Source organism: Solanum lycopersicum, chromosome 8 (assembly GCF_036512215.1).
Source record: "Solanum lycopersicum chromosome 8, SLM_r2.1".
NCBI classification, from domain to species: Eukaryota; Viridiplantae; Streptophyta; class Magnoliopsida; order Solanales; family Solanaceae; genus Solanum; species Solanum lycopersicum.
In genome coordinates, this window is record NC_090807.1 from 45612574 (window position 1) to 45756752 (window position 144179).

Consider the following 144179-nt stretch of genomic DNA (forward strand, 5'->3'; position numbering starts at 1 on the left):
TATGAATTTCCTAAGGATTAATATGATGCTGTTCCAGCCAATTAACCTTATGTCCACAATTTCTTCACATACAGGATACCATTACGGCTCTCGACTTCAACATTCATAACTTAACCTTTGCCACGTACATGACCTTCTTAATATCATCTAAGGTCTAACATATCTTTAATTCATACATGACAAGGGTGAATTAAGCCTACACAGTAGATACATATCATAATCTCAGAACATTCATTCTTATACAATGTAAGGGACACAAGTCTACCAAATAAGACACTACATTCTTTCACTTTATCACATATAGCATACGATTCGTTAAAGCACTTGGGAATGACCCTTATATTCTTAATGTCATCTTATAAATTACTAAATCATTATCAATATAACCATCATAACTCATATAGTCAAGTAAGAACAATCATGTATCAACATCTAAGACTACACATATAAGCACATAGTCATAGTCTAACATCATAACAGACCTAACATTAATAGATCACATATACTTCACATTTCATAACATGTAGATAGACATCATCATACTTCTCATGATCAACTACAAAAATAGTCACATTACTTCAAGTATTTGCGACAAGGCCATGATCATCATATTGCATTAAGTAATGCCGACAAGGCCACGTCAATTGCAAGTAAAGCACATAACACTGCGATCATAAGTGGACCATACAAATAAAAACATAATTTAAGCATAAATAACATTAAGATAATATAAATAGGGCACCTTACCTCCTCAACATCCTCAACACCTCAATTCAATGCTAAATCATCTAATTCAACACCATAAGACCCTTACCAATGGCCATGAACAATAATTCAATGAAGAAACTATGAAATTCAATGAAACTAGGTCAATTCAATAGAGATTCATCACTCTAACACAACCTAGATATCAATTGAATACAATTATGACATCATTAGAAAGCCCATGGAAATCTACACTATAATTCAACAACATTAGGTTAATATCAAGTAACCCATAACATAGTAAAAAACTGGGTTCATCTAATTCGTGGGTTAATAGGTAATTTAGGTTAAACCCATCAATAAAATATGAATTATATCATTATTCAATGTTTAGAAATCATTTAAACAAGAACCCATGATAGAATCATGAAATTCGACAATTCAACTTTGAAAATTTTAGAAAATATCTTAGAATTGGGGCTCCTTGACGAAGAGAGTTTCAGGGATAAATATCCATACCTTGATGAAGTTAATTCTGCACTTTGATGAAGAATTTCCACTCAAAATGTCACTTCAAGCTCTTCCGTGATTTTGGACTTCAATGGAGTCTTTGGGAGAATTCTAAGGGATTTTGTGGTTTTTATTTTGAATAATGAAGTCTTCAATGTCTTAACCACTTACATAGTCATGTAAAATACCAAAAAATAACTACCAAAGTCTATTTTTAGAAGTGGGATCCCTATCTTGGCAGTGACTGCACACAGGGACACATTCCATAGATGACTGCCCGTTGACGGGACGTCACTCCACAAACAGAGCGGGCACCCTCTGTCAATTGGGTCATAGCTTGGATGTTGACCCTCATCATTCCGCAGCCTGACTCTCAACCTTTGACCCAAAAGAGTAAGAAATTTGATTGGTCAGAGGCATGTGAAAGAGGCTTCAAAATATTGAAAGAAAGTATTACTTCTGCTCCGATGTTTAATTTAATGGAGGTAACATGGGTTACGTTGTGTATTGTCATGCATCCCTAGTGGGTTTATGGTGTGTGCTTATGCAACATGGGAAGTAGTAGCCTATGCATTTAGTCAACTTAAGTTATATGAGAGAAACTATCAAACTCGTTATCTTGAGTTAGAGGCAATGGTATTTTCCTTGAAAATATAGAGGTATTACTTTTATGGTTTCCATGTGGATGTGTATACCGACCACAAGAGCTTATAATATGTGTTTATTCAAAAGAAGTTGGATCTTCGATAAAGAAGGTGGTTGGAGTTATTGAAAGATTACGACTTTAATGTTCTCAATAACCCCGGCAAGGACAATATGGTTGCGGATGCTCTAAGTCGTATGACCATGTTAGTGTGTCTGTTGTAGAGAAAGCCAAGAAAGAACTAGCAAAATTTTTTCATAGGTTTGCTAGATTGGGTCTTAGATTTAAAGATTCTCGTAATGGTGGTTTTTGACTCCATCGTAACTCCCACTTATCTTTGGTGGTTGAGGTGAAGTCCAAACAACACCTTCATCAACCATTTATGGATTTGAAGGAATCGGTTCTGGGTAAGCTTAATGAGTCATTCTCCTTAGGGTGGGATGGTGTCATGAGGCATCAAGGAAGATTATATGTTCCCATTGTATATTGTTTGAGGAACCGAAAACTTGAGGACGCTCATGCGTCCTGTTAATCCATTCATTTGGGTTCAACAAAGATGTACCATGACCTTATTATGTGTTTTGGTGGGAAGGTTTGAAAAAAGACATAGAAGAATTTGTTGCTAAGTGTCAAAATCGTACACAAGTAAAATCAGAGCACCAAAAATATAGTGGTTTACTTCATGCAATTCAAGTTCGTACTTAGAAGCGGGAAAACATAAATATGGATTTTGTTGTAGGTTTGCCTCGGACACAAAAACAATATGACTCCATATGGGTGGCTTTGGATAGGTTGACCAAATTGTGTAATTTTTTTCCCGTAAAGTGTCCTTAATCGGAGGAGGATTATGACAAGATCATCATAGATGAGATTATGTGTCACCATGCAATTCCGTTATCCATCATATCAGATAGGGGTGAATAATTCATATCAAGATTTTGGAGGTCATTTCAAAAAGTGTTGGGTACCAAGGTGAAGTTAAGCATCGCTTTTTTTTCATCCTCAAATGGATGGTCAAGGAGAGCGTACTATTCAAACCCTTAAGGATATGCTTAGAGCTTGTATAATTGATATCAAGGGAAATTGGGATAAGCATTTGACTTTGGTTGAGTTTGCTTATAACAATATCTACCATTCATTTATTTCTCTTGCTGCTTATGAAGCCTTGTGATATGAGATGTAGATCTCAAATTGGATGGTTTTAAGTGAGTGAGTCATCAATTTTGGGTCCCGATTGGATTAATAGTACTTTGGAGAAGGTTCATATCATAAGAATAACTTAAAAATATCCTATAGTCGGCAAAGGTTCTTTTGTTGATCATAGGAGAAGAGATTTAAAGTTTAGAAAAGGTGGTAAGGTGCACTATAAAATTTCTTCTATGAAAGGGGTGGTTAGATTATGCAATAAAGGGAAGTTGAGTCCTTATTATGTGGGTCCCTATGAAATCTTTCAAAGAGTTTGTAAGGTTTCCTATTGTCACGACCCAAATCGGGCCGCGACTGGCACCCACATTTACCCTCCTATGTGAGCGAACCAACCATCTAAACCTTAACATTTCAATATAATATAAACAGAAAGTAATGCGGAAGACTTAACTCATTAATAAAATCAATAACTATTATTATCCCCGAAATCTGGAAGTCATCACCACAAGAACATCTACGATCAAATGACTAAACTAAGAGTATTCTAAAAGCTAAAAATACATAAGAAGCTAGTCCATGCCGGAAGTTCAAGGCATCAAGACTTGAAGAAGAAGATCCAGTCCAAGCTAGAAGCATTAGCTCACCCTGAATTTCCGATGTAGTAAGAGTGACTTGAATTACTGTTGAGTCGAAGACGACGGCACGTTTGCTGCACTCCACAATTAAACAAGAAGAAAACATAAAAGTAGGGGTCAGTACAAAACACGGGTACTGAGTAGATATCATCGGCCAACGAAAAATAGAAAACAATATATACCAAGTAATATCATAAAATGAACTATGATACTCAACATCTAGCAACAGCAAGTACTATATCATTAACAATTACCGTCAAGTTCACACATGAGGACTCAAGCCTCAATACCATGCTCATTTGGGAATCAGGTTCATTAGATTAAGTATATTAACATCCTTCAAGATTCATTATCTTTATTTCTCTTGTGTCGGTACGTGACACTCCGCTCCCTCATATTCATTAATCCTCTTGTGTCGGTTCGTGACATCCGTTCCCCTAAATCTACGTGTCGGTTCGTGACACTCGATCCCCTAAATCTACGTGTCGGTTCGTGACACCCAATCCCCTAAATCAATGTGTCGGTTCGTGACATTCGATCCCCTAATTCTACGTGTCGGTTCGTGACACCCGATCCCCTAATTTTACGTGTCGGTTCGTGACACCTGATCCCCTAATTCTACGTGTCGGTTCGTGTCACCCGATCCCCTAATTCTACGTGTCGGTTCGTGACACCCAATCCCCTAATTCTACGTGTCGGTTCGTGACACCCGATCCCCTAATCTCATTCTATCAACTCATCAAGCCTTTTCCCTTATCAAGGCATCATTAATCTCATTACTTTAGTTCATCAAGCCTTCTCCCTTACCAAGGCATCATCATTAAAAAGAGACTAGGTTTTTATCAAGATTTGGGATTAAATAACTTCATCATGCTTACTATAATCACAATTATATAATCACGTTCATGCATGCATACAATTAGGCACATAGCAGGGTTTACAATACTATCAATACATATCATTCTCTATTAAGAGTTTACTATGAAAGCATGAAAACCATAACCTACCTCCACCGAAGATTAGTGATCAAGCAAGCAAATTTTCTCCACAACTTTGTGTTTTTCCTCTCGTTCGATCCTCTCTCTCGTTCAATTTTCTCTCTCTTTCTCTTGTTCTTTCTATTTTCTTTATTCAAACCCTCTTTCTTTTACCCTAATTAGTATATAATTAAGAATAAAAGGTGGCAATAATGACCCACTAATTAACTTTAGGTTACCTCTTTTAACCCCAAGTAATTAGACTTATTAACATTAACCCTCTAACTTTATAATTAAAGTAGGAATAGTCCAAAACGTTTCTCAAAACGTGTAAAGAAATCCGACCCAGACAGGGATTTCGCAGTCTGTGACGGCCCATCGCGCCTGCGACGGTCCGTCCTGCTGCCCGTCGCAGAGTTCAGAGACTCAATTTCTCTAAAGAGTCTGTGACGGTCCGTCCTGCCATTCCATCACGAAGTTCAGAGAGTCGATTTTCAATACCCAATTTCAGATTTTCTAAATGTTTTGAACATTTGGCGATAAAGTTCACAATATCACGCTTCATTCTACTCCACTAAAAGTGTTGCTTTAGGTCACGGTACATCTTGGTTGCACCCGGATGTATCGAATACCTTGAACTATGAGCACTGTCAGAATAGTGTTGATCAAATCATCGACGCGGGGTACACATACCCTTACCTTAATCCTCAAAACACCTTCCTCATCGATTTGTGCTTCCTTACCCTCTCCTCGCAATACCTTATCTTGAATTCTGCGCAGTTTCTCATCATCAAACTGTCTTCCCTTAATCTTGTCAAGAAAGGAAGATCTTGCCTCCATAGAAGCCAACAATCCTCCCTTCTCATTTACTTCTAATCTCATCAAGTCATTAGCTAGAGTCTGAACCTCTCTAGACAATGGGCGTCTAGAAGCTTGCAAGTGAGCTAGACTTCCCATGCTTCCCGCCTTTCTACTTAAAGCATCCGCTACAACATTCACCTTCCCCAGATGATACAAAATGGTGATGTCGTAGTCCTTTAGTAGTTCCATCCATCTTCTCTTTCTCAAGTTCAAATCTTTCTGAGTAAAGACATACTGTAGGCTACGATGATCCGTATAGACCTCACACTTAACCCCATATAAATAGTGTCTCCATTGCTTTAATGCAAACACTACCGTGGCCAATTCCAAATCACGAGTTGGGTAGTTACGTTCATGAACTTTTAATTGTCTTGAAGCATAAAAAATCACATTCTTATCTTGCATTAGCACTGCACCCAAACCCGAATAGGATGCATCACAATAGACAATGAAATTCTTACCTTCCACTGGCAAGGTGAGAATGGGTGCGGTAGTCAACAAAGTCTTGAGCTTCTGAAAGCTTTCTTCACACTCATCCGACCATACAAATGGAACATTTTGCTTAGTCAAGTTCGTCAGTTGGGAAGCAATAGAAGAGAATCCCTTGACAAATCAGTGGTAGTAGCTAGTTAATCCAACAAAGCTCCTTATTTCTGACACATTAGTAGGTCTTACCCAATTCTTCACTGTCTCAATCTTAGAAGGATCCACCATCCCTCCATCCTTAGAAACCACGTGCCCCAAGAAGGACACTGCATCTAGCAAAAACTCACACTTAGAGAACTTGGCATAAAGCTTTTTCTCCCTCAACAGTTCCAATACCATTCTCAAATGCTCCTCATGTTCTTTCTTGCTCTTTGAGTATATCAGTATATCATCAATAAATACTATCACAAAGAGATCCAAATATGGCTTAAAAATCCCGTTCATCAAACTCATGAATGTAGCAGGGGCATTCGTAAGACAAAAAGACATCACTACAAATTCGTAATGCCCATACCTCGTTCGAAAAGTAGACTTTGGCACATCCGTTACCCGTATTTTCAATTGATGATACCCGGATCACAAGTCAATCTTAGAGAAGACACAAGCACCTTGTAACTGATCGAACAAGTCATCAATGCGAGAAAGAGGATACTTGTTCTTTATGGTTAACTTCTTCAACTGCTGGTAGTCTTTGCACATCCGAAAACTCCCATCCTTTTTTTCACAAACAAAACCGGAGCACCCCAAGGGGATGTACTTGGTCTAATGAAGCCTTTGTTTCATAACTCTTGAAGTTGTGCCTTTAACTCTCTTAACTCCGCGGGAGCCATTCTATAAGGAGGTATAGAAATGGGGCGAGTACCTGGTTCAAGATCAATACAGAAGTCAATATCCCTATCTGGTGGCATACCAGGCAGATCTGCAGTGAACACATCCAGAAACTCACAGACCACCGAAACCGACTGAATCGAGGGTACTTGGGTAGTGTCATCCTTGAGATGTGCCAAGAAAGATAAACACCCTTTACTAACCATTTTCTTAGAACGAAGAAAGGAGATGATATGCACCGAATTGGAAGTGTAGTCACCCTCCCACACTAACGGATCTGTCCCAGGCTTGGCTAACGTCACCGTTTTAGCATTACAATCCAAGATTGCAAATGGCGGAGAAAGTCAAGTCATACCCAGAATTACATCAAAATCATCCATTTCTAAGATAACCAAATCTACATAAGTGTTGCTCCCCATAAAGTTCACCAAACAAGACCTATATACCTTTTCAACTACCATAGACTCACCCACCGGAGTAGAAACACGAATAGGCATATCAAGTAATTCACAATCCAAATTTAGACCATTAGCAAATGAGGAAGATACATAAGAAAATGTGGATCCAGGATCAAACAATACAGAAGCCATGGAATCACAAACCAGAAGATTACGTGTGATGACAGCATCAGATGCCTCCGCTTCAGACCGCCTAGGGAAAGCGTAACAATGGGCCCTATCGTTTGTCTATCCATTGCCCCTACCATGTTGTGATGTAGTGGCTCCAGTTTGCCCATCACCTCGACCATTTTGGTGACCACCATTACGTCGACCACCACGTCCTCCAGAATGACGGCCTCTACCATGACCACCTCTACCTCTAGCCATTGGGGGTCTATAACTCTGTTTGGGACAATTCCTCCTAATATGTCCAGTCTCCCCACACCCATAACACTCTCTTGAGTCAAGCATTGGTCTCTCAGAGAAGTGTTGACCGGTCTAAGGTGGACCCCCAACTACAGTCTGTAGTGAAGGCTGAATGGGTGGAACCTTGTCCTCTAGAGTAAGAACCATTAAACTCACCTCCCTTTCGAAACCTTTTTGATGTCGATGTCGTGGTGAAGTCATATGGCTTCACTCCTTCCACCTCTATCACGAAGTCTACCACCTCTTGGAAGGATTTTGCCGTAGCCGCTACCTGTAAGGCTGAAATCGGCAACTCTGACCTCAACCCCTTCACAAAATGACAAATCCGCTCTTGTGGACTGAAACAAAGTTGAGTGGCATACCGGGATAATGCACGAAACTTAGCCTCATATCCATTGACCAACATCATACCTTGCTCTAGGCTCAAGAACTCATCCCTTTTCCTATCCCTCAATGTTTGGGGGATATACTTCTCCATAAACATGCTAGAGAATGAGGCCCAAGTCATAGGTGGTGCCTCTGTTGGTTGACACTCAATATATGTCCGCCACCATATTTTGGCGTTCCCTTGAAACTGATAACTCACGAACTCAACACCAAACCGTTCTACTATACCCATCTTGTGTAGTAGCTCATGACAGTCAACCAGAAAATCGTAAGCATCCTCAGATTCCATACCCTTGAATACTGGAGGTTTCAATTTCAAGAACTTACTGAAAAGTTCATGCTGATCATTTGTCATTATAGGCCCAGTAGTCAGACGTGGAAACGTGCCTATGTCCAATGAGGCATCCATACGAGGAGCCACAGTAACCGCATGTTGTACCTCCGGAGCCTGAGGTGCTGGTGCAGATAACACTAGAGGTGTTTGACCCTGATCGGACAACCCGCTAAGATAAGCGAGCACCTGATTTATCATCTCTGGGTAGGCTGGGGTGGCAATCCCCCATTCTGCACTTGTTCATTTTCCCCATCCTCCCCTTCACTTATTACCTCCTCAGTCGGTGGAGGAGTCACTGCCCTAGTATCAGATGGACTAGGTGCTCGTCCTCTTCCCCTAGAGGACGTCCTCCCAAGACCTCTACCACGGCCTCTTGCCGCTGCTCTTCCTCGAGCTACAGCCCCGGTGGCTGGCTCAGACGCACCCTGTCCTACCGGTGCTGGTGTTGGTGTTGACATAGTTGTTGCTCTAGTTCTAACCATCTGCGAAAGATAGTGAAGATGGTCAGATACCAATTTGTATCACCTAGATACAAATTGGATTCAAGTAGTAGCACGAAAGAAAGAATGAAAGAATGGAATTTTCCTAAAGTCTTATAGCCTCTCAAAGAAAAGTAAAGGCGTCCCCCTACCGTTCCTTAAGACTCTACTAGACTCGTTCTTGTGTGATGAGACCAACGAACCTAATGCTTTGATACCAAGTTTGTCACGACCCAAATTGGGCCGCGACTGGCACCCACATTTACCCTCCTATGTGAGCGAACCAACCAATCTAAACCTTAATATTTCAATATAATATCAAGAGAAAGTAATGTGGAGGACTTAACTCATTAATAAAATCAATAACTATTATTATCCCCAAAATCTTGAAGTCATCACCACAAGAACATCTACGATCAAATGACTAAACTAAGAGTATTCTAAAAGTTAAAAATACATAAGAAGCTAGTCCATGCCGGAAGTTCAAGGCATCAAGAATTGAAGAAGAAGATCCAGTCCAAGCTAGAAGCATTAGCTCACCCTGAATTTCCGATGTAGTAAGACTGGCTTGAATTACTGTTGAGTCGAAGACGATGGCACGTTTGCTGCACTCCACAATTAAACAAGAATAAAACATAAAAGTAGGGGTCAGTACAAAACACGGGTACTGAGTAGATATCATCGGCCAACTCAAAATAGTAAACAATATATACCTAGTAATATCATAAAATCAACTATGATACTCAACATGTAGCAACAGCAAGTACTATATCATTAACAATTACTGTCAAGTTCACACATGAGCACTCAAGCCTCAATACCATACTCATTTGGGAATCATGTTCATTAGATTGAGTATATTAACATCTTTCACGATTCATTATATTTATTTCTCTTATGTCGGTACGTGACACTCCGCTCCCTCATATTCATTAATCCTCTTGTGTCGATACGTGACACTCCGATCCCCTAAATCAATGTGTCAGTTCGTGACACCCGATCCCCTAAATCTACGTGTCGGTTCGTGACACCCGATCCCCTAAATCTACGTGTCGGTTCATGACACCCTATCCCCTAATTCTATGTGTCGGTTCGTGACACCCGATCCCCTAATTCTACGTGTCGGTTCGTGACACCCGATCCCCTAATTCTACGTGTCGGTTCTTGATACCCGATCCCCTAATTCTACGTGTCGGTTCGTGACACCCGATCCCCTAATCTCATTCTATCAACTCATCAAGCCTTTTCCCTTATCAAGGCATCATCAATCTCATTACTTTAGTTCATCAAGCCTTCTCCCTTACCAAGGCATAATCATTAAAAAGAAATTAGGTTTTTATCAAGATTTGGAATTCAATAACTTCATCATGCTTAATATAATCACAATTATATAATCACGTTCATGCATGAATACAATTAAGCACATAGTAGGGTTTACAATACTATCAATACATATCATTCTCTATTAAGAGTTTACTATGAAAGCATGAAAACCATAACCTACCTCCACCGAAGATTAGTGATCAAGCAAGCAAATTTTCTCCACAGCTTTGTGTTTTTTCTCTCGTTCGATCCTCTCTCTCGTTCAACTTTCTCTCTCTTTCTCTTGTTCTTTCTATTTTCTTTATTCAAACCCTCTTTCTTTTACCCTAATTAGTATATCATTAAGAATAAAAGGTGGCAATAATGACCCACTAATTAACTTAAGGTTACCTTTTTTAACCCCCAAGTAATTAGACTTATTAACATTAACCCTCTAACTTTAAAATTAAAGTAGGAATAGTTCAAAACGTCTCTCAAAACGTGTAAAGAAATCAGACCCGGACTGGGATTTCGCAGTCTGTGACGGCCCGTCGTGCCTGCGACGGTCCGTCATGCTACCCGTCACAGAGTTCAGAGAGTCAATTTCTCTGAAGAGTCTGTGACGGTCCGTCCTGCCATTCCTTCACGAAGTTTAGAGAGTCGATTTTCAGTACCCAATTTCAGATTTTCTAAGTGTTTTGAAACGAGACCCTGCGAAGGTCCGTCGTGCCCATGACGGTCTGTCGTGGGGTCCGTCGCTTCTGCCAGTTTTTCCATAATTGAAATCTGCTGCTCAAAACCACTAAACTGGTCGTTACACCTATGAGTTTAGACTTCGTAGTAAACTATCTTCTGTTCATCCGGGTTTTCATGTTTCTATGCTCTTGAAGTGTATTAGTGATCCCAAGTCTATTCTTCTGATTGAGGGTCATGGTGTGCAAGAGAACCTCTTTTACAAAGAGGTTTAGTTCAAATTCTTTATAGACAAGTAAAGATGTTGAGCAACAAAGAGTAGTCTTCCGTATAGGTGTTATGAAAAAACCACCTCGTTGAGGGTGTAACATGGTAGGCCGAGGCTGACAGAAAAAACAACCTATCTGATATCTATGTTATTTATTCCTCTTAGTAATGAAAATAATGAGTAAAACAGAAGTTGCTTTGATTTTTGGTGAAGTCTTGTAAAAATGTGCATTTTATGGTTTGCTTTTGACATGAAAATTTTCCAATTCTTTTTGTTTTGAGCATGTTGGTAAGTTGAGTTTACTCATAATTGACTCATATATGGTATGTTAAGCTCATGTTGTTGTGAAAAAGATATTCCTCATCATGTGATTTTGAGCTTATGTGTGGTAATTGAAGTTTTAAATTGTTATGTGTAAAAATACCACGATTGATGTTGTAAATCTTGTTATAATATATATTTGTTGGTTTGGATTCCAGTCATTTGTCTATTCCTTCCTTTTAAAATTTTTTACTGTCATTCGGGGACGAATGTTCGTATGGGGGGTGGGTTGGGATAATGTAATACCCCGAAGTGTAAGACATGTTATACAGCCTAACATAGGTTTGAAAAGTTTTAGACACTATTTTAAGATAAATTTTAAGGTTTACATGTTATTTATAAAGTTTAGGACCCAAAACATCAAGGATCGTCCATGACTTTCTGAAACTAGTTCAATGAGGTGCTAGTGTGCCTTAGCCTATTTGACTATGTTTTAAGAGTTGGAAGTTGCTGAATTTTGGTGGAAGTTTTTCTAACATCTATTAGAGTTAATTCATAGTAGAAACTTATAGGTAAGACTCCCCAAGGCCCAACCAAGGGCCCTTGAGGAGGACCCTTGCCTTTGGGTCGATGGTTGCCTAAGGCAGTGTCCACAGACACTTGCCATACACGGTTCGTGGTCTAATCAATGAGGCATTGATTGACTCCGTTGATGGACTCATAGAATTTTGACAAAAATAGGATTTAGGAGATGTATCAACTAATCTATGGACCAACAAGACAGTTGGTCTCTCGGTTCATCGATTGACACACGAGGCATTGACGTGGTGTCATCTTTGAGGATCTGCTTTGGCTGCTCGATTTTAAGTTACTTGTGTTAATTAATTTAAGTGTTATTTAATTATTTGGGGTTTAATGGAAATTTTATTAAGTTAATTAAAAACCTATATAAATAACCTAAGCAAATTAAACTAACCTAAGCCCTCATAATTCCCAAACGCAAATTCTCTTTGTTGTCTTTTCTTTCTCTCTTCCATGTTGAAGATCACCACAAAATCCAAGGTCAAGGTAGGTTCTATGGATGAAATCACAAATATGCTCCATAAATCATCGTCAATTACTAAGGTATAGGATTCCTTTCACCTTTGGGAGTTTTTCCCCCAAAGGGTTTTTTCAAATTGATTTCAAAAGATGTGTTTTCATTTGGGGCTTTTCCAATCTCAAAGTTGATCTTTCAATTAGAATTTTTTATGGTTTATTTAGATTGTATTGATTAAACTATGATGAAATATGAATATATTACATTACATATTGAAATATCTGTCTAGTTTGTAGAAAATGACATATTACCCTTAACCCTAGGTTATGATTTTGAACTGAATTGTATAGTAGTTTCTCAACTGACATAGTTAGCGTATCGATTACTATCCTACGTTCTTATTATGACAATTATGATTATATTTTGATGTTTTTTAATCCAATTATGTTAGGTCTAAAGTAATTGACCTTGATTGGGAAGTAGACTATGAATTCGATTTAAGTCTCATATTCTACGCAATGAACTATTAATGAGTTGTTTTATAATGATTCAATTGGATTTGATTTCATGTTGGTAAATATTGTGTGATGATATTACACCCTTATTGGGTTGAGTTAAGGGTTGATGGTAAGACCTTGATGATGGCATCGGGATGGACATTGAGTAAGTCTTTTGATCTCTATTCTCGACATGAATTACGTGTGATTAAGTGATGATGTTGTATGGAAGAATACCTTATATTAAGATTGATAGGGTTTGTATGACGTTGAAATGAAATTTATTGAACAATGGATGGTGTGTTGTTCGATAAGATTAAAATGTTGTACGGATGGTAATACTTACAAGTGTGCCTTATTATGATGTCACTATGTAAATGTGGTAACCTCACTTGTATGAATTGTAATGAAATGACAATACTTATGCAACTCTTATTGAGCTAAGATGACGATGATTATACAATTGATAGACCCTATTACCTACGTTAATCTATGATGATTAATAAAGACTTTAAAGATATTTCTAAATGGAATTTAACTTAGTGATACTCTCAAACATACTTCTCATATAAGAAGTAAAGCAGTCGTGTCAAGTAAATAACCCAACTAGTGAGGTTGGGATTGTTCCCACGAGGAAAATTTTCTAGATTTAACTTCAATCTATTATTAGATTTGTTTAGTCAATTACTTCATTGGAAAGTAAAAAAAACAAAAGTGGGGTTTCTATATCTAAATGAATGAAAATAACTACCTAAGTGGAAAGAGACACTTAAGAGTTTTGAATGTTGGATTTAAATCAATTAATCAAAGTAACTAGGGTTTACGTGTTCCCCAAAGGTTCATAACTTGTTAATTCTAACTATAACAATTCTTTCCTAGTATCTTGCATGAAAAGTGATAAATTATGTATTTCTAAATCCTTGGTCCGGCATTTAGAAAATCTCACTCCGCACCTTGGTCTGGCTACGTGTGTTGCTTTCCTAACCCTTATCTTTACCTTATATTAAGCATCGTATTCTATATTTGACTAAGTTATTACCTCGTACCAATCAATACTAGCCTATTAGATAGTATATACCAAATCTATGTTGATAATTCTTCCTATTATTTACCTGCTTGGTCCGGCAAGTAGCATTAAGGCGAGTTCTAACCTTTGTCGTCCGTTAAAAAGACTTCTAAGTGAAAGAGTTATTAATACATGCAAGATACTATTCTAGAATCATTATTTTAGTTAGGTTTTATCTCATTAATTGCCTATAATTCCCACAACCCTAGATATGGAGTTTAGTTACTCATAGTCATAATCACAATGTTCAAATATATTAAATAAGAATTCTTGTACTCACTTCAATGAGAAAGAGTAAAATCCAAAAGTTTGGTTGATTAATCACCAATAATCACTTGCAAGAATCTCAAAATAATAAACAATCTCACAAAAAGTCTAATGATTCTCAAAAGTCTAACAATAAAGTGTCTACTAATATGATGTCTAACAATATGGAGTATAACCTCAAAAACACGGTTTTTCGAAGTATTTATAAAAAATAAAAACCTAATTAAACAAGGACTCTATTTCCTTGAAATCTGCCAAAACGCGGCTGGGTCGACGGACCTCGCGACGGATTGTACCGTCATGGACTTTGTTGTCCCATACTTATGCAATTTCTTTTGCTGCTCTCTTCATTAACCTTGACGGAAAGTATGACGGACCGTCATAGGCACAACGGTCTGGCGAGGGTCTTCGTTCCAAAACACTTAACCTCTGGAAGTATGGGTACTGGGATTACTTCTCTGAACTTCATGATGAACCTGCAGGACGGACCGTCATAGACACGGCGGACTGTCACAAGCTTCGTAACCCCACACATAATCAGACTTTCCCATCTTCCTTCAGCAGCTGCACTACACTGCCACCTATGGACCGTCACAAGAACGACGGACCGTCACAAGAACGACGGACCGTCACAAGTTTCGTAGGTGGTTTCTTCTGCATTTCTTCGCTCAAAATCTCAGCATTCATCTTCGGACAGAGTTCTTGCAAAATAAACAGAAACATATATAAACATTAGCACAAAAAGGCTTTTGGAAACACTAAACATAAGGAAAAAGTATTAATAATACCTCGAAACAACTGTATATCAACACCCTCAACTTAAATTCGTTGTTCGTCCTTAAGCGACGCACTATGACTCAATACAAAATCTTTGTAGAATATTATCCATGTTATATCCTTTGCAATCATTTGGCTATCAATCCCGATCAATCTCATCAAATCTATGCACACTATCATTATTAGGCTTGAATTATGTGGGATCAGAACATGACACAGACTCACAATGTACTAACACCTATCCTCTTCAATTTCACACCGACGTGCTAACAACTCTTGTATTGCAACTAGTGTCCTCACTTTAAAAGAAAATCCTCATTTTTCACACAATGATTTCAGTTTGAGTATAAGGATTACTTTTCAACAATCGCTCTCAGAACAAAGTCACACTCATTCATACCTATTGCCATAAGCTTGCCCTTATTTTCACTGCCTTAAGTTCTCTATACAACCATTAGGATCACGATAGGACTGTCTTAGCTTGTAACATAGGCTCTGGGTCAGGTAGGGTATATTTAGGTATAATTTAGTGACTTTTATCCCTCCTAGACATATCGGCTAAACGTTGCACTTTCTATCATTTTATCTCGCCCAGTTTCTCATATTCTTTCACCTTGCTATTTTCTCTTCTTTCTTCATTTGTGTAAGTGACTCTTTTCTTTTCTTGCTTGTGTTTCTTGTATGTTTTTCTTTTTATTTACTTTTCTTTCAACTATTCTTGAGTCACTTTACTTTTGTTCTTTCCCTCTCTTTGTTCTTTCAACCCCACTTTCCAGAGCATTCCTCATAATAGCAACCCTCAACTCATGGCTTTGCCATGAGTTAAGGCACACAATACCCAAAGTTGGGTCTGCGCAATAACGAAGGTTATTTACTGCATTAGCGACCCTCAACTTATGCTTTTGGCATAAGCTGAGGTGCACATGTCAAAGGAGGGACCAATGCCAACACATTATTCCCCAGAAAAGATCAGTTGGGGTGAAAAATAAAGGTCTAATTTAAGCTCAGATCATTTGGATCAAATAAGGATAAATTTCATTTGGTTTTCTTTTATTTAGGCTCAAAATGGGCTATATTGAATAAGGGCCTATGATCCTTTCCTAATTGTCTATTATAACTTACTTTTAGCAGGACTAACCAAGAAAGTTCTAGCTCAGTACAAATAGTGGACTATTAAAATCATTTTCACACACACTTGAAATCTCATCACTCTACCAGATTATTAGACACTTAGTTCGAATTTCAGACTTAGGGTAATGCAATGTTGTACCTCTATGTCATGCTTAGAGCCACACATTTATCAGTTACTATGCCTAGTCGTACATCATTTCCAATTTATCAGGATATCATTTTAGCCATCATGCTCCAGAATTAGACTATGTACAAAAGATATTGACGTGCCGGTTCAATATAAAAAGTAATCAGTCTTTTGGGGAAAAAGAACACAGGAATGAAAACCCCAAAAGAGGATAGTGAATTGGGATACTAAGACTTCACCTTAACACTCAGTTTCCATTTACCCCACCTTTAACATAAAAACATGCAATTGTCCCCAATGCATAAAAAAAATTTTAAATACTAGAGTGGTAGGTGAAGTAAACCTGTGGCGCAAAGCGCCGTCGATCAGCAAGCTGGTGGGTCCGGTTCCCCGGAACCCACGTCCTCTGCAATCTGGACACCCTCATTGGTATCCTCAGCAACAACCATACTATTATTAGTGCCTCCTGCGATCTCCACAGTTCAGGATCTAGGCACCCCAGCCGCTAACTCTGATGCTCTCTTCTGATGCGCCTCCACCTCAGCAAGTGAGGCTCTTCTCGTAGCCTCCATCTCTCGGCGCTCTTTTTTCCGTGCTCGCACCTCGTCCTCTGCTCGACCCCTACGGATCTTGGAATGCTATTGAGCGGGAGGTGGTAGAATCTCTGAAGTTGCTAATAGGGCCGCCAACACTGTGTGTTCAGCAGGCTCGACAGAAGGGGCCTCAGACTCCGGCACCCTAGCCTCTAAGATCGTGTCAATATCTGCACGAAGGCTATCGACCGCAGCCGGAAGAGTCGACACATCTACTGGAGGGGCTGGCTCGGCTAGCACCCTCAACTCAAAGGCATCCAAACGGTGGTGAACCTCAGCGATCTTCATTTACGTATACTGGACCATTTTCCATTCTAGGCGCTTTTCTGAGTTAGTAATAGACTTCTTCATCCATGGCTAGATATGATGCAGAAGTGTAGCCATTTGCGCCTCTAATTTTTGGACCCAAGCAAGCAGGAACAGCGCTGGTAGAGGGGCTGTGCGAGAGGAGCCCGGGAAAGTGCTACTTCCCGGGATAGACTCGACCGGGGTAGTGTTATTGGACGCCGCCTGTGTAGGCGTGCGGGCCTGGGCTACCGTATCAGCAAAATCATCAGCAAGTTGGGGTAGCTCTAGACGGGGCCCTCTGCATTGAGCCAAATCATTGGCCTCATCTCTGATGAGGCCAACAGCAACAGTGGCCTGTGGGGTCTTGATTTGATCTACGTGCCATATAGGCACACCTGCGGACCTGCATAGAGAAAAGATCATGCACGGGAAAGGGTAAGTATTAGTGACCTTGAAATCCCTCTCGTGCATGACTGCGTGTAGAAGCCACGTGAAATCCACCTCGAACCCAGCAATCATCGCCGCCATCAACATGCTCGATCCCATGTAACGATATTATCAGCGTCTGTGGGGGAAAGATAGAGGCGGATAATCAGCCACAAGAACTTCGCCGTGAAAGTTAGGATAGCCTTCTTGGTGGCCCCCTTTGGCTCCGTCACCCAGTCGGCATTCTCTCCATATACTGACAGGTGCAGGGCCATCAACCTCTTGGTGGTCTCTCTAAGCGATGGCGCGCGCAGAACTGGCCATCTTTAACAATCTGAGATCGGTAGTCAAACTCTGTAGTGAGAGGGGTCCGAGTAGCATCAACACCCTCGCCGTATAGAAACCGGCGGATGGCAGGCAGGGAAATGTCAACCTGCATGCCCCGTACTCGGACTTGCTCTAGTGGGGCCTGTTTGGCGGGGGCAGCCCGACTTTCTATCTATGATTGGAGAGTCTCTACATAGGATGCGTAGAACTCTTAGACCATTTCTTCACTGTAACATCCCAACGGACATGCTGTCCACTCCAGGCGATGCCTGGTGAAAATATTGTGGATCTCAAGCATCGTCGGGAGACTTTGTTGGCTATAACATCTAAATCCAAATAAGGCCCCCCTACACAGCTTTTATACACTACCCTTACCTTAGCTATATGAGCATGTGGATCCTTAGAGGGTAGCCCTGAAAACAAACCTCTGGCAATGAGCTCTTGCATCGGGCTACTAGTTACAAAAAAAGTGTGGCCTGTGGGTAGAGGATGCAAAACCAGTGGCCCATCGGAGTCTGCTATGTTATCATAGCCTCTGTAGTATGCTTGGGTCCATGGAGCGGGATTTCGTCCACTCTGTTGGTGTTCACCCGGAGCATTGGGTGACAACTAACCATGAACATCAATCGGAGCTGGGATTTTCTAGTTCGGATCATCATTATTTATTCCCATGTTTCGATTCATATTGCATAGTGTACGCTCTAATTTGTGATCGTAGGGAAACAAGGGTTCTCCTCCACTGTATGTATTTGGCATACAAGAAGGATAGTTCTGAAAAAAATCAAAAACAATAAAACAATTTAAAATGAAGAAAATATCAATGAAACTATAGTAATATGTTCAAGTTAATCTAAAAGATACATTCCCCGGCAGCGGCACCAAAATTTGATACGCTCAATCTTACTTCTCAAATAATAAGTAAAGCGGTCGTGTCAAGTAAATAACCCAACTAGTGAGGTTGGGATCGTTCGAACGAGGAAAATAGTCTAGACTTAACTTCAATCTATTATTACTTTTCTTCAGTCAATTACTTCCTTGGAAAGTAAAAACCATAAAAAGGGGGTTTCTATTTCTAAATGAATGAAAATAACTACCTATGTCGAAAGATACACTTAACAACTTTGAATGTTGGATTTTAATAAATTAATCAAAGTAACTAGGGTTTACGTGCTCCCCACAGGTTCATAACTTTATAATTCAAACAATAATAATTCTTTCGTAGTATCTTGCATGCAAAGTGATAAGTTATGTATTTCTAAATCTTTGGTCTGGCATCTAGAAAATCTCACTCCACACCTTAGTCTAGCTACGTGTGTTGCATTCCTAACGCTTATCTTTACCTCATATTAAGCATCGTATTAGATATTTGACTAAGTTATTACCTTGTACCAATCAATAATAGCCTATTAGATAGTATATACTAAATCTATATTGTTAATTCTTTCCTATTATCTACCTCCTTGGTCCGGCAAGAAGCATTAAGGCGAGTTCTAACGTTGGCCATCCGTTAAAAATACCTCTAATATATAAGAATTATTAATACATTGAAGAAACTATTCTAGAATCGTTTTTTTAGTTAGGTTTTATCTCATTATTTGCCTATTGTTCCCACAACCCTAGTTATGGAGTTCAGTTACTCATAGTCATAATCACAATATTCAAATATATTAAGTAAGAATTCATGTACTTACTTCAATGAGAAAGAGTAAAATCCGAAAGTTTTCTTGAATAATCACTTGCAAGAATCTCAAAATAATCAACAATCTCACAAAAAGTCTAATGATTCTCAAAAGTCTAACAATACAATATCTAATAATATGATGTCTAATAATACGGAGTCTAACAATATGGAGTCTAACCTAAAAAATGAGATTTTTCGAACTATTTATAAGAAATAAAAACCTAATTAAACAAGGGCTTTATTTGCTGGAAATCTGCCAAAACGCGGTAGGGTCGACGGACCTCGCGACGGATCGTCATGGTCAAGACGGACCGTCATGGACTCCGTCGTCCCATACTTATGCAATTTCTTTTGTTTCTCTCTTCCTTACCCTCGACGGCATGTATGACGGACCGTCATAGGCACAACGGTCCGTCGGAGTCTTCGTTTCAAAACACTTCAACTCTTGGAATATGGATACTTGGATTACTTCTCTGAACTTCATAACAAACCTGCAGGACCGACCGTAATAGACATGACGGACCGTCAGAAGCTTCGTAACCCCACACTTGGTCAGACTTCCCTATCTTCCTTCAGCAGTTGCACTATGCTGCAACCTACGGACCGTTACAAGAACGACGGACCGTCACAACCTCCATAGGTGGTCTCTTTTGCATTTCTTTGCTCAAAATCTCTGCATTAATCTTTTGACAGATTTCCTGCAAAATAAAGAGAAACGTATATAAACATTAGCACAAAAAGGATTTTGGACACACTAAACATAAGGAAAAAGTATTAATAATACCGTGAAACCACGGTATATCAATTAGCACCTAGTGAACTTGTGGGAAGAGTATCCGTTCCCACATAGGGAAGGTAGGATAACTAATATACTCATGAGATTGGAGATTATAATTCATATATCATAAATAGCGTCGTAACGATTTCTCCTTGTTCTTGAACATTGTTTCCCCCTGTAGGAATACTAGCTAGTGGATCGACATAGTTGTTATGTTCATGTTATGGTACTACCTTGGAAAGTAGTCTGCCTTCCTTCAGTGTAGGGTTCAATGACACTAAGTTCGAAACTAGGTCATGTTGTCTATGTCGGTAAAGGAAAAATGTTCTCAAAAGGTACAATTAAGTAAATGAATTAATTCTAACTAGGATAACCTAAGGGGTTTAGCTTAGCATAGGTGGGGGTATGGAACTCTACCTAGTTATCGTTGGGGGAAGTCTTAAGATGATGTTCTTATATATGTTTATTTTTATAATACTACATGATATGTATATGATGATCTTTCACATTGATGATCTTGTATGATGATTGGTTTCACTTATGAATATGTGTTTAGTATCCATAAATAAAGTACGATGATATCTACTCTTAATGATATACTATGAGAAGTTGGATATTGGTCATGGTTGTTAGGTTTACTAGATTGAGTAAGGTTATGGGGCTTTGTTTGGTCATTGCACTAGCTCACTCAATAAGGTACATGGTTAATTGTCTTGCTTTGGTCATGTTGTAATGAATTCTTATCCAGGCTTGTTGCTATTTTACCTTGATGATAGAGTTGTCTTGACTATATGTTCAATTATGTGATATGTTTGTTGGCTTGACTATACTTAGTATTGTTGGTCTTGTGATTTAAATTCTTATGAATGAACACGTCTTAATGAATTGTATGTTCTTCGTTAATGTGTATAAGCCTTTCCAATGTATATTTCATACTTTAATGAAATGTTCCCTTTTAGCATTATTTAATCATATGGTCTCATACTTAGTACAAGTGGTGTACTAGCCCCATTTTCTTATCTTTGCCCAACACTTTATGTTTCGGCTGTTGAAGGGCTTTGGAGAAGACTTTGTAGGAAGATCATAAACTCTCACTCATCCAAGATGGGCAGGTCGTCATTTTCCGAGTGCAATGCCACTATAAAGATTATGATGTTGTTCTAGTTATAAGACATCTAAGTCTTTCCTTTTCATTTGAGAACTAAAAATTGTATAGCCATATTTGTGACCTTATAACGTTGATGTATGGTATATGCCAAATTGATATACTCTTATTTTAGATGGTTATGAGATGAGACATCTGGTTTTAAGACTGTGTTATATCTTATAAATCAATGTGCAATAAAAGAAGAAGACTATGTAATCTTCCTATACGAATGGTCTATATACTCGATATGAGTATATTATGTGTATGTAAACCTCAAGATAGATATATAATTTTTTTTAAATTTCCGCATTTTGACCTATTAATGTTATGATGTAATCTAATAGGTTACTCTTAGTCCCTAAAGAGGACGACGACGCCGGTTATGTCTAGGGGGTGCTGCAAACATGTGACACCTCCTAATTAAAATTTTCCTCCTCGGCTCTTCGATCATTGTTCCTCATTGTATTCATTGCCTATAAGCACAATTAAAGGATTATCAGAAAGTATTAGATAGAGTTAAGACTCTTAGTCACGACTAAGGAATAACAATAGAGTAAAAGTTCCTAAGAATCAGATAGTCTCTCAATTATAAGTGTGGCGTGCTTCACAATTATAAATAAGACCCTACATAGATGTGGTTTAGTGAGACATCAATCCTAAGATTATGCAACTACATGCTTTGATAGCAAGTTTGTATTGACCCAAAGTACTCACTAGTCGTTACCGGCGTCGTCGTCATCGAAGAGGACAATGACTAACCCTTAGCATACATCATAACACATCATAGGTCAAAAATTGCGGAAAAATTTATAACATTACGTAGTGAAATGTACTTAGACTTCTTGCATATTATGTATATTTGAGTTTGCATAGACTCCTCGCATATGAAGTTTACGTAGACTTCTTTTTTAGCATAACAAATCATATAAGAGTCTAAATTCTAATATCATATATAAACCATCTACAAGAGTACAAATGATTGCACACAGCCAATAAAAAAATATTCACCATTATAGTCTTAGAATAAATGTCTCAATGATTAAAGAGAGACTAAATGTCTCTAAACGTTAACATCATCATTGCTATATTGGATCATTGCAACATTCACGAGCATGATGACTCACGAGTGACTTGGGAAAATATCCAAGTCTTCATTGCAAATTGGCCACTAACTATTCAACGACCGGAACCTTAATTTTTGGGAAAAGGGGAGAAATATGGGTTAGTAGATCACACGTAGTACGTATGGCTTCTATGCAAAAAAATATCAAAGCATTAGAAAAGGACATCTTAGTCAAAATCATATTTTCTATCAATTTAACTCAACATGCACATAGAGTAAGCATTGAAAGTAAATTTAACATCATATAAAACCAACATGTAGACCACCTAAAGAATACTTGTACAATGCCAAAGATAGAAGTTAATAACCCTATCCAAATCTATGTATCACATTGAGAAACCCACTTTACACTTACAACATATTCTCAAAATTAATCATGACATACGTAATACATCAATACTTCTCAAAACTTATCAATATAATCATAATCATAATCAAAATCATAAAAGAACACTACTAGAACCATCCCTTAGGATCCCACATGTTCAATGTGTAAGAGAAGTCTCACACCCTACCTTACACTATGTAGTACCCTTTAAAACAACCCTAATAAGAGTTCACATATTTAACTTGTTCATTTACCTTTTGACATTAGAGAAAGGGGTGGAATAACCGACATGAGACCATGTGAGCTACATGAAATCCTGTGTCCTACTACCACACCAAAAGGAGAGGGTCAACAGTTGCCTAAGGTGTAACCATTCGTACATAGCCATCTAGGTGGATTCACTAGGATATAAGTCCTATGTGGGCACATAGTTAAGGGTTAAGGAGATTTTTACTAGGAATTCTAACTTACTAAAGTGGATGTCCCCATCTCCTAAGATAATACATAACTTGGTAATCCGGACATAATAAACATTAGAAAACTCATGTGGGATACCGGACTTACTCAACGTGAGACCTCCATCTCATTTACATATCATTTAGGTGGTAATCATCTATTCCATTCTTATAACCATCTTATTCATCTCATATGTTCACAATAGACATTACTTGTCCCTTATGCAAACATCTCAACATACTAGCTCATATATAATCACAAGTAAGTAAACCTTTCACTGAACTCTTTATTATACTCATGAGAAGGTACATTCATTCATATAACAATCATATCATAAAAATCTTACATATTTCTTAGTGAATTGACAAGTCTAGGGTAAAGCATGGGGGATACTAGTAATCAAAATCACCACAACAAATTACATATACAAGCATCTCAATCTAAGTAACTCATGTTGAATAATAGAACTCAATAAAGAATCAAGCTTCATACCTCATAGTCCTTTTCGTTATCCTTCATACTTCCATTATTCAATAAGACATAACCAACACATAATAAAGGTAAATTCAAGGAGTAATACATGGTTAATATCAATCTAAATAGTTCACATGCTCATCCTTTTTCATAATTACCATGGAAATTTCAAGGGTTCACGAGTTTGGGAAATATCAAGTGTTGAAGGGGAATTTCAAGAAATTAACAACTATTAGCGAAAATTCCATAATAAATCACCAATAAAATATTTTAATTCATCATAATCGAACAATAATTCATTTTCAAAAGAGAATCCATGTCCAAATTGAAACCCAAGTCTTGGTGTTGTTTGAAACCATAGTTCAAGGATCCTCTTGGGGAAAGAATCGTAGGAGTGAAAGAAACCATACCTTAGTGATGATTTGTCACGAATTTGGAGTGAAATACTTGGTAAATTCTTCCCTAAATTGGATCCCTATTGTTCCTTCAATGGAGGTTTTGAGTTTGGGCAAAAAGAGATTAGAGATATGTGGTTGTTGCAAATTGTTGAGTCTTGGGTGAGTTTAACGACGGTTATGCCTAATACACTTACTTAACTTACATAATTAGCCTTCACCTAACTCTTAATTAACCCCTTCAGAAACCAAAAAAATAATTGACTCACTTAAATAGCGACAAACCAAAACCAGACCTAACCTACGAGACCCTGACCTACGGTTCTTAGGTTAGTCGACGCCCCTTTGCACCCATCGTCCTACATATCCATCCATTGGGTCAGAGACCAGTTTTTTGGCCATTTTTGGAAAATGTCTAAATGTGGAACAATGGTGCCATTGACGGAGTGTTATTGCGTCAATTATCTCATTGATTGCCCACTACCAAAAATAGTTTTTGGCTATTATGGGAAGCGTCCTCCTATCGGACCCTTAGGGTGGTCTTTGAGGAGTCGTACCCAGACATTTATACCCTAAAAATATTCAAATACATGTTTCAAACCTTCCAACAAAATTTCATTAAACTTTGACACTTAAAACCCCATCAAACATGGCAAGGCACACTAGTACCTATTTCACTAGTTCCCCGACGCCATGGACGTTCCTTGGCATTTTGTCTCTAACACTTCATAAATGTATTATGCATTATTTTTTGCCTAATGAAGTGTTCTAAGTATTAGTTATTCATTTGGGGCTATTAATTAGGTAATGGAAGGCGTTACAATATCCTCCCCTTAGGAACATTCATCCCCGAAAGGCACTTTAAACCTTATATTGTAAAAAAAGAGTAGACTTAATACTAGCAGCCCAACGACAAAAAAAATCATGATGAGGCACAGATAATAGGAGGAGTTACAACTCTTTTCAACATATAAACATAGCATAAGCACATAGGAGCTTGATCCACATATAAAAACACATAAGAGCTTATCATTTACTTCACATAAGGAGGAACCACCTTCTCCATATCACCATAAGCTCAATATGAACACCTTGATAGAGTTGACATGAAAATTTCTTATCAAAAAAACACTAAACATGTTCAACACAACTCTAATGAAATCAATGTAGAACTCTACACATTTAAGTGCACACTATCTATAAGAAGGATACTTATGAAAACTCAATTAAGGCATGGATTTCTACAAAACATGATAACTTCAACAATATTCATAGAATTCATTTAAGAGAAAACTACTAACCTTAACTTTGGCTAGGAGTTGGAGGAAAAAAGATGAGGATAGAGGGACATCATTTCTTGCTCGACCTTTCATGTTGCACCCTCAACAATGTGGTTCGTCCAAAGAACTTTTACGAAGTTAAATTCCTTATTCGTCAGTTTCTTAACAAGAGATCAAGATCTCAACCGAGAAATATTCAAAAGAAATATCCTATTTTACCCCTAAACCTTCTAGTGGAAGAATCGACACCGTATCACCAATACACTTCTTGAGCGTAGACACATGGAAAATCGGATGAAACAAGGCCAATTCAATTGCCAACTCTAACTCATATGCAACTTCTCCCACCCTTTTCAAAAACTTACAGAGGCCCCATATAATGGGAAATATGTTTTCCCTTCTTTAAAAACCACAACACCGCTTTAATGGGTGAAAGATTCAAGGTCCCTATTTCTATTGCTAGCATAAGATTTTTACCGACTATAATACATTTTCAATCTCTCCTTTATGAGTCAAACCTTGTCCAATGCCTCATAAACTATCTACAGTCCAAGAAGAGAAAACTCACCCACATAGAAATCGCCACCTCCGACCATATAGTGCTTCAAAAGGTGCCATACAAATACTCACATGATAGTTATTGTTGTAGGATAACTCTATTAATGATAGATGATCACCCCCATTACCTTTGGAATCAATCAAACAAGACCTCAATATTTCTTCTAGAGTTTTAATGGTGCGCGCTACTTGTCCATCTATTAAAGGGTAGAATGCATTGCTATACTTTACTTGAGTACCAAGCCCACTTTAGAAAGATCTCCAAAAATAAGAAGTGAATTAGGATCCTCTATCCGAAATGATCAACATCAAGTTACCATGAAACTTCATGATTTCTTTAACATACAATAAAGCATACTCCTCCGCCGATTAAGAAACTTTTATGCGAAAGAAGCGGGCTGACTAGGTCAATCTATCCACTTTAAGCCAAATAGAGTCATGTTGTCCACTTGAGTGAGGGAACCTACCACAAAGTCCATATTGACATATTTGCACATCCAAGTGGGGATTTCAGTATCTAGGTTTATAAATCCCGATCCTTGATGCTCGACTTTGACTTGTTGGATGTTTGAGCACGAAGCATCAAAAATGGCTTTCCCTCTTTTCATTCCATTCCACCAATAAATCTCATGAAAATCATGATGCATTTTGGTGGCCCCAGGATGAATGGAATATCAGGAGCCATGATCCTCTTCCATGATTTCTCCCTTAATCCATCCACAAGCAGTACACAAAACCTTACTTGGTACCTAAGTAACCCATCATCCCATTTGGAGAAAGACTTATTATTCTTTATATGGATTGACCCCTTCAATTCCATCAATAGGGGAAAAAGATGTTGCGTAGACTTCACATTTACCACTAAAGAGGGCATAGAGTTATGAAGGACCATTAAACCATATTTTGTAGATTCCTCTAGTCGAACACCAAACTGGGATAACCTATGAATATCCTTAACTAGTTCTTTTTTATCATCACTCACATGAGTCACACTACCCTTGCACACTTAACTCAAAGTATATGCAACCACATTAGCTTTCCTTAGATAGTAAAGTAGACTCATGTCAAATCCTTTAAAAGCTATAATAACCAATTATGGTGTAGATTCAAGACTTTTATAGTGAATACATATTGAAGACTCTTGTGACCGGTGAATACATCAACATGTACCCCATATATATAATATCTCAAAATTTTCAAGGTATAAACTACGACCACAAGCTAAAGGTCATGGGTTTTGTAATTCTTCTCATCTTTGTTGAGTTTCCTATAGGAATATACTATCACCTTACCATGTTTCATAAGGACACATCCTAGACGCACTTGTGAAGCATCACAATAAACGAGAAACCCTTTTGTATACTATGATAAAGTCAACACTTGAGCAGAAGCAAGTCTAGCATGCACTGATTGGAAGCTCTCTTCACAAGATTATGGCATTTTGAACTTGGACTTCTTTTGGGTTAAGGCCGTTAATTTAGATGCGATGGACAAAAATCCCTCAAAAATCCTCCTATAGTAACCATACAACCCTAGAAAACTTTGGATGTTCGTAGGATACAAAGGTTTAGGACAACATTTGACCACTTCAATTTTTCTTGGATTGACCTCAACTCCTTCACAAGAGACAATATGCCCAAGAAAAGTGATCGACCTCAAAAAGAATTCACATTACTAAAGTTGGTGATAACCTAAGGTGATTCTTTAAAAAGCAACTTTCTCCTTGGAGTTGATCAAGTCATCAATCCAAGGGAACAAGTTTTTATTCTTTATGGTGACATTGTTCAATTTATGATAGTCCATAGACATTCTCGAATACCCATTCTTTTTCTTCACGAACATAACCGGGGCACCACAAAGAGATATTCTTGGTTGAATAAAACCCTTATCTAGCAAATCTTTAAGTTGAGCCTTTAGTTCCTTCAGCTCTGTCGGGGACATCCAATAAGGAGGGATTGAAATAGGTTGTGTATCCAATAATAAATCTATGTTGAAGTCAATATCCCTCTTTGGATGAACTCCGAGAAGGTCATCGGGAAAGAGCATAAGAGATTCGTTTACTACGGGTACCGATTCTATGTGTTGGACATTAGATTCAAATCCCTAACTCTAAATATGTGGTAGAGAAAACCTTATGCAATAAAATTTCAAGATTTAGACACTAAATAATCTTACACCTTTTATTTGAATTATCTTCTGTCCACTAAAAAATTGTGTTCATTGGAAAATTTAAATTTTACTACCCTTGTCCTACAATCATGTAAGACACCCAAAATGAGTTAGGGTGTCTAGAGCATCTATTGTACTTGTAAAATTTGTAATATGTTAATTCATTGTTGTAAAGTATTCTTGGGTTATTTGAAGTCATTTTGAAGTCAAACGTCAAGGGGCGACCAAGACGTTTGACGACTAGTTACCTTAGGTCCTTATGTGTTTTTATGTGCTTATATGTGTGTCATGAGAATATGAAGTGTTTAAATGAGTAAATATTTATGTTAACGATAAATGTGTATAGTTTAATGAAGTTTGATGGTTAATCATCCAAGAACATCTAAAACGTTCGAAAGTTAGCCTTTAGATATTCATTTGTGTCATTAGTGTGCCTTTCATGTTTGGATGTGTTTTACGTGTTCGTTTTGGGTGAAACTTGCATGGAAGTCATTTAAAATGTCAAGGTGTATATTCACGTTGGAAACTTCCGTGTACGAATCCACAAGGGGCCCTCAAAGAAACACTCAAAGGTTGTCGAGACACTGCCTTGGCAGTGTCAATAGACAGAACCAAATGATGCCCCATTTTTGGGTGTATTTAAGTGATCGAAAATTTGATCAACCCATTCCGAATCTAATTCACACATATTAGACTTTCCCTGCAAAACAATTTCTTTCTAGAAACCTCGATTGAATGTGAATCTCATGAAAAGGTCAGAGCATGGACTCACATGAATTATTCATCTAGTTTTAAAGGTTTTCTCTTAAATAAAGGTATGGTGATCCTTCATCTCTAGTTATCCTTCGATCTAGCCATGGGTTCTTTCTCGAAACATTTTCAAAGGATTAATTATAATGAATTGATGAAAATGCTTTGGTTATAAGGTGAATTTGAATCCAATTAAATTGTGAATCCATGTCCCTTCCCAAACTCTATTTAGCCTATACATGGGCATTGTGATCGCTACTTATTATTGGTGGATTTGTTAATCTATTACATTGAATTTCTTATGTCTACTGTTTATTATGTATATTGATCGTGAAATTTTGATGAATGATCCATGTGGATCAATATATGAAGATTTGAATAACTCTAGCATATGTCATTTTGTGTTCACTGTAACCTTGCCTCTATTATGCAGGAATGGGGGATTCAACTGTGTTGGGATAAGTGTATCTAAGTCCTTTGTTTGGAATTATTGATGAATTATAGATATGTGATCCATGTCAATCAAGGTTTTATTACCCTACGTTCTCCTATCTTTCATGGATTCCGAATATAGCCTGCTCATTGTAATCTCGATTTTATGAGAAATTCATGTTTTATTTGATTATGCAAAGAAAATTGTGGTTGATATTATGGAATAATTGTGGGTATGAATGCTTGATGATAAATGTAAAGGAGTCTTGGTATGAATTGATCTAGGTTCTTCTAACCTATAAATTGAATGTTGTAATGTACATGATATAATCTTAATTCTAGGGTACATAAAGCACGAGTTAGACTTGATTATTATGTCTTTAGCTAATTCCCTAGATTTATACTATTGATGAATTAGGATTGATGATCCATGCAAGTGAAATTTGTTAACGGTCTATGTCCTTTTACTTTCAAGTATATTAGTGATGTATTGTACTAGTTTGTAGCTTGGTATTGTTGTAGCTTATGCATGACTTCATATTTGATTATAGTACTTTAGACAATGCCTTATACTTGAATTGTTGATGAAACAGTATTAATGGTCAATGATGACAAAAGGCTAAAGTATTCGTAAGAATTGCTCTACTTCTCTACTTCTCTACTTCTCCATAGTATTGTTTATGAAACCTTGTATGGAATTCTGTGGTATGGTCCACTTATGATGGAGGTTTTTACTTTATTGTCATTATATATCTGTTGACTATGTACATGAAGACAAATTTATGAATATATAAGTATGTGGTTATGATGATCACACTGTGTAACCTTTCCCTAGTCTTCTATTCTAGTTGTGAATCTAGGTTATGTAGCTAGCGTTATAAGCATGAAAATTGTTATGGTAAGATAATGTGGAGGCACTGCCATAAATGATGTGTTAAGGATTGATGATCCCTACCCATGTACCCTTATGTGAATGTGTTAGTAGATAATGTTAGGAGTCTTAAACTGTAATATGAAGTGAGCTTTTCTCTTGCGTTTAATTGTGTTGTGTGGTCTAAGCTTGAAGGTGTAATATATGGTCCTAAGAGGGTGGCTGCGTCAATGTGTTTCTTAATAGCCACTATGTGGTCATGTTTACTAATGTACACATACACTCACACCTTATGCATACTTAGAATGTAGGAAAGGGTCATGATGTGTAATGAAAGGTTGTTTACATATTCACTAAATGTCCACTACAATGAATATAAGGTAAATTTATGTGAAGTATGTTATGTATTCCATTAACTAGGATGACTTGATATGTGTACATAAGACTGGTTAACGGACCGGAACCGGTTCACCGGACCGGAATGAACCGATACCGGACCAGACCCGAAATCGTTGATCGGTATGTTGACCGGTACAGGGATGAACCGAACCATAATTACCGGGATGATTCATCGGTTCCTTCCCGTTATACTATATACCGTGTTGGAACTGGAATGAGCTGGAACGGACCGGGATGGAACGGGACGGAATTAACAGGACGATATTTTTTGGAATTACGAAAATACAATTATTTTTTTAAGTATAAATTAATAGTTTTTAAATTTATACTATAATTTTTACTTAAGTTTATTTTAAAGATATTTTATTAATTTTTTTGTTTTTGTTAAGTTTACAAGTAATGACTAATAAAGTTTTCAAATTTAAAATCTTTTGAAGTTTATACTTTATAAGTTATTACTTATATTCATAAGTATTTATTTTATAAGTTATATTTATAACTTGTATCTTGTAAATATTAATTAAATAAAATTTCTATATTTTAAAACATTAAATTAAATTAAATTATATAAAATATAAAATATAAAAAAATAAATATATATTAAATAAATCGGACCGTAAATGGACCGGACCGGACCGGAACAAAACCGGAATGAATCGGTACCGGTACACCGGTATGAAATCATGGTTTCATCCCGTTCCGTGTACCGTTTCAGACTATCGCGTCTCGTCCCGTAGGCAACCGAAACGGGACGAACCGGAACGCTACCGGTACGTCCCGTTCCGTTGAAAAGGGTATTGGACCTTGTCTATACATTGCATATGTGTGCTTTGATAGGATACTTCCTACGTTGATGTTCCAAGTACCCGAATAGGCTTGTATGATCATGTTATGACTTGTATTCTATGATGTTAAGTATATTATATGATAAAGTATGAATGTGCATAGTGTCTTTGTATGTTTATATTAAAGGATTGCTCATACAATTATACCTATAGACTTATGCATGGATAAATGAACATGTGTGACAATTATGTGTTATATGAAAGGTTTACACTCACATATAAGTATACATACATATGTATGAAGATCTTGTCGATAGAGGAGCCATGAAAGGTGTGCTCAAGTGTATCCTAAACTAGATAGGTGCTTTCATATGCTATGTCCATGTGAAAGGGTTTCTCACATGATATAGGTTGATGAATTCTCATCTATGACCTATGATCTAAGCATATGAGGGGATGACTCTCCAAAGCCTAATTTTATAAAGTAAATTTAATAATATGCTTTTCAATTAAGGGTATTTAGCCTAGCACTGAGAGAACTTGAAACTTAGGGGTGTCCCTTCCTATTGTAGGACGGTAGGTGACCATAATTCTTATGATGTAGATAACAACAATGCCTCAAAAGGCATAAAGAGGGTTTCTATAGTGAATAACCATAATGCCCTATTAGGCACAAAGAGGGTTTACACATGTCCCTCCAAGTTCCCTAACTATGCGTTCCCTATAGGATCTAGCCATTGATATCAACTAATATGCTTGCACGTGTTAATTTTCTACCTTGGCTAGGTAATAACACCTTCCATTGTTATAAGGCTTTACAAAATCAAATACCATGTTTAGCACGATTGGTCTTAGTGTTGGTTTAGTCTATAGTTTCCCTAAAGTAAAATAGACAATGTAAGTAAATAAATAGGACCCTAACTAGGATTACCTAAGGGAGGTTACTTACGATAGGTGAAAGTAATTAACCTACCTAGACATTGCAGAATTAGCTTCTTAGGGAGTTCTTGGAAGGCGTTCTAATGCATGTGTCTATGAATAAGTTCCTTATGCATGACTTTGTTGTATTTGTCTACTTGTTATGAACGTGCGAATGGTATGAATCTATATGATGTTGTCTTGTGCTTATGTTCGTAAGTTGGTCTTAATGATTATATGATGAAGGTTATTTGCATTAATGAAGTTGTCTATATGACCTTGTTTATGTATGAAATAAAGAGGTAAGGCTTGTGGTGTCATGATATATGTACAGAGTATTTGTGAGGTCATGGGGCTTCACATTTACATTGTACTAGTGGAATTAGATTTGGATTTTGAGTAAGGTGTTATAATGTACTATGTGAAGTTAAATTGGTGTATGTGAATCATAAGTAACGTTCACTATAATGCCTTATGGTCTTGACTTGAAGGTGTCTAATAATGTGCTATACTTCTATGATGATATATGATGACTTCTGTGATGGTCATGTGAAGCCCCATAACACCACACAACTAAATAGATAAGATAGGAGACCATAAGTAAAACTTTGATTCATATAACTTTTAACATAATTAGTCATCACTTCATATGACAATATAACCAAATAACATATTTATCATAATAGCCAACATTAATGTAAGAATAACATCATATATCATAAAAATATATATTTCATACCATCATATTAATTAAGAACAATCTCCTAGGATTTCCCTAAGAGTCAACTTGGGTAATGTGTAGGTAGCGTCCCATACTACTACCTATACTAAGCGAACTCCTCAACTCACCCTAGTATCTTACTTGTCTTTAATTTTACATGATGGAACATACGCCTAACCGACATAGACCATGTCATCTAAACATGGAATCCAATGTCTTCCCCACACCGTAAAGAGGTGGTCTATCTACAAAATTAGAACCTAACATGACATAACTTTCTAGGTGGATCCACTAACTAGAATCCTATGGTGGAAACATAGTTCAAGAACTAGGAGATGTATTAGAGAACCATAGTTCCACATTACATGGAAACCTCAATCTCATGAGAATCATTGTCAACCTACCTTCCCCTAGGGAAGGAACACTTCCCATATCTAACTCATCGTTGCTTAACTTAAGTCCCTTTTATTGAGATAACCTTTAATTTGTTTTTAATAATAAACTTATCATAGGTCATATGAGATTATCTCCCTCTGTAACATGATTATGAGCTCAATTATATTAGATAAGAATTTTCCTTTCATCATAACCTTTCTTCTGTGAGATTAACATAACATAATAACCTTGTGTAAAGCATATAAGGGATATCATAAAATTACATATTCGTGTTCATATCATGATCTCACAGTTTACGTATTCATAGACAAAATATTCACATAGAATCATCATACACACTTCTCATACCATAGCATCAAAACTTATATGCTAACATAAACATCTAAGAGAAATCACAATTTTAGAAGACTTACCTCATGTTTCCAAGAACTTGATTCATCATATAATATGCATAATAATACTTTGTGAAATAATCAATGATATAATCTAGAAAAACACATAAAATCATGTACGAAATCAATAAAGGGTTCATTCAGGTCTTAATACCAGTCCTAACGTTTACACGTTATCAAATACAATAAACAGCCCATTCAAAACTATCACTTAGAGAAATATCATGTATCAAACGTTATTAAAACATTATAAATTAAATACTTAAGAATTTGTGTGAAATTAGCTATGGAAAGCATTTACTTTTCATTGAAAAACATAAATCTAGGGTTAGGAAGAAAATCCATTTTGTAGAGTAAACACCCTTGTAGTTGAAGTTCTTGAACACTTATCTTGAAAGGAACTCTTAGGGAATGGAACTGCATGAGTGAAAAACCATACTTTACAGATAAAGAATCCACGAACTCATTATTGGAAATTTCAAAACCTTCGGCTTCTTCTTAATTTTTTCTTGTTCTTTAATGGAGTTTTGAATAAGCGAGTCTTCTTGAGAGATTAAGATAATTTCGTTTGATTCTGATTTTGGACGTGTATATGCGGTCTAAAACTGACCTAATATTAGTATATAGACGTCAAAAGAATTACCCTAAAGAGACTTCACTTAAATTACCTAAAACGCCCCTAATAAATTTACTAAAACTAGGAGAACATTTGACATAGGGTCTCGGGTTTCTACTAGCATTGAAATTAACTAATTATTTTGCTGATTTAATTAATTAAGTGTTCTAGGGTAATTACTAAAGTACCCCTAAGTCATTAGAACCATAATTAATCCCATTGGACCATCCTAGGTTAGGTACTATGATGTTTCTTTTGTTAGTTACTCTGCTAGTGTTACCCGGTTAGGTCATAGGTTGTCCAGTGCACTTCTTAGTTTATTTTTCTTTGTCCTACGTTAGTTAGATATTAAGGTAAGTTAGTTAGGTCCTAGTACTTATTAGGAATCTTGTCCCCATGTGCCTAGGACTACTGTGCACCTGGCCCCTAACGACCTAACTGAATCGATTGGGCTTGTCTCTTGTCTCTCGGCCAACATCACATGTGCTTGATGCGCCCTTCTTATTGTCCTAATGATCCTCACTATGTCCTTGGAAACTACTTAATCTACATGATCATTTTTATGGTTATGTGCTAAGGTGCCTAGGCTTAACACTTGGATGCCTCATACCTAATGTGTTTGCTTATTGATTACGAATTTTAGCCTAGGGTCTTCATAGCAGGTAAACTTCCTAAATAAGCATGGATTGGTGCATTTGAACATCAAGTTGTATTCTATGTTTTGTTAATTCCTAGAAATTGGCAAACACCCTTAAGCCAATATTTTTTAACATTCCCAATATTACTAATACTAGACAATGGGATGCCTATGTACCTTAATACATATTCTTAAAACCTAATAAGCTCTTCACTAGACAAGTATATTTTCTGGGAATTCATTTTAAGCATTATTAAATACATTAAGCTATAGTCTAAGTCATGGAATTTTCAGAGTGTTACATTTTCCTTGTGACCTTAAGGTGATGCATTGAACCAAGTATATATAGAGGGTTACTTGGAATGTTAATGAGTTAAAAGAAGAAGTTCACTGCAAAGAGGAAAATGCTCACCGTAAAGCTTGAGGGGCTCACAGTAAAGTGACCCCAAAAGTAGCTTAAATTGTATATATTATTTTATATGATGTTTGACTTTTGAATATGTCTATATGAAGTATTTGAATGATATTACTACTATTGATCAATGGTTTATGAAGATATTCTGTAAAAGGCATGAAGTATGATTTCATGTAAAATTTCCCTTTTAAGTGCATGTTTTGCATGGTTGTCATCCTTAGTGAATTCTTATACTAAATACATTCTTCTCTAAGTTTTAACAAAATGTAGGTTATTGATGGTTAAAGGATGTCTTTATTGGTGAGGAGCTTGATATGTGATTCTAAGCTCATGGAAAGGAAATCCTTAAATCCAAGGAGTCCTATGTGTAGTTTACCATAATGTTCTTTAATGGTATACTTATGTATTATGTTATGAGGGTCATGTCCCTTAAGTACTCTTATGATGTTGAGTCTAGGATGGCACAAATAGACTAGAGTCTTTAACTATGTCTGATGATATTTATATACACACACACACACACAGATATATATATACATATATATATATATATATATATACATGAAGTAATGTTTTAGCATATGATGTGCTATAAATGTTTTAAATTTTCCACTCAATTTACCTATGACAATGCGATGAATGACGACTATGGGCTTTTATAAGACCGGCGAGGGGTCAAGTACACCATATTACTTCTAGGGGGTGCTCCTTGGATGTGGAAAATGTTGTATCAAAGCATGAGGTTTATGAAACTTGTTTTAGGTTCCAAAAGTCTCATATTGCCACATCTAGTAAAGTTTTGATCATCGGTGTGAATCCCGACACATCTATGAGCGAGAGGCTATAGAAAGATAGAGTTTTCCTTCTTTACTCTTCTCAAGTCGTACCATGGAACTTAACTTTATAATATACCTCCCTTATGTTTACATGTCCGTAGTTCTTTTAGATGTTATTACTTAGATGAGATAGTATCTCTGGGCTTGATGGAGAAAATGTGAGTTTTGGTGCTTATGTTTATTTTGTGGTTTAATGAGTATGTATGAAGGTGAATTTTGCAATGATATGTTAATATAATGTTCCTTGTGTCTATATATGAGACCTATGTGAAATAGCATGTTACATTGAGAAATATATGTCATGATGTGGTTAAAGCATGCTAGGAGTTGTAATCGGGAAAATGAGTTTTTTTGGAATGGTTTTCTACTATATGGTTTTACATGATAGTAGCTTAATGATATGATTTGAGCTTGAAATGCTTTAGGAATATATTAAATGGTAAAGGTGCATGTTGCTTATGTATATGTGTTTAAAAGTATTCAATTTTACCCTTGTATATGTGTGAATCTTAATGATTGCTTTACATGGATTGAAGTCTTTGGTAAAGGCTTTATTCTAGGAGTGAGGGTGGCATGTTTGTCTTCGTAGGGTGATAATGTGGGTTTGAATCACCTAGAAGTCACCTTTCTTTAAGGTGGAATTAAAAGGAAGATTTTATATGGTTAAGTCTCCTTGTTGGTTTCCCCTAGTAGTGTATGACCTTTGTGTCTATTATAATATTGAAATCCTCATGTTGTGAAGAGTATGACTTAACTTGAATATTCTGTAATAATTTTCTTAGATGATAAGGTTTAGAATGACTTGGTTTACTTACTATAATTCGAAGAGGTAATCACTTTTAAGTGATGAAAATGAATGTTGTTAAGTTAAGATCCTCATGAGTCTGGGTTAAGTTTATCTAAATTGGGTTTACCATATGTAGGGGATGGTTATGTGAGTATAAAGGTTGTAGACATTTCTATCTTTTCCTTTTATTTTGCTTGAGCTTGAATCTAAAGAATTCTTAGTAAGCTTGTTCATTATAGGAGTATTATCTAAAGTATAAACTCTATGACCTCTATATGTTCGGTATGTATTGTTTGACACTATCTTAAAAGTATTTTGAAGATTTGAAAGTACTTGAAAATAAATTTTTCTTAACTTAATAGTTTTGTCATGTTGATTGTGCACCTTGATATACTAGCTGTGCATTTAACTTAAAGAGACAAGGTAAGAAGCATGTTTGAAGTCAGTTTTTATGTGTAAGCTTTAGCCTTAGAATGAAAAATTTGAGTCTCTTTAAAATGAAAATGATGACTCATTTGAAAACAATGTGACTTTTATGGTTAGGAAAGCATGATTGTAGGTTCACTTTTGAAATGTGAAGGCGTGTCCATCTATTGTTCTTGTGTGTGCCTATAAATTGTAAGACTTTCCCTGAATGATATCTTTTTATGAAAGCTAATATCAAGCTAGAAATTGAAATGTTGTGAAATGATTTCGTAATAGTGTGATGTGTGTGGTGTAATTTACCATTTTGACTTCACTAGGAAGGATGTTTGAGCATTCCATGATTCAAAGTTGAGAAATTCTCATGTTACAGTAATGTTGAACTTTGTGCATTTGATTATGTATGAAATCATGAGACAAGTAAGTGTGTTCAGAAGAGGACATTTCTCCATGGACACAACTAAGAATGACATTATTGAGTATGACCCTCATAGCAGTAGGTCTAACTAATAATGATCCTTGTTAATTCAATTGACTCAAGTATATGTGCATGGAAGTATGAGTTCTTAATTGTTTATTAATTGTTGTTAAGATTCTCTTGAGTCTAGGTTAAGTTTATTTAAATGTGTTTTACCATATGTGGGGGATGGTTATGTGAGTATTAAGGTTGTAGACATTTCTATCTTGTCCTTTTATTTTTCTTGAGCTTGAATTAAAGAATTCTTAGTAAGCTTGTTCATTATAGGAGTCTTATCTAAAGTATAAACTCTATGACCTCTATATGTTCGGTATGTATTGATTGACACTATCTTAAAAGTATTTTGAAGATTTGAAAGTACTTGAAAATAAATTTTTCTTAACTTAATAGTTTTGTCATGTTGATTGTGCACCTTGATATACTAGTTGTGCATTTAACTTAAAGAGATAAGGTAAGAAGCATGTTTTGAAGTTAGTTTTTATGTGTAAGCTTTAACCTTAGAATGAAAAATTTGAGTCTCTTTAAAATGAAAATGATGACTCATTTGAAAACAATGTGACTTTTATGGTTAGGAAAGCATGATTGTAGGTTCACTTTTGAAAAGTGAAGGCGTGTCCATCTATTGTTCTTGTGTGTGCCTATAAATTGTAAGACTTTCCCTGAATGATATCTTTTTATGAAAGCTTATATCAAGCTAGAAATTGAAATGTCGTGAAATGACTTCGTAATGGTGTGATGTGTGTGGTGTAATTTACCATTTTGACTTCACTAGGAAGGATGTTTGAGCATTCCATGATTCAAAGTTGAGAAATTCTCATGTTACAGTAATGTTGAACTTTGTGCATTTGCTTATGTATGAAATCATGAGACATGTAAGTGTGTTGAGAAGAGGACATTTCTCCATGGACACAACTAAGAATGACATTATTGAGTATGACCCTCATAGCACTAGGTCTAACTAATAATGATCCTTGTTAATTCAATTGACTCAAGTATATGTGCATGGAAGTATGAGTTCCTAATTGTTTAATAATTGTGGTTGGATCTTGCCAAGTGTGACTTAAAGATGGTTTCATGATAAAATCTTAATAATATGAAATATAAAGGCCATGTTATGATTAGAAGAAGGATTTCCCTCCTATGAAAATGATAAGAGCTTATGTTTTTGATGTATTAAAGAGTGAGTGAATAATGTTTTTTGCTTGCTTATGTTTAATTGTGTGCTAAATGGTTTGAAGTTGTGTTCCTTGTAAGTTTGACGCATTAACATCTATATGATTATGTTCTAAAAGTTATTAGTTTCTCTATGATTCATTGAAGTTCTTACTGTGATTAAAGTGTTCTAATAGTCATTTGAGGATGAAAGTTCTCAAGTCGGGATATTGTAAGACCCCCAAAATGAGTTAGGATGTCTAGATTCTAAATTGTTCCTATAAAATTGTTAACATGTTAGTTAAGTGATTTAAGTTATGCTTGGGTGATTTGAACTCATTTGGAAGTCAAAAGTCAAGGGGCGACCAAGACATTTGAAGACTAGTCACTAAGGGGCCTTATGGATTTTTATGTAATTATGTGTGTGTCATTAGACTATGAAGTTATAAAATGAGTAATAAAGATTTTTATAGGTAGTGTGTGGATTTTGATTAAGTTTTGAGGTCAAATGTCTAAGAATATCTAAGACGTTCGAAAGTTACTCTTGAAACGTTCATTTGTCTCTTGAGCGTGCCTTACATGTTTGGATGAGTTTTACTTGCTCATTTTAGGTGAAAATGGCATAGAAGGTCTTCAACATGTTAAGGTGTATATTCACGTTGGAAACGCTCGGGTAAAACTCCCTAAGGGCCCTGCAAAAGGCCCTCAAAGGAGGACCCAAAGGTTGTTGAGACACTTTCTATTGAGTGAAATAAATGACTCCCCATTTGTTGACAAGCGGCCCGTTAGTGGTGAATTCATCGATAAAATCTTATCCTGGGCAAGTTTTAGCAAAAGAAAATTCCAAGACCAATCGACAGAAGCCATAGACGGTCTGTGTATTGACCTACTGTGCATCGATGGTTGTCGTTGAAGCAGGCTGAAACAGGCTACCTAGAGACTGCCTCCTTTAAGGGGTGAATGGGAAATTCACCCCACGTCCTAAATTGACCCTACCTTATTTATTTGGTTATATTTGGGTGTATTTAAGTGATCGAAAACGTGATCAACCCATTCTGAATCCTATTTACAAAAATTATATTTTTTTCTCCAAAACCAATTCTTTCTAGAAACCTCCATTGAAGGTGAAGGTAAAAGAAATATTGAATCAGGTTTTCCCATGGATTCTTCATCTAGTTTAAGAGGGTTTATCTTAACTTAAGGTATGGTGATCCTTGATCTTTAGTTATCCTTCCATCTAGAGGGTTAATCATAAAGTTTTCAAAGAGATTTCATGATCAAACTTCTTCATCTTCAATGTAGCCATGGGTTCTTTCTCAAAATGTTTTCAAAGGCTTAATTATGTTGAATTAATTATAATTTATTGGTTATAATGTGAATTTGAGTCCAATTGCATTGTGAACCCATGTCCCTTCCCAAGCTCTATTTAGACGAAGCATGGGCATTGTGATCGTGTATTGTTATTATATTACGTTTAATTGCTTATGTCTATTGTTTATTATGTATATTGATGGTGAATTTTTGATGAATGATCAATGTGGATCAATATATGAAGATTTGAATAAGTCTATCCTATGTCTCTATGTGTTCATTGTAACTTTACCTCTATTATGCATGAATGAGGGATTCGATTGTGTAGGGATAATCGTATCTACTGACTTACTTGGATGTTATTGGATGAATTTTAGATAAGTGATCCATGTGGATCAATATTTTATTATCTCATGTTCTTCTATATTTCATGCATTCCTAATGTAGCATTTTAATTGTAATCTCGACTTTATGACAAATTGTAATTGGATTTCGATTACTCAAAGATTATTGTAGATACTTCCTTAGATTGATATTATGGAATAATTGTGGGTGTGAATTTTTGTTGATCAATGTAAAGGTTTCTTGGTATGAATTGATCTAGTTTCTTGTATTCTATAAATTGAATGTTATAATGTACATGATATGCTCTTAATTCTAGGGTAGAGAAAGAACGAGTTAAGCTTGATTATTATTTCTGTAGATATTCCCTAGATTTATCCTATTGATGAAATATGATTGATGATCCATTCAAGAGAAATTGGTTAATGGTGTATGTCCTTCTACTTTATTGTATACTAATGATGTATTGTACTAGTTTGTAGCTTGGTCTTGTGGTAGCTTATGCATGGCTTTGTGTATGATTATTGTACTTTTTCTACTGCCTTATACTAGAATTGTTGATGAAAGAGTATTAATGGTCAATGATGACCAAAGGCTAAAGTAATGGTAAGAATTGCTCTGTTTCTCTACTTCTCTACTTCTCTATAGTATTGTTTGTGAAGCATTGTATGAAATTTTGTGGTATGGTCCACTTACGGTGACTGTGTTTACATTTTTTTCATTATATATGTGTTGACTATGGACTTGAAGGAAAATTAATGAATATATGTGTGTGTTGTTATGATGATCATACTGTGTAACTTGTGCCTAGTCTTCTATTCAAGTTGTGAATCTGAGTTATGTAGCTAGTGTTATAAGCATGTAAATATTTATGTTAAGATAATGTGTAGGCGCTGCCATTAATTATGTGTTAAGTATTTAAGAACCCTACCCATGTACCCCTATGTGAATGTGCGAATAGCTAATGTTAGGAGTTATAAAGTGTAATATGAAGTTAGCTTATCTCATAAGCTTAATTGTTTTGTGTGTTCTAGGATTGAAGGTGTAATATGGTCCTAAGAGGGTGGCTGCCTCAACGTGTTTATTAATATCTATTATGTGATCATGTTGACCAATGTACACATACACTCACACCTTATGGATGCTTTAAATGTAGGAAAGGGTTATGCTGTCTAATGAAAGGTAGTTCTCATATTCACTAAATGTCTATTGTTATGAATGTGAGGTAAATGCATGTGAAGTATGTTATGTATTCCATTAACAAGGATGACTTAATAGTTGTACTAGTATGGGTAAGGGTATGGGACAATGTCTATACATTGCACATGTGTGCCTTGATTGGATACTTCCTACATTGGTCTTCCAAGTACATGAATAGGATTGTATGAACATGTTATGAATATGACATATATACTATGATTTTAAGTATATGATATGATCAAGTTTGAATATACATAGTGTCTAGTTATGTTTATATGAAAATAATTCTCATATAGTTATACCTATAGACTTACACATGGATAAGTGAACATGTGTGACCTTTATGATTTATGTGAAAGGTTTACTCATATATAAGTATACACACACTTGTATGAAGATCTAGTGGATACAGGAGCCATGAAAGTTGTGCTCAAGTGTATCCTAATATAGATAGGTGCTTGCATATGTTATGTCCATTTGCAAGGCTTTCTCACAAGATATACGTTGATGGATTCTCATCTATGACCTATGAGCTATGAATAAGAGGGGATGACTCTCCTAATTTTGGTTTTATAAAGTAAAGTTAATAAAAGGCTTTTCATTGAAGGGAACTTAGCATAGCACTGAGAGAACATGAAACTGAGGGGTGTACCTTTCCATTGTAGGAAGGTAGGTAACCATAATACTAATGAGGTGGATAACCACAATGTCTCAATAGGCATAAAGAGGATTTCCATAGTAAATAACCATAGTGCCCCTTTTTTTCACAAAGAGGGTTTTCACATGTAACTCCAAGTTCCATAACTATGCTTGCGATATATGATCTAGGAAGTCATATCAACTAATATGCTAACATGTGTTAATGTTGTACCTTGGATAGGTAATAACATCTTCCATTGGTGTAACGCTCTACAAATCATTATGCATGACATGGTGGTATTCCTCTACTTTTGAACAAGGTGTTCATGGTATGAATCTATATGATGTGGTCTTATCCTTAGGTGCATATGTTTGTCTGAATAACTATATGATGAAGAACTCATTGTCATAAAAAAGGTTGTTGATATTACATTGTTGATGATTGAAATAGAGTGTTAAGGCTTGTAGTCTTATGATAGGATTACTAAGTATGTCTGAGGTTATGGGGCTTCACATGTACATAAAACTAGAGTACTTAGATTGGGATTGTGAGTGAGGTGTTATAATATTGTATGTGAAGAAAAAGTGGTGTATGTGAATTATAAGTAAAGTTCACTGTAATGCCTTATGGTATTGAATTGAAGGTCTCTTGTAAAGTGCTATGCTTCTATGATGATATATGATGACTTGAGTAAGTTGTATGTATGGTTTTCCATGTGACCAGAAAGTTATGTATTGCACCAAGTATAACTAGAGGGTTACTTGGCCGGTTAATGAGTTAATAATAAGAAGTTCACTGTAAAGCATAAAGGACTCACTGTAAAGTGACCCCAAATATCGCTTAAGTTCTATGTGTGATTTTCTATGATGTTTGGATTTTGAATATGTCTATCTGAAGTATCTTAATGATGTAATTGCTATTGTATAAATGTTTTATGAAGAGTTTGTCAAAAAGACGTGAAGTATGATTTCAAGTAAAATATCCCTTTTAAATGCAGGTTTTTGCATGGTTGCCATACTTAGTACATTCTTGTATTAACTCCATTCTTATATACTTTCACACAAATTGTAGGTTATGGATGCTTAAAGTATGTCATTAATGAGGATATTCATATGTGATTACCAAGATTAAGGAAAGTAAATCCTTAAGTCAAAGGATGTCTTACGTCTAATTTACTGTAAAGTCCTTTAATACTGTACTTATGTATTATGTTATAAGACTCGTGTCCCTAAAATACATTGATGATGTTGAGTCTAGGTTTGAAAAAAGTGACTAGCGTCTTTAACTATGTATGGTAATATTATATATTATATATATATGAAGTAACTTTCTAGCATATGATGTGCTATGAATGTTTTTTATTTTCTGCTAAATTTACCTATGACAATGCGATGAATGATGACTATGGGCTTGTATGTATGTCATTTTACTTCAAGGGGGTGCTCCCCGGATATGAAAAATTAAATAGAGTCAAAGCAAGCTTGCAGCCAATCCATCCCAATATGACATCAATATCTAGCATATCAAATTTTATCAAGTCAACTAATGTAACTCTATTGGACAAGGAAATTGGAAAACCTTGTTAGACTCTTTTAGCCACCGCGGAATCACCCACTAGGGTGGAAGGTGAAAAGGGTTCATCTAATATGTCGGGTAGTATGTCATATTTCATTGCTACTAGAGGGGTCACAAATGATAATGTAGATTCGGGATCCAATAAAGCATATAAATTAAAGGAAAATAATAGTTACATACCGGTAACCACATCCGGTGAGGTATCTTCATCAACTCGAGATTGAAAAGCATAAAAGAGATTCTTTTTAGGAGCATTTGGATTCGGAGAATTTGCTTGTTCTTTTGAATTTTTCCTTTGTTGATCTTTCATCATAGGAAATCTATCTTCATGTGACCACTCTTTCCACAACCATACCAATTTCTTGTGCCAACTAGGCACTTACCATCATGTTTTTTATTACATTTTGATCAAACAAGCCTCTCAACATATGAACCACAACCCTTTACCTCTTGAGTCTTGGGATTTGACATCTCACTCTAATTGACCATTGAATTATTAGGAGGACATTGATTGGAGAACCGCTTATTGAACCTTCGCTTGTCTTGAACCTCATATCTAGTCATAGAAGGATTCCCATATTTGATTCTTGTCTTCTCCAAATCCCCACCAACTTGCTTGATTTGCTCCTCAATTTGTTTGTAATGAACGACAAGATTCGAGATGTCCATGCTAGGAATAAATATAGCGGACCTACATTCAATAACCAAAATGTTTAATATCCCCATTACGAATTTGTCAATCTTAGACCGAGAATTTGCAACCATAGTAGGAACATGCTTTGGAAGTCAAGTGAACTTGAGGCTATACTCCTTTAAACTTATTACACGTTAACGAAGGTTGATGAATTATTGCATTTTCCTCTCCCCTAATTCCAATGGAAATAACCTATCAAAATAGGCCGTCTTGAATAATCCTCAACTAGTATAGCCTTTTCTCAAGGGCCTCTCATACTTCCATTGCTCATAAAAAACATGAGCCACAACTTTGAGTTGGTAAGTAGCCAGTTCCTCCTTTTCTTGAGATCCATAGCATCAAGAAATTTGATCACTTCATCAATGAACATTTGTGAGTCCTCGTCCACCTTAGAACCATAGAATGTAGGGGATTCATCTTTGTAAAATACCTAATACTTCAAGCAGTGGTGTTAGCATTTGACTTCACTTGCACCCTTGAATACTAAGAATCTTCGTAGCAAATATATGAGTAAATCTATGATTAGCCTCCCTAATCTAAACATTAGATATATCCCCTTCTTCAATAGGAACTTAAGGGTTTTGAAGAGCTTTAGGGGGAACCGCCTCATTCAAATTTACCTCATCGACCCTTCGAGCATTCTTCCTTCTAGTACTAAGTGCCTATAGGAATAATAAAAGCATTATAAGAAAAGGGTATATAAAGTTGAGTGTGTTAGGAGCGACTATGGAATAACAATTGAGCGAAAATGTCTAAGCATTAGATCATCTATCATTCACATGTGGGCCACGCTTCACATCTACGAATAAGACCCTACATAGAAGTGTTTTGGTGAAATATAAATCCTAAGATAACTCAACCTCATGCTCTGATACCATGTTTGTAATGACCCAATGTACCTCATAGTCGTTACAAGAGTCGTCGTCCCCGAAGAGGACAAAGACTAGCCCTTAGAATATAGTATGACACATAATGTGTCAAAAATGGGGAAAATTTAAAACTTTATGTATTGAAACTTACTTAGACTTATCACATATTATGTATATTGTTTTCACATAAACTCCTTGCATATGAAGTTTACATAGACTTCTCTATCAGCATAACAAATCATATAAGAGTCTAAAGTCTCATCTCACATATAAAACATGTACAAGAGTACAAATGTTTGTACATAGACAATACATAAACAGTGCGCCATTATAGGCTAACAAGAAATGTCTCAATGATAAAAGAGAGAATAAATTTCTTTAAAAGTAAACAACATCATAGCTAGATTGGATCATTGCAACATATATGGACATGAGAACTCACCCATGACTTGGGAAAAGATCCAAGTCTTCCTTGAAAATTTGCCACGAACTCTTCAATGAACGGAACATCAAATTTTTCCTCAAATGTTTGGGGAAAAGGGGAGAAATATTTATTAGTACACCACACTTACTAAGTATGTCTTCTAAGCACAAAAATCGTCAATCCATGAGAAGAGGACATTTTATTCATAGTCGTGTTTTCTATCATTTAAGTCAACATGCACATAGAGTAAGCATTGTAAGTCCATTTAATATCATATATACCAAACATGTAGATTACCTAAGAAATACTATTACAGTGGCAAAGTTAGAATCCCAAAACCTATCCAAAGCTGAGTATCACAATTCGCAACTCACTTCATACTTGCAACATATTCTCATATTTCATGATGACATGCTTAATACATCAATACTTCTCATATCTTATCAAAATAATTATAATCATAATCATAAAAGAACACTACTAGAACCATCTCGTAGGATCCCATATGTGCAATGTGTAAGAGAAGTCGCATACCCTCCCTCACACTATGTAGTAGCCTGTAAGACAACCCTAAAAAGAGTTCACATACTAATTTGTTCATCAAATTTTTAAATTAGGAAAAGGAGTGCAATAACCGACACGATACCATGTGAGATACATGGAATCCGTGTTCTAGTCCCACACCAAATGAGAGGGTAAACACATGCCTAAGGTGCAACCTTTTATTCAGAGCTATCTCGGTGGATTCACTAATCTATATGTCCTATAAGGTCACATAGTTAAAGGTCAATGATATTTCTACTAGGAACCCTAACTTACTAGTTTGGACGTCCCCATCTCATGAGACAACACATAACTTGGGAATTCGGACTTACTAAACGTGAGAAAGCCCATGTGGGAGGCAGAACTTACTAAACATGAGACCTTCTTCTTATTAACATGAATTCACTCCATTTCAATGCTGAGCATTAATTCCCTTCTTATAACCATCTTCATCATCTAATAAGTTTGCACTTACCGTAAATAGGCCCTTATGCAAACATCTTACCATACTAGCTCATACATAATAACAAGTGATTAAACCTTTCACTTAACTTTTTATTATAGTAATGAGAAGATACATTCAATCATATAAGAATCATACCATAACAAGATTACATACTTCATAGTGAATTCACAGGGTCTGGGTTAAGGATGGGGGATACTACTCATTAACATCAGCATAACGCATTAGAAATACAAGCATCACTATCTAAGTAACATATCTAACATAATCGAACCCCAAAAAGAATCCAACTTCCTACCTCTTTGCCATTTTCATGATCCTTCGTACTTCCGTTATCCAAAAACACAAAATAAACACATAATAAAGGAAAATTCAAGGAGTAACACATGGTTAATATAAATCTACATAATCGACAAACTTATCATCCTGCTTAATTACAATGGAAATTTAAAGGTTCATGAGTTTGGGAGAAGATTATGGGATCAAAGGGATTGTAAAGTAAATATCAACAATTAGCCATAATTCCATAATAAAACAAACAATTAAAGATCGTAATTCATCAAAAGTGAACAATGATTTTGTTTTGAAAAGAGAATCCATGTCTAGATTGAAACCCTAGACTTGATATGGTCTGAAACTATAGTTGAAGGAGCCTCTTGGGGTAAGAATGTCAATTGTAAAAGAAAACTTACTTTAGTTATGATGTTTTCACGAATTTTGAGTGAAATACTTTGTGAATTCGATGAAGATTTGGAGAAAGTTCGTGTCATAAGTGATAGGTTGAAAACATTCACTCACTTTAATCCCGTTAAGTCTACTTATGCGATAGAAGATTATGCAAGGATCTACATTGATGTGATTGTGAGTCTTCATGGGATCCCATTGTCCATCATATAGGATAGAGTTTCTAAGTTCACTTCTGTAACGACCTATTTAGTTGTTTGAGCAGCAGATTTTATTTCGGGAAAAACTGGCTGAGACGACAGATCCCACGACGGACCGTCATGGGCACGACGGACAGTCGAGGAGGTCTTGTTCCAAAACACATAGAATTCTGAAATTTGGATACTGAAATCGACTCTCTGAACTACGTGACGGAATGGCAGGACGGGCCGTCACAGGCGTGACGGGCCGTCACAGGCGTGACGGGCCGTCACAGATCCTTTAGTAAATTTCAGTCTCTAAACTCTATGACGACTCAGCAGGACGGACCGTTGCATGCACGACGGCCCGTCACAGGCTGCGTAATCCCAGGCTGGGTCGGATTTCTTTAAATATTTTAAGGGACGTTTTGGACTATTCCTGCTATAATTATAAATTTAGTGGGTGAATATTAATAATCCAATTTCTTGAGGGTTAAAGGAGATAACCTTGAATTAATTAATGGGTTAAATTCATCATCTTTCATACTTAATGATATGCTAATTAGGGTAAAAGAAAAAGGGTTTGAATAAGAAAAAGAAAAGAATAGAAAGAGAGGGAGAATCGATCAAGAGAGAGAGGAACGAAGAGGATAACAAAGCTTTGGGGAAATTGCTTGCTTGATCACGAATCTTCGGTGTAGGTAGGTTATGGTTTTATACTATTCGTAGTTAAATCTTAATAGTGAATGATATGTGTTGGGTTGTATTGTAAAGTTTTCTATATGCTTAATTGTATGCTTGCATGAATGTGATTATATAATTGTGATGAAATAAGCATGATGAAGCTATTGAATCCCAAATCTTGAAAACCCCTTGTTAATGATGATGCCTTGGTATAAAAGAAGGCTTGATGAATTAATAGAATGAGATTAGAGGAGTGGGTGTCACGAACCGACACGTAGAATTAGGGGATCGGGTGTCACAAACCGACACATAGAATTAGGGAATCGGGTGTTATGAACCGACACGTAGAATTAGGGGATCGGGTGTCACGAATCGACTTGTAGAATTAGGGGATAGGGTGTCACAAACTGACACGTAGAATTAGGGGATCGGGTGTCACGAACTGACACGTAAAATTAGGGGATCGGGTGTCACGAACCGACAAGTAGAACTAGGGGATCAGAGTGTCACTTTCTAACACATAGTAGTAGGGGAGCGGAGTGTCACGTTCCGACACAAGAGTAAAGGTAATGAATCTTGAAAGATGTTAATATACTCAATCTAATGAACCTAATTCCCAAATGAGTATGATATGGAGGCTTGAGTCCTCATGAGTGTACTTGACGATTATTTATCAAAGATTCTTGTACATGTTGTTGCTACAGATTGAGTATTGTAGTTGATTAATGATATCATCTGATATATATATTGTTTTCTATTTTGAGTTGGCTGATGATATCTACTCAATACTCGTGTTTTGTACTGACCCCTACTTGTATGTTTCTTTCCTAGTTATTTGTGGAGTGCAACAAACGTGCCGTCGTCTTCAGCTTAACCGCAACTCTAGCCAGTCTTCGTTACATCGGATTTCAGGGTGAGCTAACGCTTCTAGCTTGGACTGGATCTTCTTCTTCATGTCTTGATGCCTTGAAGTTCAGGCATGGACTAGCTTTTTATGTATTTTAGCTTCTTAGATACTCTTTGATTAGTAATTTGAGGATAGATGTTCTTGTATTGATGACTTCCAGATTTTGGGAATAATAAATGTTTGAGTTTTTTGAAGTTATTTGATTTATTTTGTTAATGAGTTTTTAAGTCTTCCGCAATGTATTTAGTTCATTATGTTTGAAATGATGGGGTTTAGACTGGTTGTTTTGCTCACATATGAGGATAAATGTGTGTGCCAGTCACAACTCGATTTGGGTCGTGACAAACTTTGTATCAGAGCATTAGGTTCATTGGTCTCATCACAGAAAAACGAGTCTAGTAGAGCAAAAACTAGAGAAAAAACTGCGCCAACACCAGCACCGGCGGGACAAGGTGCGTCTGAGCCAGCTACTGGGGTTGTAGCTCGAGGAAGAGTAACGGCAAGAGGCCGTGGTAGAGGCCGTGGGATGACGTCCTCTAGAGGAAGAGAACGAGCACCCAGCCCATCTGATACTAGGGCGGTGACTCCTCCACCGGCTGAGGAAGTGGTAAGAGAGGGTGTGGAAGGGGAGGATGAATAAGTACATAATGAGGGATTGCCTCCCCAACCTACCCAAGAGATAATCAATAAGGTTCTTGCTTATCTTAGCGGGTTATCTGATGAGGGCCAGACACCTCCAGTGTTTTCTGCACCAACACCTCAGGTTGCGGAGGTACAACATGCAGCTACTGTGGCTCCCCGCATGGATGCCTCATTCGAAATAGGCATGTTTCCTCGTCTGACTACGGGGCCTATAATGACAAATGATCAACATGAACTTTTCAGTAAGTTCTTGAAATTAAAACCTCCAGTTTTCAAGGGTGCTGAGTCTGAAGGTGCCTATGATTTTCTGGTTGACTGTCATGAGCTACTACACAAGATGGGTATAGTAGAATGGTTTGGTGTTGAGTTTGTGACTTATCTGTTTCAAGGAAATGCAAAAATGTGGTGGAGGTCACATGTTGAGTGTCAACCAACAGTGGCACCACCTATGACTTGGGCATCATTCTCTAGCTTGTTTATGGAGAAGTATATCCCCCGGACTTTGAGGGATAGGAAAAGAGATGAGTTTTTGAGCCTAGAGCAAGGTAGGATGTCAGTTACTGCATATGAGGCTAAGTTTCTTGCATTATCCCGGTATGCCACCCAACTTTGTTTTAGTCCACAAGAGCGGATTCACCGTTTTGTGAAGGGGTTGAGGTCAGAACTGCGGATTATAGCCTTACAGGTAGCGGCTACGGCAAAATCCTTTCATGAAATGGTAGACTTCATGATAGAGGTGGAAGGAGTGAAGCTAGATGACATCACCATGGCATCGACATCAAAAAGGTTTAGAAAGGGAGGTGATTTTAATGGCTCTTACTCTAGAGGACAAGGTACAGGAGGTTACACAGTCCGACCAATTCAGTCTTCACTACATGCTGTAGTTGGGGGTCCACCTCAGACCAGTCAATACTTCTCTGAGAGACCTATGCTTGACTCCAGAGACTGTTATGGATGTGGGGAGACTGGACATATTAGGAGGAATTGTCCAAAACAGAGTTATAGACCCCCAATAGCTAGAGGTAGAGGTGGTCATGGTAGAGGCCGTTACTCTGGAGGACGTGGTGGCCAAGGTAATGGTGGTCATCAAAACGGCCGTGGTGACGGACAAATGGAAACTACTGCAGCGCAACATGGTAGGGGCAACGGGCAAGCAGGTGATAGGGCCCATTGTTATGCTTTCCCTGGGCGGTCGGAAGTGGAGACATCAGATGTTGTTATCACAGGTAATCTTTTGGTTTGTGATTGTATAGCTTCTGTATTATTTGACCCTGGCTCTATATTTTCATATGTATCTTCCGCATTTGCTAATGGTCTTAATTTACATTGTGAATTGCTTGACATACCTATTCGTGTGTCTACTCCGGTGGGTGAGTCTGTGATAGTTGAAAAAGTATATAGGTCTTGTTTGGTGACTTTTGTGGGGAGCAATACTTATGTAGACATGGTTATCTTAGAAGTGGTTGATTTTGATGTAATTCTGTGTATGACTTGGCTTTCTCCGAATTTTGCGATCTTGGATTGCAATGCTAAAACTGTGACATTAGCCAAGCCTGGGACAGATCCGTTAGTGTGGGAGGGTGACTACACTTCCAATCCGGTATGTATAATCTGCTTTCTTCGTTCTAAGAAAATGGTTAGTAAGGATTGTTTAGCGTTCTTGGCACATCTCAGGGATGATACTACCCAAGTACCTCAAATTGAGTCGGTCTCGATAGTTCGTGAGTTTTTAGATATGTTTCCCGCAGACCTTCCGGGTATGCCACCCGATAGAAATATTGACTTCTGCATTGATCTTGAACCGGGTACTCGCCCCATTTCTATACCCCCATTATAGAATGGCTCCCGCGGAGTTAAGAGAGTTAAAGGCCCAACATCAAGAGTTGTTAAGTAAAGGTTTCATTAGACCAAGTGAATCCCCTTGGGGTGCTCCGGTGTTATTTGTGAAGAAGAAGGATGGATGTTTTCGGATGTGCATAGACTACAGACAACTGAATAAGGTAACGGTTAAGAACAAGTATCCTCTTCCTCGCATTGATGATTTGTTCGATCAGTTATAAGGCGCTTGTACCTTCTCAAAAATGCACTTGAGATCTGGTTATCATCAATTTAAATAAAATACGGGCAGCAGATGTGCCCAAGACTGCTCTTCGGACCAGGTATGGGCCTTATGAGTACTTAGTAATGTCTTTTAGGCTTACGAATTCCCCTGCTGCTTTCATGAGCTTGATGAATTGGATTTTTAATCCATATCTGGATCTATTTGTGATCGTTTTTATTGATGATATATTGGTATACTCAAAGAGCAAGAAGGAACATGAGGAGAACTTGAGAATTGTATTGGAAATGTTCAGGGAGAAAAAGATTTATGCCAAATTCTCCATGTGTGAGTTTTGGCTAGATGCAGTGTCCTTCTTGGGGCATGTGGTTTCTAAGGATGGGGTGATGGTGGATCCTTCTAAGATTGAGACAGTGAAGAATTGGGTAAGACCTACTAATGTGTCAGAAATAAGGAGCTTTGTTGGTTTAGCTAGCTATTACCGTCGATTTGTCAAGGGATTCTCTTCCATTGCTTCCCAATTGACGAACTTGACTAAGCAGAATGTTCCATTTGTATGGTCGGATGAATGTGAAGAAAGCTTCCAGAAGCTCAAGACTTTGTTGACTACCGCACCAATCCTTACCTTGCCAGTGGAAGGTAAGAATTTCATTCTCTATTGTGATGCATCCTATTCTGGATTGGGTGCGGTGCTAATGCAAGAGAAGAATGTAATTGCTTATGCTTCAAGGCAATTAAAGGTGCACGAACGTAATTATCCGACCCATGATTTGGAGTTGGCTGTGGTAGTGTTTACATTAAAGCAATGGAGGCACTATCTATATGGAGTTGAGTGTGAAGTCTACACGGATCATCGTAGCCTACAATATGTCTTTACTTAGAGAGATTTGAACTTGAGACAGAGGAGATGGATGGAACTACTTGATGTTACCATCTTGTATCACCCAGGAAAGGCTAATGTTGTGGCAGACGCCTTAAGTAGAAAGGCAGGGAGTATGGGAAGTCTAGCTCACTAACAAGTTTCTAGACGTCCATTGGCTAGAGAGGTTCAAACTCTGGCTAACGACTTCATGAGGTTAGAAGTAAATGAGAAGGGAGTATTGTTGGATAGGGTGGAGGCGAGATCCTCTTTTCTTGACAAAATCAAGGGAAAAGAGTTTGATTATGAGAAACTAAGCCGAATTCGGGATATGGTGTTGCGAGGAGAGGCTAAAGAAGCAATAACGGATGAGGAATGTGTTTTGAGGATTAAGGGAAGGGTATGTGTGCCCCGTGTTGATGATTTGATCCACACTATTCTTAAGGAGGCTCATAGTTCCGAATATTCTATACATCCTGGTGCAACCAAGATGTACCGTGACCTAAAGTAACATTTTTGGTGGAGTAGAATGAAGCGTGACATTGTGGAGTTTGTTGCCAAATGTCCAAAATGTCAGCAAGTAAAGTATGAACACCAGAGGCCCGGAGGAACACTTCAAAGAATGCCCATTCCTCAATGGAAGTGGGAGAGAATTGCAATGGACTTCGTGGTTGGTCTTCCAAAGACATTGGGGAAGTTTGACTCTATTTGGGTAATTGTGGATACATTAACTAAGTCTGCTCATTTCATTCTGGTCAAGGTGACTTATAATGCAGAGAAGTTAGCCAGGCTCTACATCTCAGAAATTGTTCGATTGCATGGAGTTCCACTTTCCATCATATCAGATAGAGGCACGTAGTTTACTTCTATGTTTTGGAGAACATTGCATACTGAATTAGGTACTAGGTTGGACCTTAGTACTGCATTTTACCCTCAGACCGATGGTCTGTCTGAGCGAACAATTCAAGTGTTGGAGGATATGCATCGTGCATGTGTGATAGAATTTGGAGGACATTGGAATAACTTCTTACCCTTAGCAGAGTTCTCATACAACAATAGCTATCACTCAAGTATGGATATGGCTCCTTTTGAAGCATTGTATGGGAGGATATGTAGGTCTCCCATTGGTTGGTATGATACATTTGAGGTTAGACCTTGGGGTACTGATCTTTTGAGGGATTCATTAGAGAAAGTGAAATCTATTCAAGAAGAACTTTTAGCCGCGCAAAGTAGGCAAAAGGAATATGCAGATCGAAAGGTTAGAGACTTGGAGTTCATGGAGGGTGAGCAAGTCTTGCTGAAGGTTTCGCCCATGAAAGGGTTGATGTGGTTTGGAAAAAGAGGTAAGCTAAGCCCAAGGTATATTGGACCATTTGAAGTAGTTAAGCGAGTAGGGGACATGGCTTATAAATTAGCCTTGCCCCCAGGACTGTCAGGAGTGCATCCAGTATTTCATGTTTCTATGTTGAAAAGATACCATGGGGATGGAAACTACATGATCCGTTGGGATTCTGTTTTGTTTGATGAGAATTTGTCCTATGAGGAGGAACCTGTTGCTATATTAGATAGAGAAGTCCGCAAGCTGTGGTCAAGGGATATTGTATCCATCAAAGTTCAATGGAAGAATCGACCAGTCGAAGAAGCCACTTGGGAGAAGGAGGCTGATATGCGAGAAAGATACCCACACCTGTTTACAGATTCAGGTACTCCTTTTTGCCCTTGTTTTTCTTCTTGTGATCGTTCGGGGATGAACGATGGGTAAATTGGTATCTATTATAACGACATGTTTAGTCGTTTGAGCAGCTGATTTTATTTCTGGATAAACTGGTTGAGACGACGGATCCTATGACGGACCGTCATGGGCACATTGGACAGTCGAGGAGGTCTCGTTCCAAAACACTTAGAATTTTGAAATTTGGGTACTAAAATCGACTCTCTGAACTTCGTGACGGAATGGAAGGACGGACCGTCACAGGCGTGACGGGCCGTCACAGATCCTTTAGTAAATTTCAGTCTCTAAACTCTGTGATGACTCAGCAAGATGGACCGTCGCAGGCACGACGGCCCGTCACAGGCTGCGTAATCCCGGGCTGGGTCGGATTTCATTAAATGTTTTAAGGGACGTTTTGGACTATTCCTGCTATAATTATAAATTTACTGGGTGAATATTAATAATCCAATTTCTTGAGCGTTAAAGGAGATAACTTTGAATTAATTAATGGGTTAAATGCATTGTCTTTCATACTTAATTATATGCTAATTAGGGTAAAAGAAAGAGGGTTTGAATAAGAAAAAGAAAGGAACAGAAAGAGAGGGAGAATCGATCAAGAGAGAGAGGAACGAAGAGGGTAACAAAGCTTTGGGGAAATTGCTTGCTTGATCACAAATGTTCGGTGGTGGTAGGTTATGGTTTTTATGCTATTCGTAGTTAACTCTTAGTAGCGAATGATATGTGTTGGGTTGTATTTTAAAGTTTTCTATATGCTTAATTGTATGCTTGCATGAATGTGATTATATAATTGTGATGAAATAAGCATGATGAAGCTATTGAATCCCAAATCTTGAAAACCCCTTGTTAATGATGATGCCTTGGTATAAAAGGAGGCTTGATGAATTAATAGAATGAGATTAGTGGAGTGGGTGTCACGAACCGACACGTAGAATTAGGGGTTCGGGTGTCACGAACCGACACATAGAATTAGGGGATCGGGTGTCATGAACCGACACGTAGAATTAAGGGATCGGGTGTTACGAACCGACACGTAGAATTAGAGGATCGGGTGTCACGAATCAACATGTAGAACTAGGGGATCGGAGTGTCACGTTTCGACATATAGTAGTAGGGGAGCGGAGTGTCACGTACCGACACAAGAATAAAGGTGATGAATCTTGAGAGATGTTAATATACTCAATCTAATGAACCTAATTTCCAAATGAGTATTATATGGAGGCTTCAGTCCTCATGAGTGTACTTGACGATTATTTATCAAAGATTCTTGTACATGTTGTTGCTACAGATTGAGTATTGTAGTTGATTTATGATGTGATCTGATATATATATTGTTTTCTATTTTGAGTTGGCCGATGATATCTACTCAGTACCCGTGTTTTGAACTGACCCCTACTTGTATGTTTCTTTCCTTGTTATTTATGGAGTGCAGCAAACGTGTCGTCGTCTTCAACTGAACCGCAACTCTAGCCAGTCTTCATTACATCGGATTTCAGGGTGAGCTAACGCTTCTAGCTTGGAATGGATCTTCTTCTTCATGTCTTGATTCCTTGAAGTTCCGTCTTGGACAAGCTTTTTATGTATTTTAGCTTCTTAGATACTCTTAGATTAGTAATTTGAGGATAGATGTTCTTGTGATGATGATTTCAAGATTTTGGGAATAATAAAGGTTTGAGATTTTAGAAGTTATTTGATTTATTTTGTTAATGGGTTTTTAAGTCTTCCGCCATGTATTTAGTTCATTATGTTTGAAATGATGGGGTTTAGACTGGTTGGTTCGCTCACATACAAGGATATATGTGGGTGCCAGTCACGGCTCAATTTGGGTCGTGACAACTTCTGTATTTGAAGGTATTTTCAAAAACGTTTGGGTATTAGAGTGAAGCTTAAAACTTCTTTTAATCCCTAAATGTATAGGCAAGCAGAGCATACTATTTAAAACCTATATATATACTAATATCTTGTATTATAGACTTCAAAGAGAGTTGGGACAATCAGTTGTCGTTGATTGAGTTCTCCTATAATACTGGCTACCATACGAGTATTTCCATGGTTCCATTTGAAGCATTTTATGCTAGGCGATGTAAGTCTTCGGTTGGGTGGTTTGAGGTTGGTGAGTCTTCAATCCTTTGTTGCAAAATCGTTTATGAAGATTTAGAGAAATTTCGTGTAATAAGGGATAGGTTGAAAAGAACCTATAGTCGGCAAAAGTCCTGTGATAATAATAGTTGAAGAGTGTTTAATTTGAAGGGGTGATAAGGTGTAGTTGAAGACCTAACCTATGAAAGTGTGATAAAATTCGACAAAAAGGGGAAATTAAGTCCCTCATATGTGGGTCCCTATGAGTTTTTTCAAAGGGTCGGAAAGGTTTCATATGAATTGAGACTGCCTAGTGAACTACCTTCTGTTCATTCGGCATTCCATGTATTCATGCTAACGAAGTTTATTGGTGATCTCATGTCCATACTTACTATTGAATGGTAAGGTATGGATAATAGTATTTCCTATGAAGAGATTTCAATCGATATCCTTCATAGACAACTTAAGAAGTTGAGGAACAAGAAGGTGGCCTTAGTAAAGGTGTTATAGAGAAACCAACTAGTTGAAGGGGCAACATGGTAGTCCAAGTCTGACATGAAGTCCCGTTATCCTCATGTTTTTCCTAACTAATGTTAGTTATTTCTATTTATGATGAAAACAATTAGTAAATTAAAATTTGACTTGTTTTACAAAATATGTACATATATGATAAAAAGGGCTTATGCTAAAATGAGTTTCATGCCAAAATGCTCTTTTTGTTTGATTTGCACTTATTTAGACATTTGGTGTATTGTTTCCTTTGATAATTAGCATTGATCGTGTTAATATCATGTAAGAAAGTTTGGCATAAATGTCTTGATGATAATGTTGAGCTCATGTTAATTTTGAGAAGGAAATTCCTCATGTTATGTTGTTGACCTCGTATGTATATTAAATTGTGATTTCAGTTTCTATGTGTAAATGCGATGTTGTTATGTAGGTTTGAATTGTGATACATTTTATAATGTGGTTTTGTTAGTTTGTTTTTTAGTCTTGAGTCATTCTCTCCCTATATTAGTGTCATTTGGGGACGAATGTTCCTAAGGGGGCATAATGTAACATTATGGAAGTCCAAGACCTAAGATAGAGCCAGCATGTTGAACAAAGACATAGAACACAATCTTAAGACCGAAAATTATGTTTATAAATCATTAAGTTTTTGATTTAAAACAGTAAGAAATGTCCATGATGTCCGGAGAATTGTAAAATAGAGGTTAGTGTGCCCTGGCATGTTTCATGGGTTCTTAAAAGTCGGATTTTAATAAAAAATTTTGGGAAGGGTGTTAAATACATAGTTTTTTAGGGTCAAAGTATCTGGGTACATGTCCCCAAGGATCACCCCGAGGGTCCTTGTGGAGGACCCTTCCAAAATGACCAAAAGTTGTCAAATGACAGTGGTTACCTACGAGACCAATCGACGAGCCGTTGGGTGATCAACGAGTCGTCGATGATTTCATTGGTAAAGCCTTAGCCAATTTCAAGAATTGGCCGAAAACCAGATCTCTGATACAAACTTCGGATGTTCAGTAAGGTGGCATAGACTGACCTACAGACCATAGGTCGATGTCTCATAGGTTTGACCCGGTATTCACTATTATGTTTTGAGTTGAGTCTTTTAATTAGTTAGTTGCTTAGGTGTGTAATTAATTATTATGGGTGCCTAATAATGTTACTTAAGGGACTATATAAAGGCCTACCACTAATTAAACTAACGTAACACACTTCAATTAGCAAACTCAAAATCTTTTTTTGTCTCTCTACTTTCTCTCTCTAATCCCCAAGACTCCATTGATGATGAATTCGAAGTCACAAGGTCTACAAGATTAAACTTTCTCTCGATCAATCTTCAATAGTATATAAGGTATGTAATATCTTTTCCTTTTACATTATTTTCCCCAAAGGGATCTTCAAGTATGATATCCAAAAGATAAGAAAACATGTGTTCATTCCTAATCCGAAATTGATCTTTCAAATTGTATTTTTCTTGGTTTATTATGATTATTATGGATAAAATATGATTTCTTATTGGTGAATTATCGTATTTCTTCATATTAGGCCTAATTCTATATAAGAGAACATGAAATGACCCTATTTCCTAACCCTTGGTTATGAATTTATGTTGAATTGAGTAGCGATGATGCAATAGACTCAGTTCTTGTGTTATTTACAACAATATTAAGGTATTAAGTCTATTAATTGGTGAATATGATTGGTTAATTATAAGACCATTGAAGAATGCTTGTGAAGGTTATTGGTAGTACCTATGATCTTGAAACTTTCAATTGTGAAAAATTGTACTTGATGATGATGTTAACATGAAGTATTAATTGTGAATAGATTAGATTATATGCATTGTTATATTATTATTACGGTATTATGATATAATGTTTATTGTGCATCAATTGTGTACCTTACCATTACATGATGATAATTATATGTTAATCTCACATATGGGGGTTGTATTGAAAGGAAGTTCTTATACAATTCTAAATGAGCTAATCATTATGATATACAAGGGGTTAGTATCATATAGCCAAAACTAAGCTATGATGATTAATAAAGCCTTAACTACATTTCAAAAACGGACTTTAGCTTAGTACCCAGTGGACTAGTTATGAGAGGTGTCCCTTTCCTATGTGGGAAGCTGTAAGACTCTGGAAGTTCCATGACTTAGACTTGAGATTAACCTTTTAAATAATGGTTAAAATTCTTTTTTGAGGACTATATTAATTTATTAAACTCAATTTAAAAAAATAGAGACTAAACAAGAAAGAAATACCTTTATGTCCGTATACTAGATAAATTAAACTAATTGACGTCCCTATGTTTGATGAAGGTTTGGGACTTTCAAATGAAGTTAGAAACTTGTAAAAATACTTTAAATAGGTAAATTTTAATAAAAAGGGCCCAAAATATCAGTAACGACTCCCGAAGGACCACTCGAGGGGTCCTTGAGGAGGACCCGAACATTGGCGAGCAAGCTGCCAAAGAAGCTTGCAGAAGCCATGATTTTCAAAAACATCGCGTCGCTCATCCAACACAAGAAAGGAAAAAAGTTTCCTCGTGACGTGGGTCCTCCACAAGGTCCACTGCCTCAACTCGAATTTTCAAAATAAATGTGAAATTTCACCCACGACACGCAACAACTTTCTAGATTCGTCCACATCGTGTTTAAGTCAATAAAACTTCACAAAAGACCCATTTAAGTGAGAGGTATTTTGGGTATTTTAAGGGAAAGTTTATAATGGTTTGAGATCAGTTTTAAATCGCTTTCACTCACTCAAAATTGAATTAAGAAATCCCTCTCATCTCACTAAAAACTCTCTCTTATTCAACCATCATTGAAGAACAACAAAAGCTTGAGGAAGAAGTCAAAGAATAAAAGGTTAATATCAAAATTCCAGAATAATCATTAATAAGGCATGGGTTCTTCACGCTTGAGATTCCTTTACCCAAAAGTTACTTTCAAACACGATTTATAAAAATACAATTCTTATGGTTTTTACTATACAAACGAGTTTTCTTCTAAACTTGAGATTTGTGACTAATGATGAAAACCTATCATTCTCTATGGTTAATTAAGTATGTATTTATTGGTTAATTGATATGTAATGGTGGTTTTTCGTGTGAATCATGTTTCTTCTCTAAATAATGGATTTTGTTCATGTTATATCTACCAGTTAATGTCATGTAAATGTTGGGGATGGAACTATAACTTGAATAAACTCTTAAATGATCCCTTTCCCTTAATCCTAACTTTGAATTGCTCTTGTACATTACTAGGATTGTTGGGGTTGGATATGTTATTGTGAAATTCACTATCTTATTAAATGATTTTGATTAATTGAATGTAAGTTCTTGAGGAAAATTCTTTGAACAAAAATAGGTAAGAATTCTAAAGTCATGATTTCTCTATTATATTGATGTTGGCCAATAAATTAATGTATCTATTAAATTGAATTATGGATGATGTTTCTATGCATATATGTTGGTCTATGAATATGCTAATTGGGGGATTATGGTAAGGATTTGATGATGCAAGTTGATGATGTTTATCTTGTTGCCTTACACACTATGATTATAATAGGTTAATCTCACAAATGAAGTTCTCATGAAAGGAAATTCTCATCTAAACCTAAAGAGCTTATGATCATGTTTATATGAGGAGTTTATCTCCTATTGACTATGATGAGTGTTATGATTAATGATGACTTAAAGGTTATTCAAAAAAGGACTTTAGCTTAGCAGCGATCTACTAGATATGAGAAGTCTCCCTTCCTAGTTTGAAGGTAGGTTTACAATACAATCTTATGATATAGAGGATGCTATGTAATGTTGAACTTGGGTCTCAAATATACTTCCCAGTTCTTGAACTATGTTTCCCCCATAGGACTACTAGCTACTGGATCCACCTAGAATATTATGTTCATGTTTTAGTTCTACCTTGACAAGTAGACCATCTTCTTTCGGTCTGGGGTTTCATGACACCGAATTCCATGTTTAGCTCGCATGATCTAATTTTGATTCAGGATATTTTTCCCTCTAGTAAAATGAAGGACAAGTAAATTAATATTGAATAGGGTGACTTGAGAAGTTTATTTAGTACGGGTAGGGGTATGTGTGTAACGCCCCTAAAAATGAGCTAGATGAATCAAGAGACTAACACTTGTTTCATGGGGTTTTAAAATCCTTAATCTGTTGATAGTAATTTTTATAGGAATTATATAGTTGTTGAAAGAGTTTGGAGCTCAAATGTCCAAGAACGTCTAATACGTCAGGAAACTAGTCGATGTCCAACTAGTGTGTCGTTGTATTTTGTAATGTAGTTTTGCGGGATGATTTGAAGGTGAAATTGAGTATCGATGGTTCCTACACATAGCGTGACATGCAAACGGTCGAAACGTCTAGGAAAAACAGCCCGGGACCAGACAAAGGGTCCTTGAGGAAGACCCAAACATGGGCAAAATTGAATCTTCAAGCAGTCAAGATTTGGAGGCTGCTGTGCGACACGCAGCCAACAAAGAATGGGCAAAATATTTTCCCTGAAACATGGGCTTTCACGAACCATTCTTTGTATGAATTTCCAGAAACTAGATTTGAAAATGCCTCCGCGACGCGCTGCAAGTTCCCAGATTTTGTTGCGTCATTTTTAAGTCAAATTTGAATTAGTTAGAATGTCTAATAAGTGCAGGATTATTTTGGGTAATTTAGGGATAAATTATTGATGGTTATTGAGTCCTTTTATTTTCCTTTACTCACCAATAAAAGCTAATCCCTCAACTCAAAACAAAACCTCTCCATTCATCTCTCAAAAACCTCCATTATTAAAGCTTTGAAGCTCTAACGAAGAAGATTGATTTTCTGATGTTTTCTCCATCAATCTTTTTGGTTTTTCATCACAATTATGGTTTGGTTATTAATCCTTGAATCTTATTTCATCAAAGAGTCAATTCCAATCACTTTTTAAAAATTGTTAACACATTAATAATTCTAACTTAACATCTAGCCATGGGTTCTAGCATAAAAAGTTTTGAAACACTGATTCATGATTTAATTTATGTTAATTTTATTATTTTAACCTAAAAACTCTATGAACCCATGAAATCCATGAATTTCTAATTTTTACTATTTTATGGGTGAAGTGATCATGTCTCTTTATAATTCAACTCTTGTGTAGTTTTATTGGGGTTATTGAATTATGGAAGAATTATGTTAGAATCATGTGTAGTATGTCTTATATTTAGAAATTCATATTGAATTGCCTTGTATTCATTGTACATTATGATTATTTTATTGAATAGATGATCACGACCATTGGTAAGGGCCTTTGGGTATTGGGTTTATTAAATTTTCTACAAATTTAAGTCTGAGAGTGGATTGGTGGTATGCTGCAATAACTCTCATAGTATTATGTAATATAGGTCTTTAATTATCATTATGATTGGAATGGTCAACTTATCATTGCGGTTTTTGTGTGATGTACATGTGAATTATTTGGCCTCGTGGGCATTACTATGAATTATGAAACAATGTGACCACATTGGCTTTACTTTATGTATTATGATATTAACATGTTGTAACTTGATTATGTGAGTAATATAAGGTCTATTGATTTATGTGAGGCTTGTGATTGTTTATATTGATGATACTATAGAAGTGAGTAAAATGACAAGCAAGTATACTTAGTTGTATCTATGTGCTTCGTGAAGGTAATGCTATATTTGATAAGGTGATAATGCAGTGTGTCTTTCTTTTGTATACCTATGTACCTTACTCGATACATGAAGAATATGAACATGAACATATTGATTATTAGGCTAATTCACCTTTGTCTTGTATGTGTACGAACGAATATTGAATGAAACTCTAGGATTGGTATGCCTAAGATGGTACCCTTCTAATAATGAATTATACATGGATTCTTCTAAATAAAGCTTAAGAATGAGCTATTCTTATAGACCTTGAGTGGAAGCCCTTGTGGACCCTTTTTTTTATAAGTATTATGAGTTTTCAGGACAAAGAGATGGTACCTTCTCATATACCATTAGATGATTGAACTTACTATATGATAAGAAAGGTTATCATCGAGCGAATATGTTATGTGTTGTAGCTCTACTTGAGAAGGAGAGAGTGCAATTTAACTCCACTTTAAGAGGAGACTAGAGTTCATAAAAGCCCTCGGTATTTATTAAACATGTGCCTACATGGGATGTGTCCTAATTCTACCCTTTGAAAGTAGAAAACCCTCCATCGGAGTAGGGCAGACTCTTGATTCCATTACTATCTAGTATGGTCTATTTTTTTTATTGATTGTTCTCATAATGTGGGATACATGCAAGTGTTGGATAAGTACAATGAACTTTAGGTAGTTTATGGGACGCTATCTAGACATTGCACAACTAGGACTTGATGATGTTAGTATGTGATTTCCTAGGTATTCTCTAAGACCATTATGTGTATGTCTCTTAATGGACCAAATGAACATAATGACTTGAGTAAAGGTATGTTAATTAAAAGGTAGCTAACTAGGGTCGCTTTAAGGGTTTCTTAAATAGACTTGAAGAGGGTGTATGGGCGGTTTCTTCATGTTTTACATAAGTGAATCTTAGATCAATCATTGTTGGTGAGTATATATGGAAAAAGAAATAATCTTATCTTAGGAAGTCTTAAGGGTAACTTAGGTGTGCTTGAAAAGGGTGAATAATCAGTCTCTTCTTGTCTTACTTAAGTAAATCATAGGATAACCTTTGATAGGAGGGTCATATGATATATGGTTTGAAATGATATTGATACTATATTATGAATTGTGACTATATGTGTTTATGTGGACTTTAAATGACTCTTATACTTTTCTTATGAAGCTTTACTCAAAATGAGAATGATTTATACAAATGTCTTTTTATCATGATTTTTTTCTATTATGTCATACATAGTACATGCAATGTAATTATTCCATATATTTTGTCTATCTCTATAGGTGTAGGTGGCATTTGAGAGAAGTCTTAAGTGAGGATTGCATTAGCATTTCATTCAAGCAAGAGTTGCAATGTCCTCCCTAGATTCGAGGACATTAGGATATTTAGATTTCTTTATTGATAGTATTGTAATAGACTTAGCTATTTTCTATATATTGAAGTATGGATAGTGTACCAATATACATGATATATTTAAGATTGTAACTTTGAGACAGTGTTTGATTATGTTTTTTCTATAAAAGAGATATTTTGAAGTATAAGTGTTTTCCTGTGAAACTTTTTAATTTCACACTACTTTTCATACATGTTATGCAATGAATGATGTCAAAGGTCTTGTACGAGACCTCTGAGAGGTCAAGAACGCCGTCTGACAATTCAAGAATGTCATAACTTCTAGGGGATACTTCCGGTCATACAAGCATGGTTTAAGAGTATAGGTTATGGAAGTGGTCTTAGGAATCCAAAAGTCTCAAAAAGCCAAGTCTAGTAGAGTCTTATTCCTCTATGGGAGTCATGACACATCTATGGGCAAGAGGCTGTTACGTCCCAAAGTATCCCTTAGGCGTAACGGGTATTGTCGTCATCTAAGAGGACTAAGATAATGTCATGACCCAAAAGTACCCCTAGAAGTTTGGAGGAACCATCGTTTCGTTACTGGGCATACTTAACCCCTTTGTGGTCTCGCACAAGCTCTTTAACTAGCATTCATTACATAAGACATAAAAATAAGTGTGGAATTAAAACTTTTCACGAATAATTTAATAAAAAAGAAATCCTTCATAAATACTAAAAAATCTCATCATTATAAGCCAAACTTATAGACACGACATAAATAACATAGGGACACGACCCTTTATATTGAAATAAAAATACATAACAAGTGGTTAAATAAAAACTAACAAAAGGACTATCCCACGAATATATGAGGACATAATTTGCCTTGACAGAAACATTCCCAAGCTCTTCCTTCTAGCCTTCAAACATTCAAAAGCTTCCATTCTATACTTATATATTATAGAAAAGTATGGGGTTAGTACGAAACAATGTACAATATATGACCAATGCAAATATATGTAAAAAGGGACATTTTAGTAAAATTGATTTTCATTTAATTTAAGTTAAACATTCCCTCAGCCCAATAACATCAAGCCCACCTATTCATCCTCTAACCCAACATCAATCTAATACATAACTCCTAACCCAACCCAACCCACCTTGTCTTCTTCCCAAAATAGAAAAGTCAGTTCGTACAATATCAAAACTCAACGATCATTCAAAACGCGTGGGCAACATCCCTCAATTTCCCTCGACCCCCCTAATTTATTTTTCAAGTGGTGAAGCAATCGATACACGACAATTCCATATGGTGCAGGTAGTGGTGCGCGTACCAGATGAAACCCCTCTCGCCCCCTACGTGTCTTTCTGCGGCCTTATACTACCATGTACAGTTCTTTTGGCCATGGAAGACTTGCGATTTTATCCTCGCCAGCATGCTATTCTGTCCTTGTTGCTTGAGATTGAGCCACGTAGCTACGAAGGATGTCAGTCTTCATCTCAACCATCGTCCCACTTTTCGTTTCCAGAATGGTGCAGATTTTCAGAAATAGATTTTGCTTTATTAAGGTAAAAGAATTTAAATTTGATTCAAATGGGTTTTGAACCCGAACCTAATTTAGATTTTCCCCATAACTTCGACCTAATTTCTTGACCTATATAAGGTCGCTTTCTGGTCTTGAGAGGGGGATTTTTTTGGGTATTTTTGGAGAGTTTTTTTTAAGAATGGAGAATGTTTTGGAGGTTTTGAATAAGAAAAAAGGGAGACTTACTGGAAAAATTAGTTAGAGTTTTTATTCTTATGTCGGGAAAAGAAAATACTTATAACTTTTCAGGGAGATAGCCTAAGATACAAAAACATGTAACAAAAAAAACGGAGGAAAAACTCTTTTCTTTATGTGTTGAGTGCAATAGTTTGCTTATGGTCTCAACTGCTGCACATTTTTTGGGTTCTCGTGGTGGTCAACTCCAGTTCTTTTATTCCGTTCGCTACCCGGAAGTAGGTGATACTTCTCTGTCCAAATACACCTTCTCCATCAACTCTATTCTTCCTAACTTTTGGTATTGAAAAATCTCTAATTTTAGAGACTGATTTGCTATTTCGTGTTTGGTTCTATGATTTATTTTAATGCGATATATACGTAAATGGGTAATCCCATGATCTCTTTGTAGTGTCAATATATATTTTTTTGTCATGTATCTTGTAGTGGCGTAGCTCTTCTACTGTATTTGAGTTTTGCTTCGTTGTCGTACTTTTTCAGTCTTCTTTGTTGGTTGTTGTTTGGTCTGTATTATTTCGTTTATACTTTTCTCAAGCATAGTGTGTGTTGTTTTTCATGTCGTTAACTTTTCATGATGTTGTTCGAGTCTGAGAACTCTTCGAGTTAGCTATCATTCTAAATGATCCATTTAGTTCTGATATTATGTTTCACTTAGTTTAATGATGTCTTTGTTATTCATCTTTCCTTGTCAAAAGTTTGATATATTATTCTGTAATGTACAATTCTAATGTTGTTATATAATTTTTTCTCGTGTAACGACCTGTTTAGTCGTTTTGAGCGGCAAATTTTATTTCTGGAAAAACAGGCTGAGGCGATGGACCCCACGACAGACCGTCATGGGCACGACGGACCGTCACAGGTTCTCGTTTCAAAACAGTTAGAAAATCTAAAAAATGGGCACTAAAATCGACTCTCTGAACTTCGTAACGCAATGGCAGGACGGACCGTCACAGGTGTGACGGACCGTCACAGACCCTTCAGAGAAATTGAGTCTCTGATGTCTGTGACGGAGCAGCAGGACGGACCGTCGCAGGCGCGATGGGCCGTCACAGACTGCGTAATTCAAGTCTGGGTCGGATTTCTTGATACCTTTTAAGGGGTGTTTTTGACTATTCCTACTTTAATGATAAAGTTAGTGGGTTAATGTTAATAAGTCTAATTACTTGGGGGTTAAAAGGAGTAACCTTAAGTTAATTAGTGGGTTATTATTGCCATCTTTTATTCTTAATTATATAATAATTAGGGTAAAAGAAAGAGGGTTTGAATAAAGAAAATAGAAAGAACAAAGAGAAGGAAAGAGAAACGATAGAGAGAGGATCGAACGAGAGGAAAAACACAAAGCTTCGGAAATTGCTTGCTTGATCACGAATCTTCGGTGGAGGGAGGTTATGGCATCTCTTACGATATTCGTAGTAAACTCTTAATAGCGAATGATATGTATTGATAATATTGTAAACCCTGCTATGTGCTTAATTGTATGCTTGCATGAATATAATTATATAAGCATGATGAAGTTATTGAATCCCAAATCTTGCAAAACCCTAATCTCTTTGTTAATGATGAGGCCTTCGTATAAAAGAAGGCGTGATGAACTAAAATAATGAGATTGATGATGCCTTGGTAAGAAAGAAGGCTAGATGAATTGATAGAAGGATATTAGGGGATCAGGTGTCACAAACCGACACGTAGATGTAGGGGATCGGGTGTCACGAATCGACACGTAGATTTAGGGGATCGGGTGTCACGAACCGACACATAGATTTAGGGGATCGGGTGTCACGAACCGACACATAGATTTAGGGGATCAGGTGTCACGAACTGACACGTAGATTTAGGGGATCGGGTGTCACGAACCGACACGTAGATTTAGGGGATTGGAGTTTCACGTTCCGACACATAGTAGTAGAGGATCGGAGTGTCACGTACCGACACAAGAGGATTAATGAATATGAGGGAGCGGAGTGTGACGTACCAACAAAAGAGAAATAAAGATAATGAATCTTGAAAGATGTTAATATACTCAATGTAATGAACATAATTCCCAAATGAGTATGGTATTGAGGCTTGAGTCCTCATGTGTGAACTTGACGATAATTGTTAATGAGATAGTACTTTTTGTTGCTACATGTTGAGTATCATAGTAGACTTTATGATATTACTTGGTATATACTGTTTTCTATTTTGAGTTGGCCGATGATATCTACTCAGTACCCGTGTTTTGTACTGACCCCTACTTTTATTTTTTCTTCTTGTTTATTTGTGGAGTGCAGCAAACGTGCTGTCATCTTCGACTCAACAGTAACTCTAGCCAGTCTTCATTACTCCGGATATCAGGGTGAGCTAATGCTTCTAGCTTGGACTGGATCTTCCTCTTCATGTCTTGATGCCTTGAAGTTCCGGCATGGACTAGCTTTTATGTATTTTTAGCTTCTTAGAAACCCTTAGATTTAGTAATTTGAAGTAGATGTTTTTGTGATGATGACTTCCAGATTTTGGGGAAATAATAGTTATTGAATTTGTTTTTATTAATGAGTTTAAGTCTTCCGCATTACTTAATGATTGATATTGCTTTGAAATGTTAAGGTTTAGATTGGTTGGTTCGCTCACATAGGAGGGTAAGTGTGGGTGCCAGTCGCGGCCCTGTTTTGGGTCGTGACATCTCGCTTGCCTACCAAAGTCCTAAAAGACAGAGTTTTTTTTTTGTTTTCCCATGTTCTGTTATGTTTGCTCCTCTGTCTTTATAACAAAAGTTCATTATATATGTATGGATAAAGTTACTACTTAATTATAACTTTGGGGATTTAGTAATCTGATCATTGTGCAAATATCTCAAATTTTTCAACAAGAAATTTCGTGGAGTATAACTTTTTTTTTGATTTAGGGTTTTGCAATCATATCATTCCAATGCTAATTGTATCACCGGTTCTCCATGAAATGTTAGTGTCCTAGTTTATCATGCAACTTTGTTAGTTAACCGAAATAGGAAAATCTTCTCCAAACTTTGCTTTCTAGCAGATGGGCAACAAATTTCTTAAATTGTGATTAAATGATATTATTTTTTTATTAAGTCTGATTTTGTATGCTTTCCTGTATTTGTCGTCGCAAGGCATTTGTCCTATTTTAATGTTTTAAAGGGAATTATCCCTTTTTTAAAAAAATATTTTATTTTGATCAATAGAGTTATCTGTTGTTCATGCTTTAGTATGAAGGTAAAGCTTGCACCGGTTAAAGCCTTTTTTTAATTTTTATTGTTTATTTGCTCATTATCTATTTTGTATACTAATTATTTTTTCTCGTTTCATGTGAGATATGACCATTTCCTCATGGACTCTAACTCCGCATTTCTAAAGGGGACATGGAGGCCCCTGAACCTCATGTTGCTCGAGTTGAGCCCATAAAATGAGGCGTAAAGATCATGGAGTGGCGAAACTAAAAGAGAATAGGATTTATTGAAGACTTATGATTTATCAGCCCCCCCCCCCCTCCCGCCCCCATTATTTTGTGTTTTTCATTTTAATCGTTTTGTATTTTGGGGCCTAATCCCTTGTCTCTTTTATTTTCTGAATGGTTATTTTTTATTATTGTATGTTTATTCTAATAAGGGTATAAAAAATTGGTCAAAATCCCAAAAAGTCAAATGGGTCAAAAACCCAAAAGATGTGGGTAGAAAATTCTGGCCAAAAAGACAGAAAACCCGGATTTGGATCCAAATCTCTCTCCCACTCTCTCTATCTCTCTCTCTCCCTCTTTAATCATTTTGATCATTTGTTTCTTGATTGTCATTAGTTTTAAACTTAATAAATCCAAATCCCCATAAACGCCTTAAATGTTTTATCGACTTAAAGTTAATAATTTTTTTAAATAAATCACTTGGATAATAATAAAGTATTTTATCTCTCTACTATTCTAAACTTTTTTTAGTTAAAGTTAAATCAAGTTTTAGCCAAACTAAGTTGCTTGTCAGATAACCGTATTTAACGAGTATTTTAGGTGTCTTAAACACATTCCTAAATACAATTGGAATCCCCGAACCCATTTAAATGTTTTCATTAGATTTTTTCTATTGAAAGTCTTTTGAAAGAAAATGTTTTCTTAATTTTCTCAAAAATAAGTGGCGACTCTAAAAAGTTAAAAACTTTATCAAACTAATATTTTTGTTGTCCGAATAAAACCAAAAAGACGACTCTATTGGTGATTTTTGAGGATTCTAACCTTAAAACTAACATTATTTAGCTATAATTGCTTAATTGTTTACTATATTATTATAAATGTTTCATTTTTCATGGCATATTTCCACAAATTGGCAAATAGTATGCATTGGGAAAATGAAAGTTATGTGGTTTTCCACGACTTTCTTCAGAAATACACAAAAGTCATCTAGAAGTATCAAAGAAATAGTTGGAATGCGGTCATCCGACGTTGTTTGGTAGCTTCAACCCGATGTTTGTCCGACTCGGATAGCCTTCAACTTGAAAACTATTCTGGTAAGCCTAAGCTAGAGCAAAAACAAAACAAAGATTAAGCATTACCCTATACGACTTAATACAAACGGTGTATTAAGTCCATTTAGTAGTAAACCACAAATATCTTGTCTAAGGTCTTCGAGCTCACGGCATAACATATTTTTGACATTTGAATGATGTACATGTGAAAATTAATTTGGGGTGGGTAAGCCTAACTAGCTTCAGTTTTGTAGATATGAACCATTTTCCAAAGTTCGACATGGTCATATCAGTGCCACCTCAACTCCTCATGTGGTATAATAATCTAGAAGGGGATCAAAGAAGAGCCCTCAACAAATACGTGGGTGCTCTGACAGAATTAAGCAACATGAACGGTTTGTCAGAATTTATTGAGGTCCTTACGGGATATTAGGAAAGCCAAAGAATGGTGTTTCAATTCGGAACCGCAAAAATAACCCCAACATTGGAGGAGATCAGAGACTGTATAAACATTGTAGGTACTGGGATAGAAAGGAAAGTGAGAAAACAAGAAAACATCTTTATCCCTAATTAGACATTTGTAGAAAATATTGCAGATTAGTTCGGGTTCGAAAAAGACTTTGCCAATTGCTTCCAAGAATCCCATGTAGCATTCAAATATATTTATATCCGATTTGTACATGCAAGCTTCTACTCTACCTACAACCAAGAGCTCAATATCTCTTACAGAGAATGAAATGAGATTCGTCTTCTAGCATTTGCAGAGGAATTGTTAGGAACAATAGTCTTCCCTCATGGCCCAAATTTGAGCATCAATACCCGAGTTATAACACTCGCAAATACTTTGTTCGAAGGGTATGAGAATCAAAGGACAACAAAGTACTATCCTATAGCTCCGGTCATCCTATACGATATGTATCGAGCCCTGCGAAAATGCAAAGAGTGGCATCAATACTTCCAAGGATGAAACTTGCTCCTTCAATGGTGGATCCTCAACCATTTATTGATGGGTGCTGGAACTCAGGAGCTGCATACTCTTCAAAACAAGAACACCCTTAAAGATTTGAATGACATTTTGTAATGGGTAAATATGGACAATCAGAGAACAAGGGATAGATGGGCTAAGATTTTGTTTAATTGAGAGAAGAGGATCGCCAATGGATGCTTGACTGTTTTATCTCCAAAGAAGTGGTCCTGGAGAGCCGCAGACATATTGTGATTTCTCTCCTAGTTATTCGGGATATTCTCCCTTATGCACCCTTTCGAGTCTTGCAATAGTTAGAGAAGAGACAAATGTACCCAAAGAAGCATACTATGGCGCTTATGTATATGATATTGGACATGATAAAGTGCACGAAGCGTCTCAAATGTTCAGAGAATGGAAAATTTCCAAGTGTATGGATGAAGACACCATAAACCTTTACCGATTAATTGTTGGATATGAAAAGGGATAAAAAAAGGCTGAAGAAGGACATACAATAATTCTCCTCCAAAACCCCGCATAGCTTTCGTAGCTTAACCAAAAGAGAAGCCAAAGTAGTGGAATAGCTACAAAGGCTAAATAAAGAAGACCAAGAGGTGTACACTATGTTTATCGAGAACCAAGATACTCTTGAGTGGGTGAATCTAGAGGTTGAAAGACTGAGGTGTTGTTATGAAGATTTTGATACCTCGGTCGAAGGTAAAATCGAGAAGATGTGATACGAAAGCTTGGAAGACAAAGGAAGCCTGGGTGAAGGATTCTTGTTGATTCTAAGATATATGTTTGTGCAGTACAAGACTCAAGGGGATGGCGATAGAGCAGGACCATCCGAAGAAGCATAGTTGACTTCCCCCTGCGTGGTTTTTTAGTGTGTATTTACGTCACTTTGAACCCCTGCATGGGCCTTTCTTTATTGCACTACCAAATAGCCCCTGCGTGGGTTTTGTCTATAATATTTTATCCTTTATTTACCCTTTGTGAACGTTATTATTTACTGCTGAAATTTATTTTTGGGAGGAATTGTTTATATGGTTCAAATTGATGTGTACATAGTTCAAATGTGCTAGGTCTACCCTTCGTACAAAAGGTTCCCCCTGTATGTTTAAGGACACGATATGTGTGTTTAACTATTTATGTTCTATGCTGCTATGAATAGTGATATTGGAAACCCTCTCTTTTGTAATGATTTTTCAAATATAAATAGAAATCACTATCACAAATGTGGGACCAAAACTTTTTGAGTCTTAAGTCTCTCAATCAAAAGACAAACCTCATCTTCAAATCATAAACATTACTCTACTCTGCTTGAATTTTTGAATTTCCATCTTGATGTTCAAAGGAGTCCTCATGGACCTATTGTCACGACCCAAAACCAGGCCGCGACTGGCACCCACATTTACCCTCCTATGTGAGCGAACCAACCAATCTAAACCTTAACATTTCAATATAATATCAACAGAAAGTAATGCGGAAGACTTAACTCATTAATAAAATCGATAACTATTATTATCCCCAAAATTTGGAAGTCATCATCACAAGAACATCTATGATCAATCTACTAACTAAAAATGTCTAAGAAGCTAAAAATACATAAGAAGCTAGTCCATGCCGGAAGTTCAAGGAATCAAGACTTGAAGAAGAAGATCCAGTCGAAGCAATAAGCATTAGCACACCCTGAATTTGCGATGTAAACTGCCTTGAATTACTGTTGAGTCGAACACGACGGCACGTTTGCTGCACTCCACAAATAACAAAGAAGAAAACATAAAAGTAGGGGTCAGTACAAAACACGAGTACTGAGTAGATATCATCGGCCAACTCAAAATAGAAAACAGTATATACCAAGTAATATCATAAAATCAACTATGATACTCAACATGTAACAACAACAAGTAATATATCATTAACAATTACCATCAAGTTCACACATGAGGACTCAAGCCTCAATACCATACTCATTTGGGAATTATATTCATAAGATTAAGTATATTGACATCTTTCAAGATTCATTATCTTTATTTCTCTTGTGTCGGTACGTGACACTATGCTCCGTCATATTCATTAATCCTCTTGTGTCAGTACGTGACACTCCGATCCCCTAAATCTACGTGTCGGTTCGTGACACCCGATCCCCTAAATCTACGTGTCGGTTCGTGACACCCGATCCCCTAAATCTATGTGTCGGTTCGTGACACCCGATCCCCTAAATCTACGTGTTGGTTCGTGACACCCGATCCCCTAAATCTACGTGTCGGTTCGTGACACCCGATCCCCTAATCTCATTCTATCAATTCATCAAGCCTTCTTTTATACCAAGGCATCATCAATCTCATTACTTTAGTCCATCAAGCGTTCTCCCTTACCAAGGCATCATCATTAACAAAGAGATTAGGGTTTTTCAAGATCTGGGATTCAATAACTTCATCATGCTTAATATAATCACAATTATATAATCACGTTCATGCAAGCATACGATTAAGTACATAGCAAGGTTTACAATATTATCAATACATATCATTCGCTATTAAGAGTTTACTACGAATATCATAAAAGAACCATAACCTACCTCCACCGAAGATTAGTGATCAAGCAAGCAAATTCCCCAAAGCATTGTGTTTTTCCTCTCGTTCGATCCTCTCTCTATCGTTTCTCTCTTTTTCTCTTTGTTCTTTCTATTTTCTTTATTCAAACCCTCTTTCTTTTACCCTAATTAGTATATAATTATGAATAAAAGATGGCAATAATAACCCACTAATTAACTTAAGGTTACCTCTTTTAACCCCCAAGTAATTACACTTATTAGAATTAACCCACTAACATTATAATTAAATCAGGAATAGTCAAAAACATCCCTTAAAACGTATAAAGAAATCCGACCCAGACTGGGATTGCGCAACCTGCTACGGCCCGTCGTGACTGCGACGGTCCGTCCTGCAGGTCGTCGCAAGGTCCAGAGAGTGGATTTCCACTGAAGGCTCTGTGACGCTCCGTCACACCAGTGACGGTCCGTCCTTCCATTTCGTTACGAAGTTCAGAGAGTCGATTTCAGTACCCAATTTAAGATTTTCTAAGTGTTTTGAAACGAGACCCTGCGACGGTCCGTCGTGCCCATGACGGTGGGTCATGGGGTTCGTCGCCTCAGCCTATTTTTCAAGAAATGAAATCTGGTGTTCCAAACGACTAAACAGGTCGTTACAATAGATACCAATTTACCCATCGTTCGTCCCCGAACGATCACAAGAAGGAAAACAAGGGCGAAAAGGAGTACCTGAATCTGTAAACAGATGTGGGTATCTTTCTCGCATATCTGCCTCTTTTTCCCTAGTGGCTTCTTCAACGGGTCGATTCTTCCATTGAACTTTGATGGATTCAATCTCCCTTGATCTCAACTTGCGAATTTCTCTATCTAGAATGGCAACAGGTTCCTCCTCATAAGTCAAATTTTAGTCAAGCAAGACTGAATCCCGACGAATAATATAGTTTCCATCCCCATGGTATCTTTTCAACATAGACACATGGAATACCGGATGTACTCCGGAAAGCTTTGGAGGCAAGGCTAACTGATAAGCCACCTCCCCTATGCGCTTCAGAACCTCGAAGGGACCAACATACCTTGGGCTTAGTTTACCCCTTTTTCCAAACCGCATCACCCTTTTCATTGGCGAAACATTCAACAAGACTTGTTCACCCTCCATAAACTCCAAGTCTCTAACCTTCCGATATGCATACTCTTTTTGCCTAATTTGCGCCGCTAGAAGCTTTTCTTGAATAGATTTCACTTTCTCTAATGAATCCCTCAAAAGTTCAGTACCCCAAGGTCTAACCTCAAATGCATCAAACCAACCAATTGGAGACCTACATCTTCTCCCATATAGTGCCTCAAATGGGGCCATTTCAATGCTTGAGTGATAGCTATTGTTGTAGGAGAATTTTGCTAATGCTAAGAAGCTATCCCAATGGCCACCAAATTCTATCACATATACACGAAGCATATCCTCCAACACATGGATCGTTCGCTCAGACTGACCATCGGTCTGAGGATGGAACACTGTACTAAGGTCCAACCTAGTACCTAATTCCGCATGCAATGTTTTTCAAAACTTAGAAGTAAACTGCGTACCTCTATCTGATATAATGGAGAGTGCAACCCCATGCAATCGCACCACTTCTGAGATGTAAAGTTTGGCTAACTTCTCTGCATTGTAAGTCACCTTGACCGGAATGAAGTGAGCAGATTTAGTTAACCTATCAAAAATTACTCAAATAGAATCAAATTTTCCCAATGTCTTTGGAAGACCAACCACGAAATCCATTGCAATCCTTTCCCACTTCCATTCAGGAATGGGCATTCTCTGAAGTGTTCCTCCGGGCCTTTGGTGTTCATACTTTACTTGTTGACAGTTTGGACATTTGGCAATAAAATCCACAATATCCCGCTTCATTCTACTCCACCAAAAGTGTTGCTTTAGGTCAAGATACATCTTGGTTGCACCAGGATGTATAGAATACCTTTAACTATGAGCCTCTGTTAGAATAGTGTTGATCAAATCATCGACGCGGGGTACACAAACCCTTCCCTTAATCCTCAAAACACCTTCCTCATCGATTGTCGCTTCTTTAGCCTCTCCTTGCAACACTTTATCTCGGATCTGGATCAGTTTTTCATCATTAAACTGCTTTCCCTTAATCTTGTCAAGGAAGGAAGATCTTGCCTCCACACAAGCCAACAATCCTCCCTTCTTTTAGAGTATATCAGTATGTCATCAATAAATACGATCACAAAGAGATCCAAATATGGCTTAATAATCCCGTTCATCAAACTCATGAACGCAGCAGGGGCATTCGTAAGACAAAAAGACATCACTACAAATTCGTTATGCCCATACCTGGTTCTAAAAGTGGTCTTTGGCACATCCGTTGCACGTATTTTCAATTGATGATAACCGGATCTCAAGTCAATCTTAGAGAAGACACAAGAACCTTGTAACTGATCGAACAAGTCATCAATGTGAGGAAGAGGATACTTGTTCTTTATTGTTACCTTGTTCAACTGCCGGTAGTCTATGCACATCCGAAAACTCCCATCCTTCTTCTTTACAAACAAAACCGGAGCACCCCAAGGCGATGCACTTGGTCTAATGAAGACCTTGCTCAACAACTCTTGAAGTTGGGCTTTTAACTCTCTTAACTCCGCGGGAGCCATTCTATAAGGGGGTATAGAAATGGGGCGAGTACCCGGTTCAAGATCAATACAGAAGTCAATATCCCCATCTGGTGGCATACAAGGAAGATCTGCAGGGAACACATCCTGAAACTCAGGGACCACCGAAACTGACTCAATCGAGGGTACTTGAATAGTATCATCCCGAAGGTGTGCCAAGAAATCTAAACAACCCTTACTAACAATTCTCTTAGCACGAAAAAAGGAGATGATACGGACCGGATTGGAAGTGTAGTCACCCTCCCACACTAACGAATCTGTCCCAGGCTTGGCTAACGTCACCATTTTAGCATTACAATCCAAGATCGCAAATTGCGGAGAAAGCAAAGTCATACCCAAAATTTCATCAAAATCATCCGTTTCTAAGATAACCAAATCTACATATGTGTTGCTCCCCACAAATTTCACCAAACAAGACCTATATACCTGTTCAACTACCACAGACTCACCCACCGGAGTAGAAACACGAATAGGCATATCAAGTAATTCACAATGTAAATTTAGACCATTAGCAAATAAGAAAGATACATAAGAAAATGTGGATCCAGGATCAAACAATACAGAAGCCATGCAATCACAAACCAGAAGATTAGCTGTGATGACAGCATCAGATGCCTCCATTTCAGACCGCCCAGGGAAAGCGTAACATTGGGCCCTATCCTTTGTCTGTCCATTGCCCCTACCATGTTGTGATTTAGAGACTCCAGTTTGCCCATCACCTCAGCCATTTTGGTGACCACCATTACCTCGACCACCACGTCCTCCAGAATAATGGCCTCTACCATGACCACCTCTACCTCTAGCCATTGGGGGTCTATAACTCTGTTTTGGGCAATTTCTCCTAATATGTCCAGTCTCCCCAGATCCATAACACTCTCTGGAGTCACGCATAGGTCTCTCAGAGAAGTGTTGACCGGTCTGAGGTGGACCCTCAACTATAGTCTGTAGTGAAGACTGAATGGGTCTAACTGAGTAACCTCCGGAACCCTGTCCTCTAGAGTAAGAACCATTAAACTCACCTCCCTTTTGAAACCTTTTTGATGTAGTTGTCATAGCGAATTCATCTGATTTCACTCCTTCCACCTCTACCACGAAATCTACCACTTCTTGGAAGGATTTTACCGTAGCCGCTACCTGTAAGGCTGAAATCCGCAACTGTGACCTCAACCCCTTCACAAAACGACGAATCCTCTCTTGTGGACTGAAACAAAGTTGGGTGGCATATCTTGATAATGCACGAAACTTAGCCTCATATGCATTGACCGGCATCCTACCTTGCTCTAGGCTCAAGAACTCATCCCTTTTCCTATCCCTCAAAGTCTGGGGGATATACTTCTCCATAAACAAGCTAGAGGATGAGGCCCAAGTCATAGGTGGTGCCTCTGTTGGTTGACAGTCAATATGTGACCGCCACCACATTTTGGCATTCCCTTGAATCTGATAACTCACGAACTCAACACCAAACCGTTCTGCTATACCCATCTTGTGTAGTAGCTCATGACAATCAACCAGAAAATCGTAAGCATCCTCAGATTCAGCACCCTTGAAGACTGGAGGTTTCAATTTCAAGAACTTACTGAAAAGTTCATGCTGATCATTTGTCATTATAGGCCTAGTAGTTAGACGTGGAAACGTGCCTATGTCCAATGAGGCATCCATACGACGAGCCATAGTGGCTGCATGTTGTACCTCTGAAACCGGAGGTGTTGGTGTAGAAAACACTGGAGGGGCCTGACCCTGATCAAAAAACCCACTATGATAAGCGAGAACATGATTGATCATCTCTGGGGTAGGTTGGGGTGGCAATTCCTCATTTTGCACTTGTTCATTCTCCCCTTCCTCACCCTCTCTTACCACTTCCTCAGTCGGTGGAGGAGTAACTGCCCTAGTATCAGATGGGCTAGGTGCTCGTCCTCTTCCTCTAGAGGACGTCCTACCACGACCTCTACCACGGCCTCTTGCCACTACTCTTCATCGAGCTACAGCCCCAGTGGCTGGCTCGGACGCTTCTTTTCTTGCCGATGTTGGTGTTGGCGCAGTTGTTGCTCTAGTTCTAACCATCAGCGAAACAGAGTGAAGATGGTCAGATACCAATTTGTATCACCTAGATACCAATTGGACCCAAGTAATAGAACGAAAGAAAGAATGAAAGAATGGATTTTTCCTAAAGTCTTATAGCCTCTCAAAGAAAAGTAAAGGCGTCCCCCTACAGTTCCTTAAGACTCTACTAGACTTGTTCTTGTGTGATGAGACCAACGAATCTAATGCTCTGATACCAAGTTTGTCACGACCCAAAACCGGGCCGCGACTGGCACCCACGTTTACCCTCCTTTGTGAGCGAACCAACCAATCTAAACCTTAACATTTCAATATAATATCAACAGAAAGTAATGCGGAAGACTTAACTCATTAATAAAATCAATAACTATTATTATCCCCAAAATCTGGAAGTCATCATCACAAGAACATCTATGATCAATCTACTAACTAAAAATGTCTAAGAAGCTAAAAATACATAAGAAGCTAGCCCATGCCGGAAGTTAAAGGCATCAAGACTTGAAGAAGAAGATCCAGTCCAAGCTAGAAGCATTAGCTCACCCTGAATTTCAAATGTAGTAAAGACTGGCTTGAATTAATGTTGAGCCGAAGACGACGGCACGTTTGCTGCACTCCACAAATAATAAAGAAGAAAACATAAAAGTAAGGGTCAGTACAAAACACGGGTACTGAGTACATATCATCGGCCAACTCAAAATAGAAAACAGTATATACCAAGTAATATCATAAAATCAACTATGATACTCAACATGTAGCAACAACAAGTACTATATCATTAACAATTACCATCAAGTTCACACATGAGGACTCAAGCCTCAATACCATACTCATTTGGGAATTATATTCATAAGATTGAGTATATTAACATCTTTCAAGATTCATTATCTTTATTTCTCTTGTGGCGGTACGTGACACTAGGCTCCGTCATATTCATTAATCCTCTTGTATCAGTACGTGACACTCCGATCCCCTAAATCTATGTGTTGGTTCGTGACACCCGATCCCCTAAATCTACGTGTCGGTTCGTGACACCCGATCCCCTAAATCTACGTGTCGGTTCGTGACACTCGATCCCCTAAATCTACGTGTCAATTCGTGACGCCTTATCCCCTAAACGTACGTGTCGGTTCGTGACACCCTATCCCCTAAATCTACATGTCGGTTCGTGACACCCGATCCCCTAATCTCATTCTATCAACTCATCAAGCCTTTTCCCTTATCAAGGCATCATCAATCTCATTACTTTAGTTCATCAAGCCTTCTCCCTTACCAAGGCATAATCATTAACAAAGAGATTAGGGTTTTGCAAGATTTGGGATTCATTAACTTCATCATGCTTAATATAATCACAATTATATAATCACGTTCATGCAAGCATACAATTAAGTACATAGCAAGTTTTACAACATTATCAATACATATCATTCGCTATTAAGAGTTTACTGCGAATATCGTAAGAGAACCATAACCTACCTCCACCGAAGATTAGTAATCAAGCAAGCAAATTCCCCAAAGGTTTGTGTTTTTCCTCTCGTTCGATCCTCTCTCTATCGTTTCTCTCTTCTTTTCTTTGTTCTTTCTATTTTCTTTATTCAACCCCTTTTTCTTTTACTCTAATTAGTATATAATTAAGAATAAAAGATGGCAATAATAACCCATTAATTAACTTATGGTTACCTCTTTTAACCCCCAATTAATTAGACTTATTAGAATTAACCCACTAACTTTATAATTAAAGCAGGAATAGTCAAAAACGTCCCTTAAAACGTATAAAGAAATCCGACCCAGACTGGGATTGCACAACCTGCGACAGCCCGTCGTGACTGCGACGGCCCGTCGTGACTGCGACGGCCTGTCGTGACTATGACGGCCCGTCGTGATTGCGACGGTCCATCCTGCAGGTCGTCGCAAGGTCCAGAGAGTGGATTTCCACTGAAGGCTCTATGACGGTCCGTCACACCTGTGACGGTCCGTCCTGCCATTTCGTTACGAAGTTCAGAGAGTCGATTTAAGTACCCAATTTTATATTTTCTAAGTGTTTTGAAACGAGACCCTGTGACGGTCCGTCGTGCCCATGACGGTCCGTCGTGGGGTCCGTCGCCTCAACCTGTTTTTCAAGAAATAAAATCTACTGTTCCATACGATTAAACAGGTCATTACACCTATGTCATTCAAAATGTTTTTATTGTTTTTCAATTTGAACGAAAGCCAATTTATTTTTAAAATTTATTTATTTAGTCATTTGTTATACTTTGATTTTCTAACTTTTTTTGTTTTATGGTTAAAGAAATACAAGTTTTAAACCGGCCTATGTCATGTCATGTCACAAGCCGAATGAAAAAAATAAGGAAGGTGATGACGAGGTTGATGATTACAAATAAGAAAGTGAGGAACAAGAGTACTTGGCCAAAGAATTTAGGTAGTTTGAAAACTAGCATAAGTGAATCTTGAGGAAACAGATATGGAAATATTGGAGACCCAGAGTGCATTAAAGAGGTTAAGATGAGAATTCACTTGAATGAAGCTCAAATAAAATGCCTAATTCATTTACTCGCTGAGTACAATTATGTGTTTGTCTAGGAAGTCCGTGACATGTTAGGGCTGAGTACCGATGTTGTGTCTCACAAGTTGCCAATCAATCTGGGGTTTTTCTAGTGAAACAGAAGGCTAAGAAGTTCAAGCCGAGTTGAGTCTTAAAATTTAAGAGGAGATTACCAAAAAGATTGAGTCTCGGCTGGTAGAAGTTACTCAATACCCGACTTGGTTGGCCAATGTTGTTTCGATTGCAAAGAAAGATAGAAAGACCATAGTTTCTGTCCGTTATAGGAATTTGAACAAAGCTAGCCCAATGGATAATTTTCCACTGATGAACATCCATATTTTGATTGACAATTGCTCTAAACATGAGATCCCGTCCTTTGTGTGCTGTTACGCAGGTTATCATAAAATTTTGATGGACGAGGAAGATGCTGAAAGGACAACGTTTATTAAACCTTCGGGTGTATATCATTACAGGGTAACACAATTTGGCCTCAAGATTGTTTGTGCTACCTATATGAGGGCTATAATATCATATTTCATGACATGATTCATGAGGAGATTGAGCTTTATGTGGATGATGTCATAATCAAGTCCCACAATAGTTTGGACCACTTGACACATTTGAAGATGTTCTTTGATCATCTGCGTCGGTATAACTTGAAGTTGAATTCCGCTAAATGTTCTTTTCGAGTACCAGCCGACAAGTTGCTGGGATTTATAGTTAGCAGAAGAGATATTAAGCTCGATCCTTCAAAGATTAAAGAAATTCAAGAGTTACCTCCACCAAAGACGAGAAAAGAGGTTATGAGTTTTATAGGAAGGTTGAATTATATTTGTCGATTGATAGCTCAATAAACCGTTGTATATGACACTATCTTCAAGATTTGAAGAAAGACACTCCGACAAAGATGACTGAAGAGTGTCAGAGTGCTTCTGATGCTTTTAAGAATTATTTGTCCAATCCATCGGTATTGGTTCCTCTGCGAGAAAGGAGCCCTCTATTTCTATATATGTACGTCTGAGATAGCACATTCGGAATGCGTGCTTGGGCAGCATGATGAAATAGGGAAGATGGAGCAAGCCATTTATTATATAAGCAAGAAGTTTCCCCCATATGAGTCTCGTTATACTCTATTGGAGAGAACGTGTTTAGCTTTGACCTGGCTTGCACAAAAGTTGAGACATTATCTGACTTCTTATACTACATGCCTAATTTCAAGAATGGACCCGCTAAAGTTTATCTTCCAGAAGGCGATGCTGACCGGAAAATTATTTCAGTGGAAAATGTTGTTAAGTGAGTTTGATATTGTGCATGTGACTCAGAAGGTGATAAAAAAACATTCTTTGGCTGATCATCTTTCATAAAATCCCGTTGATAAAGAGTATGAACCACTTAAAACATATTTTCATGATGAAAAAGTGTCATTTGTGGGTGAAGATATTTTTGAAGCGTATCCAAGTTGGACATTAATATTTGATGGAGCGGCAAATCATCAAGGTTAAGGTATTGGAGCAGTCTTAGTGTAAAAATCTTGTCAGCACTATCCCATAGGAGCTAAGCTCTGATTCAATTGCACGAACAACATTGCCGAATATGAAGCTTGTATTTTTGGTTTGAAAATGGCCATCGACATAAATTTCTAGTATTTTTTGGTTATTGGAGATTCAGATCTTTTGATACAACAAGTTCAAGGAGAATGGGCAGTGAAGAACCTAAAGATTATACCATACGTACGATATATGCAGAAGTTCTGTAAAATATTTTTTAAGATCGAGTTTAGACATACTCCCAGTATAGAGAATGAATTGACCAATGCTCTTTCCACCATTTGTTCGATGATTAAATATCTGGATACAAATTATATGGATCCTCTGGATATAGAGTTGAAAGAACATCGAGTCCATTGTTCCCATGTTGAAGCAGAACTAGAAAGTTTGCCTTAGCATTTTGATATAAAAATGTATTTGGTGTTTGGAACTTATCTTGAAAATGCTACATCATTCCAGAAGAAGTCGATACGCCCTATGGCTCTAAATTTTTTTCTAAGTGGGGAAATACTTGATAGAAGGACTCTAGATTTGGGTCTTCTCAGATGTGTCAATGCTGTTGAAGCTGCGAAACCTATTGAACATATACATGTTTGAGTTTGTGGCACGAACATGAATGGGATCACTTTGGATGAGTATAGAGAATGATTGTAGCAAGTTTGTGCAAAAATGTCATAAATGTAAAGTGCATGGCGATTTGATCCGAGTGCCACCTCACGAACTTAATATTATGCGTTCACCTTGGTTATTTGTAGCTCGGATATGGATTTGATCGTCCCAATAGAGACATCCGCTTCAAATGGACACAGATTTATTTTAGTTGGTATTGATTATTTCACAAAGTAGGTGGAAGAAGTTTCTTACAAGTCGGTAACCAAGAAAGTTATGGCTGATTTGTTTCGCAACAATTTGATATGCAGGTTTTAAGTACCAGAATCCATAGTTACTAATAATGGTTCAAATCTTAATAATCACTTGATGAGAGATGTATGTGAGCAATTAAAGATTACTTACCGAACCTCAACTGCTTATTGACCTAAAATGAACGGAGCTGTAGAGGTCGCCAGTAAGAACATCAAGAAGATTCTAAGGAAAATGGTTGTTAATCACCAAGATTGGATTGAGATGTATCCATATACTTTATTGGGTTATGAAATGACCGTAAGAACATCGATTGGGTCTACTCCGTACTTACTAGTATGTGGAACAGCGACACTCATACCTGCTAAAGTTGAGACACCTTCATTGAGAATCATCCAAGAAGCTGAGTTGAGTAATGCTTAATGGGTTCGAAAGAGAATCGATCAGTTAACATTGATTGATGAGAAGAGAATGGTTGCAGTTTGTCATGGTCAGTTTTATTGACAGAGAATGATTCGTGATTTTCACAAGAGAGTAAGAACAAGAATTTTCAAAGTTGGTCAGTTGGTTCTTAAGGGCATTTTTCCTCATCAACATGAATACAATGGAAAATCGCGCTAAATGAGCAACGTCCTTACATGGTTCGCAAAGTATTATCTGGAGGTGCTTTGGTCCTTCCGGAGATGGATGCCACCGTATGGCCTAAACCTATCAACCCAGTCGCCATCAAGAGATACTATGTGCAAAGCTTATGGTTGGCATTTTTGTTATCTACTTGTAATCATTTTGTTTGCTTATATTGTTTTGCTTAAATATTTATTCCTCTTTGTTATGAACTACGTTAAACTTGAATTCTCTAGAATGAGATACGTAGGCGGCCTATGTCGGCCTCGGTCACCCGACTTTATCCTTTTTAATATTTCTATGTATTTGAACTACGTTCGACCTGAATTCTCATGAAAGAGATACGTAGGAGACCTATGTTGGCATCGGTCATTTTTTTTATAATTTCTATTTATTGTTAGCATTTGAGCAGGAATAATGTTTGATCTGACTCCTGCCTTAATAGGATATGTAGGCACCAAAAGGGTTCGGTCATATCTCCCGTAAGAATTATAATCCTTTTTATAATCAAAACTACGACAGAATTTTTGAGAGGGGCTAAAATATTCTCGAGTGAAGATGCTTTCTTAGCACGTCAAGGCTGAAGAAATTTTGAGATTTGCAATTGGGATAGAACTTTTGAGAAGATCTCAAAAATTTTGTGATTTACTCAGGCACACTGGAAAAGATAAGCTAGACAGTTAACTCGGACATAAAATTTGAGGAGGACCTCAAAATTTCAGCACGGGTCATCTTTATATCCGGAGTGACTCTGGAAACTCCCTAGAGAATAATTAGATAAACCTCCATGTATTAGACTCAAAGAAGTTTGTTAAGCCTTATATGACATGACTTGGCAGTGACCTTTTTTTTCAGATAGTATTTCTCAAAAATGTATTTTTCTTAAATTTTCCCTTTTACGTTTCAATTTTTTTTTTGCATAAAATATTTTTTCTCATCTATCAAGAGTCGGGATATCGGAAAATCAACCGAAGATAGCAGGACAAAGAGAAGACAACTGAAGAAATCGACATAGATAAGTTTGTTTTTAAGCCTAACAAATTTTTTGTCGACCATATAGATAGCCTTGCTTTTAAATCAGCAAATTCTTTCGATGGATGAATATGAAGAAGTCAAAGGAGGAGAAAACTCTCCGTAAATCAATAGTTTCGCTAGAAGTAGGTAGCATCTTATATCTATTATGTCGGAGACTTGGGAATATGAATTTTTTATTTCAATCAATTTCCAACAACGTAAAATTTACAAAGTACGTCCAGCTAGATTCAAAGGAGAATCAAGCAAAAATCTTAAGGAAGAGTTTACGGGTTCCGTAAAAGATATCATTTGCATCATAATGTCCGATATGATTCTACGAATTACCCGGAGGGGTCATTTATTTTATTATCAATCAAGACAATATACTATTTGGAAGTCATTTTACTGCTATCATCATTGAGATATTATGATTATTCATGCATTGCTGAAGACCATGCATCGCGAGTCAAAATTCATGCATCATAGAAGACCATGCATCGTGAGTCAATATTCATGCATCGCAAGTCAATGTCCATCCATCACAGAAGATCATGCATCGTGATTCAATATCCATGCATCGCGAGTCAATATTCATGCATCCCGAGTTAATATCCAAAAATCGCGAGAAGATTTCATACATTGCAGAAATTTATGATGCGTCGCAAGAAGATTCAATGTCTCATCAAAATCTATGCATGACGAGAGGATTCCATGTGACGTTAAAATTTATGCATCGCAAGAAGATTTCATACCTCGCAGATATTTATTCATTGCACCAACATTTCATACCTCGTAGAAATTTATGTATCACAAGAATATTCCATGCCTCGTTGTAATTTATGCATCACGAGAATATTTCATACCTCGCAGAAATTTATGCATCACGAGAATATTATATGCGTCGTCAAAAGTTATGCATCATGAGAGGATTTCATGCCTCGCAGAAAGTTATGCATCGTGGAATGAATTCACACCTCGATGAAATTTACTTATCGCTGGAAGATATTCATGCCCCACAAGAAGGTAGGCAATGCCAGAAAAGGAAATCGTGCATTTCAAGAGAAATATTTATCCATCGGCATCAACTGTATTGTTTTATTTTGAAAATAATAAATATCAAGAAGAACATCAAAGATGACATCAAGAGAAATACTAGCACATTACATCAACATTTATTTATTTTCACTTCAAATCAAGATTATATTGAAGATTATATTGCAAGCATAAAAAAATTTATTTGCATTATGTCAAACCGATTAAGTTACGTCGAATGTCGAGGAGAACAATTAAGTGTCAACACTGTAAAACACGCTATCTCCCATTTGAATTGCATTTTTAAGCTGATGAGTTTTTATCTCAGTCTTTGTCGAAGTATCCAGAAGGATGAATTCTACAAAAAAACCACAGGTGCGGACAACATCAAAATGGATGCAACACAACATGGAGCTTCCTCTTATCAGCGAGCTGGGACCCATTCCAAAGAGGAATGTCAAACTCTTAGGACGCGGGCAGAGGACAGACTTCCACCACAATCTAATCATACCCCTATTAGAAGGCCTGTGAGTTTTTGTTAGTTTTAGTTCCACATCAAAAAAAATTCAATTTACCGGAAGAAACTTTACAATATGGGTGATAGTGCACCATGATTTTTGAAAATGATTTCCGTTTGAGTTCTTAGTTATTGAAGTGAAGCGCACCCGATTTATGAGTAAGAGATTGCACACCACTTTTCATATTCGACTTAATTTGTCAGTCATCCAAAACTAAAGGTTATCCAGCATAATAAATTTTCTTCATAACCGGATTGAGTCAAACTACAAACAGCATGATTACTATTGTTGAAAAATCAGTTGTATTCCAACATGCGATCTTAAATCTTAATCCTAGGCATTGCAATCCCCTAATAATCCGGTGTCGCGATAACTTTTGAATTCTTTCAAAATCGTGTGTTAAATCTAGCGTATCGAACAACAAGTGGCCCGAATTCTCATTTGTCCTAAGATATGTAGGAAACCCATTTACGGGGTTCATACATAATTCTTGAAGTCCTACAAAAATCCTTTCTTATGGAAAACTGTATGGTCGGTCAAAATTGGATTGGTCAATTTCATTTTTCTTTAATTGCTTGCATCAATACAAGTAAAACGAGGGACAATTGTTGACACCCAAATTTTTACCCTCCCCGATAGAAACTAATTTACGAGCTTCTTAATTCTAAAAACGATTTAAAATAATTAGACTTCATAAAGTTAAAAATATTTTCCAAATTATTTCAATTTTTTTCCATTAAATAATTGTTTAGTAATATATATATATATATATATATATATATATATATATATATATATATATATACACACACACACACACACTTATATTCTTATTATTACTATTATTATTATGTGTATAATTAGCTTATCTTGATTATTCAAAAATTATTCTCAAATGCTTTTATTTTATTCTTAAAATATTTTACTATTTTATTTTAGTCACATAATAGTTTACCATTTTGGATAAGTCGTTTTATAATTAAGGAGACTATTTTATTCCGTTTACGTTAGGAAGCTCCCTAATTAATGTATATAAACTCATTCTTTTCGTGATTAAATCAATCGATTGCGATTTAGTTGTAATAGCAATTTATGTGGGCTTCTCTTTCTAATAAGATTTTTTCTTACAAGAAATTGTTTTGGGCCTTTCCAAATTATTTCTAGTATCCCAAATACTCTCCAACTTCATTCCCTTATCCCAATAAAATCAAGCCCACCTATTAATCCTCTAATACAACATCAATCTCATACACAACTCCTAACCCGACCCAACCAATTTTTTCTTCTTCCCATAAAAGAAAAGTCAGTTCGTACAATATCAAAACCCAGCGAGCCTTCCAAACGCGTGGGAAGCACAACTCAATTTTCCTCGACTTCCCTAATTTATTTTTCAAGCGGTGAAGACAATGGTACACGACAATGCAGAATGGCACGGGTAGTGGTGCCCATACAAAACGAAACCCCTCTCTCCCCCAATGTCCCTTTCTGAAGCCTCCTACTACTATGTATAGTGCTTTTGGCCATGGAAAACCTGCGATTTTGTCCTCTCTAGCACGCAATTCTGTCCTTGTGGCCTGATATCGAGCCGCGTAGATTCTAAGGATGTTCGTCTTCATCTCAACCATCCGTCCCCATTTCCATTTCTGAAATGGGGCAGATTTTCAAGAAAATATGTTTCTGTTTTAAGGGAAAAGAATTCAAATTTTTTTTGGATGGTCTTTGAACCCGAACCGAATTTGGATTTGGCCCATAACATCGACCTTATTTCTTCACCTATATAAGGTCTTTCTCTGTTATGGACAAAGGGATTTTTTTGGTATTTTTTTAATTCTTTTGAGAGTTTGTTTTAAGAACAGAGAAGGTTTTGGGATTTTTGAATAAGAAAAGAGGGAGAATTACTAGAGAATTAGTTAGAGTTTTTATTCTATAGTCGGAAAAGAAAATAGTTATAACTTTTCAGGGAGATAACCAAAGATAGAAAAATACGTTTCAAAGAAAACAGAGGAAAAATTCTTTTCCTTATGTGTTGAGTGCGATAGTTTGCTTATGTTCTCAACTGCTGCTCGTTGTTTTGGCTCTCGTTGTGGTCACCTCCTATTAGTTTATTCTGTTCCCTACCCTGAAGCAGGTGATACATCTCTATCAAAATACACTATCTCTATCGACTATTTTATATCTACCTTTTGGTGTTTAAAAATCTCTAATTTTGGAGACTGATTTTCTATTTCGTGTTTCATTCTATTATTCATTCTATTGTGATATATATGTGTATAGGTTATCCCATGATCTCTTGGTAGTGTCAATCTATGTTTTATTTAGTCATGTATCTTGTAGTGGAGTAGCTCTTACATTGTAATTGAGTTTTGCTTCGTCGTCTTCCTTTTCAAGCCTTCTTTGTGAGTTGTTGTTGGGTCCGCATTATTGTTATTATAATTTTCTCAAGCATAGGGTGTGTTGTTGTTCAGGTCGTTAACTTTTCATGATGTTCTTCGATTCTGACAGCTCTTCGAGTTAGCTATCGTGTTAAATGATTCATTTATTTCTGACAATATAATTCACTTAGTTTAATGTTGTCTTTGTTTGTCATCTTTCCTTGTCTAATGTTTGACATATTATTCGGTATATATACAACTTTAATGCTGCTATATAATGTTTTCTCGGTTGCCTATCAATGTCCTAAAAGATAGAGGTTTTTTTTGTTTTCCCAAGTTCACTTATGTTAGCTCCTCTGTGTTTATCTCAAAAGTTCATTATATATGTTTGGATAAAAATAGTACTTGATAATAACTTCGGGGATTTAGTAATCTCATCATTTCGTAAATATCTCGAATGTTTCAAGAAGAAATTTCGTGGAGTATAAGTTTCCTTTTGAGTTAGGCTTTTGTTGTCATATCCTACCAAATCTAATTGACTCTCCGGTTCAGCATGAATTTTTAGTCGCCTAGTTTTATCATGCACCTTTTTTAGTTTGGCAAAATAAGAAAATCTGCTTGCAACTTATATTTCTAGCAGATGTGCAACAAATTTCTTAAAGTGTAATTAGATGATATTATTATTTATTTTCATTAAGTCTTATTTTTTATACTTTCCTTGATTTGTTGTCGCAAGCCATTTCTCATATTTTACAGTTTTAAAGGGGATTCTCCTTTTTTTTTTTAATAATTTATTTTGATCAATAGAGTTATTTGTTGTTCATCCTTTAGTATGAAGGTAAAGCTTGTACCAGTTATGGCCTTTTTTTTTAAATTTTTATTGTTTATTGGTTAATCATCTTTTTTGCATACTAATTTTTTCTCTCATTGCATGTGAAATCTGACGAAGTCCTCATGGACTCTACCTCCGCATTTCCAAAGGGGCCATGGAGGCCCCTGAACTTCATGTTGTTCGAGTTGAGCCCATAAAATGAGGCGTATAGATCTTGGAGTTGCCAAACTTGAAGACAATCGAAAGTGTTGAAGACGTAGGATATATAAGCCCCACCCTTTATTTTATGTCTTTCAATTTTATCATTTTGTATTTTGGGGCCGAAGCCCTTGTCTCTTTTATTTTCAAAATGATTATTTATTATTTTTGTATGTTTAGTCTAGGAAAGGTATGAAAAAATGTGTCGAAAGCCCAAAAAGTCAAGTAAGTAAAAAACCCAAAACATGTGGGTCTAAAAAGTAAAGCCCTTGTTTCTGTATTGTCATTATTTTTAAAGTTAAAAAATTTGAATCCCCGCAAATGCCTTAAATGTTTTATGGACTTAAAATTAATAATTTTATAAATAACTCACTTAGATAATAATTTTGTATTTTTGTTCTCTACCTATCTAATCATTTTTTAATTCATGTTAAATCAAGTTTTACTTAAACTAAATTAGTTGTCGGATAACCGTACTTAACGGGTATAATTTAGGCGCCTTAAACACCTTCCTAAAAACAATAGGAATACGCGAACACCTTTAAATGTTTTCATTAGATTTTTTCTTTTTAAATTCTTTTGAAAGCAAAAGTTTTCTTACTTTTATCAAAATTAAGTGGCGACTTTAAATAGTTTAAAGCTCTTCAAAACAAATAGTTTTCTTTTTCGAATAAAAAAAATTCAACTTCAGCAATTACTATGAACTATCTTACACTAAATGAGTTAACTTCCAAGGCCATGCGTAAGAGAAAGTGAACTTATTTTCCATAAGAGTTTCCCTACCTCGGAATTATCCTAAGACTCACTAAGGTAAGATATGAAGGAAGTTTTCATATGCCTCCTCCAACACACACCAAAGCATCCTCAAGACTACACCTTTCGGCTTAGTCAACATGGGCGAAACAAGCGCCTGAATCAATGGGAAGACATTAAAAGACACCCAACAAACCACCAATGTCTTCCCTTTAGGAATACCTACTTAGGGCAATGAGTAGATGGCGTCCCATACCTCCACCTACACTAAGTAGCACATTCTTTTAGAAGGTTTGACACAAAGTCTTCCCTTTCGGAAGGTCCTACTTAGTGCAATGGATAGTTAGTTCCCCATACTACAACCTACTCTGAGTAGTACGTTTTTTTAGAAGACTTCATTAAATTCAAATAAGTCTCAAAAATACACCCCATTCGAATTGCCTACCTAGTGTAATTGATAAATAGTGTGTCATTCCTCTACCAACCCTAAGTAGAACACACATATATAAGACTTAGGACTTTCATTTCTTTTGTGGGAGTTAGCTTATCCGACATAGACCATGAGATATAGACATGGGATCCCGATATTAACCCCTATCGTATGAGGGATCCTCACTTGCCTAGGATGAGGTCATTCTCTTAGCATTTACATGGCTTTCCCATAAGTTTTACCTATGCAAGCACATAATAAAGAGATTTCTACTGAATAACTCATTCTTTAATAACGAGGAGTACTCATATCAAGATGTGCATTGGAATACAACATCTCAACTCAGGAAGTGTAATCCACCTCTCCTTCATATCTTCTCTGTGCTAGGTATAACTTCCCATGGATTCTCAACATTATACACTATAGGTTAAGGATAACTAGTGAACACCACATCCCAATTCACGATGGGAATTCATCCTCTAACCTATCTAAGAAAGCTCATAGAATGTAGTGGGGTTGCTACTAATCACTTTATCTAAACTCACGAAGAGTTTTCACCTCAAAACTCCACTTTAGGACTTAACTTAGCTTCATTCATTCATTCAAGTGTGATTGTGTGTTTACATGTGAGAACACCTTTCACATAAGTTTCACTTCATTCATATTTAACTTCTGTACATGCTTAGTACTTCATTCATCACATCACATACTTTACATACTTCATATAATCATATAATTCATGTAGACATAATCCCTAACATACTTCTTTAACAAGCTTCATAATACACTTAACAAAAATATCTTCATTTAAGCATACTCTCTAGCCTATTACACATAATAGCTTCATAATGCACATTTAAAAGGAATAGAATACTTTACATCTTACTTAAAATAACAAGCCTTCGTAGGCTCATTCACAATAAACTAGTAAATTTACATTCATACATTCAAGTAAACACCGCAACCAAGAAGTTGGACTATACCATTCATGAACATCACGAAAATTAAAGCTAAACAACATAACCAACTTACCCTTCAATCCAAGCTTTCATCACCTATAACATTTTACTCTATATTTCATCAAAATAAATCCCTTTTTGCATTATATAAACAACAATAATGACAATATGAAACCAAAGCTCATTCACTACACAAACAAGCTCATTTAACCCCATTTGTTAAGCCAACTTTTGAAGAAAATCTTTAACGTGATTTCATTGAAATTTTAACCATAAAATCATCCACTAAAAGTAGTAATAAAATTATTATTTCATTAGAAATTTTTATATGTGAGACCCACATTTAGATTTGAAGATAGTAGAAACTAGGGTTGAAAACCCATTTTGAAAATTAGTTTGAATGGGATACTTGAATAAAAGAGAGTTTAAGGATGGATACCATACCTCACATTGAGTAAATATCAAAGATTTATGATGATTAAACAACCATCAACAGCCCTCCTAGCATTTCTTGACTTCTACCTTTCATGGAGACTTGGGGGAGTCTTCTAAGAGAGAGGGGTTCTGGGTTTTAGGAAGAGGGGTCTAAAATGGGGTATAAGAGTTTAGAACACCTTAATATACCAAATAAACATTAAAATTATCCCCATACTATCTTCAAAGTCTTGGGGTGTATTTACATAAAACTCCCCAAGTTGGCAGCAACTTCACAGATTTGGCAGGCCTCACTGATGAACCTTCACCAATGGACCATCGTTGAGCCAATGGACTGTTGGTAGGGTATCGTTGGTGGATAGTTAGATCCAAATGGAGCATGGAAAACTGAAATAACAGTTCCAATATACTCCCTAGGTCGATGGACAATTGAGGGACCAACAGACCGTCCTTAGGGTCATCGAAGGCCATTGCCTTTTTGTACATTTTGCCCAAGTCTTGGGCACTTCATCTAGGGCCCTTTGTGGGTCGTAGGTTGGTTAGTGCCTAGAATTTAAAACCCTAAAAATAAGTATGATATGTATTAGGAGCATCCAATGAAAGTGTCATGTTGAAAGAACACGTAAAGCTCGTCTAAACACAACAACATACACTAGTACATTCTAAGGAATACTATCCGAACGTCATGAACGTTCTTGATCGCTTTAACTCCAAACTTAAAAAAACTTCACGTACTGCATAAGGAAACTAAAATAACTTAGTATAACTTAACATCAAATCATGAAACAACCATGAGGCTCTAGTTAGACTTAGTTCATTTTGGGGTGTTACATTGTCCCCCACTTGAATAACATTCGTCCTTGAATGACACTTAAGCCTTAAGTACAACAAGGACTCACTTAGTATCACTTAAAACACTAAAATAATGATAAAAAAATCACCAATCAACACAGCAACTAACATCAACCATCATTTCACATTTTCAAGCACTTAACAACACAGGCAACATTTACCAAACTTCGAAACATCAAAACTCAACCTTAAACTTATTTTATGGAGGTACTACGTTCTAAAACATTAAAAATGCTCATGTACCATACTTTTACACAGATTGAAGCTTCAATTCAAGAGAAACCAATTTTTCCCAAAATTAAAATTTTTACAGTGAATTTCACTGTGTTTAGTGCCATGTATATAAATTTGTTTTGAAAATTTATTCTTTAATTAATTTATCAAGATGACATGATCACATGAAGTATAATACCACAAAAACTTATCGTATAACACATTGAAATCATAATTCATGAAAAATTCAATTTTCTCCAAAAAGGTGAACTTCATTACAGTGAATTTAAAACATCAGTATGTCACATCCTTAAAAAATTCCATAATGCGCCTTCCAAGCAACTTTATCAAAATGAAATGATAATATAAGGTACGATACCACACTAACTTACAATAAAAAAACATGGTAAGTTTCACTAAGTGCAATGTGAGAGTAGCATTCCATACTACCACTCCCACTCAGTGACCCTTGAAGATTATCTTTGACTAAGTACATTACATGCCATTCTACTCAACTCAGTCTCCCCCACATAGGTTAAATCCATCTTCAAGGTCTCATACTCCCAAGCACCATTATGCCTCTCATGAGGTAAGAACTCACACTACCCTCAACTCATGCACATTAATATTAAGAATCAACCTTAGATGTTAAGCATAATACTTTCCTCTTAGGATTCAAGCGTAGACAAACTCTCTTAAACATCACTTCATTAGACTCTTAACAATCATTTAACTCAATTTCAAGGAATAAAACTTCCTCACTAGATGTTCATACCATATTTCCATCTTAGTGTTAGCCTACACCACAACATCCACCATTCACAAGAACAACTATGAAACATTAGTCACACAAGAGGGTTGTCGTCAACTCCTACAAAATCTCCACATACTCTCAATATTTCATCAATTCACACCTTAAAGCATATCTACCATCATTGAATATAAACACAAGATAACTCAGTTATTCCCAAAAGAACTTTATTTATTCTTCTAACTCTTACTATGCTTAGAACTAAATCACCATAAAGTTTCTCATCATAAAACATCCAACTTCATAATTCACACATAGCGGTGAATGGCATCACATCACAATTTTAACAACATACCTTCACCTATACTAATCTAGCCACAAAACCATCATAACATCAAAGCTCACCTTTTTGTTTCCCTCAAACATTGAAACATCTCCCCTTCCAAGCAATCACACCTTGAAGACCATCGGACAAGGGAACACAAGAGAGAGTGACCTTATGGAGTTATGTTCTATGGCATTATTAAAGAGTAATGAAGAAAGTGAAACTCTATCATCCTATAGCCTCATGTCCATGGATATGTCACGACTCACACCAATGACGAAGATGCTACTAGACGTGGCTTTAGAGACTTTTAGACCTTATACTATTTCCCAAAACTTTATGCTCTGATACCAATTCTGTCACGATCGGAAAGTACCCCCTAGAAGTTAGGAGGAACCCTCATGTTGTGACTGGGCATACTGAACTCCTTTGGAATCTTGCACAAGCCCTTTAACTAGCATTCATTACATAATACGAAAAGTAGTGTGGAATTAAAACTTTTCACGAATAATTTAATAAAAAAGAATTCTTTCGTAAATACTAAGAAATCTCATTGTCACAAGCCAAACATAAAGACAAGACCTAAATAACATAGGGACACGACCCTTTACATTGAAATGAAAATTCATAATGAGTGTTTAAATAAAAAACTATGAAAAGGACTATTCCCTTGAAATATGAGGACATACTTTTCCTTGAAAACTTTCCCAAGCGCTTGCTTCTAGCCTTCAAACCTTCAAAAGCTTCCAATCTATCCTTATATAGTATAGAAAAGTATGGGGTTAGTAAAAAATAATGTATTGTGTATGGCATATGCATAAAACATGTAAAAAGTGCCATTTTAGTAAAATATCTTTTCATCCAATTTAAGTAAAACATTCATGAATAGAAAGGTAAAACATCATACTAACCATCATTTACAAGTTAGATAACAATTACCATAATATTAAGCCAACAAGAAACATTACAGTACACCAACATGGCCTTCACATTAATCTCCTTAAGAATTTACAATAAATACATTTGACCATTGACAGTGAATCATTTAAAGCATTCAGAATAAATTTAAGTTGAGCACTCACAATGAAATATCCTACACTAAATGAGTGAACTTACAAGGCCAAGCGAAAGAGAAAGTGAACTCATTTTCTTTAAGATTTTTCCTACCACGGAATTATCCTAAGACTAACTAAGGAAAGATATGAAGGAAGTATGCATATGCCTCCTCCAATACACACCAAAGCAACCCTCAAGACTACCCCTTTGGCTTACTCAACTCGGGAGAAACAAGCCCCTCAATCAATGGCATGACAGTAAAAGACACCTACCAAACCACCAAAGTCTCTCATTTTGGAATGCCTACTTAGTGCAATGAGTAGATGGCATCCAATACCACCACCTACCCTAAGTAGCACATTATTTTAGAAGGTTTGGCACAAAGTCTTTCCTTTCCAAAGGTCCTACTTAGTGCAATTGATAGATAGAATCCCATAACACCACCTAACCTAAGTAGTACGTTCTATAAGAAGACTTAGTTCATTCAATTCAAATAAGTCTCACCAAGACTCCCCTTTTAGATTGCTACCTAGTGCAATGGATAAATACTATCCCATTCCACTACCTACTCTGAGTAGATAACTCCTTTAGAAGACTTGGAATATTCATATCTTTTGTGGTAGTTATCTAAACCGACATAGAACATGAGATCTAGACACGGAATCCAAATAATAACCCTATCAGATGAGAGATACTCATTTTCTTCTAATGAGGAATACTCATATTATAGTTACATTGGGATACAACATCTCAACTGGCGCAGTGTAATCTACCTCTACTTCAAATCCTCTCGCTACTAGGCATAACTTCTCACAGATTCTCAACATTAATGACTATAGGTTTAGGATTATTAGTGAACACCACATCTCTACTCACGAAGGGCATTCATCCTCCAACCCATCTTAGAAATATCATTGGATGTAGTGGGGTTGATACTAAACACTTTATCTCAACTCACGAATAGCGTTCACCCAATAACTCCCCTTTAGTACATAACTTAGCTTCATTCATTTATTAAAGTGTTACTGTGTGTTTACATGTGAGCACACCATGCAGATATGCTTCAATTCATTCTTATTTAACTTCTATACATGCTTATACTTTCATTAATCACATCACACACTTTACATAGTTCATATAATCATATAGGTCCTTTAGGCATAATCCTTAACTTACTTCTCTAAAAAGCTTCATAAAACACTTAACAGAATATCTTCATTTAAGCATACTCTCTAGCCTATTTCACAAAGTAGGTTTATAATGAAAATTTAACAAGAATAGCATAGTTTTCATCTTATTTCACTTAATAATCCTTCATAGCTTCATTCACAATAAAATAGTAACTTTACATTCATTCAAGTCAAGTAAACACCGCTACCAAGAAGGTGGACTATACAACTCAAGAGCATTTCAAAAATTAAAGCTAAAAAAACATAACCAACTTACCCTTAAATACAAGAGTTCATGACATATAACATTTTACTCATATTTTATCAAAATTAAGCCCTTTGGGCAGTAGCTAAACAACAGTAACCAAAATAAGAATACAAAGCTCATTCTCTACACAAAAATGCTTATTTAACCCATTTGTTAAACCATCATTTGAAGAAAATCTTTTAAAAAATTTTATTGAAATTTTAACCTTACAATTATAAATTAACATCAGGGATACAATTATTAAGTCATTAAAAACGTTTTCATGCGAGACTCATATTTAGATTTGAAGATAATAGATACTAGGGTTGAAAACCCATTTTGAAAATTAGTTTGAAAGGGCTCCTTGATTTAAAAAGAGTTAAAGGATGTATAGTACACCTCACATTGAATAAATACCAAATATTTGTATGTCCCTCCTAGTATTTCTTGACTTCTAGGTTCTATGGAGACTTAAGGGAGTCTTCTAAGTGAGAGGGGTTTTGGATTTTAGGAACAGGGGTCTAAAATGGGGTATTAGGGTTTAGAACACTTTAATATACCTAGTAAACACTAAAATTATCCCCCTAGGGTCTTAAATTACTTGGGGTGCATTTACTTAAAACACCCTAAGTTGGCAGCAACTTCACAGACTTGGAAGGCCTCACAAACGAACCTTCACCAACGGGCAATTGTTGAGCCAACAGACTGTTGGTAGGGTATCATTGGTGGATACTTATCTCCAAATGGAGCATTAAAAACTGAAATCACTATTCCAATCGACGCCCTAGGTCATCGACCGTTGAGGGACCAACGGACCGCCCTTAGGATCATCGATGGCCACTACTTTTTGGCAGATTTTTCCCGAGTCTTGAACCAATAATCTAAGTCATCTATTTGTAAGAAAAATCCAATTCAAGTTTCAAGTAAAACAAACATATGAAACTCGTCTAAAGACAACAAGACACACTAGTAAATTCTAAAGCATACTTTCCAAACGTCATTAGACGTTCTTGGACGATTGAACTCCAAACATAACCAAACACCTCACATTACCTAAAGACACTAACCTTAGTTAGTTTAAATTAAAATCAACTCAATAAACAACCAATAGTCTCTAGTTCACCTTAGTTCGTTTTGGTGCGTTACAGATAACCTCTTACCAAACATCATAGCACAACAGGTCAATATGTGAGAAAATTTAGAACTTTATGTATGGAATTTACATTGACTCCTTACATATAGACTTCTCTTTTAACATAAAAAAATAATATATAAGTCAAAAGTCTCATCTCACATATAAACCATCTAAAAGAGTATGAATCACAATGGTATGAGCATAGCCCTTATTCTATTACAATATGCCATATAGGTAAAAATGAAGTCTCAAAATGATAATGGAATAATTGTATCAAAACATTATCGTCGAAAATCATGAGGATTCATGAATTGACTGAGCAAAAAGTCATGTAATTTTTTTCAATGACCACAAATCTCCTTAATGGCCCGAAACTAAAATGTTTGGGAAAAGGGAAAAAATTTGGGTTAGTATAAACCACATGTAATAAGTATGGCTCCTATGCAAAAAATCATCAACGCATGAGAAAAGGAAAATTATTCAAGATCATGTTTTCTATCAATTTAAGTTAACATGCATATATAAGAAGCATAACAATACGATTCAGCAAAATAGCAACCCAACTTGTAGATGACCAGATCAATACTTGTGCAATGCCAAAGATAGAACCCCATAATCCTATCTAAGGCTAAGTATCCAATTAATGAATCCACTTCATACGCACAACATAATCTCTTAAAGTCAATATAAAATTATTAATAAATGAATACTACTAATAGCTTGTTGAAATAATCTTAATCATAGTCATAACATAAAAGAACACTACTAGAAGCATCCCTTAGGATCCCTGATGTGCAATGAGTGATATAAGTATCATACCTAATCTCTTAAAGTCATTATAACATTATTAATACATGAATACTTCTAATAGCTTATTGACATAATCATAATCATAGTCATAACATAAAAGAACACTACTAGAAGCATCCCTTAGGATCCCAGATGTGCTATGAGTGATATAAGTACCATACCCTCACTCACCCTATGTAGTTGCCGACAAGACAACCCTAATAAGAATTCATATGCTTAACTTGTTCATTTACTCTTACATTAGGAAAAGGTGTAAATTAACCGACTTAAGACCATGTGAGGTACATGAAATCCGGTGTTCTACTCCCATACCAAAAAGAGAGGGTTAACACTTTCCTAAGGTGTAAATATTTGTACGTAGATATCTAGGTGAATACACTTAAGATAGAATCTTGTGTGATCACATAGTTAAGGGTGAAGAAGATTGTTTTGAGAAACATTGACTGACTAATGTGGAGGTTTTCATCTCATGAGGCAACACATAATTCACGAATCCTTACTTACTTATGTGTGGAACACATGTGGGAGGCAAGACTTACTAACGTGAGACCTCCATCTATATATGCCCTTTCGATGTCAAGCAATTATTCCGATTAGTAACCATATTATCTCATCATACAAGTTCTTATTATTCTCTTCTAGATCCCTATGTAAACATATTATCATATATAGATCATAGTTTATCACAATTAAGAACAATCCTTTCACTTTAGACACCACTTTACAAGTGAATAAACCTTGAACTTAACATCTTATTGTAATAATAAGAACAACTTTCAATCATAAAATAATTGTATCATAACATGTATACATAGCTCATGTCTAATTCAATCTCTTAGGGTTAGGGATGACGAATATATAGCATAAATATCACAACCACACATTAGACTTAGAAGCATTACTATCTAAGTAACTCATAATTTGTAATTGAATCCAAGAATAACTAATCCATATACCTCATTTCCCTTCCAAAAACCTTCATACTTAAATTACAAAGAATACTAACCAATTATATAGAAAAGTTAAATTCAAGAAGCAATTACATATTTAACAACAATGTAGTCAATCTACATATTCAAAATCTTCATAATTCACCTATCAACTAAAGGTTTTCATGAAATTGGGGAAAGGACATGCATATAGTGAATTCTCATAGTAAATCATCAATTGAACTTCAATATATACATAAACCACATTAATTCATTATAATTAACCACAATTGACTCATAACATTGATTTCAAGGAAGGCCCATGATTAGAAGAAAATCTAGATTATGGGGATTGAAAAATCATATTTTGGAAAGACCTCTTGGGTAAAAGGATCCCAAGAGTGAAATAAACCATAATTCAAAGATTATAAAGCCACTAAATTGGGTTTGAAACATGAAGGATTATCGTCTTGTTCGAGGCCTAATGGTCTTCAATGGAGGTTTGGAGGAAGAGAGAATATTAGAGAGATTAGAGTGGTTTTTTTATTTTAACTTTTGGGACTTGTTTTGAGTGTTAATATTTACATAAAACAGACCATAAGAACTTATATAGTCACCATTAAATTACCTAAAATACCCCTCAATTAAGTGGGTCTTTTTGTGAAGTCAAAACACTAAAATACGACTTTTACGAACATGGAAGTAATTGCGCGTTGCGGGGTTAATTTCACGATTTATTTTTTAAATCAGAGTTGAGGCAGTTGAATTAATGTAGGCCCTGCTTCGTGAGGCCAAGTTCAAATCTCGTCATGATGGAGACCTTTTGCACGCAGGCTGCTTTGGCAGCTTGCTAGCCCATGTTCGGGTTCTCCCCAAGCCTCCTTTCGGTGGTCCTTCGGGTGTGGTGACTGTAGGGTTTAACCCTATATACTAAATTTTAACTAATAAAAGTCTTTTTACAAGGTTTGGACTTCATATAAACCACCAAAATATTCACCAAACATAGGAACATCAACTAGTTAAATTTTGTTAGTTTAAGCACATTAAGGCTTTTATTTAATGCTATGGCTCAAATACATCTCAAACAAGGTATATACACTATTTTAGGTATACAATTAAAATTATACAACATATGAGGCTCTATTATAGGTTATGGAATTAAAGGGGTGTGTGAATACTCCCACAATAAGAGGAAGAGAGTCAAGACTAGAAGCCCAACCAAGAACAATATAATGGAATGAGTCACAGCCCATTTTAGGAATAATTCACGCCTTCAAACATATACTCATAATGTCAAAGTCATTGTCTAACATGATCAGTTTAGGCAACATAAGTAGAAGAACACACAAGGACTTCACATGTAGATAGATAATGTCATACTTCACATAATCAAATAAACTAATAGCCACATTACTTAAAATAGTCGCAAACAAGGCCATGCTCATCATATTGCATAAAGTAACGCAGACAAGGTCACATCAATCACAAGTAAAAAACATAACAACGCCACCACAAGTGGACCATATAAATCACAATAGAATAGAGTTATAATTAATATTAAATTAAATAAATTGGGGAACCATATCTTCATCCCCTCATCCAAACTTCAATTCAATGCCAATTCAACCAATTCAACAAGACAAGGCCCTTACGCATGGCAATGAACAATAATTCAAAGCAATAACCATAAAACTCAATTAACCTACATCAATTAAATCTATGCTTAACAATCAAAGATCAATTAGATATCAATTGACTACAACTATTATATCACTAGAAAGCCCATAAGAAACTAAATAATAATTCATCAATATTAGCTTAATATCAGGTAACCCAATAACTTGTCAAAACTAGGGTTCATAAATTTACATGGGTTAATCAACACAATATCAATTACATCATAATTCAATGTTTAGAAATAATTTATGCAAGAACCAATGGTAGAATCATGAAATTAGAAAATTCACTTTAGAAAACTTTGGAAATTTTTTTGAGAGTAAGGATCCTTGATGAAACGAGTTTTAAGGATCAAAATCCATACCCCAAAAATGATAATTATTCACTTGGATGAAGAATTTGCAAAAAAAATATGATTGTATATAATTTTAACACATCTCACATGAATTTAATCCTAAACGAACACGTAAAACTCGACAAAACATGCCTCGACGTACAAGGTCACTTCAAGCCATATCCTTCGAATACCTTGGGCAATCTTGGTCGTTTGACCTCCAAACTTCTATAAGCTCTAAACAATTCCTATACATTCTATAATAAATCAATTAAGAACCTTAAAACATGATGAAAAACACATAAACACATAGAACCACATAAGAGACATTTAGGTGACTTAGTCGTCGAACGTCTTAGTCGTCCCTTGTTGTTTTTACTTCCAACACACCTAATACAGTTGCTACTGCCTCTATACCATATACTAGACATATTTAAGACCTTAAACCATCAATACCAACATGTTAGGCTCTATTTAACCTAAGTCATTTTCTTGGTCTTAAATCTTCACCTTTTGGACAACATTCGTCCTCGAATGACACTTGCCACACTCCGAATACTTCAAAGATTAGAGACTTATAAAGAAGCTAATAACCATTATATACAAAAGATATCAAAGAAGAAAACATCAACTTCAAATAGTCAACAGATTCAAAACACAACAAGGAACTAGAAAATATTTCTATAACTCATTATGCTACTAAACTCACATTTTTCAATCCGAATAAAAAAAACTCATTTTATATTCAATATTATGCTTATATATATATATATATATAAACATCTAGAAATATTACAAACATTTTAGACCAAAGAATCAAATAGTCATTTTCTCTAAAATATTATAGTGAACTGTTTCTAAGGTTACAATGATTTTATACAATTTTCAAAAAATTCAAAATTATAAGCCATTAATGATATTAAAATGCTAATATGCAAAATAACATCATAAAAACACATCTTACAACATAATCATAACTCAATAAAACACACAACGCAAGAACTTAATAAAATTCAATTTCAAGCAAACTCCTAAACATCATGCACAAGCAATAATTTGAAGGACTTCTATCCCATATACAAATCATACTCCCACACTTAAATCATATCTTAACAAAAGAAAGAGAACTTACCAACATAATCATCACTCTCCTTCTCATCCGGCTTGTCCACCCTAGAACGTAGTGCATAAAAACAACTCTTTGTTGAAGCATCATTCTTTGGAACACTAGGAGCAATTTGCTTAACCTCTCTACATCTATAACCAATCATAGGACAATCTCTCACTTTGTGACCATCCTTTACCACAACAAAAGCGAATCCCGGTACCCAAAAGACACTCACCATAATTTCTCTTGCCACAATTTGCACAAGTAGGCTTGCCATCCTTGGAACCACCTCCTTTCTCAACCTTGAACTTAGCACTCCTAGATTCTCCTTATGATTGAACCTTCTTCTTAAACCTAGTTATCTATTGAACACTACCACCACTTGTTTTCAAACTTCTAGCAATCCTCCAAAGTTTAGACTCTTCAATCGATTGTGCATACACCATGAGACTAAAAAGGGTAATATCATCATGCAACATAGCGGTAAGAAATTCATTCACCACTAAGTTGCTACCCCCGTCATAAAATTACTCATTTCATCTCTTGGATTTGACACAAGACAAGGGGCCTACCTAGACAAAGTTGAGAATTTTAAAGACTACTCCTCAAAACTCATATTGCCTAGTACGAGATTGATAAACTCCTCCACCTTAATTTATATCCTCTCTCAGGGAAAGTACATACCAAGAATATCTTCGTAATATTCTTCCAACTCAATAGGACTTGATCCTTCTGGCCGATTATCCTTCCGTTGAGTGTACAAAATTTTAGTGACATCCCTCAATTTGTATGAAGACCTCTCCTCCTTCTCCATAGATGTAACGCCATAGCACTCAAAACATTGTACACTTTATCAAGAAACTCTTTGGAATCCTCATTTACCTTAGAGACAAGAAAGATAGGAGGATTCATCCTCACACAATCTATCATCCTAGATGTCATAGTGCTCTCCATAAACCTAGGCATCATATTAGAATTAACATGCATAGTCACGACTCGGGCTGTAACAATAAAATCCTCTCTAATATAAATATTAGACATCTACAGAACCTCAATACCTCCTTCCACATTAGGAATAGTATCACCAAGGGGAGGCACTTGGGCATCTTGAGCTCCTTCAACTCCTTGGCCAGGAACATGCTCAACTTGCTCAACTTGAGGGGGGACCTCCTCATTTAATTTCTCCTCATCCAACCTACTGGTGGCCATCCTTCTAGTATTTATATCCTAACTAAAAACAAGGAATCTCATAAGAATTATAATCATAACATTTACTCTACCGCACGACATAGGAAGAAAAATAAAGGGAAACTCTATCGTCCTATATCCTTTCTCCTATAGATGTGTCACGACTCACACCGATGGTTAGGACTCTACTAGATGCGACTTTTTGAGATTGGTTGATTCCTAATACTACTTACAACCAACCTTTTCTGTGATACCAACTTTTCACTGCAAGACGACACCCTAGAAGTAAGGGTACAATCTTGTATTGTAACCGGCCTCGTCGAACTCTAGGAGAGTCTAAGACAAGCCATTTCAAATAATTTATTTCATATAAATAGTAAAAACTAGTGCTAAACTAAAACTTCTAACAAAAAATAATGTAGTATTCAAAATCTCTTTCATATAAAAGTAGTAGGGAATACTAAGTCTCAATTTCATCACCTTAAGACGAATATAGAAATACTTAGTCTATTATTATATTTCAATAAGAAATATAAAAGACATATATTCCCTCCACTCAAGTGAGGACATACTTCAAATTCTCTTGAATGATCTTCTATGTCCATGTCCTCACTTCTCAAAGCTCCTCATTTACCAAGAACTATATAGATAGATAAAAGCATGAAATTAGTATAACCACATATACTAAGTATGACATTATGCATAAAATGAAGAAAATGGACTTTTATTGGAAATATGCATCTTTTCAATTAAAAATCAGATTATTATTGTAAGAAAAACATTTCACAACTTGGAAAGACATAAGATAATATTCAAGAAAAAAATCCTATTTTAGAGATCACTTTACAAAGAACTCATTCAATGTTACAGTGAATTATTTCACTGTACAGTGAAGATGCTTATTCTTCACTTAAGACACCCTCTAGCATGTAATATTCTCACTTAAAGCTATACTAAGATTCACTTATGTCACATAAAGAGAGACCGCCCATGCACCCTCTCTATATTTGCCTGAACAACCCTTAAGGTTACTTATAATGAACCACATACATACTTAAAAAGTATTATAAACATCAACATAATATTCCTAAACCAAAGGTGACTTTTAATTTTCACTTGAGTGAGTTGTGAAGAGACCACCCATACATTCCCTTACACACACACTCAAGACATCTTATAGACTTCGTGGGATAGAATCATTCTCACTAAATCAACAAAACATAAATGATATGACATCCTCTTCCCAAAGGCTATCAAAATACTAACTTTAGTATGTCAATAAGATAAGTTCATGATTGACCTCTTCAACACTACCTAAATAATCCTTATGACTTCCTAAGTTCTCATCATGTCCACATAATCAACATCTTCCCCTATTAGAGACATTCTTAAGACTCATCTAGGTAAGATCCGAAGAGACCATTCCTATGCTTCCTTCAGACCTTAACTAGACAACACTTAACTACTCTAGATAGGTACTTATTCCTTTTACATACTCCATAACATAAGTCATTAGTTCATTAGTTTATTAAGACTCATACATGACATAAAGGACATTAAAATTATGGTCTTGGACAAGACCTACAAACTACACATAACACCTACAAAGTCTATTGTGCAATGTCTAGATAGTGTCCCATACCACCACCTAAACTCAATAATCTCCTCTAATGCTAATAGGTATTACATATTATGAGAATAGGCAATAACCTACATAGACCATGTTATCTAGACATGGTACCTTGAGTTCTAACCTACTCCGCTGAGCTTGTTCTACTTGCCAATTGTAGAACTTGGACACATCCCATGTTGGCACATGGTTAAGGTAAATGAAGGTAATACATTAATCTAGTCTCATACTTAACTAGAACTACTTCCCTCTCCATACTCACTCGGCGCTAGCCTTCGTTCTCATAGAGTAATTCATATATTAGGTTCACATAAAACGGTTCAATAACAAATTCATAACCCAATCACATTTACCCTACCAAGGAAGGTCCAGTAGGGATACCTCACAATGGCGAAAAGAAGCTCATGATGACTTTCTAAGGATGAAGATTATTCCATTCTAGCAAACTAAACTTAAGTCCATCAATTCTTTACTTTGAAGGATACCATTACGGCTTGCGCTTTAACATTCTTAACCTTACCTTTATGTCAAGGTTTTCACATAATAGACTCTCATATCATCATTTAAATTCACATGTAATTAATACATTCAAGACTAAGAGTTCAAACACCCTATATCAATACATCACATATTCATTATCATTTATAGAACAATCAAGGTTTACAAGTCAACCAAGACAAGATACCACATACTTCACTTTTAACTTTTAATACAACTCATTTTACAAACACCTAGAAACAATATAATATCTTCATGTCATCCTATATATCGTCATAATATCATTAATGTACTCTATATAGATTCAAAAAGCCAAGTAGGAATAATCTCTACTTAACCCTAACACTATACTCCTAATGTCAAAGTCATAGTCTAACATAATCACTTAAGGCAACATAAGTAGAAGAACACAGATATGACTTGACATGTAGATTGATAATGTCATGCTTCACATAATAAATTACACAAATAGCCACATTACTTCAAGTAGTTGCCAATAAGGCTATGCTCATCATATTGCATAAGGTAACGCAAGCAAGGCACATCAATTGCAAGTTAAACACATAACACCACAACCATAAGTTGATCATACAAATCACAATATAATCGAAGTATAATTAGTATCAAATTAAAGAAACAGGGGCAGCATATCTTCGTCCCCTCATCCAAACTTTAATTGAAAGCCGATTCAACCAATTCAACATCACAAGGCCCTTACCCATGGCCATTAACATTAATTAAAAGAAATAATCATAAAACTCATCGAATCTACATCAATTAAATCTAGGTTTAAAAATCTCAGATCAATTAGATATAAATTTGATACAATTCTTATATCATTGGAAAGCCTATCAGAAACTACATAACAATTCATCAATATTAGCTTAATATCAAGTAACCCAATAAGTTCTCAAAACTAGGGTTCCTCAATACATGGGTTCATAGGTAATTTATGTTGAAATAATAAATTAAATATCAATTAGATCATATTTTAATGTTTAGAAATCATATATGCAAGAAGCCATGGTAGAATCATGACATTAGACAATTCAGTTTAGAAAACATTGAAAAACATCTTGTGACTTGGGCTCTTTGATGAAACGAGTTTCAAGGATCAAAATACATACCTCAATGATTATAATTCTTCACCTTGATCAAGATTTTCTACTCAAAAAACCCCCTAGACCAAACTGCTTCTTAAATTTTGACTTCAATAGAGTCTTTTGGATTTTTCTATGAGTTTTGGGTTCTCAATTTTTAATAATGAAGTCTTTAAGATGTTTAACCTTTATATACTTAATAAAAATACAAAAAATACCCTTAATAAACCTCTAATTACTTAATTTGTGAAGTCGGGTGAATTGACATATTCACTTCTAACTTGGTAACAATTCTACGCAGGAGACAATGTGTCGACGCCTGCCCTTGACGGGGCGTCATAATAATCCATTGGTGGCTACTGTGGCTGGAAAAAGTCTCAAAATTCATCCTTTGTTAATTCCCCCATGTCAGGACCCTTAACGGGGCGTCATCAGGCTAACGGTTCGTGTACTGCTACGTTGCGGAGCTCTGCCTGGGATTGTTTTTGCAAAAGGTTTAGGTCCTTCTTCAAGGACCCTTTGATGGTCCTTTGGATAATTTCACGGACGTTTCAAACCCAAATATGATCGCCTCTATGTTTAAAACCTCTCACATAAATTTCATCCAAACAAACACGCCTAGACATATAAGCTTATTCTTTGAACTCTTTAGACGTTCTTGGTTGTTTTACCTCCAAACTTCTTAAATTCTAAACACTTCCTATACATGATATATAAACTAAAATAATAACCTTAAAAGATAGCTAAACACGTAGAACCACATAATATACATTCATGTGACATACTCGTCGAACGTCTTAGTCGTCCCTTGACGTTTTGACTTCCAACACACCTAATTCCTTACATACTGACACTATACCATATATTAGACATATTTAGGACCTTAAAACATCAAGTCTAATTTGTTAGTCTCTAGTTGACCTAAGTCATTTTCAAGATCATACATTTAGACACTTTTTAAGGTCTATTATAATGTACATAAGTCATTTAGGAGGTCTAGAAACCAAAATATTAATGTATGTCCATGATGTCGCTAACCTAGTTCAATAAGGTACTATTATGCCTTAGTGTATTTTACTAGCTTTCAAGAGTTGGAAATTGATGAAAATTGGTGGAAGGGTGTCTAATACTTATTAAAGTTAATTCATAGTTGAAACGTCCGGGAATGATTCCCCATAGATAGACCCAATGATTTTGAGGAGGACCCTTTTTTATGGGTTCAAATGAGTACCTAAGGCACTGTGACCCAGGACATGTGATTGACGATCCGTGTATCAATTGACGAGGTTTCAATCTCCTCATCGATGAACACTTCGTATTTTTTTATCAAGACTGGTTTTTGACCAGTCTCTAACAAAAATGACGGACCAACAAGATGGAGTGTCCTTTGGTCGTCGTCTCACAGACAAACTATTTTTCAGGGTCTCGTCTGTGAGGGTCTGAGTTGTTGAACGTTTTAAGTTGATCTCAATTAATTAATTAAGGATTAGTCAAGTAGTTGAAGGTTAATGGAGGTCAAATTAAGTTAATTAACAACCTATATAAATCCCCTAAACTAATTAGATAACCTAAGCTCTCATTATTCCCAAACCCAAAACTCTCTTCCTTCTCTCTTCTTTCTCTCTCAAAGAATCTCCATTGAAGAAAAACATAGGGTGGGAAAAGGGGATACAAAGGGTCGAATTTTTCATTCAATCTTCATCGATTTGTAATTTATGGGATTCACTTCACCTTTAAGAAATATTTCCTCAAAGGGTTCCATCAATTGATTTCAAAATTTGGGTTTTCATGTGGGTCTTTTCAAATCTCGACATTGACCTTTTGAATTGCCCTGTTTATGATTTCTTTTGGACATTATGAATATATTAACAAGTATTTTAACTTTTTTATTCTATCTCTTGATGGATTGATATAGCTTGTAGAAGATTACCTGTACCCCTTAACCCTAGGCTATGATCTTGATATGAAGTGTGTAATGTTGGTCAATTGAATTAGTTGTTGGCTGAATTACTACTTGATGATGATATTGTATCAGTTATGAATAGATTAGGATTAATTATTTTCCTATTATACTTGTTCTTGAGTAATTTATCTATATTATGACTTTGACCTAATTTTCATATTATAAGCTATGAACTAATGATGAATTGTGATATGGTGATTCAATTGAATTTGTAATGATGTTGGTTATTGATGTGTGATGATATTATACCCTAAATAGGTTGAGTTAAAGGTGTATGGTAAGACCTTGATGATGGACTATGAAGGAGACATGGTAAGTCTTGAAATCTCTATTCTTTACTTTAATTGTTGTTACTTGAGATTGAGAGACGGTATTGCATTGAAATATATCTTGTATTAACATTGATAGGGTTTGTATGATATTTAATTGAAATTTCGTGACTATGGTTTGTGAGATGTTCGCTAAGATGTAAATCTTATAAGGACGGTGATGATTTACCAATGAGCCTTTTATGAAGTGATATGTAAATGTGCTAACCTCACGTATATTAATTGTGATGAAAGGACTATACTCATGCAATTCTTATTTATCTATGATTATTATAAATGAGTTATACACTATGACCTTCATAAACCAATGATGATCAATAATGACATTAAATGCATTTCAAAAGGGACTCTAGCTTAGTTCCGAGTGAAATAGAGTGAGGAGTTTCCCTTCCCACATAGGGAAGGTAGGATCACTAATGTACTATTAAGGTTGGAGACTATAATTTATTTAGCATAATGAGGTTCCCAACTATATCTCCTAGTTCTTGAACTTTGTTTCCCCCGTAGAAATACTAACTACTGGATCCACATAGTCGCTATGTTCATGTTTTGGTACTACCTTTGCAAGTATTCCTCCTTCCTTCGGTGTAAGGTTCCATGACAGTAGATTCCACATTAGCTCTTGTGTTCTATGTAACATAGGGCAATATGTTCCCAAAAGTTAAAATGAACAAATGGAATGAACACTAACTAGGATAACATAAGGGTTTAGCTTTGTCTAGGTCAGAGTATCAGTCTCTACCTTAACATTAGACTTGTTATCCTTGACGGAAGTCTTAGGAGGATGTTCTTATCTATGTATATTCTTGTAATGCTACATGCTATGTATATGATGATCTTGAACATTTATGATACTACATGATGATTAGTTTCACTTATGAATATGTGTTGGTCTATATTTCTAAAGTATGATGATATGTACTCTTAAATGATATGCTATGTGAAGATGGATGTTAATCACGGTTCTTATTATGTTTACTTGATTGAGTGAGGTTATGGATCTTTGCTTGGTCATAGAACTTGTTGATTCAGTGAGGGATCATGGGTAATTGTCCTTTTTTTATTAAGTTATAATGAACTCTTATCTATTCTAGTTGCTATTATAACTTGATGATGGAGTTGCCTTGAATGTGTGTCCAATTATGTGATACGCATGTAGACTTGACTAGACTTAGCAATGTTGGTATTTGAATGTACATTCTTATGACTTAATATACATGTCTTAATGATTGATATTGTCTTCTTGAATGTGCATAAGGCTTTTCAAAGTAGAGAGCATGATTTCATGAAAAGTCTCCTTTTAGTATGATTTGATAATATGTGTACATGTAGACTCATACATAATACAATTGGTGTAACAACACCATTTTATCTCCTTTTCCCAACATTTTATGTTCATGTCGTTGAAGGATTTTTCGAAGATATTGAAGGAAGGCTTGGAATACATATTCATCCAAGTTGGGTAGGTCCTCACTGTAACACTCCAAAAATGCCATGACTTATATTAGAGATTAACCTATAAATAATGTTTAAAATTATGATTAAACACCTATATTAGTATTATAAAATAATTTAGATAAGGTTAGAGCGAAAATGACAAAGAAAGATCTTGACGTCCAGAAACTAGCTAACTTCAACTAGTTGACATCCCTATGTTTAGTGAAGGTTTAGAAGTGTCAAATTAATTCCAAAAATTTTAAAGATACCTTGTATAGGTGGTATGTAGTACCAAGGATCCAAAAGTCCAGTAACGACACTACAAGGACAACCTGATAGGGTCCTGTGGGAGGAACCTTACATGGGTAGGCAGGCTTCAAAAGCAGCATGCGCGAACAAGATTGGAGCATGAAGTGTGCAACACACATCCTACACGCAAGCTACTTCCTCATGATTTGAGAGGCATCCTCAAGACGCGAGATTGACACACACCTCAGTGCCTCAACCCAAATATTTAGAAAAAAAATGTGAATTGGCCCCACGATGCACCACTTCCCTAATTCGTTACAATCGTATTTTTTATAATTTATCTTCATAGAAGACCCATTTATGTGAAGGGTATTTTGGGTATTTTATAGGAATACTATACATGGAAAGTAATTCAGTTTTAGACCACTTTTTACACTTCAATCAGATTCTAATGCAATTACTAATCTCCCTAATCTCTCTCTTTTCCTAACTCCATTGGAGAACAAGAAGATCTTCGGTATGAAGATAAATGCTTCGAGTTTTCCAAATCAAATTTCATATAAGATTCGTCTATAAGATATGAGTTTTTCACTCTACGGATTCCTTTCCCCAAGAGGTCCTTTCAAAGACGGTTTTCAAGAATTCAAACTTCTTGGATTTTACTCAACAAAATAAGTTTTCTTCCAAACTCTAGCTTTATGACTTTCGAAGAAAAATAATAGCTTTATATTGTTGATTTAACTCTTATTATTGAGTATTTGATTAATAATGTTTGAATATCTTGTAATACATGATTTCTCCAAAAATAATAGTCTTCATTGAGTTGTATCTATTACTTGATTTGATGTAAATTATGGGGTTTGAATTAAAACTTGAATGATCTTTTTAATGAATCATTCCCATATACTACCTTATGAATCAATCTTGTTTTATAAATCTAAGAATTGTTATTGACTATGCTATTGATTATTTCGCTATGTCATTGTTATGATTATTGAAAAACATAACATAAGTTCTTAAATAAGGTACTTCGAAGTAAGAGGTAAGTCTTCTAAAGTTGTGATTACTCTATTATTTTTATGTTAGAATATGAATGATGATAATATGCTAATAAAGTATGGATGATGTTGCTATCAATATATGTTGGGCTATGTACACTAAATTTGAGATCATGAGAAGATGATAATGCAAGTTTATGATATCCTCTTGTATGTTTTACATAAGGTGATTATGTTATGTTAATCTCACATGCGAACGGATTTGATGAAAGGAAATTAACATCTAACCATAAAGAGATAATGATCATGTTTATACAAGGAGTTAATCTTCTATTACCTCTGATAAGTTTATGATAAAAGACAACTTAAAGGTTATTCAAGAAAGCGACTGAAACTAAGCATCCATGAACTAGATATGAGAGGTTTCTCTTCCCTAGTTTAATGGCAGGTCAAAATAACCCTCATGACATAGAGTCTGCCATGTAATGTGGAATTAAGGGTCTATAATACATCTCCTAGTTATTGAACTATGTTCCCACCATAGGATACTAGCTAGTGGATCCACCTAGAAAGCTATGTCATGTTTGGTTCTACATTGGCTGGTAAACCACCTTCTTTCAGTGTGGGGTTTATGATACCAGATTTAATGTTTAGCTCACATGTCAATGTCGCTTAAGGCGTATGTTCCCTCATTTAATATGAAAGAAAACTAAATGCACATTGACAAGGGTGAGTTGAAGAGTCTACTTAGTATAGGTAGTGGTATGGGATACTACCTATACATTGCACAAGTTTACTCTAAGCAAAGTCCTAGGAGATTGATATTATGTAATATGATAATATGAAAGGTATGATGATTATGATACATGTTGTTACTCTTATATGAAGTTGGTTATGTTAATGAACATGTTATTTGTCTATATTGCTTTATGAGGTGATGACTATTTATGTTTCAAGTTACATGTTATGGTCTCCTTTCTTATCTACTTGGTTGTGACGGGTTATGGGACGTCACATGACTATTGCACTTTCAGTATAAGGATGGGATCATTGGTAAGTGTTTGGTATGTTATGTGTATATGAACTTTTGAATATGAATAGTTAACATGACTCTATGATAATATGTCTTTGATTATGATCATGCTTTATGATTATGAAATCTGTAACTTTTTCATGTTCTACAGTATGTGCACTAAAGACATTCATATAAACTTAGCATGCTTTCTAAAGAAATGATAAATTATTTTTTTTAATGCAATTCCATAAATGTTTGGTGCATATACCCATAATTAGTACATGTGGCGTACTAAACCCATTACTTGATATTACTACAAATATAGGGTCTGACTGTTGATGATTAAGAAGGTCTATTGAAGAAGCAATAAACTCTTTCTCCAAGTATTGGTAGGTCCTCATGTTCGGGGATGCTATCTTTTCATACTCTACCTTACGAAGATGTCAGTAGTTTTATGAACGTTCAATTTCCTTTTATGTTCTTTGGATTATATTGTATTAATTCATATATGAGATATTGACTATTTATTAGCTAAGTGCAGATTCGTACTCTTTAGATTGATTTACACATGTGAGACAAATTTTTAGGATATCGTATGCTAATATGAATGTTAAGTATGAAGTCTTAGTATACTTCACCTAGTAGTAATGTTTTTAATTTTCCACAATTTTAACTGATGACATGTTATAATGAAGGCTAGGGGCTTGTCTGAGTCCTCTGAGAGAACGACGACACCGGTCGTATCTGGGGTATACTCTCCAGGTGTGACAAACTTGGGAGTAGAGCATGAGGTAAAATATCCTTAGGATCAATATCTCACTAAACCACATTAACTAGTGTATTGTCCATCGTTTTGAAGCACACCACAATTATAGATGAGAGGCTATGTGATGACAAGGAAACATTTCTTTTTGTGATAATAATATGTCGTGCCTCTAGAGTTTTGATACTATGTGTCTTTTAGCATCTAATCCCTTTCTTCTGGTTTTAGGCAGTGAACACAAGAAGAAGAGTCGCGGGAAGAGAAGGAGATTAGATTGTGAATGCGGGAGATACTCACCAAGGCAATAAAAATGCTCCTCAAGTACAAGCTGCTTCAAAAAGACAAGTTACGTTCAATCCTCCGGCAATGAAGGATGGTGAGGTGAGGGAAGCGCTAGTTCAAAATGCCCAAGCCATCACCACCCAAGCTAAGCAAATTATGGCACAAGCTAATAGGGAGGTTGTTCCTTGTGAAAACAAACATGATAGAACTATGGCTAGCCGTTTGAGGGATTTTACAAGGATGAATCCTCTTATTTTTTTGGATTTAAAGTTGATAAAGACCCCCAAGACTTTCTTAATGAGATTTACAAAATTTTGTTTACTATGGGGATGAGTAAAACTGAGAAGCCTGAGTTTGCTTCCTATCAACTCATGGATATGCCTCAGACATGGTACAGTTAGTGGAAGGATAATCGGGTTTTAGGAGATAGTCTCGTGACTTTGGAGATTTTCTAAAAGGCCTTTCTTGACTGATTCTTCCCAAGCGATCAAATAAAAGCTAAGGTATATGAGTTCATAAATCTTCGTCAAGGAGTTATGAGTGTTAAGGAATACTTCTTAAAGTCCAATAAGTTGTCAAAACATGCTTCATGACAATATGGATCTTTCTAGGTTGATGGTTCATGGTCAACAACTTTAGGTTAGTTGTGTTAGGAACAAGAATAGGGACGTTTACAAGGCAAGGTATTTTATAAGTAGTTTCTAAAATAATAGGCTTTATATTCAAGACAAGCCTAAGTTCAAGAAGAAGTTTTCAAATCAGGTTCATTCTAATTTCTCCAAGAATCGAAATGATAGAGGTTATAAATCTTAACCTCTAAAAGGGAGAAATATTTATTTACCAAATGAGAGACCAACTTGCAGTAAGTGTGGTAAGAAATATGTGGGTGAATATCTTGTTGGGACTAATGGTTTCTATGGTTTTGGCAATGGTGTCCTGATGGTGAAAGACTGTCCTTATGTAAAAAGACAAGGCAAGGGGAATGGCCAAACTAAACTAAGCGGTCCTAGTTCTTAAGATTCAAAAACCAATTGTTTCTATTCTCTCAAGACTAGGGTGAACAAGAAAGCTCTCTCGATGTTGTGACAGGTATGTTACAACTTTTCTCGATTAATGTTTATGCATTTGTTAATCTATGTGCTACTCTTTCTTTTCTTACACCTTTTGTAGCTATGAAGTTTGATGTACTTCCCGATGTTTTGGTTGAACCCTTTTCGGTTTGTACCACAATGGGTTACTCATTGGCTGGAAAAAGTGTCTATAGGAAATATCATGAAATGCTGCCCAATAGAGTTACTCTTGCTGATTTGGTAAAACTTCACTTCTTTTACTTTGATATCATTTTTGGTATGGATTGGCTTCATGCATGCTTTGCTTCCATAGATTGTAGAACAAGGGTAGTGAAGTATCAATTCCCTAATGAACCCAATTTAGAATGGAAGGGGGGAAATGCTATGTCAAGGGGTAAGATCATTTCATGTTTGGAGGCTTGTAAGATCATAAAAAAAGTGTTGTTTATACCATGTGGTGAGGGTTAAGGACGTAGAATATCAAACTCCTTATATTGAGTCAGTCCCTGTTGTAAGGGAATATCCATAAGCTTTTCCTAATGACCTTTCAGGGATTCCTCCTGAACGACAAATTGACTTTGGCATTGATTTGTAACTGGATACGAACCCTATCTCAATTCCTCCATATAGGATGGCATCGGCTGAATTAAAAAAGTTAAAGCTCCAACTCAAAGATTTACTAGACAGGGGTTTCATTCAAACTAGTATTTCTCTAGGGGGTGCTCCGGTCTTGTTTGATATAAAAAAGGATAAGCCCCTAATAATGTGCACTGATTATCACAAACTCAATAAACTCACCATAAAGAACAAGTATCTTCTCCCTCAGATTGACGATCTATTTGATCGACTCTAAGGCTCTAGTTACTTTCCCAATATTAAGTTAAGGTCGACAAACCACCAACTCGGGGTGAGAGGTGGATATGTTCCCAAAACAGCTTCCTAAATTAGATATGTTCACTATGAATTTCTATTTATTCATTTGGGTTAACAAATACCCCTGCAACATTTATGGACCTACTGAATAGAGTTTTTCGAGATTAGATCGACTCATTTTGATTGTGTTCATTGATGATATTTTGATATAATCTAAGAATGAAAATGAGCATGAGAGTCACTTGTGTGGTCAGAAGCTTTTAAAAGAGGTGTTCAAGAGTTTTAAGATAAACTTACCTCTACTCTTGTGTTTACCTTACGAGAGGGCAATGAAGGATTTGTAGGGTATTCTGATACTTCTTGAGTTGTATTGGGATGTGTCCTCATGCAGCATGGTAAGGTGATAACTTATGCTTCTAGAGAACTCAAAGTTCATGAGAAGAATTATCCAACTCATGACCTTGAGTCAGATGTTGTAGTTTTTGCCTTGAAAATATGGAAACATCATTTTTATGGTGTGCATGTTGATGTGATCACTGACCATAAGATGGTTAGTATTGTTGAAGGATTACGACATGAGTGTCCTTTACCACCCTGGCAAGGCCAATCTGGTTGCGGATGCTTTGAGTCATAAGACTATAAGGTAGTGTGTCTCATGTGTAAGAAGAAAAGAAACAACTTGTGAAAGATGTTCATAGGTTGGCTTGATTTGGTGTGTTTCTAGAAGATTCTCCAAATGGTGGTTTCATGGTACATCTTAACTTCTACTCATCATTAATGGTGGAGGTGAAATATAAGTAGCATCTTGATCCACAATTAATGGAGTTGAAGGAATAGTTACTTGGTAAGCTCAATGAGTCATTCTCCCAAATGGGGGATTGTATACATAGGTACCAAGGGAGATTATGTGTACCCGATGTTGAGGATTTGAGAAATTGAATTCTGCAAAAATCCCATGATTCTCGCTATTCGACACATCCAGGTGCTACCAAAATAAGTCATGACCTTAGAGAGATCTATTGCTAGGATTGTTTAAAAAGGGACGAATTAGAGTTTGTTGCTAAGTGTCCCAATTCCCAATAGGTTAAATCTGAGCATATTAACCTTGGATGTTTAACCCATATCATGGATGTTCGTACTTTGATGTGTTAAGCCCTCAATATGCACTTCATTGTTGGGTTGTTTGGAACCTTGAGGCAAAATGATTCAATAAGGGTTATTGTGGACAGGTTAACCAAATCTGCCCTATGTCTACTAACACGGCTGAAGATTATGCAAGGATCTACATTAATGAGATTGTGAATCTCATGGTATACCTTTTTCCATCATTTTAGATAGAGGCGCCCAATTCACTTCTTATTTTTGGAAGTATTTTCAAAATTGTTTAGGTATTCAAGTGAAACATAGCACCGTATTTCATCCCCATACAGATGGTCAAGCGGAACGTACCATTTAGAAACTTGATGACATGTTAAGAGACTGTGTCGTCGATTTCAAAAGAAGTTGGGATGATCATCTTCCTTTTATTGAGTTCTCTTACAACAATAGCTATCATTCGAGCATCTCCATGGCCCCTTTTGAGGATCTTTTATGGTAGATGGTGTATATCTCCGGTTCAAGGTTTGAGGTTTGTAAGTCCTCATTTCCTGCTCCAGAGATTAGCTAATAGGCTACACTGAAAGTTCATATCATAAGAGATAGATTGAGGATAGTCAATAGTCGGCAAAAGTCTTATGACGACAATATAATAAGAGACCTTCAGTTTGAAATAGGTGATCATATCTACTTGAAAATTTCACCTATGAAATGGTTGATGAGTTAGGTATGAAGGGGGAGGTTAAGTCCCCGGTATGTTGGTCGCAATAAGGTTTTACAAGGAATTTCGAAGGTTTCCTATGTGTTGAAAGTACCTAGTGAACTAGCTTCAACTCATCCGTTGTTTCATGTCTCTATGCTCAAGAAATGCAAAGGCTACCCGGTATCCATTCTGCCTATGGAAGGTTTAGGGTTGGATGAGAACCTCTAGTATGAATAGGTTTCGATTACAATATTTGATTGTCAATTCATGATGTTGAGAAACAAGGAGGTTGCATCTGTAAAAGTTCTATGGTGGAACCATCTTGTCGAGGGTGCAACATTGGAGGTTGAAGCTGACATAAAGTCCCGCTATTCTCATCTTTTTACTCCTTGAGGTAAGACATTCTTCTTGGTAAAGAATTTAATAAATAATCATGAAATTGAATTGCTTTTTAAATAGGTGCATGTTATTGTAATAGTCATACCAATTTGAGTTAAGAGAAAGCTTTCGTACTCTATTCTTGCACTTATATGCATTATATATGCATGTGTCTTCTTGATATTTTGTTGTCTTGTTGTTGTTGTATAGACTCTAAAAATAAAATAGGTCAAACTTGATATTTACATGTGTTTCATTAGTTAATAATGAATTAAAATAGTGTATTTTACTATTAGAAGTAAGTTCTTAATGTTTCGGAGTGTTTGGAAGTCAAACGCCCAAGACGTCCAAAAATTAGTCGAAGTTTAACTAGTGTGTCATAATGTTTTGTAGTGATGTTTTAAGTCATTTTTTGATAGTGAAATTTAGTGTCAATGGTTCCTATGCTTAGAGGGATGTACCAAGTGTCAAAACGTCGGAGTACGACTTCTCGGGAACCACCCGAATTCCCCCAAGGAGGACCCAAACATGGGTCAAGATGCTGCCCAAGGCAGTGTGCAGGGGCAGGCTCTCAAGCCCCAGCTCAAGAAGCGACCTTGACACGTCTTCTACTGCCTCATAATTTTTTAGAGTCAAAAAACTGGAGCTTGCCTTGCAACATGCAGCAAAGTCCTAGATTTGGCCGCGATGTTTGTCAAATTTCATGTGGGAAAATGGTGCAAATGGTGTGGGGGTCTTATGAGAACTTTGGGGATCATTTGTGTACTGATCTACATCATTTTAAACCTCATATTAACCATCATTTCAAACCCTAAAGATCAAATCAAATTTCTCCAAAAACATTCTCTCCAAAAACCTCCACTGAAGAAGCTTGAAGCTCCAAGGAAGAGGACCGATTTCTTCACGCTTTCTTCATCAAAGTTATCGTGGGTTCCTTATTATTGAGGCATGGTCTTCATCCTTGAACCCTTTTTCTTTCAAGGATCCCTTTCAAAAAAATTTACAAAAATATTTCAAACTTAAAACTTCTTCATTCCTTGACCTTAAGTATGGGTCTTTGCATTTATTCATTTGAATGAGTTTTCTTAGATTTAAATGATGATTTTTATTTCAAAACCTCTATGGAATCATGTCTATTTTTTTAATCATCTTTTGCCTAATGAAATGGGTTCTATGAGCATGACTAGATAATGTTAAAGTTATTGTTTCTTGGTTGTTTTATTGAGTTTTAGCTACTGCACTAAGGGCTATTTAATTATGGATTGTTGTATAAATTTTGAATACGTGGTAAAGGCGTGTATGAAGGGTAAGTTATTATATCTTGGCTAAATTATGCTGAAGTAACTCTTGAGTGGTATGGTCCATCTTTGGTGGCGGTGTTTACTTGGAATATATGAAGTTAAATGTGTATTGTGAGTAATAATTTTGATACGCATGGTATGTGTTGGAATGTTAAAATGAGTATCTTAAAGGGTTTATATCGAACTGAAATATGCATTTTATATGTGAAGTATTATGATGTGTAAAATGCGAAAAATGTGAGTTGAGCATGTCTAGATGTCAATGTTATGAATAATTGTCATTATGTGAAAAGTCTGCTCACACACACACTTGAATGCATGAATTAAGTTAATTAATGAAAATAGGTGATTGAAGGGTGAACATTCTTCCTGAGTAGAGATAAAGTGTCTAGACCATCCCGACTATTCCTAAGCATGAAAAGCGGGTATTTTTGGGTGAACTATCACATTTTGAAACCACACTATAGAAGTTAGGGCTAATCTCGGATTGCAACCAGCGTATTTGACCTCTCAGAGGTCTAGTACAATCCCTTCCGTATCGTTCATCGCATATACACAGTGAAATGTAGTGCAGAATTTAAACTTTTCACAAAACAAATCATAGTCCTTACAAATCTCATTCATATACAAACATACGAAATACTAAGTCTTAATCTCATCGAAGTTAAGATCCAAGAATACTTGGGACACGGGCCATACAAAATAACAAATTAGAAATATTTAGAATATTTGAATACTTCAATAAGAAAACATAAAAGACATATATGCCCTCGGGTAAAACTAGGACATACTTAAACTTCTCTTGAATGGTGCTACGGTCCAAGTCTTGCTTTCCTTTCGCGCCCCTTTCTGTTAGATACTAAAATTTCATAAGAAACCTTATTTAATACTTGCGATATTTAAAGTAGGTTAACGAAAGCATATTGATTTCTAATCTAGTTGAAGGACAAGTTTCATAACACTTAATTTAGTTAATGATTTGCAATGGCTCTTCTTAAACATTTAATTCACGTTACAAATTATATGGCATGAAATTTTTAACTAATGACGTACAAGCCTCCCTAAATATGTTAAGCAAAACCGACAATCTTTTCGTCCATATATTATTTTCACACTTAAGGACAAAATAAAAAGAATATTACCTACCTCTAAGTACCGAAATAAGTAGGTTCATGCTTTACACAAACTTATAAAACATAAAGAAAATTAGTATTTTAGAAGCATGGGTTCACACCAACAAAAAATATAAATACGTATAACCGTACTTATTACAACCAATGATGAAATGACTAATAAGCCCTCAAAATTCATGTAAATATACATTACATAGATCATGTACAATTCACAAAGATTATAAAAAAATATATATGTAATCCTATATGCAAGAGTGATCTTCCTTTAAGGCTTTCAAAATCTTCATCTTCAATGACCAACTTTAACCGTCCTTTCGAACTTTTCGTAAGATAGATATAACTATCGCTAAGGATAAAACATAGTGGTGTAAAAACTATATATTTGGTGCCCTTAGATTCACTAATCCATTATTCTCAAGTCAAGGGTACCATAATAGAGATATAATCAGTAAATTAAGTAAACAGTATACAAAGAGTATCAAGTTTGATAATTAAAACTTCGAATGTCAATAACGTTCATTGCACAATATTCCAAGCGGTTCAATAACAACACTCATTCAATATATACATTATGTCGTCACACTAAGAACTATCATATATCAAGAAGGGACAACGCCCTGTATCAAGAAGTGTCAAAGCCCAATAAACAAGAGAACTAAGAACCATATTAAAAGTGGCTTTCTAGTTCATAATTTAAATAGAAAACTCTCATACCTATGAAGAACTAAAAATCAAGATTAAAGATGACAAACAATATGAATCAGGAGGCATTCCAATAGTGACAAAGTCACAGCCACAAGGACACAGTCACAACAAGAATGCCAAGTAATCATAAAAATCTGTACAAGTGGACATGTTAGACAACAGTCTTAAACGTATTAAATGACAACAACACAACAATGAAAAGTTACAAGAGGTAATAAATTCACCAATATAATCTTTCATATATACCAACAAGTAAAAATTCTATAAGTACAAGTTGATAAACAAACCTCAACGTTTTAGCAAAGAAATAGTCCAACACGACTTCAAGAGTTTAGACCTTAGACCAACCAAGATAGCCTAGCTTGTAAAAATATGTCTAAGCTCCAAAAATAGTTATTCTCTCAAACAATATTACATCATGTCGCAACTTAGGTTTGAAATAGGAAATAGAAAAACTGGACTTTATATCCTTCATAGAAGATGTAGGTATATCTATTAATCTTTTAAATATTCCCTAATAATCTCAAAATATATTTTGTACAGAATAATATAATAAAAATAGTAATAGGTTAAAAGACAGGGTTTCTAATTCAAGTAGCTAGACAAAACTTGTCATATGTTGCGTCCCATATTTCGAATCCATAACAAAAAAATTAATGTTTTTAATAAACCTATGAGTTGTAGAACTGCACATTATCTCTCCAAATCATCTTTATTCACTATAAGAAATGTTATGTTGAATAATATATGATTTAATCGCAAAAACTACAAAGTATTAAAAGAAATTCTTTATCACTTACCAATATGAAGTGTGTGTGTCGAATTTCATCCAAAAGGAGCTATTTTTTCTATTTATTTTTAAGAACAACTCTTTATCTAATGTTCTAGGGTTATTATACTTAAATTCACACTAAATTCACAAGAGGATGTGTGAAATATATAGCTACACAAATTATCCTCATCACATGGACAGATGTCACCAAAAGATGTTGCCCAATAAAATTGTGTGCTGCCCAAATTGCATACATATATATATATATATATATATATATATATATATATATTATACCAAAAATTTAAACTTAATTGTAATTCTTATTAGTCAATTTACATAAATACCTCTATACAATACCTTAAATTACGATAACACTCACGTTAGGAACATTTACGATTATCACAATATTTCAAGTTTCTAAAATGAGGATAAATCATATTATAGTAATGTAGGTATATGTAAATCATTGTCTAGTATCTTAGGGGTGTTAAAAATCTTCCCCCCTTAAAGAAATTTCATCTCAAATTTACCTTAGTCTAGTCTCATAACAAATTCGGATATTGAGTCATCATTTTTTCTACTCTCTCCCAAGTTGCTTGTTTTGCAGAATGGTTAATCCAAAGAACCATTACTAAGGGGATTCTCGTGTTCCTAATATGCTTTAATTCCCGGGCTTGAATTAGGATAGGTTCTTCATTATACGTCAAGTCATGATTTATATCGATAGATTCAACTGAAAGAACATGAGATTGATCTTCTAAGTATAGAAACATGGAAGACATCGTGAATCATGTCTAACTCAGGTGGTAAATCCAATTTATATGAATCTGGTTCTACCCTTTCTAGTATCTCAAAGGTCCGATAAATCGGGGACTGAGTTTTCCTTTTTCGCCTGATCTCATAATCTTTTTCCGTGGAGACACCTTTAAGACTACTTTATCTCCAACTTGATTTTCAATGTCACTCCTTTATAGATCAGAGTACAACCTTTTTCTATCCAAAGAAATATTTAAACGATACTTGATAATTTTAAACTTGTCATCAGTTTGCTGCACCATTTCAACACCAATAAGATTTCTTTCACCAATTTTACTCCAACAAATAGGGGTCCGAAATTTTCTTTCATATAAGGATTCATCGGGGGGCATTTAATACATTATTTATAGCTATTATTGCATGAAAATTCTATCAAAGCAAACTCTTTGTTCAACTACCTCAAACTCCATAATGCAAGCGCGAAGCATGTTCTCTGAAATTCGTATCACTCTTTTCGACTAGCGGTCTATCTGAGGATGGAATGAAGTGCTAAATATAAGCTTAGTGCCCAAATCTTCCTGCAAGCTGCCCAAAATCTTGATGTAAACCTTGGGTCTCGGTCAGATACAATAGAGACAAGAATCCCATGTAGTCTTACAATCTCATTAATGTACAACTCCTCTAAATGGTCAAATGAATAATCCATTCTAATTGCTAAGATATCAGCACTCTTTGTTAGCCTATTTACAATCACCCATATTGCATCAAGATTTCTTTGAGTTCGAGGAAGTCCAGAAATAAAGTCAATAGTTATTCTCTCCCATTTCCATTCGGGCATTGACAAGGGTTGTAGTAAACCAACCAAGACTCGATGTTCTTCCTTTACATGGTGAAAAACTAGGCATTTTGATATGAACTCCGCAATGTCTCTCTTCATACCATTCCACCAATAATTTTCTTTGACGGTATGGTACATCTTCGTATCTCCAGGATGCATTGCATATGGTGACATATGTTCTTCTTTAAATATTTGTCTCCTCAAGTTTTGATTATTTGGGACACATAACCTGTTTTGATAAAGTATGACACCATCCTTTGTTAATGTAAAATCAAGCTTCTTCCCATGTTAGACCTCTCTAGTTAATTTTACAAGGTCCTCATCTAACTTTTGTGCTTTCTTCACTTGTTCAAGTAATATTGGCTTTACTTGAAAATTAGAAAATACTGAACCATTTGAATAAGGTATAATACAAACATTAATGGTTCTTAAGTCAAGGAGCAACATTAAAGGACTCAAAGAAATTCTTGAAAATGATTTTTGACTTAAGGTATCGGCAACCATATTAGTGGTACGTGGTAACCAATTGTGCAATCATAATCCCTGATGAGTTCAAGCCATCTACCTTATGTTACGTTAAACTCCTGTTGAGTACCCAAGTACTTTAAGCTCTTGTGGTTAGTGAATATATGGCATTTCTCCCCATACAAAATAATGTTGCCAAATTTTTAAAGCAAACACTATAATAGCAAGTTCATGATCATAAGTCGGACAATTCACTTCGTGCGGTTTTAATTTTTCCAGAGACATAAAAAATTACCTTCCCTTATTTCTTAAAAATGCATCCAGGATCATTGTGAGAAGCATTATTGTACACTATATATTCTTTCCCTTCATTGGTAGATTAAGTATAGGCGATTGAGTCAACATGGATTTTAGTGTTTCGAAGCTCTTTTGACATTTTTGATCCCAAATGAATTTACTTCCTTCTGCAAGAGTTTAGGCAAAGGGGAGGCTATAATGGAGAAGCCTTTTATAAATCTTCTATAGTATCCTACTAAGCCCAAGAAACTTCTTAGTGCAGTCGGACTTTTGGGAGGTCTCCATTCAACAACTGCATGTATCTTACTAGGATCCACCTTCACGCCTTTACATGATACAACATTTCCCAGAAAAGACACCTGGTCAAGCAATAACTCACATATAGAAAGTTTATCATAAATGTTTTTCTCCTTGAAAATCTGTAAAAATAATCTGTAGGGGTTTATCATGGTCTTCATTACTTCTTGAATATATTAAGATATCATCTATAAACAACCACAAACTAATCAAGATAAGGATTGAATACTCGATTAATTAGATCCATAATTACCGCAGGAGCATTTGTTAATCCAAATGGCATGACCAAAAATTTATAATGCCCATACCGTGTTCTAAAAGCTATTTTAGGAATATAATTCTCTGTAACACGCAGTTGATGATATCCTGACCTTAAATTGATCTTTGAGAATACTTTAATACCTTTTAATTGGTCAAACAAATCATCAATCCTTGGTATTAGATATCTATTATTCATGGTTATTCTGTATAATTGTCTATTGCCAATGCAAAGCCTAAGAGTGTCATTTTACTTCCTTACAAATAAAACAAGGGCTCCCCAAGGAGAAACACTAGGTCTAGTAAACCTTTCTCAAGAAGTTCTTGCAGTTGAAATTTCAATTCTCTTAATTATTCTTAAGCCATTCTACAAGTTCTGCTGGAAATAGTGTTAGATCCAGGAATAAGCTCTATTGAAAACTCAACCTGTCTTTTCAGGGGCAATCCAGGAAGGTTTTCTTGATACAACTATGTCCTTGATACAAGGACTCTCCAACTTTGTATCATCTATAAGAGCAAGGTATGCCACAAAACCTTAATGCATTGACTATCTTGTGTAGGCCGTAGAAATAATACTAGATGTCAAAGATCTTTCACCTTATATGATGATATGTGAACATCTCGGATCTTTAAAAGTCAAAAGCTTTGACCTCTAATCTATGAATACATGATATTTATAGAGATAATCCATTTTAATAATAACATCAAAGTCCTTGAAGTGCATTTCAATCGAATTTGCGGGAAAGAATAGATTTTGAATCACGAAAGGACAATCATGATAAATTAAATTACACACATTCTGATAACCTGATGGACATTCAACTAGCACATCATAATGAAGTCTCATGGATATCAAATTTGCAATACGAACAAATATAGGACTATGTAGAACTAGGATCAAACAATGTAAGCACACAAAATCCAAATAAGTGAAGTTTATAGACAATCACGTCTTATCGAGCTTGATCGTCCCTCTTCCTTATAGAATAAGCGCGTGAATTACCCATTTGTAAACTATCTTAATTAGCTCTTCTTGCAGCTGCTCCTTGTGTTTTTCTAGGCCTTGCACCTTTATTAGTTGAGGAGTATTAACAGAATGCTTATGAACCGAACCTTCAGTGTTTGAGGAAGGAGCATTATTAACATTAGGACAGTCCTTCACTTTATGATCAAAGTTCCCACAATTAAAACATGCACCAGAGGCTCTCATGCAAGTACCAAAATGATTCTTTCCACATTGAGGACAAGTGGGAAAATGAGGCTTGCCTTGGCCATAATTTTGAGCGCTACCTAAAGAAAAACCTGATTTGTTTTGCTTCTGTTGAGCTAGACTATTATCACTACTAGCCTTAGAATTATCAGACCTTCCCGTTTTTTATGGATCTCAAAAATATAGTCTAGTCTTTCGTAGTCTGTTTTCATATCTACTAGCTTCTTCTTTATTAAGTTGTTCCAAAGTAAAAGCAGTACACTAACTTTAAAAAAATCTCACGTTCCAGGATTTCCACATTCTGCTTATTGAATTATTTAAACCATATTTTTAATTTCCTGCACTTATCTTTTTACTCTTTAATAATACCCCTAGCATAACGAAAGAGCCTTAGAAACTTTTGTTCATAATCAGCAATAGACATGCTTCTTTGCTTTAGATTAAAAAACTTTTTTTTCTTTTCATCACAATAAGCCGATGGTACATCAACATTCCTTAGGAAACACATACCAAGTAAGGACATGATATTTAACCTTGGAATTTGGAGCACTTATCCATGAATCATAAGCATCCTTTAGTAATAATGAAATAACATAGTTAAATTTCGTAACGTCCGTAAACTCTTACTGCTCAAACAACCTCTCCATGTGATCCTACCATTGTTTAGCATCAGTAGGATCAACCGTTCCTTCAAACTCCACTGCACCCATTTTCCTCATTTTCTCAAAGTTAATCTTATTGGGATCATGCAATGATTCAGCCATGTTGTGGAAGGATTCAGCCATATGTTGAAAAGGAGGATTCTTGGCTTGTCTACCATGACTCATATGAGGATGTTAACCAGAACTTACACGTTGATGGTTTCCCACTTCAGACCCTCTAGAGTGGGGAACATCTCATTGGAAATTTGTTCTCCAACCCCTTCAGTGCATGAGGTTGAGAATCAGGCACCCGAACCTTGACGAGTAGCTTCCATAGGTCGATTAGATGAAGTGGGCATAAATGAATTCCTTGAAAATAGAAGATCACACTGCATTAAGGACATGTACATGATGTATGTGTACTTTACACGCAATTATGAAATGGCACACTATATAAGTGAACATGAACTCTAAATAAAATCTATTTTGAAAGAAAATAACTATGAAAGTAACTCACAACAAAAAATCATAGAACCACAAACCTAGGCGTTGATACAAACACTTGTAGACTGAATAACAAAACTCATCTAATACTTGCGATATTTATAAAAGAGGTTAACGAAGGAATACTGATATCTAATCTAGTTGAGGGATAAGTTTCATAACACATAATTTAGTTAAGGATGTGCAATAGATCATTTTAATATTTAATTCATGTCACAATTTATATGGCACAAAATATTTAACTGATGACAAAAAAGACTCCCAAAATATTTTAAGCAAAACAGACAAACATTTAGTGCATATATTACCTTCATACTTAAGGAAGAAATAAAAATAATATTACCAACTTCCGAGTACAGAAATTAGTCGGTTCATGCTTTACAAAAACTTAGAAATCATAAAACAAATTATATTTTACAAGAATGGGTTCACACACATAAAAAAGAAAAAAGTGTATAACCGTACTTATTACAACCGTTGATGACATGACTAATAAGACCTCAAAATTTCATGTAAATATACATTAAATAGATCATGTACAAGTCCCAAAGATTATACAACATATATATGTATGCCTATATGCAAGTGTAATCTTCATTTAAGGCTTTCAAAATCTCCATCTTCAATGACCAACTTTAATCGTCCTCCCATACGTTCCCTACGATAGAAACAACTATCACTAAGGATAAAGCTTAGTGGCGTAAAAACTATAGATATGGTCCATTTAGATTCACAAATCCATGATTCTCAAGTCAAGGGTATCATAATTGAGATTTAATCAGTAAATTAAGTAAACAATAACAGTAAATTAAAGCTCTTAATGTCAATAACTTTTATACCACAATATTCCAAGTGGTTCAATAACAAGACTCGTCCAATATATACATCATGCCATCATACTATGAAGGAGCAAGTATCAAGAAGGGCCAACGCGCTGTATCAAGAAGGTTCAAAGGCCAATAAACAACAAAACCAAGAACCATATTAAATGTTATTTTCTAGTTCGTATTTAAAATGGACAACTCCCATACTTAATATGAACTAAAAATCAAGAGTCATGATGGGAGATAATCCGAATCAAGAGGCATGCCAATAGTGACAAAGTCACAATCACAAGAAGGATAAAGCCCCAACAAAAATCCAAGTGATTAAACAATCCGTACAAGTGGGCGAGTTACACAACAGAATTTAACGTCTTAAACCACAACAACACAACAAGGCAAAGTGTCAAGGGATAATCAATGTATCAATATAAATTTTAAGACATACCAGCAGGTAAATATAGTACAAATACAAGTTTCTACACAAACCTCAATGCTTTACCAAGAAAACAATTTAACACGACTTCAAGAGTTCAGACCATAGACCAACCAATGTATGAAGGCCCTCAACTTCTTCACGAGTATATACAAGCTTAAGAATACAATTAAGTAACTTATTTAATTCCAGTATCTCTATAATGTCGATGTAAACCAAAACAATCATCACAAGTAAGCCTAGTCTTTACAAATATGACTAATCTCCCAAAATACTGATTCTGTCCAACTATAGTACTTCATGTCGCAACATAAATAGCAAACAACAAAACAAGACTTTATATCCTTCATAAATGGTGTTGGTACATCTATTAATAATGAAAATAATAAATAATCATCACAAAATAAGTTTTTTACAAATGGATATAATCAAAATACTAACAGTTGAACAGACAGGGTTTCTTATTCCTGTAGCTGGACAGAACTTGTCCTATGGTGCGTCCCATATTTCTAATACATAAAAGAAAAATAAGAGTTTTTTATAAAAATACGAGTTGTAGTACTGCAAATTATATTTCCAAATCATATTTATTCACAGTAGGAAAAGTTACATTGAAGAAGATATAATTAAACCACCAAACACTACCCAGTGTTATAAGAAATTCCTTATAACTTACCAAGATGAAATGTGTGTGATTAATTCTATCCAAAAGGATCTAGTTTTTCTTAATATTTTGAAGAAAAACTCTTTTTTCTAATGTTATAAGGTCTTATACATGAAGTCACACAACATTCACTAGGGGAGGTATGAAATATGTAGCTACAAAAATTATCCTCATCATATGGTCAGATGTAACCAAAAGTGTTGCCCAAAAAATTGTGTGCTGCCCAAATTGCATACATATACTCCTCTATATATATTCTTGATTCCAATAATTTAATAATTGCAATTCTAATTAGTCAATTGACATAAATACCCCCATACAATACCTTAAATTATGATAACACTCATGTTAGGCACTTCTCCAACTATAACAAAATTGTAGGTTCCCAAAATAAGGATAAAACATATTATAGTAACGTATGGATATGTATATCATGGTCTAGTATCTTAAGGGTGCTACATTCCCAAATGATCCTACGCTACAAACAACTATAGATATAGATAAAAGCATGGATTAGTACATTCACGCGTACAAAGTATGGCATAATGCATAAAAATCATGAAAACAGACATTTATTTGGAATATACATCTTTTCATTTTAAAAATCATATTATAATCATAATAACAATATTTATCAACTTAGAAACACATAAGATAACATTAAACCAAATATCATAATTTTTGAAGTCACTTTACAGTAACCTTTTAGTATTTAATCATCCCACTTAAAGCTATACTAAGATTCACTTAAGTCACACAAAGAGATACCACCCATACACCCTCTCCAAGTGTGCCTAAACGACCCTCAAGACTACTTATAATGAGTCACATAGACCATTTACAAGGCATCATAAAGATCAACTAAAGATTCTTCTACCAAAGGTCATTCTATGTCTCACTTAAGTGAGTTTTGAAGTGACAACCCATACAATCCCTTACACACACACTCAAGATACACTATAGACTACCTAGGATAGAATCATTCTCACTATGTACATCAACATATAAATAACATGACATTCTCTTTCCAACGGCTATCAAAAGACTTACTTAATAAATCAAGAAGATAATGTCCATTATTAACCACTTTAAGATTACCTATGTAATCCTTAAGACTACCTAAGGCTTAGATAATGTCTACATATTCAACCAACTTCCCAAACTAGAGTCATTCTCATGATTTTCATAGATAATACTTGAAGAATTCATCCTTTATGCCCTCTTCACACTTTATCTAAGGAATCCATAAGTAACTTTAGATTAGGTACTCATTTATGTACATTCTTCATAACATAAGTCATTAAACTCATTACTTCATTTAGGAGACATTCATGTAATGGTCTTGGACAATACCAAGGGACTCTAACCAACACCTTCAAAGCCTATTGTACATTGTCTAGATAGTGTCCCATACCACCACCTATGTAATCCAAATGAGAGAATAAGCAATAACCGACATAGACAACGATAGCTAGACATGGAATTTGTAGTTCTAACAAACTCTTGTGAGAATGTTCTACTTGCAAAGGGTAGAACTAGGACACATCTCATGTAAGCACATGGTTATGGAATATGAAGATCTTTTATGTACTCTAGTCTCATTCTCAAGTAGAGGTACATTGTACTCTAATATCATTATCAAGTAGAGCTACTTCCCATACAATAATCACTCGATGCTAGCCTTTGTTCTCTTAGATTAATTGACCACATGAAGAGGTACCTTATCTAGTTCATAACCTAATAACATTCACCTTACCAAAGAGGTCCACTAGGGCTACCTTTCTATTGCAACTAAGATAGATCATTATGAATTTCTTAAGGTTGATATGATGTTCTTCCAGCCAATCAACCCTAAGTCCACCAGTCCTTTACATGAAGCATACCATTATGACTCTCGACTTCAACATTTTCATAACCTTACACCTAGGTTTTAGGTTCCACGTACATGACCTTCTTAACATCATATAAGGTCTCACATATATTCCATTCATACATTACAAGGGTGCAGTAATCCTATCTAGGTAAGACATCTCATATTATCATATCATTCGTACCTATATCAAGTATGGGACACAAGTCTACCAAACAAGACACAATATTTTTTACCTTATAACGTATAGCATATCAATTTTTGAAGCACTTAGTAATGATCCTTATCATCTTCATGGCATATATACATTACTATTACATCATGAACATAACCGTTATAGACTCGTATAGTCAAGTAGGAAAAATTATGCATCAACTTTAACACTACACAGATAAGCACATAGTCTTAGTCTAACATGATCTTCTAATACACATCAATTTTAACCTTATAAGCATGTAGGTAGATATGATCATACTCCACAAAGTCATCTAATAATTAAATATAATACTTCAAGTAGTGCCAACAATGCCATAATCACCATAATAAATAAAGTAGCATCGACAAGGCCATATGAATTACAAGTAAAGCACATAACACCGCCATCATAAGTGGAACATACAAATAACAATATAATTGAAGTATAATTAATATAATAATAAATTATATAGGGAATCTAACTACCACTCCATCCTAAACACCTCAATTAGATGCTAAATCATCCAATCCAATATCATAAGGCCCTTACCAATGGCCATGAACATCAATTCAACATAAAAACTATAAAAATCACTGAAAATAGGTCAATTAAATTTAAATTAATCAATGTAATACATCATAGATATAAATTGAATACAATTACTACATCATAGATAGCCCATAGAAATCTACACCATAAGTCATAAATATTACACCAATATGAAGTAACCCATACTTTATTCAAAAACTAGGGTTAATCAAATTAATGGTTTCATAGGTAATTTAGGTTGAAATCATTAATAAAATAACAAATCAATCTATAATAAACGTGTAAAAACATTTAATGCAAGAACCCATAGTAGAATAATTAAATTGGACGATTCAACTTTTAAAATATAACAAAACATCTTGAGAGTTCGGCTCCTTGATGAAGAGAGCTTCAAGGATCAAAAATCATACCTAAATGAATCTAATTATTCAATTTTATAAATAATATCAACTCAATTCAACATTCCAAGATCTTCTTTGACTTTGCACTTTAGTGGAGTCTTTAGGAATTTCTAAGGGATTTTGGGGTTTTGATTTGGATGAATGAAATCTTATAAGTGTTAATGACATATATACACACTTAAAATACCCAAAAGACTTTTAATAAACCTCCAATACTTTTTATTGGTAGTGGGGTGAAATTATGACTTTACCCCTCACATAACAGTGAAGCTTCACGCAGGACAGTGCCCATCGACAGATGGCAGTCGACAAATGAACCGTCATGTACTCTTGTTGTTGGGTTCAGAGGCTCAACATGGTTCCCATAACTCCCCATAATAAGTACCTACCAATAGAACTCATAAACAGGGCATTGACTGGCCAACGAGTTGTTGATTGACTCAATCATTTGTGGCTGCCTTTGAAAGTCTTTGGCATTACATTGCGGTCCTTCCTCAAGTCCCTAGGGTGGTCCTTGGGGATGATTTTCCAAACCATTACAAACAGAATGCTATTATATGTTATTAGAACCTCTCACATGAATTTTATCCAAAACAAATAGGTAAAACTCGACGAAACAGTCTTAGACACAAAAGGTTGTTTCAAGGCAAGCCTTTTGAACTCATGGACGTTCTTTGACGTTTGAACTCCAAACTTAACGAAAATTGACAAAATTACTATATACAATAATAACTCATTTAAAGACATTATGACCTCATAAAAAACAAATAAACAAATAAAACCACATATGAGGCACATAGGTGACTTAGTTGTCGAACTTCTTTGTCATCCCTTGATGTTTTACTTCCTATGCACCTAAATTCTTAGACACTACCTTAATACCATATTATATACAAATTTAGGACCTTATACCATATTGACCAACATGTTAAGCTCTATTTAACCTAAGTCATTTTCAGGGTCTTAGATGAACACTCTTTTCTATGAGTTTATATGAAGTGTTTAGTAGCAACCTCACTGTTCTCAATCAGATTTCCAACGATAGGTTTGAGGTTTAATACCTATCGTGAGTTGAGAAGAGGTGTTTAATATTTATCTCCTAACCTATAGTAAATGAATTATAAATATTCCATGGGGTAGTTAATCTTAGCACCGAGAGGACTTGAAGAAGGGGTGGGTACACTTCGTGAGTAGAGATGTTGTATCCAATATACCTCTTCAGATAAATCCTCCTCATTAGTAGAGAGTGAGTTACTTAGTAGTAATATTCTTATCCATACGGGACCTCAACTAGGAAGTCTTTTTTAGAAAACACAGAGTCTTCTTCATTCATTAATACATACTTCATTTTCATTCTTTCATATATTAGTGCAAACACAAGTCATACCTAGGATATAGTTTAAGATTCTGATCAGGTTAATTGTGCAATGACCAAGAATAACCTAGTGTCATCACTTATGTCTAGTTGACCTTTTGATTATCCTAGTGTAACACCTTCGGTATCGTTCATTTTATTTTGTGTATTCTTTGAGCCTGGCCTCATTCTTTCTTTGGAAAATTTAACCTTAACCTACATAGATTATGTGAGCATCATTAAATCCAGTATGTAATCCCCACTTCAAAAAGAGGTGAAATCACCAGCCAAAGTGATTGAAAGCGTGCTAGTGTATATAGGGAATTAACCATACTAGATCCTTATATTGGTAGTATAGGTTCAATGACTTGGAGATATAAGGAGACCCATACCCGGCATGCCGGACAGTCTCATCTTATGAGAGTCACGTGAACCTCCACCCTTCTCAGAGGAAAGCATCACCTCTCATAGCTAGCGTATTAGTGCTTAGGGTTAAGTAAGAGTGTGAAACACACTAAATGGCCTAGTGCATTGGCATATGATTAAATGAACATTCACGAAAAAGGGTTGACTAATTATGAAAAGCAAAATGTGCTAATGTTAATGAATGTGGTGAAAACATGATAAGAGGCTAATGTAAAACACTAGAGCAATCTCAAATGAGCCTATGTAAATGTTACCAAAACGTGCTCAACTATGAGAGTGTAAAGTTATTTAAGAAACCAGTCTCTATGAAAACTCTAATGAAATTATTGAGATTACTGTATACTCAATACAAATGATGAGATGAGAAATCATCTAATGAGCAATATGTCCTCATACTAGAATCCAACTTCCATGATGTATGAGTTGAATGTAATGGAACTTCATACTCAGCACCGATAGGCTAGTTATGAGCGGTGATGTCTTCTTTTGAGAAGGGTGGAGGTTAATATAACTCTCATGAGATAAGACTGTCCAGCATGCCAGGTATGGGTTTCCTTATATATCATAGTCTTTGAACCTATACTTCCAATATATGGATCTAGCAAGGTTCAATTCTTTATATACGGTAGCATGTTTTGTTTTACCTTTGCCGGTGATTCCACCTCTTTTTGGTGTGGGGATGACACAATATATTTCATGATGCTCACATGATCTATGTCGGTTAAGGTTAAAGTTCCCAAAGAATGAGTGAGGCTAGCCTCAAATGATGCACATAATGAAATGAACGATACCAAAGGTGTTAGGATAGGATAATCAAGAGGGGAGCTAGACTCAAGTAATGACACTAGGTTATTCTTTATCATTGCACAGCAAACCCGGTGAGAGTATTAAAATACATCCTACGTATGACTAGTAGTTACACTAGTATATGAATGAACGAAATGAAGTACGTATGAATGAATGAAGAAGATTGTGTATTTGCTAAAGAAGGCTCCCTAGTCGAGCTCCTATATGTTGAGCCCTCATTTTGGGAAGTCTTAATGTCAAGTCCATGATTCCAAGGTCTCATGGCATATGAATAAATGATATTCAATATGTTATGTGCTATATGAAATGTGTTATGTGTAGTGTGCCATATGAGACATATGATGGAGCATGTTACTCTCATGGCATGACTTTCCTAATCCAATTTGGCAAGTGCACTCACTTTCCTAAGCGAAATTTTCCAAGTCCACTAACTTGACTTTCAGTATATCATTTTCTTAGGAAAGAGATATTCTTATTCATGCATGTTCTTGGTGTGTGATTGCATATAACCATACATATTACAACTGTGTACTAATCTCATACTGTATTTACTTTTATATGCAGGCACAGGTGCAAGCTAGAGCTTACGATACGATGCTGCATCTATCCGTAGGTGGAGCATTCATCTGGACATGGTAGGCTAGCATGCTTTTGAGGATGTCTGTTGTTATAATCTAGCTTAGATGTAGGTATTAGCTAGTGAGTATGTTCCACTAGTGTTTCTTTCCCACACTATTTCAGATATTATATCTGTGTCTTTCTTGAAAGTTTACGTTTAATGCATTATTGAACTATTTAATTTATTTAATGATCTTAATATTAGATGGTTGATTGTGAATTCCTATGATGTTAAGTAGAATATGTTTCATATGAAATAAGCAAACAAAAAGTTCAAATTTTCTGCTAAAATTAACCTAGTTGAAGTGACAATGACTTAAGTAGGCTTGTCTGCAAATATTGAGAAGTCAACGACGCCAGTCTCATCTGGGATCTAGACTCCGGTCATGACAAAGTTTGTTTCAGATCACTAGGTTTTATTTTTAGGATAATAAGTTCACATCAACCACATTCAGTAGTTTCTATCTCATTGTAATGAAGTGCACCACTATCTTGATTATAGATCACACGATGCATAAAAAATTTCCATTCTTTTTATCTTATTGTGACTTTTCCTAATGTCTAAATTCTTGGTGTTATGAGCGTGTCTAACATCGATTCATATTGTTTTCAGAGAATGAATAACAGGGGGAACGTTGAACAGTGGAGAGGAGGAGTGTCTGCTGGGGACACTCTTGTCCTACCCGACGCTCCAGCTAAAGAAGTGGATATGCCGGTTAACCATGTTGGGTTGACTGATGCGGAGGTGTGGGCATCTCTAGACCAGATGGCATTGACAATCACTATGCAGGCCCAGGCCATGACTGCCCAGGTCAACCGAAAGAATGTTCTGAGGGAGAACACACCAGTACGTATTATGGCTGACAGGCTACGAGACCTCACGAGGAATTATCCTCCTATTTTCACAGGTTCCATGATTTTTGAGGACCCCAAGAGTTCATGAATGAGGTACACAAGATTTTCGTGGCCATGGGGGCCACCAATTCTAAGAAGGCTAAGTTGGCTTCCTATCAACTAAAGGATGTTGCACACACTTTATTCATGATATGGAAAAATAGCAGAGCTTTGGGAGGAGTTGCAGTCTCTTGGGAGCTGCTTAAGATAACATTCATGGAGATATTCTTCCCCATGGAGAGGATGGAGGCCAAGGTTTAGAAATTTATCAAACTTAAGCAAGGGTAAATTACAATGAAGAAGTATTTCCTGCAGTTTGTTAAGCTATCAAGGTATGCTACTTCCCTTGTATCTAACAACAAGGATTAGATGAGTATGTTCCTCACATGAATCACCAGAGATCTGAAAGAGGAGTTTCATGCTGCGATTCTCCACGATTACATGGACCTCTTCAGGTTGATGGTGCATGTCCAACAGGTGGAGAACAACCGGAAGAAGAGGGGCGTCGATGATGCTAGGAGGCCTAAGCGTCATGATCAGGAAGGTCCTTTCAATGGAGGCAAAAGAAACAATTCAGCACTAATAATCAGCCAAGATTCAAATAGGAGCAATAGAGTTCAGGGAACTCTAACTTTCAGAGGAGTACAACAACTAGAGGAGGCAGACCTGAGATCAAGAAGGGAAATGGAGGTAATATGCAGCGTCCCAGAAAAAACTGTGCTAAGTGTTGCCTTGCTCACAGTGTAGAGTGTAGACAGAGCACTTATGCGTGTTTTGGTTGCGGTAAGAGCGGGCAAATGGGTATGTAATGCCCACATCACAGGGGTTTGGCTGGAGGTAATGCTCAGCCTAGGACATATCCACAAGGTGCAGCAGTAGCCGATCCTCCTAAAAGAAATAGGTTGTATGCCCTAAAAGGCAGGGAAGAGCAGGAGATGTCCGCTGATATGGTCACAAGTATGCTGCAAGTATTCTTAACATCTATTTATGCTTTAATTGATCCAGGGTCTACGATTTCCTTTGTAATTTCTTTGCTTGCTAACACTTTTGAGATATTCCCTTATGTTCAGCATGATCCTAAAGTGGTTAGTACACCTTTAGCAGAAAATGTAGGAACTTATAGAGTATACAAGGATTGACCTATTGTTTTATGTGGTAAGACTATGTGTGCAGATTTTGTTGAGTTACCAATGCATGATTTTGATGTTATTGTTTTCATGGACTGGCTTCATAGTTGTTATGTTTCTATGGATTGTCGTAGTAGGGTTGTGAGATTTCATTTCCCTAATGAAGAAGAGTTGGTATGGAGGGGTACAACTCGAGTCATGCTAACCCTTAATGTCAAACCTTTAGGATAATAAAATGATGTCCAAGGGGTTATTGTGTCATCTTGTGAGTGTTAATGACTAAGATCATGACGTTCCTTCTATAGACTAAGCTCTTATAGTAAAATGGTTCCTAGATATGTTTCTTGATGATATTCCTAGACTTCGTCCCCTTCGAGAGATTGAATTTGGTATCGACTTAGAACCCGAAACTTAACCTTTTTTAACTCCTCCTTAAAAATGACTCCAGCTGAACTCAAAGATTTGAAGAGGCATTTAAAAGATCTCACTAAAAAGGGTTTCATTTAGCCAAGCATATCCCCTTAAGGAGCTCAAGTGTTGTTCGTGAAAAAGAAAGATGGGACCCTTAGAGTGTTTGTTAATTATCGGTAGGTCAACAAAGTCACTATCAAGAATAAGTATCAACTTCCTAGAATATATGACTTGTTAAGACCAACTCCAAGGGTATAGTTTCTTCTCGAAGATTGATCTTCATTCAAGGTACCATCAGCTTAGGGTTAGAGATAGAGATATTCCAAAGACAACCTTTCGAACACATTATGGTAACTATGAGTTCCTAGTTAGTTCATTCGGTCTCACAAATGCACTTGATTTAAGGATCTCATTAACAGAGTCTTCCGTGAATACTTTGACTCATTCGTCATAGTGTTCATTGGTGACATTCTCATCTAATCTAAGACCAAAGAAAGAGCATGAACAATATTTGAGACTAACCTTCCAAGTACTTAGACAACATCAACTGTATGCCGAATTAAGCAAATGTGAATTCTATCTAAGATAAGTGGCCTTCCTGGGTCATGTTGTGTTTGTTAGGGTAAGGAGGTTAACCCAGGAAGACTGAGGCTGTTAAGAACTGGTAAAAGATTCTTGCTCCAACTTATATCAGTAGATTTGTGATATTGGATGGTTACTAACGCTGGTTCGTGGAGGATTTGTCTTCCATTGTTGCCCTACTGACGGCTTCGACTAACAAGAAGAACAAGTTCGAGTGAATTGATACTTGTGAGACGATTTTCTGGGAACTCAGGGACAAACTCACGTTAGCGCCAGTGCTTACATTGCCTAAGTGTAGTGATAATTACACTTTATATTGTGATGCATCTAGGGTTTGTTTGGGTTGTGTTCTTATACAGGGTGGTAAAGTGATAGCTTATGCGTCCAGATAGCTCAAAGTTCATGATAAGAATTATCCCACTCATGACCTTGAGTTGGCAGCTGTGGTCTTTGAATTGAACATGTAGAGGCATTACCTGTACGGAGGGCACGTGGATGTGTTCAAAGGCCACAAGAGTCTCCAGTGCGTGTTCACATAGACAGAGTTGAATCTACGTCCGGAGATGGTTCGAGATGTTGAAGGACTATGACCTGAACGTCAATTACCATCCAGGTAAGGCTAATGTTGTAGCTGATGCTTTGAGCTGGATGAGCATGAGATTTACAACCCATGTTGAGGATGAGAAGAAGGAGTTGGCGAAAGATATACACAGACTTGCCAGACTGGTTGTGCGTTTAGTTTACACTACTAGTGGGGGTGTTTGAGTTCATCCTAGTTTTGAATCATCATTTGTAGTTGCAGTTAAGAAGGGTCATCATTTTGATCCTGTGTTGATGGAGCTGAAGGAACACTGTTGATAAATATGAATGACTCTTTTGCTTTGGGAGGTGACGGCATACTCAGGTACCCGGATAGGCTATGTGTACCAGATGTGGATGATTCACGGACTAGGATTGATACATCCAGGTATTCATACATCCAGGTTCCACTAAGACGTATCATGATCTTAAGCAAAACTGTTGGTGGAACGGCATGAAGAAGGACATTGCGGAATATATGGCCAAGTGTCCTAATTTTTAGCAGGTTATGGCAGAACATCTTAAGCCTGGTTGTCTTGCTCAGATTATTTAGGTTTCGACTTTGAAATCAGAGGCCATTAATATGGACTCCTTGGTTGGTCTTCCAAGTACTAGAAGGTAACATTGATTCCCTATAGGTTATTGTGGAGAGAATGACTAAGTCTAGCCACTTTATCCATGTGAAGTCTACTTACAGATCCGAGGATTATGGGAGACTCTATTATGATGAGATTGTGAGATTGTATGAGATTTGTTGTCTATCATTATAGATAGAGGAGTTCAGTTCACTACACATTTTTGGAGATCCTTCCAGAAGAGCTTAGGCATGAAGGTGAAGCTTAGTACTGCCTTTCATCCTCAGACTTATGGGAAGGAAGATCTCTCCATTCAGATATTGGAGGACATGTTGAGGGTGTGCGTGGTTAAATTCAGGGGTAATTGGGACTACCATATGCCTTTGATAGAGTTCTCGTATCATAACAGCTATCACTATAGCATTGTAATGGCATAGTTTGAGGCACTGTATGGTAGGATGTGTAGGTCTTCAATTGAGTGGTTGGAGATTAGAGAGTCATCAATTTTTGGTCCACAGATCCTTCATGAGGCCTTAGCGAAGGTCCAGGTGATTAGGAAAAGGTTGTCTACTACATATAGTCGACAGAAGTCCTCCGCAAACAGCTGAAAATGGCCCGTATATTTTAATGTAAGTGACCAGGTCTATTCACGATATCACCTATGAAGGGGGTGATGAGGTTTGGCACAAAGGGGAACTTGAGTCCTAGGTATGTTGGGACATATGAGAATACATCGTGTGGGTGAGGTGGCCAATGAGTTGGCATTTCCTGCGTAGATAGCTTCAATCCATCCAGTCTTTCATGTATCCATGTTTAGAAAGTTCCTAGGTTATCCAACATTGATTATAGCGGTGGAAGGATTGGGGATCAATAAATACTTGTCCTTTTAGGAGGTAACTGTTGAGATCATAGACAGACCAGTCAACCGGCTAAGAAACAAGGAGATTGCCACAGTAATTGTATTATGGATGAATCATCTTGTTGAGAGTGCTAGGTGGGTGGCCGAGGCCAATATTATATCCTGGTATCCCCATCTTTTAAGTCCTTCAGTTTAGATTCCTTACTCTTAAGTCGAAGTTTCCTTATCTCTCCACTCTTTGTTGCTATTGCATGACTGTTCATAGTGGTTATGTTCTAAAATGATTGGTGTTGTGCTAGACTACAAGAAGTGTCATTCGGGGATGAATGCTCCTAAGGGGGGGGATAATGTAACAAACCTAAAATGGATATGAAAAGTAATGCTTAATGTGTGTAGATTGACTACGATTAGACTAGGTTCACACGAATTGATGCGCATAGAACCATACCTCTGAACCCTAACGGCATCCAAGCCAACTAACTTGGGGAATTAGTTGAGCTAGAAAAGGTTTGATCTAGCAATGTAGGGCTCCCAAATATGAAGATTTACTCGGATAAGTCCTTACCAGATTTAAAAATGGGAAATATAAAGTTTGGAGGGTCTAGGAGTAAAATGGTATTTTTCCAGGATAGGGTAGTATCATAATTACCCTATTTATTATTTTATTAATATGGTGGATGGACATTTTGGGGAGAGAGGGCAAAAATTGCCCTTTTAGCAAAATCTTTCTCCACCCGGGTTCAGACCTAGGTGGGAGTAATGATTTAAATTGGTAAATTAATTTAGTTGATTAATATTTATTAGCTTATTTAAAGAAAAAGGAAAATCAATTTTTTATGGTTTGAAGGAGTCCTAGTTGATTAAGTCAAAACTACTCCACCTAATCCTAAACTACCTTTTACGTTTTAACTATCTATATCAAGTAAATATCTCTCTTTTATGTTCACGTTCTCTCTTCCTAAACACAAGTACTGATTACCGACAAAAATTTCATCATACTTGAAGAACTTTCAAATTAAAAACATATACAAAACATAACAAAAACGTTAGGAAAAAGGGAGGGGGTTTTCAATCTAGTTTGTGTTGAAGCTTTCGGACATGGACATGATTTTAGAGAGAATTTTTGGGCAGCAAGTTCAAGGTTTCAATGTAAAAATAAGGTACAGTTTTTCTTACTCTTGGTCCCTTTCCCTAGAGACCCTTAGGACTTTGGTGAATCTGATTCTAAAACTAGGGCTGTTCCCCGTTGCATGTAACTCTCACTAGTTCCCATAGATTTGTAGGTTGAGAATGTTTGCTGGCATAAATTAGAAATGTTATGTGTTTGCGTGATGATTACGTTCATGTATATATGTATTTGTCCAAAACTATATTTTCATGTGTGTGCAAAGTGTAGCCGTGAAATATACGCTTGGTTTAAAGTTCGAAAATAACATGTTATGGTTGAGGTAACTGAGAATCGAACACATGACCTCACCATGTGAAAAATCTTATAAATAAAGTGATAGATAAAGAATATGGCATGTGGGATTCGAACCCGTGTGCCTTGACCAAAACATGAGAAAGATAATGAAAAATAAAAATGATAGCTTTGGGTTCGAACCCACAATCTCTCGCTCAGACTTAAGGAAGAATTATAAGAAAATTAAAATTTGAGGCATGTGGGAATCGAACCAACAAAATCTCGCTGAATAAAGGAAATTCAGAAGAAAAATAAAGTGGAGATGTGGGGGTTCGATCCCACACCCTCGGTCAAAAGAAAATAGTTTAGGGAAAAAGAGAATAAAAGAAAATGAGGTAGTGGGGGTTCGATCCCACATCCTCTTGTCCCCAAACAAACTTAAAATAATATAATTAAGGGAAAATAAAGAGAATGTGTTTGGGCTCGATCTTGGGTCTCCAAGCCGAGTGGATGAAACAAAGATAAATAAAAATATATCTGTTGTCCAAGGGATTCAAAATCGGATTGCCTTGCCCAATTTCCGTATTGATACATAAGTCATACGTGAATAAATGTTCAAAATAATACTGCCTACATAGATCAAAATTGATGATCTTGGCATACATACAAGATACATAAGTCTTGTACCACTAAATCTTATGAAGATACGTAGCACTTAAACGAACTATGAATGAAGCCTCATGGCTTGTATGTATAGACCCATAAGTCTAGCATATATTTAAAAGTAAGTGAACCGAACATGTATGTAATGAAAGTATGTAACCCTAGAAGGGTTAAGTAAGAGTGTGAAACACACTAAATGGCCGAGTCCATTGGCATATGATGAAATGAACATTCACAAAAAAGGGGTGACTAATTATGA